Raw genomic sequence first — 144,179 nt, 5'->3', positions numbered from 1 at the left:
GTATCAATTGGGAGATATATATACTCAGTATGCAGGCGCTGCTGGAATGTTGCTACTTGGAAATGGAAAGTTCACAATTGGGAAGCTGAAATCATTTCTTATGTCATAAAGTTTGTTTTCAACCGACCGTCATTGTCAATTTATAGTTGTAAGTCAAGATATGAGACCGACTTGACTGTACCTGTTGTATCCTTTATCTCTAGTTCGATGGGATCGATGAGTTCAATATAGTCACCAAATTTTGAATTATTTAGTGAGAGAACATCATCTATATATCGGAAAGTAAAGTTAAAGGATATTGCTAACTTCTGATCTTTCTTCCTAAGAAGTTCTTGTATGAAGTCAGCCTCATAGAAATAAAGAAACAAGCCGGCAAGAGGAGCACAATTGGTTCCCATTGGAATGCCGACAGTTTGTTGAGAAACACGTCCCCCAAACGTAACAAATATTAAAGGTCACTAACACCAGACAAATTATGATGCTAAGAGACAACAAAGATGAAAAGGTGAAAGAGGCAAATGTTGATGTCAGGATAGGAAGGCAATGGATGACCAAGAGCTGTTAAGGATGCAGAGAGCTTATTTAGTCACAGAGACATAGTTGGGGTGATAAAATCAGGGCGACTTGGTTTTGGCAACATTCAGCAACCATTATGGCGGTCAGCAGATGCAAGGCATATATAGAAGGGGACTTGTTCAGCATGAAGTTCGTCGTGGGAAAGAATAAGATCGACAAGAAAGAGCCGTCAGTATGATACACAAAAGGGCAATATATGAAACGGGAAATGGAAGACCAAGAAAGATCATTTGGCATGAGATTGTGGAGAAGAACGGACAGGTGATAAGCTTCCTACTGAGATCAATACTAGTATTCGAAGTTCTACCAAACACCCACAAACCTTACAATGTGGAAACTGATTGAAGGACCTAGTTGTAAGTTGTGCGGCAAGCCAGCAACCTAGAACATGTTATGCCGTCTTGCAGGACAGTTCGGAATGATGGTAGATATACATTGCGACATGACCAAGTCATTCGAGAGATAGCAGCAGTCTTGGACACACAGAGCAGAAAGAGACTCCGATAAAGTAGAGACCAAAGTTAATCAGCTTCATCAAAGGAGGTGAAGTCATCCAGAACACATACAGCAAAGTCAGTGGTATTCTAGCAACAGCAAATTGCTGGGAGATAGAGCAAACAGTGCCATGGGGCACAAGACTGGAAGAAGCCCATGAGAGAACCAATATAACCATTAGCAGTTCAACCAATAGTATCAACTAATATAATCATTAGCAGTTCAACTACTGTATTATTCATTAGTATTACAACATTGCAACTGGTTTAGCCAAAACGGATGTAACTTTTGTAATAGATGTAACGCATTAGGGTTGCAACCATTAGTACTATGTAATCATTTTTTATGCAGACAATGTAACTTATAATCAGTCATGGGGATACTGTTGTCAACACTGAAAGTAGTTGTGTAATAAGTCGTCATGTTCAAGTTAGAATTATTTATCTGTTTTACTATTTATGACTGTAAAGTAGTAATGATAAACCCCTCAATGCAACCAAACATTATGAAACTATAAAATAAAATAAACCAAAATCAAACAAAACATGTGCATTACCATAACAGTACAAGGAGATTAAACATATAGACTAACATCTAGCGGAAAATCCTACTTTTTGTGTTAACACGATCCAAATATAGGAGACATTTTCAAATCAAATAAATCTGTAGAAAAACATACTGAAGAAATTGTTTTACAAGAAGTTATTAAACAAAGCTGAGGCTTAAGAATAAAAAGGTCTATTTGGACGGATGATATCTTTGGGAACTAACAGCTAAAAAGGACCAACGATAGCTCGACATAAAAGTCAAACGTGTAACTTGGTTCGTAAATTCAAAGCATTGTTAGGATATTCATTCCAAATAAATAAACATAAAATACCTTGCAAGATTGAAAATATATGGACAAAAAATATTTCACTGATATGCCAAAAAAATGCATTCTCACGACTAGGGAGTCATTTAGCACAGCAGATTGCATCTTTATACATAGAACTCCAATTCTAATAAAAGTTCATGGTTTTTTAAATGAGTCAATCAATGGGCGAGAAAAGTGTGAAGGCACACTAAATATTTTTTTTAACAATCCTTTCATAACTTTCACATTATTAAATTGTCATAAAAATCGTTCTGCAAAATTGTAAAGCCCCATTATGATTCTGTATGCAATGACTTCTGTTCTTTTCGTTTAAAAATTATGACATTTTTATGCGTAGTGAAACATTTGTATACAAATAAATACAGCTAGTGAAACACAATGGGATCGAAAATTCACAAGGAAAACATTATATATATATAGCCAAATGTACGCAACCTTAGAAATGGCATCCAATGATATTTGTTTCCTTGTGTGTTCAAAGCCAAATCTTTCATTTTGACAAGTATGCTGTATGGATACACTTTTACTTGTACTGGCATGAAAATACGGATTTATTGTGTTATGAAAATTTGCTGTTACAAAATGATAAAAATTATTATAAATTAAGGAATGTATCTCCCTCATGCAAAGCTCTGATTCCTGTCACGGATTCGGCTATACTTTTTGGACCTTTTGGATTATAGCTCTTCATCTTTCATATAAGCTTTGGATTTCAAATATTTTGGCCACGAGCATCACTGAAGAGACATGCATTGTCGAAATGCGCATCTGGTGCAAGAAAATTGGTACCGTTAATTTTATTATACCCTGGGACTATTATACTATATTATAGTATAATAGTCCCAGTTATAACTAAGAATAAGTTAAAAGAAACTGGCTCAAGAGCATCGCGCTCTTAGCCTTATTTGATATTGCATTAGAATGATGCTTATGCTTGTCATAGTAAGATAGGTCAATATTGAAAAAATCGACACCAGTCCATTTTTACACAACTAGGTGGTTACAGACTGCCTTACATGACTTTACAGACGGTATCCAAGGTATGATTATCTTTCTTTATATGTTCAGTTAAACTTTAGGCTCAACTAAATGTTTATTGATTGTGGAACATATATGCCAACGGTCCAGAATTCACTTTTTTTCACTGGATACTTTTGAATGTCATAATATTACCGACAAACAAATCTGATAATCAAAGAAGTACTGGTGTCTAGGGTAACTAAGGGGTATATCTCTTGAATGACGTGATGTCAAAACCATCAAAATCTATCATTTTGATTCATGGTCCTTCAAACTGTCCATAAATTGCAGAATATTTGTCACATGGAAACCAAAATGTTACAGATGGACAAACACTTGCACCCCTATATACCACCCTCTTCAAGGTGGGAATACCAATATATCTAAATCATATTTTATTTGTCTACAATTATCTGTGATTTTCTCTATTTTGTATGAAGTGATACCATTCTTGAAGGCATTTTGTATGAAAATAATCCAAAAGCAGGTTCAATTCAAAAACTAAAACTTTGTCAAAGGAAAGGGAAATACATTCAGCCAATCTTATTTTGGTCAGTTGAAAAAAGAGAATACAGATATTATATTCATTCAAAATCAATCAGTGAAAACGTTTTACAAAATCTTTTTAAACCCAAGTGTTATAACCGAGACTACTATCATACACTATGTAATAGATGTTAGATTATTAACCCTTTTGGTAAAACATAATAAGTAATATAAGATTCTAATCTTAAATGAGCTTAACTTACAATGTGATTTAAGCAATGGTTTTCTTTTTCTACACTAATACGCTGAACCAGAATTGTACATTCTTGCCAACATAGTAACAGTCATGCAGCAAAGAATCATGATACTAAGATGCATGATACTGAATCAAAGCTTACCAGTTTTTCCTCTTTCTGTCATATGTTCACAGTAGAGTCAACGAATACCAGTTGTCTATGATTCGACCCTGCTAGGAGTAACTGTAACCTGCAGCAAAATTATACAATTTTGAGGGCAAGTTATTATGGTAACATATAGAATACACAAATATAATTAAAGTAAAGTAAGTTTTCCCAAGAATCTGCTTTGATGCTTATTCAGTGGTTTAGAAAGGCCCATAATGATAGATCTATTTGGATTTGGAAACAATAAAACGATACTTATATGTATTACAGAAGCTAGTGTGTCCTAAGCAATGCTGGAGATTACATATATAGGTTGTTGTTTAAAAGTAGTTAATTACATATTTTGCAATGAAAAAGATTGGTATGTAATTCACTTTATTTCTTTTAATTTTTCACCTTTGATATATGCTCCTGTGATATTTGCATGTTTCCAGTCATTCAATTGGAGATTATTTTCGGGAAAAAATTATGGTAAAAATTGGTGTTGCATTTTGATTTTTTAAGTACCCAGTAATGTTGGGTCATTGGCTTTGTGTGGATTGATATTGAATAAAAGTTTTTGTATGCCAGGTGAAGCATCACAAACAAGGATGTTAAAACTGGATGGAGCACATGCCATGTTCACGTATATTATTTTCTGTTTCAGTGATAAAATCGGAATGTTCATTTTTAAAATGTTTTATTTTTGTTTAGAATTAACAATCCATTGATCCTCTTTTTTTCTTGGGGGTACTCCAACATTATATTTTATACAGAAGAGTTTCTTTGGTTTAACTTCAATAAGGGTCAGTTGTTCCAAGATCAAATATCATTTTCTCTGTGTTTATATATACAGTAAGAAGATCTCTGTTCTGGTTGGACCAATTGGTTTAGTTATTTTGTATAACCCTATAAAAACCTCTTTGTGTTGAGGCAGCCATTAGCAAACACCAATCAAGCAAGCAATCAATTATTCTATAATTCAGATTTTTCTTTGCTTATATCTTATTATGCATCAAGTGAAGTTGACACTTATTTGTAAACTTTTTATTTGGGGTGATTGTATCTACTGATTTTGTGAGATTGTTTTATATAAATCCCACATTTCATTTATAGTATTTTTGGTTTCAGTATTCATATCAGTAAGATCTTTAAATGCCTTAATATGTTTTGAAGAGATGCCTCTATATTTTGCTGTATAATTAATGATTTTTCATGGATGCTGCAACTATTAGGTAAACATCTGACTGCATCTGTATAGACATTGTCATGGTGGCAAAATTCTAGTGGTAGAAGAGTATTTACTTAATTGGCAGTTGTTGGATTATTATTAAGATTGAGTAATTGTAATCAGATTCATTCCTCTAGTTGTTGGATTAAATTTTATTTCTTGGTGGTCTGAAATATGCAATAATTAGCAAGTGCTAACATGTTTATTTGAGACTAAACTTTTTCACAGCTTCTTTATCTTTACTGATGACAATAAATACACCTCTGTGGCTCTGTTATTTTCATTTGGTTGTTTATCTGATCTGTAGACCTTAAAGTTCTGATGGAAATAAAATCATTTATGTATTTTTGTCTAGCCATGTTTCAATGCTTATGATTATGTCAGGTTTAGGTGAATCAATAAACTTTTTTATTACTTATGATCTAAAGTTGATGTTGAAAATTTTATTAGGTTTGTGATTTTTGTTGAATATTTTTGTGATGTTTTGAGTTTTATAATTTGACCAGTAGAAATGAAGATGCTTTGGCTACTGACTTTTGATGGTAAATTTGCTTCTATTCCAAGTTTTATCAAATTCCATTTCGGTCAAAGTTATGAAAATTATTGTTGTTTAAAAAAGATCTTCAACACAGGCTGAATTCACTATGTCTTTCTTCCCACAAACAAATTTTGCAGGTTCTACAAAAATGAATGAAGACTTTCCGAGAATAATAATTTATTATTGACAGCATATGATGGATTTTAAATTTTAATGTCATTTTCTATTTTTAAAAATATCAGTTCTTTTTCAACACTTGACAGTCTTAATATTTATAACAGGACTTTAATGCTGATAACTGGTTTCTATGGCAACTACTCTGGACCCCAGGTATTTGTCTGAAATTAAAAAGTACATATAGATTATATTTCAATGAGAAATGCAGTTATTTATTTTTGAATGTAAGATTCAAGTCTTGAAATAAGCATAAGAAAATAAAATACAATAAAAGAACAAAGTTCTAATGTCCCTTGTGGAATTATATGCAACTGTCATACAAGTGAGAGGTTTAGCTAGCTTTAAAACCGGGTTCAATCCACCATTTTCTACATAAGAAAATGCCTGTACCAATTCAGGAATATGACAGTTGTTATCCATTCGTTTGATGTGTTTGAACTTTTGAATTTGCCATTTGATTTGGGACTCTCCTTTTTGAATTTTCCTCGGAGTTCAGTATTTTTGTGTTTTTACTTTTTGTGTTGCAAATATTTTATCTCTCCAAGGGCAATAACTTAAAAATAACCTTTTTTGTGCTTTAAACTTTTGCTAAATATCTAAGGACAATATCTAAGGACTGAGAGCATAGCAATGTAATTTCCGATATTATTAAAATTATCAAAGGTCACAACACTGAAAAATAATTGATTGGCAATGAATTTCAAATTAGTCAGTCATTGCTGATATAAACCTATGATATATGTTTCACAAAATCTAGCAAGAATTGTACACATGAAAGTGCTAACAACGCGATTTTCGATATATATATATATATATATATCATATTTCCAAGGGACATAACTCCTAAAAATAATTGATCAGAGTATCATCAGCTCAGTAGTCAGTACTTTGGTACTAACATGATTTTTAAACAAACTTCACTTAAATTGTCCGTTTATAAATTTTGAAATTATTAAGAAACTTAGGTTTCAACTCCCTCAGGCAAAGTTGGCTTTAGATGCATTTGGTTATCTATTTTAGGTATTTCTGACATATAGCTCTTCAATGGTTATACTTATACTCAAATGTTTGGCTTTGAGCGTTCATGATGAAGGTAAATCCAGAAAAGCGGTTCGTACACAGAAATTATTAAAGTCTGGTTTTCAATTTTTTAAGATATATGTTTTGTGAAATACTGGCAAGAATTGTACACACGAGAGAGCTATCAAGACCAAATGGACGTCCAGTATTTCTATGTTCCACATTTGTTCCAGGCATAGCAAAATGATCAGTATCAGTATGCCAGCCACAGAAAATGAAAAGATATAATCAAAAACGAATTTCCAGCAAGATATTTTTGCATCAGCTGTAATATGAACTAAAATTCATACATGATTTGAAAGATGTATAGTCTACTTTTTTATATGATATATGTGGCTTAAAATGTATCTTTATAAATTTGGGTGCAAAATAGTGCAATCAAAATAGATTCTGTAGATGAAACTCAACAGCATAAAGTTAACTAGATGACAAGAGCTGTCAAAATGACAGTAAACCGGATTCTTTAACATTTATTTGTGTTCTGGCATTTATCAATATTACAAGGACCAAAACTCCTAATAGGTAAAATTTATGATTATCAATATCAAACTTGACTTCCATGTTGTCAACAATAACAACATATAAACTAGATAGAAAATGACCCTCTAGCAGGACAAACAACCGTAATTCCTGAACAGTAAAAGTCAAAATCGTCATTATTGAACTTGACCTCCATTTTGTTGTCAGTAACAACATATTAAAATTTTATAAGGTTTGGTTGACTGGTTCATGAGTAAATGCACGGACACGACATTTTTTAAACTTTCAAGAACCGTACCTCCTGAACGGTAAAAGTAAAAATCGTCATTATTGAACTTGACCTCCGTTATGTTGTCAGTAACAACATATTAAAATTTTAAAAGGTTTGGTTGAACGGTTCATGAGTAAATGCACGGACACAACATTTTTTAAACTTTCAAGAACCGTAACTCCTGAACGGTAAAAGTCAAAATCGTTATTATTGAACTTGACCTCCATTTTGTTGTCAGTAACAACATATTAAAATTTTAAAAGGTTTGGTTGAACGCTTCATGAGTAAATGCACGGACAACATTTGGTTGCCGCCCGCATTAAATCTAACAGTATGTCAAACTATGTCCAACTATGCACTTTAAACATTATATACTTACAGTAGTGTCTGTTTTAAGACCTAATTTCTTCTCTATATTCATAGCTAACATCTGAGATTTAAATGCCAATGTTTTAGTCTTCTCGATAACTTGTTGGTAAGGGGAAATAGCTTGTGTTCCCATTACAACATGACCCTGTAGAGATAAAAAAATATACATAAACTCGGCAACGTCTCAGGACAATAGTCGCACCTCATGGACAATAAACTTACTATTCAACTCATATTCAGTCAATAAGTATACAATATATGCTTTATTTGTTACAAATAGTTAGAATGCAGAATTTATAGACCTATACCCTGTCAAGAGTATGTAGTCAAGCATATCACATATCGCATTGTTCGTATCAGCAATAACATTGATCTAACACTCCCATATCAAGTCTGAGATTTTGAGTGAAGCTATAGGGAGTATAATTGGTCTAAAGTTGATACATATTCCAGCAACAATATGGAAAATGTTATTATAATCTGATCTTACATATCTTAAAACCACCTACAATAGTACATTATTCACCATTTTTTTAATATTCGTAAAAATGATTGTCTCAATCATTTTTTCTTCAGTAAAATGGTAGACCTGGGCGCTGACATTGGTGTCCCATTTAATTATATAGGAAACTAATAACAGCATACAGAATTTAATTAATTGCTATAGGTGCAAAACATTCTAATGATTGAGGTTGATAGAAGTTCCTGTTGTGGTAAAGTTTACATCAAAGGAATGGTATCATCTTTATAAAACTTAGATATAAAACTTAGATATAACTAATTAGTGTACAATTAATATACACAGAAAATGGAAAAGTGTTGGAGTTGCACAAACTAGGTAACTACTATAGTATTCAATGATAAAATCAACTGAATTTAACAAACAGTAAACCTGAGAAAAATTCAAATCTTTTCACATCTTCAATATATGTGCAACTGCATAGAAAATTGGCACAATATAGAAGGAAAACTGTTGATGTTAAGTACAGCGCAAACCATTCTTTATGTCTTATAAGACAGAGAGGAGCTGTAACTAGACTAGGTTTAAAAAACACAAAGAGAAAATCAATTTCCACCAATACTTACAAGTTTAGAATCAATTTTAGCATCTAGACGGGCATTTCGTATCAAATTAACGATCCATCTTTCTGCTTCTTCTTCTGTCATATTTAACTTCTCAGCCAACATTCTATTTTCAAAAATATAATCATTTCTAATAATCATTGATTTTTAGAGGGCATTTTATGTCATTTCCTTTTGCAAAATAACATCTGTATTTGTTTTATGTATTATACCGTATAGCGGTCTATTTTCGCGGGTGTAAAACTTCAGAATCTTCATTTTAATAAAGTATACGAAATATTTTGGCGGTTATTATTTTGGCAGATTTGAAACTTTTATCAATAACTTTGCATTCACACTTTTGAATTTGCAGAATTTATTTTGGTGATTTTGATCTATCAGCAAAAATAAGCGAAAATTTACACCCCGCAAAAATAACCCGCTATACGGTATTACTTAAGTTTTTTTTTGTGGCAAATTTGCCATATCAGTAGAAATTTATCATTGGACCATTCATTATCACTATTAGTGACACCTTTAAGTGTTTTACTGCAAAAAAAAACGACTACTCTTTAAAACTGATGTTAAGACATGCGAGTTAATATCAAGTCTAGTACATGTATGTGTATGAATGTTTATATTTATTACATTTGAAATTGTGTTTCTATACCAGGCCCATATTTCACAACTTTAAGGTTCCACTAAAGTCAAAATATAGGACACTACAGAAATATCTAAACTTTGCCTGTATTTTTCAACCTATATTGAATAAAGTCCTAAACTATGGGAACATATGTTCATTTAAACATACTCTACATATACACTCTGTAAAAATTGTAAATAAACTTGAAATTGTTATGTTGTGGCCAAACCCGTTTTGGGGGTGAACACTTAATTTTCAAAAAAATCTGGAGGCCTACCAGATGACTTTATTTGTTTAAAATTGGTATAGACAAATACTGTTACATGTAATGCAGTACAAGCTAGTGTTTATTTGTCAAATAAATATGTTTCAATGAGATTTTTGTCCAATTTCTGTATTGTACCTTTGATATGCGTTCACTTAAATACATGAATTTAACTGAAACTCGTAAATCCCTACATTTTCTTAAAAATCAACATTAGCTTGTACTGCATTATATGTTACAGTATTCATTCATACCAGTTTAAAACAAATTAAGTCATCTCACAAGCCTCCAGATTTTTTTGAAAATTTAGTGTTCACCCCAAAACCGGTTTGGCAACAACAATAAACATTTCAAGTTTATTTAAAGTTTTTACAGTGTGTATATGTAGAGTATGTTTAAATGAACATATGTTCCCATAGTTTAGGACTTTATTCATTATAGGTTTAAAAATACAGGCAAATTTTATATGTTTATGAAGTGTCCTATATTTTGACTTTAGTGGAACCTTAATATCATTTTTGCCATCACAAAACAATTTATTCTGTCCAATGTGATAATTTTAGATTCTTACTGTTTTCTGAAACATGTTATAAATTGTACTATTCATTGCATATTTATACATGAGACAATTTACACTACTTACCTTATACTGATACATTCATGGATTCTACAGAAAGTCTCAAATATCAACAGTCTGGCATTTTCTATGAAATCTTCTAAACAGGCTACCAGGAAAAAGTCGTTCACTAAAACCTGATAGAAAGATAAAGTTTACTTACTTAGTGTTCTTAGTTAGTTGGCTTGACATATTTTTTACTTGATAAATATACCAGTGTTCAAGGTTTTTCTTTGTATTGGTAAACCATGAATTTAAATGTTCAATTAAGCCAAATAAAATAGTATGTGTGGTTCCAGTTACATCTGAAAAAAGTTAGGGTAGGTAGGTAGGGATTTTTTTTTATTTTATGGGTTTTTTTTTACATTGAGTCTATGGGAGCATCATTCTGACTTTTAACAGTGCTTAATGAAAAATGACAATAAAATCTTTAGGGTAGGCTAATTTCAAGACGAAAAAGTAGGGAAGGTAGGGTCACTGGAGCCACACATATATTTTTATTTGGCCTAAGTACAGAATTACTAAAGGCTTGTATGCCATCTTTGGCAAAACTACAAATTCAGTTACCAATGAAAGAAAATTGGTATCCACTAAAATAAATGAATACAAACTATGTTATAGTTGTTTTGGTGAAATGCTTTTCATACTTTTGTACCTGTTGAAAATATGCAACTTTAGGTTTTATTCCTACTATCTGATGGCTTATCACCAACTTCTTATAAACTGAAATATTTCTATCTCTATTTGACTTTGAAATTAGTTGTTTAAAACTGTTTGTAATCTGTAATACAATTTCATTTTAGGGGAGAAAGAATATATGTATATTCAAAATAAAAAGCCTGTCTAGTTGAATGAGAGGACAGTTTCATCTAATATATATAATAAATAGGTATTGAGCACACTGATTTTATTGAAGTCAAACACTAAGAAGATAAAATTTTATACACTTACTTCTTCACATTCTCTGAGTTTCTGCTGGGCTCCATCAAAATCAAAGTTGACGTACAGACATTCTACAAACTCTGTGATTGGATCTTTGTAAGTATAGGATTCCTAGAAGAGAAACCAATGTACATATTTTACATATACTAGTTTGGGATACTTGTTAGTTACAGATTTAGAGAGGAAAAATATCATTTACATAAAAATTTAAAATGTTAAAATATTTTACAAACTACTTGTTACCATCTTTATAAAAAAGACTCATAGAAGAGATAATTATGGTCATATGCAAGCATTCCTTTTAAAGAGAATTCAAATGCGCAAATTAGATTTGCATTGGACAGTTAGTTCATTTCATGAGGGTCTATTTTTCTTTAAACACACTTCTCTTGTTGAAAATATACTTTACTGAGGAAATATTTGCTATTCATGTTAATATTATATTTAACAATTACATGTAGAAGATTCAAACCAATTACATTTAAGATGTTTGTCTGAGAATTAAGAATTCCCATGTAAAAGCCAGTAGTTAATTGTAGAAAAAAATGTGTTCATGTCAGTTAAGGATAAAACTAGTATCACATTTTTTTCTTTCTTCATTTTTTGATACTTTTTTTAATAATTCTAAAAAAACTATGACATTTGTTTCTCTTCCTTTAAATTTATATACGTACATAACCATTTATATTCATCTATACATAAGTTTACCTGTTGTATCACTTTGACTAAATCTTTGAGTACAACCCTCCTCCTACTTTTGTTTGTGATAACTGCTGTTGTTAAATACCTCAGTATGTGTGGACAGGTGGTCTGTATAGCATTCAGGTACCTATTAATAAATAAAAATAGTAACTAACAAGAGAGGGAAAAGCAATCATGGGGAGTATCAAGTTTAAATGATACACAGAAAACATGAAATTGGACATCATGAACATCATTGGGGGTTAACTTGTGTGCATTTATATATAAATGTTTATATCTACAAAAATTAAGTAATGAGTAAAAGGAGATGTGTGTATATGTCAATAGCACAGAAATTAAATGACACAAATAACCAGACATACTCAGAATAAATTTGAAACAAGAATAAATATTTGTACTTACAATGGCTGATACAGGAACATATCTATGATAAGATCTCGTCCTTTTGGATGATTGAAGAAAACAAACAAACTCCAATGTATCAACCATGTTCTCTGTTGTAAATTCTGTAAAGCTGATCCAAACGTCTGGAATAAAATAGAAGAAGGATAGAAGTGCTTATTATTAAAACAATGTTTGTATCATTTGTTTTAATTAGATTATGCCACAAATTTTCAGCATCAGTCCCCCAATTAATGGTATGATATTGTGGTAAGCAAGCACAAACATCTAGATATGCACTTTAAAATGTATGATTTAGATGTGTTTTCTTTCCGTTGTATCAAAATGGAAATAAAGAGCTGTATTAAAAGATTTGCTCGCAACAATTTTTTAATATGTCAACTGATGCCTGCAAATCTTCAATGATTTTTTAGAAGAAACTAAAATGTTAAATGATAAGTAGTTTTACATATCTGTGGAATGTTTCACTGTATCCAGTGACTAATTAAATTTGTATTAAGATAAACATAAACTCTATAAAAAATATACTTTGAAAAGTGTCAAACACGAGATATACCTAGTTAACTTACATTTCCATCAATGATTTCTTTCAGTTTAGTTAAATCATCTAACGCTGTTTCCCAATTCTGCATAAGTATCTCAGAGGCCAGCTTACCCCATAGAGCATCTAAAAAGTTCTTATCTGTAGACAGTAACTGTTAAAACAAAGGTTCACAAAGTTATATCTAAACTTAAAATAGAAAATACTAAAAAAAACTTATTTGTTTTGTCTCAGATTAAAATATTACTTAAAGTCATATGAAACCAGTGAGTGGCGAAAAATAATATTTATCCAATTCTTGAACCAATGCATGTATATATCATAAACTTGGAAGTCTGCGCATGATTTTGTCATTTTTTACGCAAATATATCGTATAATCGTCAATTTTTTTTTCTCTCTGTCTGTTAGGGACGACATCAAAAGTTCAATGAAGGATAAAAAACTTAATTCAAATAGTTTTTTCACTGACCCCCCTACTCCCCTATTAACTTAATTTGGGAAAAGTTGATTGACCCACATGGATATATGTAAAAATCAATGTCGGATAACCAAATCTTGCAGCAGTTCAACCCCCCCACCCCCAAACTATTTGAATTAAGTTTTTTATCTTACATTGATCTTTTGATGTCGTCCCTTATGATTTAACAAATATGGCTGCTCATTAAATGCCGTGTTTTAAAGTCGAAGTTTACCGATTGTCACCTTATAGTAAATAAATAACAAAAAGCATGGGTATTGAGCACGTGTTTAACATGTACAATCAGATAATTGTTTATTTTAATGACAGATCCATGCGTATTGCGATCACCGGATTTTTACGAGGAGGGTTACGCTCAGGTCACTATGCATACGGAAAATATGTCGGCGAATTGCTTCCTGGAAGCAAGCAATTAAAAACAAATAAACTTCTTCTAAATGTGGACAAATTAAAGAAATTTCCTTAGAAAAAAGTATATGTACATAAGTTGTATAATGAAAACTATCCATTTAGTTATAGAAAACATATGCATGATTTTTTTTAATTTGAGGTTTCTTATGACTTTAAGATGGTGTAAGCTAGAGAGTAAATAAGTGATTTTTTTTTAATTCAGCTGATTTTCAAACAAGATAGAGTAACTTCATGATTTTTTTTTTCATGTTTATACCTTTCAAGCCAACTTTACAATTTATTCCTGCAATTTTCTAAATGTTGATGTATTCATATAAGGGATTAATTGATTGGTTGTTGTCTAGTGGGCCGTAGTGGCTAATATTTCATGCATCAGCAGGACAAGAAGAAATTATTAATAAATACAAGAATTAGATCCTGCAATAAGGAGTTGTCTCAAATGATAGGCAGGAATTTTGAATGCGACTGTAAAATAAGGGAATATTGGAGAGAGAGAAAGAGTGCAATGACTGAGGCATCAGATTTATTTTCCCCATTAAGACTAGATATGATTGCACATTTATGCATCCACGCAGCTAAAAGGACGCCCCTCTTTGAAAAGAGTTTAATTGTTGGATGGAAGAAGACCAACAGATGACCATAATTCTATTCTCCAGTCACCCTTGGGGTACGTATAAAAGAAGATCTAAGTTTGACATATTATAAAGTTAAACATTTGTTATTTTACTGATTGTAAATTAAAAGTTCACTTACCAGAACTCTGACAAAGTATAAATACTCGGCTGCACCAGAATAATTTCCACATTCATATTGAAACTTTGCAAAGTTGTATAGAGTGTCTATCATTTTACTTTGAAACTGTAAAGAAAATGAAATATATCACATATATGTATGTTTCTTAAAGAACTTTACATTTCTGTTACGTTAATTTTAATTATCATTTATATAGAATTCAGTAACAACAATTTTAACTTTAAAAATTTTAGCATAGATTTTTGGGCACTGGTAAACTGACTTGTATTTTGATCCGATTTGGAAATAGATGTTACACTTTGACAACTGATATAGCACTAAAATCTTTTCTCACTTAATAAGCATCAATAACGAAATTATTTTCTTAATGTAACATGTAAAGTTTTTATAAGAAATACATTAACCCAAATGCCATTGTTCCACATGACAAGCACTGTTTTTATAAAGATATCCCCAATAAAACTGTTGAAGACCAAAGATGTAGCATAAAAAGAGAAAGTACATTCAGATGGTGATTTTTTTTAATACATCAACACTACTTACGCCAAATTCTTTACTTAGGAATTCAAAGAGCTGTCTCCCATCTCTGAAATATGTCAACATGGTTTATTGCTTGATGAATTACATTTTTAGGCCAAGACTTTCATTTAATATTTATTAGACTGATGCCTTCAATTCAGATCAATCACCATGACATGCGCATGATACCCATGCTACCAAGTTAACAGAAAGTTGATGAATATTGAATGTGAAAACATATCATACAAAATAGCACACTATGAAACATTAAACTTAATATCAAATTTCAGGCAGCTCTGCTTCACAGTTTCAGACAAAATGCAATGTACAGGTCATACTTGACAATTATAAATAAGAATTTAGAAGTATTTTTTTCAACAGGGAGGTGATTAGAAGTAAATGTGGCAATGAACATGTATCACTTTACATACATGGAGCATGCTTAAACGAAATTTGCTACTGAATAAAAGATTTATAATTTGTACATGTTGCAGTTCCAAAGAATGTGGAGGAAATTCTAAGGGACAGACATACAGATGTAAATCAGTATACTCCACATTCAGTACTGGGGTAACATAATTTTTTTTACTGATTTACTTTTATGACATATGGTCTATATAAGCATAAGATTAAGATTTAAGCACAAACTTAACAAATAATAGTAACTCACTGGTTTAACCCAACCATAATGTGTGTCTCTACAAAATGTAACTGAAAATCAAAGATTTATGATGAATAGTCACCTTGAACTCTGGACCTGTCTAATGACCTCTGGATCTTCAAATATTTTTGTGATAAGTTCTGTTTCACTCTGTAAATATTTTAACTGTGATACTACATCAGTTCTTTTGTCCTTCAGAGCTACAATAAAAATGCAAAAGGCTTATTATAAAACAAGGAAACATAGAATTAAGATCCTGTTAGATGTATGTGATCATGGATTCATAAAAATTTAGTTTGCTTCCTTGAAACTCTTTTTGATACATGTAGGTCTGAATAAATGCAGCCAAAGACAATTAATTTTAATCTTGTAAATGAACTCTTTGTAGCTCAAACAATACTACATGTAGTTTGAGACCATGAAAACAGATATATTTTTTGTTTAATCCATGTTCTTTATAATACATATTTTCAGAATTAGTGAATAGTCTAAAAATCAAAATTCAACCAGACAATTGATAGTCTTTGAATCCTTAATTACATTTGTAAGTAATATTATAGTTCAACCATTGTCAACCATCTTCTCGTTTGTATTACAGTAAATCAAGTTTTGTTCTATTCCAATATGTCATTTAGGTCGATGCAAAGCACTAATTCAGGCATGTCAGGAGTGGTATGTCAATTTCTATTTTAAAAAAAATTCTTCCTGAATCCTTTCACAAATTAATTCATATTTTCGTATTTCCTTGAACACATTTAGAGAGAAAGGGGTGCAAATGCACCATGTGCACTGAGACCAATGCTTAGTTGAATTATTGCTGAGGTGTAGTATTTGTTTGATGTGAATAAGATATAATGTTTATTATCTATGTAACTGTAAAAATATAAATGAACCAACCCCTGAAGTGGTGATTGTGCGGTAGGGTAAACGAGTGGATACTGCTAGGTATTCACATGTACAGTCATCTTGAAAAAAATTAATATGTCTACAATAAAGACAAAAACACTCAAGTTTTTACCGCCAAGTATCTGTTTATTTCGCCGACATGTTTCACCTATAAATAGGTCTCATCAGGACCTGAGTGTTATTGTCTTTATAGTCGACATATTTATGTAACTGTATAATTACTTTGTGGTACATCTTTGTCAGGATATAAATTTTTATGTACATCCATTGCAAAGTCCACCATGTTTGTATTACTGAGAAGATCCAACTTCCCTTTTAACATCTGTTTTTCATCATACAGCTGAAAACATAAAAATATTTTCTTAACTATAGACTAATATATGTGCAGCGAGAGTTATAGACAACACAAGTATCTGAAACAACATTAATAACAGTAGAAATCAAGTTATTTTAAAACATTCATCATTACTTCTAGTACTTTCAATACTTTAAGTTACTGATGAAGATCTCACAAGACACAAAGATTTTCTAGTGACCGAGAGATATGATGGTAGTTCTCTGAGTTGCGATTCTTTTGTATTATATGTCTCCGTTATTTCCAAATGTTAATACTTTTTCTATTTATAATTATAAGGATAATTCTTATTATCAAACACCTACTGTACATGACCTAATTCTACAAATAAATAGCTCGACTTTCAGAAACTGAACATTGTTTTGACATAAACAGGTTGGGAACAAATCCTCTATATGGTGATTATACTTGTATAGAGGGATAATCCTTCTATAGAGGGGTAAAATTATCCCTCTATAGACGGGTATTTTTGTTTAGACTGAATTTAAATCAAAATAGGGCAGAATGGCATTCTCTTCTTATTATGGCAGTAACCTGGAACAGTTGATGCACCAATTAAGGTACTAAATTTAATGTGCACATGTCCAGTTTGATGCTTATCCGACTATATATAAAATCTATTGTTCACCATGATTGAAAGCTGTGATGATCAGGTAAATTCTACTCAATTATGCCTCACTGAACGGAATTTATATTGTTAGATTTAACATGAAATTTAAAGGTCAACTATTCCTTTTGTTGTTGATCAGGTGTTCAGATAGGTATACAAAAGATTGCAAGTTTTGTAACTTTAGCACAAAACTGGTTATTCCAATTTTTAGTAAAGTGCATATGTTGATGCATATAATGCTTGAGATTGTAGCCAATATAACTAGAAAATGCCATTCTGTCCTAATTTGCTTTAAATCCAGTGTAAACAAAAATACCCCTCTATAGAGGGATAATTTTATCCCTCTAAAGAAGGATTATCCCTCTATACAGGTATAATCATCATACAGGGGGTTTAATCCCAACCTGATAAAACATTTTTCTAACATTTCCAGTTACTCTGTGCTTGATGAGGGATTTCTGAAAGTGGTCAAATAAGAAATTAATCTAAATCTAGAATACGCCTTATCGCTATTCCAAACTGACCAAAGAATCTGTCCTGCTTGAACTATTGACCAACGTCATATCGCAATCACTTTTCAATTGTGGCCTCAGATATTTTGTATTGTGGCGTCAGAACTTTACGGGAACCTGTGTATTGTCCAGTAATGGCAGGAAATAGCGATAAGGTGCATTAATCTAAGATACACGACCATAAAAGGGATTACGTCTGGTCTTAATTTTCAATCTTGTTGATATAGGAGAGTTGTTTGTAGTTTTGGTTTTCTATTTCATCTTTTTAATTGTTAATATCTATAAAATATTTCAAATCGAAAGTACCGGTATCGTGTTTTGTATGGTCAATACGGACCAATACGGAAAGGTTATCTATGACAGATGGGATAAACAGTCATTTAAATCGTAGCTTGGGTCACGATACGTTTCTTTCTGTGTGATGTATGTTTATTATACTGCTTACTTCTTTCACAGATAAAAATTCTAGTAAAGGGAAGACCAAATGACGGTCTAAATACTGTCCCATTCGCGAAGTCAAGTCCCATTCCGCCATGCTGCCGGTGCGCTTGTCAAAAAGAATTATAAATCATAAAACAAACGTCGGGTACGGATAGGAATATTCTTTTTTTTTTCTTTTTTTTTTTTTTTTTGTAAAAACGCGAATAGTTTTAAATTGCCAGAGGCGGATTTAGGAGGGGGCAGGGAAAAAAATTGGTTGCTTATATAGGGAATAACTGAAGCGTGACTGGAGCGGGTCCCCACTTATGAAAATTTCTGGATCCGCCACTGATTGCTCACATAGATATAAGTTATGACACCTGATTTCTCGTATGTGTATCAAAATTTTAAGTCTTCATAATTTGATTAAATTGACATAACCTCGGTTTTGAATGTATCTGTGTTATTCTATTGTTCATTTTTTTTTTTATCGAAATATATCATAGCCATGGTACTGTATATCAAATTCATAAACAAAATACGTCATTTTGATACATCAGTTTAATCAGAGACATATAATACATTATATGTCTCTGGTTTAATGTATCAAATCTCTTTAATTCGATAGAACTTTCGATAAAAATTACAACTTTTTATTTCTAAATAAAGAAAGTGGGCGAAGCAGAAACTATTATAAAGTCAACCTTTCTATTATGTCGATCCGTTTGTATACATACTGTACATACGACATCTGTCGAATGGAGGTTTGGAGTTTGCATTTCAAAATGCAGTTGACAACAGAAAACATTGATAAAAAAATCTTGATAATTAGATTGTTTCATCATTTTTTAATCTTATCTGCTATGGAAAAATTAACTGCGACGGAAAATGGAATTTTAAAGATTTTTTTATAGTCAAAGATACAACAACCACAATAGAAACATGGGGAAAAAATTTTAAAAATATGAATGCTATTTTCAAATGTCCTTTGACAACAGTAAACGCTGACTTTAAATTATTTAAATTATTTTTTTTTTTGAAAAATCATATTTGGAAATCATTCTATTAAAAAATTCACTTGCTATGGAAAAAAATTATCACGTTTAAGCAAGGATTTGTATAGTGAGACTCACTATACAAATCCTTGGTTTAAGGTAAAAAAAAAGATATATTAAAAAATATAACAGGGTATAAGTGTTTCACGATAACATCAAAGATAACTATCTATAAGATTTATCAATGACATAGCACGTGTACTGATTCATCTAAAAATTTAAATGTCATTCAATCTTGTGTATGACACAGAAATTAACAACTAGGCCTATAGGTTATCGTACGGCCCGTTCAACAATGGACAAAGCCCATACCGCATAGTCAGCTATAAAGACCACAAAATGACAATGTATTTTTAACAATTTAAACGAGAAAACTAACGGCCTTATTTATATAAAAAGACGAACGAAAAATAAATATGCAACACATAATCAAACGACAACCACTGAATTAAAGGCTCTTTGGTACATGCACATACTTATATAATGTGGCGGTGTTAAACATGTTAGTGGGATCCCAACCCTCCCCATAACCTGGGACAGTGGTATAACAGTCACAACATAAAAACGAACTATAAAAATCAGTTGAAAAAGTCTTAACTCATCAGATGGACAAAAATACAAGTGGACGTGGCCGGGTACTTGTACATCCCAACAACAAAAAGACACAAGGAACAGATCTGAGAGTACTCGCAGTTAACTGACTGCTCCTGAGTTCAAAACCACTAACAACAGAATGTAGATCCATGAATGTGTATATGTATATAGCATACTAGTAATGATTTAGTTTGCTTTTAATTTACTGATAACAAAATCAATATGTATACCAATAAAAACAATATTAAATGATTGCAGTGTTGAATTGATAACCTTTTAGAATAAGTTTATTTAAAGGAGCGATAAGTTTATAAGGATCATTTCTAAATTTCCGGGCACGGTTAAGAATATTTCCGTAAAAATGAAGATGTGCTATCCCGTTTAAAATAAGTTTTCTACAGGTACAACCAAACTTCAAAATCAAATCTTTATATCTATCGAAAATTAAGTAAAGGTTTTAAGTAATTTATGGTAACGATATCAATGGTGTAATAATTTACCAGTAATACATAGATTACGTTCGTTAAAAGTCAAAAACGTCACAACAGACACGAGCATAGCGAACGAGCTGTGAAATATAAACACTTTTTCACTTATTGGTCTCTTGGAAAATGTTGTTTGTGCTGTATTGAGACCCCTCCACAACGATGTTTTTTACTTGCAGACGTATAAAAATTGCGGTTTTTATCCAACGCAATCATAGGTTTGGACGTTGTTTTCAAAAGTTTAGACTTGTTTTAATATATATATCCGAGATATATCTAAATGGAATCTCACTATATATATATATATATATATATTGTATTCAACATGATAGTCCATTACGCTCTATCAGTATTATAAGAGACATATGCTAGTATTAATATGTCTCTGGTATTATATGTCTCTGGCTCTATGAAATAAGTTTTAGTGGCTTTTTATGTTTTCATGCTACTTTTAGAACTATTTATTTGTCTGCTTTGGCATGTGCTTATAATCTAGTTTAGTGCTTTACTTGATTGTACTTGGTTTTATATATACACGTATATGAACTTTGCTTATGGCAATAAAGCTGTCTTTATATTGTCTATTGTGTGTGCTGTATATGTCCTATAGTATGTCTTGTATGTGTTGTTGTTGTTGTTATTAATGTCGACAAAAAGCTCTACAGAGCTTATGTTTGTAGTATTTCATGTAACCTTTTCCTATTGCTATTGATGCTGTTAAGGCTTCTGTTGGCTATTGGTGCCATTTGATAAATGCAAAAAAAGATAGTTATGCTTCAAATGCCTATAAATGTAGTTTAAATTTAAATAATGGTTTTGCAGTCAAATTAAAAAATGCTCTTTCAAAAATAGGGTTTAATCATGTATGGGAAAATCAAAGTACGTTCTCTAAAAAATGCCTTATAAATGCTGTAGGTAAAAAATTAGCTGAAAGGTATACAGATTTTTAGAAAGACAGTCTTTTTAACGACCAAAATAACCCTAATGGAAACAAATTAAGAACATACAGAAAATTAAAAAAAGAATACAAATTAGAAAATTTTTTATTAATAGATTTAGATAGATACTTGATATCAAATTTTATAAAAATAAGAACAAGTAATAGTTATCTAAATATTGAACAGGGTAGACACCGTAAATTACCGTTGGAAAAAAGATTATGTCCTCTCTGTAAAAAGGATGTAGAAGATGAATATCATTTTACTTTAAAATGTCAAATTTTAGAAAAATGTAGGCAAAATCTTTTTCAAGAAGTAGAGAATATAGTTCCAGATTTCACCAAAATGTCTGATGAGGAAAAATTTGTATTTTTGTTTACTTTTAATGAGTATGACGTAACTAAAATTATTGTCAAGGGAGTTAATGACTTATATGTATTATTAAAGGAACAGCCTAGCTGATAAGAAAAACTAGTGGATGTAAAAAAAAAATATGTGACTATTTTATATTTTCTTATAGTACTTGTAATGATATATTTTATATCAATTGCATTAATATGATTGTTTGTACTTGTACTTTCAAATTTGCAAAGGTATTACCTCCTCCAAAACATTTGAAAATATAGTCTTATAAGAATATGAATGTTGTTTAAATTTAGATATTATATGTTTGTAATGATTGTCATGTTTGTCTTGGTAACAATCCAATATTTGGATTTTACACCAATAAAATGATTTGATTTGATTTGATTTGATTTGATTTGATTTGTAACCCGACATAAAATAAATTTTCTTATCTTTAATATCTTATCGAGCTATAAATCTAAACTATAAAAATAAAAGATTTTTTCAGTTCTTTCTTATTTAAGTTTATCTTTCTTACCCTTAATTTTTAATACTGTGCAGTTTAATTACTTTTATTGTAAAGGAAAGTATACTGGGACCTATGATTTGTATAGTACAAATCTTTGCTGTGACCATGGAAGCAATACTTCCATGCTGAGACAAATAAAAAGCCCCATCAATACGTTACGGAAATAGTTTATGCTGTGTCCAGCAGCAGACTTTTATTTAGTCATCATATTTTATTTTCGGATACATATTATAGGGTCTTTTACACTGTTTAAAGAATCGTTTTGATATTAACTTTTTAAATTTAGTTTGATTTTCCAATGAAATTTTGTACCGCACAAGTTCATTAGTGTTCCGAAAAGTGTTCGAAAAGTTCGTAACGACGATGAAAGGTCAAGGCCGTTCTAACTGGAAGTGGTCGATTTTTGTGATTCATTAAATTAGTCGCTGCATCAAATGCAGCAGGTATGAGCAGGCCTGGCCTAAGAAGTGGGAGTGCTGCCGACTGTACCAACCAGGCGACCTTGAATCGAGAAATGGCACGGAATGAAACTGACGAAGGAGGACGACAACGTGAGATGGCAGATCAAGACGATGAAGATAAATGCAGTGAAATCAAACCAAACCAACAAGCCAGTACAAAATTTCAGAACATTCAGTATGATTCCCGATTAACAGAAAATGGTATAAATATATATATGTAACTTTTAGTCATGATACTGCAACTTGTAAAAAAAAGTATTTTACAAGACTGGTATAGTGGTATATAAATTTGTGAAATTATGATATAAAATTAGGAGATCTGCATGTATTGTATGTGATTTCCTATTGAGGCAATCATCCACAATGTAAAGGAAATGAAGGTAAGCAATTTTTGGGCACTGTAGATGTATATATCCTTTGACGATCAACAAATCCCATACTGTATAGTAAGCTAGTAATTTAGTCAGACTCGGGTGGTGTCTGTCGAAAATTATCCCACAAAGGGTAATGCATGTTTTTTCATGCGACTCCTTCCTACATCATTGTACATGTACAATATAACATTAAAGTCTTTTTTTTGCTGGACTCCTCTCAACTTTAAGACCGAATTTGACATTTTTTCTTCAATGTCAATGACATTTAAAATTTTTGCTTATATGTACAAACTCTTACATTATTTGTACCTCATCTGCATGTTTTCGGAAATATCCAAAAGTATCGATAAAATCAGTTATAATTCCATCCAAGTTAGGTATGATATACTTCTTTTTTCAAATGGTTACCCAGATTTCCTAAGATCCTTCCCCACAAAAAAATCTACATACCAAAATCTGAATTTATTTAATTAATTTCAGCCTTTTTAGGAGTAAAATTGAAAATGGAGAATGTGCAAAGAGACAATAACCCGACCAAAGAGCAGCTAAAGGCCACCAATGGGTCTTCAAAACAGGGAGAAAATCCTGCTTGCAGAGGCATTCTTCATCTGGCCCCTAAACAAAAATGTGTACAAGTTTAGTGATATTGGACATCATACTAAACTCTGAAATATATAAATGAACTGAAATTAAAAATCAAACAAGTCTTAACAGAGGCCAGAGGCACCAGACTTTGGACAAGCCCTTAAATGTGGCAGGGTAAAACATATTTTGTGAGATCTCAACCTTTTCCCTACACTTTTTAGTTCTAGCTAATGTAGAAAAAACAAACACACAGCAATACGCAAAGAAGTCAAAGTCTGATGTCAGAATAGGTAACAAAAGAAACTAAACAAAATGACAATGATACATAAATCAACAAAGGAGTGTTCCTTTAAATGTCACTTTCTCACCAATTTAAGCTTGTGCAGTTGCCAGTTGGCAAGTTTTTATAAAAATTGATATCAGCTATTTTTAGTATATTAAGTATTGTGATCATGCAGATGTGAAGTTTATTTTTTCTGATTTTTAAAATTTAAAATAATTGGATAACTGAGAGGTCAGTCTCCTTTTATGAATTACTAACTTTAATTTAAAATAACTTTTACTTCATAAAATTATATGATCCTATTTGGAATTGTCAAACATGTTGGTAGAAAATCACATATAGGGGCGGATCCAGAACTTTTTATAAATGGGGGCTGGCTACAGTCATGTTTCAGTGATTCTGTATATAATCAATCAAATTTCCCCACATATAAGTGACTGATTCTGACAATACTTTTTAAAAAATTTTTTTTTTTTTTTTTATATTTTACATTCTTTTTATCATGTTTACACATTGTATGATCATTTTTAAGATATACAGTCAAACCTGATTAAACCGGACCCTGAATAAACCGGTTTCCTGTCCATTCCAGCCGAAAATGAAAGTCCCATTTTTTTCCCTTCAAAGTCTATGTTAAAATATCCTTTGTAAACCGGATCCTGTGTATTCCCAATTCTGGTCTAATTATGAAGTCCCAATACTCTTAATTACATTAATTATTACCTGTCAAAACCGGTTTGTCTAATTTATTTCAATGATCAATATGCAATCAAAACATATTTGTTTATACAATATGGCTTTTCAGGATAATCAATTAGTCAAGTGTTAAACTGTGAACTTACAAGCGTGCAACAGTGAGCTGTATTATTTATCAAAACATTATAAACGTGTCAATTAAACGAAAAGACACACCGAATTATCTCGGATTGAACTTACATTGTAACTTGGATTAACAAACTTAAATCGCGGAGTATGAAATTTACATCGTGATTTCGAAATCCTGGGTTTCCCATTGTGAACCCCTTAACAAATGACTTTGATAATGAAAAACACCTGGATGACAACAATCAATGGGTATTGTACACTGTACGACAACGTTTCGATGTGATGAAATTACGTTTATAATATTCTGGCTTTTTAATCGGCAATTCCAACATTTCAAATTAATGATCACGGAAGTAAATCGAATTCTCGTCTCACAATCCAAACATCGCAAGCATTATGATGCAAATGCAAACAATGAAAAACGAAGGGAAAGTATTTCAATATATCAGATATAATTTACAATCAGAGAGAACTATAACATGCAAAATATCGGACGTCACAAGTCACTAACTTTCTGTCAAAATGGAAACCTGAGAGAACTGGCTCACTGTATGTCCAAACCAGCCCTTATTCATAGTTCCATAAACGGCCGGTTTATAAAGGTTTTACTGTAAAAAATGTACATGTAGTATGAACAATGTCTGAAACTACTATCGACACATGATAAACTTACATTTGTACACTCATAGATATTGTAATGTTTTTTTTTGTTTTTTTTTTCAGGTGATCCTACCATAGAGTGTTCTGTTTGTTTACAACCTAGTATTTATCCTGTGCAGTTACCATGTCGACACATCTTTTGTTTTCTATGTGTAAAAGGTGTAGCTAACAGAAGTAAAAAATGTGCATTATGTAGACAGGAAATCCCTGCAGATTTTTTTGCCAAACCTGTTTTAGTTCGAACTGAAGATTTAGATAAGACAATAAAATTTGATAATGAATATCAGTGGTTTTATGAAGGTCGTAATGGATGGTGGAAATATGATGATAGAACCAGCCAGGAAATAGAAAGTCGTCACAAAACAGGAGAAAAACTATTTGAATTGTTGATAGCAGGATTTTTGTATATCATAGATTTAGAAAACATGATTCAGTATAGGAGAAATGACAGATCAAGGAAGAGGAGAATTAAAAGAGACTTAATTAGTATACCTGATGTTAAAGGTGTAGCTGGACTCAAATTTGATAATGAAATCTCCAGTCGTCTAGGTGGTGATGGAGGTGAAGAGATACAATCAAATACCCAACCCACAACAATGTTAACTAGTCCTGATACTGATGATCTAAGTGTCCCTAACAATACCCCACAGACTCCAAATACCCCTGTGGATAGTCCACCTAGTAGTGTTACATCATCACAGCAGGATCTTGCAGAACATTTACAGCAGTTAAATATTTCTGGATCAAGTACAACTTCTCTGTAAGGTTTCCTTCATCACATAATAACAGCATTAAATATATGATTATGTCAGATGCTTTATATTTTGTACATTTGTGTGTTACTATTTTCCAGAATTTAATTTTCTATGAATATAATTTGTTGAAATTTCATTGTACATTTTACACAAGACCTGTATGTGTTATGATTTATAAAAATGACCAAACCTTGAAACTGATAAGTTAAAGATCATTTCATTGACTTTTACAACAAGGGGATATGTAACAGAATGTCACCTTTAAGACTCAGTTATAATGGTTTAGCTTTTCACCTATTAAATTAATTATAAATTCAAATTTCTTAATCGCTCTAATTTTATTTTTTTGGACAAAGTAAATAGAATGTACCTCTTCAATCTTGTAGATTTTCCAAAAAAAAGAAAACGTTCAATGTTATTATTTGAAAAAAAATAGGTACCATTAAAAAACAGGTGGAATCTTCAATTAATATGTAATACTTGTGTATTGTACTCCTTTTAAGCTGTGTTACCACAAAAAATTGCTGTACATGTAACTATTTATAGTTGTAACTTTCACCCTCAGTGTCATTACTATTTGAATTTTCTAACAAACAAAATTTGTTTAAACATGTTAAACTTGAAGTAAATAGTGCTAATATTGTTAAAAAAAATATTTATGTTATTTGTTATTTTTATACGACCGCAAAAAAATTTGCGGTCGTATATTGATATCACGTTGTTGTCGCCGTTAGTGTCGTCCGAAGACGGATGGTTTCGGGATAATAACTTTAGTATAAGTAAACAGAAATCAATAAAATTTTAAGACAATGTTTATAACCACAAAAGGAAGCTTGGGATTGATTTTGGGGGTTATGGTTCCTCAGGTTTAGGAGTTAGGGTCCCACAGGGCCCAAAAATAGCATTTATCTAGTGTCAGAACAATAAGTTGTGTATAAGTATTTCAATTGTTCTGAAATTGTACCACAATGTTTAATACCATAAGTAGAAGGCTGAGATATATTTTAAGGGTTATGGGGCAAACGGTCTAGGAATAAAGGGCCAAAAAGGGGCCAAAACAAGCATTTTTGTAGTTTCAAGTCAATAAATTGGAGTTATCTTTCTTTGTTCAGAATGGTTGTTGAATCACCTCAAAGGAATTTTCTTTCTTTGTCCAGAATAGAAGTTGAATTAACTTAAATCAATGCTATATACAATATACAATGCAATATTCACTTTACTACCAACTGATAAATTAAAGCAATCTTTGCCATTCAGTGATTACAAGCACTTTGATTACCATTCTAGGGTTATGCCCCTATACAAGTGGAAAAATTGAAGATTTTTTTAGTTTCTATTCTCTTAACTTAAGTTTGTCTCTACTAAATTTAATGAATTGTGTATATAATGCTTATTACCTCTAAACTCAGTTTAAGTTCAATTTGGTAGCTTCACTTTTACAGTTCTTGAGTTATGTCCCTTTATAATGTTATATGCTAGCGGGGGCATCATCTATGTCCTTTAGGACACATTCCCCATTTATTTTTTAAGAAGTTACTATTAATCAATATTAATTTTAACCATGACTGTATGACATTTTATATTTAAATATTTTATGATGTATTTAAATGAGTAGTTATTGTTGCAAACTGCATTAGAAATTTGAATTGAGATCATTTTTGGAATAAGGGAAAGGGGGAAGTGAAAAAAATTGGGGTGGGGGTAAATTTTTTTTTTCATTTCAGATTTCAGAATTTAAAGAGAAAATTTCTTCAAATATTTTTTCTTTGAGAGGATTAATATTCAACAGCAAAGTAAATTGTTCAAAAGCAAAAAAATAATTTTTAAGTTCATTAGACCACATTCATTCTGTGTTAGAAAGCTATGCTGTGTCAACTATTTAATCATAATCCAAATTCAGAGCTGTATCCAGTTTGAATGTTGTGTCCATACTTGCCCCAACTGTTCTGGGTTCGACCTATGTGGTCGTATAAAGCTGTGCCCTGCGGAGCATTTGGTATTTCAGTGAAATCAATTTTGCTGACTTAACCCCTTTTTCCATGACTTGTTGCCACAGTTTTAATGGTGTTTTCAAACGATTTTTCACATTTTTGTTCTCGGAAATTACTAAATGCTCCTGATTTTCTCTTAGGATCAGAAAATTTTATTCATAAAATAATTTGAGATGAAAAACTATCTATCACTACATTGAACTAAGAGCTATTTCAAAATTGAGCATATGGGAGGTACTTATTACCACAACCCAACCATGCATAATATAAATTTTTCATAAAAATTGCAATTCCTTAAAATTCAAAGGGAAATGAAACCACCCCACAATAAATTATGTTGATTGCCTCCCATCCTCCCACCATGATCATTTTTGGAACAGCTCTAAGGAAATCTAAATTAAAGTACAATATTTTTTCTCTAAAGCCTTTCTTTTTCCAGCAAGTAAAGTATAATGAATAATGATAGTGAATATTGTGATGAGGCTGTATGGAATAACATTTATAATTACACAAAATTTAGAATAAAGTCAACCCACTCTGTTCCAATAATTATCATTCTGTCAAAGTATTTGGTTTCAGACTACATTATTTTACGGCATTTGAGCATTTGTTTGGAATAAAATTTATGTCTGACAGTAGAGCTGAGCTATTAGATATGTATCTTAACTGAGATAATTTTCTTTTTATCTTAAGATTAATGTAGTGAATGATAGAATAAAGAGTACAATGATGACCGAGTATAGGAATACATTGATAATATTAAAATTATATGGGCACAATGACCTTGTCACTTTAGGATTCAGGGATCTTGGGCACAATGACCTTGTCACTTTAGGATTCAGGAATCTTGGGCACAATGACCTTGTCACTTTAGGATTCAGGGATCATGGGCACAATGACCTTGTCACTTTAGGATTCAGGGATCATGGGCACAGTGACCTTGTCACTTTAGGATTCAGGGATCTTGGGCACAGTGACCTTGTCACTTAAGAATTCAGTGATCTTGGGCATAGTGACCTTGTCACTTTAGGATTCAGGGATCTTGGGCACAATGACCTTGTCACTTTAGGATTCAGGGATCTTGGGCACAATGACCTTGTCACATTAGGATACTAGTATAGGAATCTTGGGCACAATGACCTTGTCACTTTAGGATTCAGGGATCATTGACACAATGACCTTGTCACTTTAGGATTCAGGGATCATGGGCACAGTGACCTTGTCACTTTAGGATTCAGGGATCTTGGGCACAATGACCTTGTCACTTAAGAATTCAGGGATCTTGGGCATAGTGACCTTGTCACTTTAGGATTCAGGGATCTTGGGCAAAATGACCTTGTCACTTTAGGATTCAGGGATCTTGGGCACAATGACCTTGTCACTTTAGGAATCAGGGATCTTGGGCACAATGACCTTGTCACTTTAGGATTCAGGGATCTTGGGCACAATGACCTTGTCACTTTAGGATTCAGGGATCATGGGCACAATGACCTTGTCACTTTAGGATTCAGGGATCTTGGACACAGTGACCTTGTCACTTTAGGATTCAGGAATCAAGTTCATTGAATCAGTGTAAAGTAAAAGAGGGTATATTGGTAATGGAAATAATACAAATTTTGCATATTGCACATGTTGTAAAAACCTTTGTAGTTCACCATTTCAAAAACAAAAGTTCTATTTATATTCTTATTGTTGGTCAGTCATTGGTAATTGGGTTGAAGACATTTTTACCAATCATAATGTGCACTCTTGGAAAATAGTACTGAGAATGCTATAGATTATGAAAGGGGGAGTTGGGTATACGTATATAACCCCTGAGGTCATTAGAACATGAACACTGACAGAGTTTTATTTAATCTTCATACAAGCTTTGTATTAAACTTGACCAAATAAAGAATATATTAAAATAGATATTTCATAGAAATACTTAACTTGTTTGAAACTGTAGATTTATGTAATAGAATCTCATATGATTTAAAAAAAAAATAAAGTGAATGATATTATTTATAATGTATATGCGTGTACATGTAAACTGTGATAGTTTTTGGTTAATTACAGCATCTTCTATATTGTGCCATATATGCTGGTTTTAAGGTTGAGTTTAGAATTAAAAATGTATGAATATTTTGTGCTGTGCAAACTTCTAAAACATTTTGCCAGTGTAATGCCTTATAAATTTTTTACCTGCATTTTAGGAAGATAGAATTTAAAAAGGGGCATTAGCCCCCAAATTCCAGAAAATATTCCATTGTAAGTACAGGCATACATGTATCATTATATGTTTCTCCCATCATCAGGGACTTGCAATAGACAATGGCATATTATGCTTTTTTTAAATCAAAATTTAAGAAAATGATGAAATTATATGAAAATTCTTGGAGGTATTTGGCATAATGTTATGCTATGGTGATATTTAGTTATCTGTATGTACAAGTGTTGTAGTATATTAAATATGTTTTTATTTACTAAAGTTGAAAGTTCTTATTAAAATATTTATTCCCTCCTTGATGTGTTATATCTGTCCAAGCAATACTTTTAGATCACACCATATTTTGTCTGGTTTATATGTCCTGGTGAAGATCTGAAACTGAATATTAGCACCTGCTTTGTAATTATAAATCCTTTATTTTGAATGACCATGATGTTCACTGAGAGTGTTGAAGATCTTGCGTTTAATCCCAAACATAAACTTTAAACTGTTTATTTGCTGCTATTTTGCTAAGTAGCTAGTATTTAGGTGTAAGAGCAACGTTAAAACTGTTTATTTGCTGCTATTTTGCTAAGTAGCTAGTATTTAGGTGTAAGAGCAACGTTAGTTAGAGCAAAACACTCTTTATACCATTAAGTTATCAATTTTATTGAGAGTTAGATTTCTACACCCAGGTATGCCTTGTATTAAGTAGTGTAACTTTTAACTTATATCACCAAATTTTACTGTCTTTCTGCCTATTGTATTACCTTGTGAAAGGGCATGGCTCAGTTGTTTGGTCTAGAACAAAGGAGGCATCATACTCATATAATATTCTTTTCCTGAATTAGTTTAAACATATTTAATTATAGTGGATCGGGAAACAAGTTTTGCAACTTATATTAATCCCTTTCCACTTTGCAGGTGCGAGTGCTGCTTTGTAGCGGCATTAACCTGCTCTTTTTTGAAATCTACAAGGGTGTCTTTAGTGTGCAAGAGATATGGCTCTCTCTTAACACGGGTCAGCCATTTATCATCCCCTTCCGACGGACTATCATCGTTTCCTCAAGACCATACTCGCAAATGGTGTCAAGGAATTGAAATGTCATATTTGTAACTTGATGTCATACACCGACTGTCCATCCAAATCCCTAAGACAGTGCTTGCCTCAAGTGTGGAAATTAGTTTTAAAACCTGCCTGGTCTATTGAAAGACTTCAAAATAGCCTTTTATTCCATCAAATAACATGGCAAGATTTAGATCTCTTAAGATGAAAAAGCAACAGTAAGTTGGTTGAAGTTAGAATAATAAGTCCAAAAAGGCGGAGCGTCTTTTTACCACAGAACACCGCAGAATACCACAGAACACCACAGAATACCACAGAACTCTAAAAATATACCACAGAACACTTAAAATATACCACAGAACATGAGAACAAACAGCAAAACAACTTAAATATGCAACATAACATTAAAATAACTCAACAACGAATATTAATTAGACGGTAAATCTAAATTTCATTACCGATCGCAAACCGCATATCGCTGAACAGCGCAATTTGTTTTTATTTTTTTTTATTTATCGAATTAATTGTGACCTTAATATATTTTTTTAGTTATTAATGCCAAAAAATTATATCAAATTAAAGTTTAAAATATCAAATATATCTACATTGAACACACCGAACAGAAAAGGAAAGTCTATAAGATGACAACTCCACAAACCACCGTCATCAACACCTCATATATATTTTTTATTCATTTTCTTCTTATTATTATCAGAGACATATATATATATATATATGTCTCTGTTATTTTATATAAATAGTTATACCAAAAATAAGACAAGAGACAAATATCAAAATCTAACCGACGGAAAGAGATCGAGGACTTTGACTGATTACTTATTGTGAATATATTTAAATTTTATTTGAAATGCATAAAGTTCCTGTAGTACGATTTTAATCAATTATCATGCAATATCTTTGAATGGGTCATGTTTTTTACATACTTATATAATTCATTTTTGTTTTGAATAATACTAGTAAAACAAACGTCTATATATTATGGTCATTATTAAGAGTAATTTAACAAACAAAAAGGAGGGGGACAGGTATTCCATCAGAGTATCACTATTCTCGTCTCTTCCTTGTATCTAAGAAGACCGGAGGAATGAGACCAGTCATCGATTTGCCTATCCTCAATTCTTACATGATTATTCCCCATTTCAAAATGGAGACCAATCGTTCAATAAGAGTTTCTATTCTTCCAGGTATGTGGACAACATCACTGGATCTGACGGACGCTTACTTTCATGTTCCAGTTTGCCATTCATACTGCAAATTCCTTCGGTTTATTTGGAACAAAAGGTTTACCAATTCAGAGTTCTCCCTTTTGGTCTGTCAACTGCACCACTAGCCTTTACCAAACTCATGCAGGTAGCCATAGCTCACATTCATTCACAGGCTATTCAGATTCATTCTTACCTGGACGACTCACTGATCAAGGATCTTTCTCCCGAGAAACTCTGTCTCAATACCGATGTAGTCATCAGATTGCTTCTCTCTATAGGGTTTCTCATCTCTTGGAAAAAGTCGGACCTCATTCCGTCTCAGGACTTTATTTTCCTAGGCGAACATTACCTTACTCATCAGTGCATAGTTCGACCTCCTCAGGAAAAGTTTCAGAATCTTTGTTCAAAAATTCATCTGTTTCTATCTTAAAAAAAAAACCAGTTACTGCTCGCCAGTTTTCACAACTACTAGGTCTCTTGAATTCACTAGCGGATGTTGTTCCACTTGGTCGCCTTCACATTCGACCTCTTCAATTTTATCTACATCAACATTGGCTCCCAGTTACACAGGATTAGGAATTTCCAGTTTCAATCATTCATCAGAAATTGTTTCCTCATTTGGTTTGGTGGACTTCTCAAGCAAACGTTTTGCTTTGCCAACTTCTGTCCTCTCCAGTTCCAAATCAGACTCTGTTCACAGATGCCTCCAACCTCGGTCGGGGAGCTTATGGAAGGTCTTTCAGTGTCAGGAGTGTGGAAGGAATCTTTTGAAGGAACACATCAACATACTAGAAATAAAGGCAGTTCTTCTTGCACTGTCTCATTTTCAGTCCCTACTGCAGAACAAATCTCTGGTTCTAGCAACGGACAACACCACTGTGGTGGCTTATTTGCGAAACCAAGAGGGAACTCCTCCTTCTTTGCAATCACCTTCATCTACAGATTGAGTGGGAACTTCTCCAATCAGTATTTCAGGCCATAACACTTCAGTGGGGGTCTCCTCATAAAGACCTGTTTGCAATAAGCCTTAATTACAAAGTTCAAGTGTTCATGTCTCCTGTACCAGATCCGAAAGCTTACGCAGTAGACTGCATGAGTGTTCCTAGCTTGGGACAGAATGTTCGCTTACGCCTTCCCTCCGTTCAGATTTCTGTCAGAAGTTCTTCGGAAGATCTCAGCAGAGCAAGGGTTGGTCATTCTTATTGTTCTAGCTTGGCCCAAACAAGCCTGGTTTCAGATCTTCTTCATCTGTCTTGTGCTCGTCCACTGGTTCTACCAGTACGACACAATTTCTGTCCCAGTTCAAAGGCAAGATTCGTCATCCCAATTCAGAGAATCTTCATCTGTTCGCGTGGCTTCTCTCATGTTTAACTTCAAGGAGAGAGGTTTTCCTGAATGCGCAGCCAGACATCTCTCCCGAGCAGTTAGAGATTCCACTAACATCGTCTATGATGCCAAGTGGACTATCTTCAGTAGTTGGTGTAGTGAGAAGGAAATTGATCCTTTCCAAATTTCTGTACAACAACAAGCAGACTTTCGGATCCACCTTTTTGAAGAGAAAGGATTATCTCCCTCTACTATTAAAGGCTAAAGATCAGCTATTTAAGCAAGTAAATAGGCAAATGTATGCTTTTCCTCCAACTCCATTTTTAGTTTTGATGCTCAATGCACCAGTAAAGTCAACGCTGTTACAGTAAACGGCGGCAAATCTCTTAGTCTGTCTGCTGGTAGAGGCGGCGGGTACGGAGTAGCATACGGTCTTCCTGTAACATTTCGGCAAGTAACACATTTGTGAATAATTGTTTTCACATATTGTCGGACTGCTGGGATCCAGTAAAACTGTCGTAAAGAAGTGACAGTACTTTCTAATCCAGAGTGAAGTAGTCTATTTTGGGCATCCATTATAATTAGAGTTGATAATGTATCCTTATTTGGCAATAATATCGGGAACTTGGCTGAAGCGGCAATAGGTGCGTTGTTTAAACGTCCGCCACAACGTATCAACCTTTTCTCGTCCAGGTACAATTTCAACTGCTTTAGGGAGCTACCATTTGATTTTTATGGGGGCTAGGATGAAAAATTTTGTCCTGCAATTTTTTTTAAGCTGTAATTCCTGTCCTGCCTTTTTATTTTTCACTCTGTTTGGTCCTGCTTTTTTTTTTTTTTTTTAGTTTATCCTGATTTACCTAAATTGTCGTCCTGACTTTTTTTTTTGGCAATTGTCTCATCCTGCCTTTTTTTTTTACTCAAAACTCCTGTCCTGCCTATTTTTTTCAAATTTCATCTGTTACACGTAGAAGTTTCTGGTACGCTCCACACCTATCTATATCTATGATTTTATTTATTCCCACTGTAATACTTGTCGCTGTATCGTTTGTGTTTGTTGATAAGTTATCTTTGGTTAGAGTTGTAAATATTAGACCTTCTTCTTTTTTCCACTGAGGCCATTTTGTAGTATCAACAATCCATCCGGGGCCTTTCATCCATAGATCACAATTTTTTAAACTTACAGCTGTCATACCTCTTGAAAGTAAGTCTGCGGGGTTTGAATCAGTCGGACAATCCATGCGTAAGGCAGCAACCATTTGATTTTCTGGGGGGGGGGCTATGGTTTTTTTTTGGAGAAAAAAAGTTTGTTTCCAGTTTTTGGAGAAAAAAATAATTTGTTTTTGATCCCTCAGCTGCCACTATATGTAATGCTAAAATTGAAAGAAAAAATTTGTCCAGAAAAAAAAACCATAGCCCCAATCCCCCCCAGAAAATCAAATGGTTGCTGCTAAGCTGATTTATTTCCGCAACTCTGTTTTTGACGAAAATCGGTACTTGTTTCTTAGTTATTAACCAGCTCAGTGTAATTTGACTGTCACTCCAAAGTGTTGCTTGTGAAAAGCTTATATATGACTTCAAATGTTTCAGTAATCTACTCCCTATCACTGCTGCCATGAGCTCAAGTTTCGGAATTGTCATGTTTTTCAATGGGGCAACTCTGTTTCTATACATAATCAGCGTAGACTGGTTCCCGAAAAACTACATATGCACATGCTTCATACGCCTTTAAACTTGCATCTGTGAATATGTGTAGTGAAATATCTTCCGTTGATCTCCTTTCTTTGAAATACGGTCTTGAAATTTCAGTCTCTATACATTCATGTGTGTCTCGTTGAATTTCTTTCCATTCCATTATAGTTTCTGGCGATAACGGTTCATCCCAATCCAGTTTTTCTCCCATAGGGTCTGCATGAACATTTTGATCCTTACTGTTATCAGACTTATAATTCCTTGAGGGTCGTAAATTTTTGAAGATTGTCTAAGAATTTCACGCTTTGTAATCAAATGATCCTCCATTTCAACGTATTCCTGTTTTGCGAAAGTAAGCGTGTCCTTGTCTGTATTCCATCTTAGTCCTAATACTTTGATAAGTTTGTCATTATCAAGTATATTTTCTGACGTTGCACGATCTTGTAAAGTCTTGTTGTTTGATGCCCAAGAGCGTAAATTAAATCCCGCTTTTGCAAATAAGGTACGAGATGTGTCAAAATATTGTAGTAATTGGCTCTCGGTTGGAAAACTTGAAATTATGTTGTCAACGTAAAGATCCTTCTGTATAGCATCAGTCCATTCACATGTATTTTCACTTAGGTGCTTTTGAACAACGGCATTTAAAATAAATGAAGAACAGGTAGCTCCAAATAAGACGGATTTGAATCGGTAAACTGAGAGCGGACTTGTAGAGTCTGTAGGATCGGAAAACCAAAAAAATCTAGTTACATAACAGTCTTTCTCTTATAATCCAACATTCAAAAACGCCTTTTCAATATCTGTTGAAACTGCCCATTGATTTAATCGAAATCTAAGTAAAATACCTGTTAACTCGTTTAGATCAGGTGGTGTATCCATTAAACAGTCGTTTAAGCTAGGAGTTTCTTGTCTTGTTCTACTGCTACAGTCAAACACTATATCCTAATAGGTGTAGTCGACGATTCTTTTTTGACGGCATGATGCGGTATGTAGTGCACTGTGTTTCTAGTCACTGTGTCTTCGCCTATCTTCTCTATAAATCCTCTTCTTTCTTGTTCACCTATTATTTCTCCGTATTTCTGTAATAAATGCGGTTCCTTTTTCAGTCGTTTAATTACGTTTTCTGTTCTGTGATGGGCTATCTCTTTGTTCATTGGTAATGGTGGATGCTCTTCTTTCCAGGGTAATGTAGCAAAATATATGTTGTCATGGTAACTGATACATGTCTTCTCATATACTTCTCTTAATTCCTTGTTCCCTGTTTCCTTCTCATCTATTTGCTCAATTCCAAGTGTTTCTAACTTCCAAAACTTCTTCAGGTCGCATTCTTCTGTCTTTTTTGATGTCATTACATTCATCATAGATGTTGGCTGGTCATTGTAACTTGGTGTACCGTGAAGTGGTCCTGACAGTAAATAACCTATTTTTGATTTCACGGCAGTACTTCCCTCACCCCTTTATAATGATATGGTTTTCTATAATTGACCAATAGTAGTCGGCTCCTACGAGTACTGAGACTTGGAAATTGTCATCGCGGTAACTGGATGTGCGAGTTTTATCTCGGATAAATATGACAATTTAGCAGCTTTGCGGATCTAAGTTTGGAGTGGTGCGGCGATTTCCGGTACGATCAATACTCTGATCGGCAATTTTCCTTCGTCTGTGAGCAAATAAATAGTTGCAGTTTTTAAGTGTCTAATTTTCGTACTTTCTGCACTGTCCCCGAACCCGGAAAAATTTAAACTTTCTGTGCCAGTTATTGATAACTGCAATTAAGCGGCCAAGTCTTCTGTGATGAACGACCTCTGTGCACCTTCATCAAAAAGAATGTTGGCTTCTAAAGATTGTGTAGTCCTGAACTTACAGGATTTATTGCGGTTTTGAGCATGACATTCGTGGTTACCTGTGAATGTAAAAATGTGTCCGTTTCCTTCGCGTTGTGTTGAATGGTACTTGCGTTCACACTATCTTCAATATCTATTTGTGCATTATCCTTACATAAACTCGTGTGATGACGCTTATGACATTTTCTACATGTTTTATTTGACTTTAATACAATCAACCAAGTTATGATGTCCTAAACAGTTGAAGCATATGCAGTCTCTTTTTACTATTGACATGCGGTCTTTCTATACAGTTACTTTGGTACAATTTACCGAGGTGTGTGATTCGTGACAATTATGAATCGCACTGTTTAGATTTGAAGTTAGTGTTTTGGTGATTCTTATTTTGGTGGCTGTGACTTGATTGTCGCTTTCGCGGTGTTGTGTTCGTCAAAAATGCTGCAGTAGCGGTAGGATTTGCATGACTGTCTGTTGAGTTACCGGCTTCCATGATATTTATTTCATTAAATATGCCTTTTCGTAAGTCTGCTAAGCGTATGCTTGTGGACCCAAATTCTCTTGCAAGGTTTTTTCGAATTTCGCCTGGTAGTTTGTTCAATATTATTGGCACTAACAGCGCTCCGTATGATTCATCAGTTTGTCCTAGTGATTCTAAACCTCTTATGTAAATTTCAATGTTGTCATAAAAATGTCGGAGGTTGAAAAGTGTGTACCTAGGCGACGTAATATCAATAAGTTCCTGCATATACCTCTGTGTAATTTTATGTTGCTGACCATATCTTTCTTGTAATAGGGAAATTGCCTTTTCATAGTTTGCATTAGTGAGCGCAAAACCTGTCACTGATTTTAGAGCTTCATCGTGAAGTAACGATTTCAAATAATTGAATTTTTGGACATTGCCTAAGGTTGGGTTCGTATGCACGGCTGTCTCAAATGAGTCCCAAAATGATTGCCATTGAAGTATATCTCCATCAAAAGAAGGGAGATTCAACTTGGGTAGTTTGTTGTATTCACAAGTTGAGCTAAAGGATGGGCGAAAATCTGACAAACGGTAATTTGAGTTGTTCTGGTGTTCTGTATATGAAGAGTTTATAGTACGAACGGGTTGAGTAGTTTCTATAGATATCTAATAATTATCTAAGAATATAATATATATTCTTACTTTGGATTAGTTGCATTGCCATGCGATTTTATTATCAATAGTCATGAAGACCAATTAAAAAGTTACCTGTAACCTGAATTAATAGATTGTACGTGCGCCTGCGCATTGCGTATTTTTAGTTCCGTAAAAGTTGCAAGAATTTGGTCAACACAAGTTTGTCCTTTTACATACTTCATATGAGGGTATAATATTATATTGACGATTTATTCACTCTATATCTTGAATATTGCACACCTTTTAATATCCAGGAATGATTTGAATATTAAATATAAGTATAGTCATTGGTGTTCTATATGTGTCCGGTGCTTAAACACAATGCAAAAGGAAATTTGCAGTATAATTCATATTTAAGAAAATTGAATCTGATTGAATTTTCATTTGTGTCATTTGTCATTTGGTCATTTATATTAAATCAAGCATTTAAACTGAATTACTATATTCAATGTTTGTAATTTATCGTTGTGTCCATGTGTCCGGACACAAAATGCATGTCAACTATATTTTGCACCGAAACCTTGCCACTAATGAGTTTCTATGCGTGGAGTAAAACTTTCTGCGTGTGTATTCAACGACGTAGTTTTGACTAAGATAAATTTGTTGACTTGACGAATTTTACCTTCTAAGTTAAATGCATACTCATCTGCTTCAACGATCTCTGTTTCAATATCTCCGTCGTCCAGTTCCTGTACTATGTCCTCATCTAACTTGCGTAATATTTCTTGCTTCCGTTTCAGACTATCCAATATGTTTGCATGACAAATCCTCCGTGTCCACGGTTCCATCTTTTTCCTGTTGAACGTCTTCAAATTTCTTTATCAGTCTGGAAACTGTACTTCCATGTCCTGCTCGTATCGAACGTAGCTTCTGATTCATCCTGGTCTCGGCACCAATTTCGTAGAGTGGTTGTATCGGACACAAATTAGGGCTTAGTAAATAAGAACGTCTGCTTGCAATGATACTTGTATTGAACTCTGAAAAGCTAACGTCACAACAACGGTGACGTCGGGTAGTTTAAACATATTTATTTATTGTTGATTGGGAAACAAGTTATTACAACTTATATAAATCCCTCTCCACTTTGCGGGTGCGAGTGCTGCCCTTGTAGCGGCATTACCCTACTCTTTTCGTGTACATGGAGAGTGGTAGCGGGAACACCTCATGTGCAATTCTAAACAGAGCTATTTCTACCTCCTGGGTCCTTTTTAATAATGCTTCTTTATTCTTATCTGCAGGTTTCTGGAGAACTGATAATTTTTTCATTTCTAACCATCTGCAGTCTTTAGCTACTCAAGCTCAGAGTTTGTACTCCTTAGGACCTTTAGTTTCCGCACAAAGAGTTGTTTTCCTCCTGCATCTTCTGGTTCAGGAGATTCAGCTTTGTGTTAGATTCTATATTTTACTCAGAATTTATGATGGTAGCGTATTTGTTGACATAAAATTTTACATTTTTAAAGTAAAATGAGGTTTTATTAAATAAATACTTACTATCATAAATTAAAGGTCCCTCCCAACCTCCCCTTCATCCCCTGGTTTTTTCCTAGGGCTTCTTGCTTACTTTAGGAAATTAAATGGATGATATAAAGGCATGGTTATACGGGCACTGCTTGGTCATCCCTCTTCTCATTGGATGATATTTTTATTTGGGGTTTTCCGCCTGTCAGACTTGCGCAGATGGATGTACTCAGAATTTATGATGGTAAGTATTTATTTAATAAAATCTCATTTTACTTTAAAAATGTACAAACTGCTTCACATTAAGTTTAAAACTTTGCCAACCAATTGTAAAATGTATATCTTTCTCGACTGATGGACTTACAATTAGATACAAAAGTTGTAACAATTCTGTTCTTACAGTCATATATTAACTGAGAGTAAATAAAACAACAAGAAAAAAAAAACATTACCAAAGTACAGAAAAATATTCGACATTATTCACATTTTATTTGTAAATAATGCCATAAACTTTAGGTGAAACAAACTCATACCATACAACCAGGAGAGACATTAGATACTGAAGATGTGCATTCTAATAGGACAAAGAGGCCAATTATTTTGGATTGAAGTGCACTTGGTGAAGGCAAATTATTTGCTGTCGCTGTATTTAAAAACTCAATTAATATTGACATGTTGAATGGAAATAGTCAAACCTAAAGAAAAACTGAAATACATAGTCAAACCTAAAGAATTACCAATTACATACAGTCAAACCTAAAGAATTACCAATTGCATACATTCAAACCTAAAGAATTACAAATTACATACTATGAAAGTGTGTGTTTCTGTTGAAAAAGAGAGGAAGTGATTTTTTTCATAATTCAGTGGTAAAAATTGGTATCCAAGGAATAATAATGAATCCACAGTATTTGAGACATTTGTATGATTACTTGGTTAGTGAACACATATATATTAAATCTTGCTTATTTTTTTACCATCAGATTGGCACTGTTAGAAGCTAAGATATGTATTCATATCACAAAGGCATACTGTGGATTCATTTATTTTCGTGGGTATCAACTTTTGTGGATGGAGGAAAACTAAACATTTTTGTGGATATTTGATTTTGTGGTTTTGCCAATCTCTTTATACAAAGCCTATAGAAAATTGATTATTCGTTGAAGCATCCAGGTCTTGTACCTTCTGAAATATTAAGCTTATAAGTAGTTAGTTAATGCCACTGGATCCCTTTCCGTATGTTGAGCTTTCTGAGACAAAACATACAGACAACAAAAAAATTATCTGTCAACAAATTTTCATCATAGCTTGTTTGTTTCCATGTTTAAAGGACTTTCCATTTTTTTGTACAATGCTTATCTTCTTCAGTCTCAGTTCTGTAACTGTAGATTTCTTTATTTAACTAAATTACCTCGGTTGTCTCACCTCTTAAGACTGACTATATTTTTTTTAAATCAATCAAATTGTTCTCTGTATTTGTAAAAACTTTTGTAATAATAACATGAAACCACATAATTTTCTTCATTTAAATGAAGGTCTTACAAATGTGTTAAATTCCTGCCAGTAAAATTCTTATTTTATTAGAATCTGAACTTTTTGTTTCTGCTATTTTGTGATACTTGTAGCAAAAGACCCCATACCAACTTTAGCTGATTTGTTCTTGTGTTGTTGTCTGCAGCTTATGAATTGTTATGTACAAGTTATATCACTAAGCAGTCATTGTATTATTGCAAAGTAATTAAAGGATTATTGCCAAAAAAATGTTAATTTTGCAAAATGTCTCACTCTAGTAATGAACTATGTATATTGATCTTTTTTTCTCAAGGAAATAACATTACAAACTGCAGTGGTTAAAACTGAATTTATTAAAATCTAACATTACAAACGAAGGTTATAAATAATTCCAATTTCTATAATAATCTTCTCAACTTTAAGCAGGTTTTGTATTTAAATCTTCATACAAGCCTTTAAGATAAAATGTCATGTCTTTGTTAAGATTTAAATGAAAAATTGGGATGCTGCAATAATCTGAGACTGTATGATTTAAACAGTATAATACCAATAGCACCATAAATGAAATGAAACACCACCTTGTTTTCTCACTTAGTAAAAATGGCTGTTTATCTATGATGCTATGTGTGACCTTGATATTAAAAAAAGAGGTATACTAAAAAATGGCTAATACAAACAATTAAATACTAGTTACTGGCCAAACCAATATAAAGACTGGACATACCTAAGGCCAAAGACTGACTGCATAAATGGCAAGAAATACTACATTAGATAAGTCCATACAATTAAAAGTTTGAAAATAATGAAATCATTAACATACTAGTACTATGAAATTCTGAGGAATAGTTAGATTTTGTAAAAAAAAAAGGATGGTGCTCACATTTAATAACATTTTTTCCATGCTGCAGAAAAAAGTTATTATCGCTCTTTCCTCAAACGTCATTATATGAGATTTCTTTGGTGTAAATATTCAACACACCATTTTCTTCAATTAAAGTTATAATACACCTATCAATTATCAACAAACAATTTTTAAAGTCATATGAAATAAGTGACTGGTGAAAAATAATGTTAATCCAATTCTTGAACCAATGCATGCATATATCATAAACTTAGTTTCCTGTGCACGATTTAATAATTTTTAATGTATCCATATCGTATTATCGTCAAACAAATATTTCACTTGGTCAGTGTTGTGAAAATATGGCAGCTAATTAATAGTCGTGTTTTGAAAGCAAGGTTTACCAATTGTCACATATATTTAAAGAGATATTGAAATAAAATTAAATTAGTAGGATATATAAAAATTAAATTAAAAGACCAAGACATTAAAACCTCGACTCTTACTTTGATACAGTAATTTATAATGCCAAACGAGCATAAAATACCACAATACAGAGATCAATATATAGAAATATTGGGCACTGATTTCAAACTGTAATGTGGGATTTGTTTTGAAATATTAAAATGGCTTAACTACAATATTACTGCAGAATTTTGTAAAGCTAGCACCTCATTAAATATACCAATAAAAATGTAAAATATATAGAAATATTGGGCACTGATTTCAAACTGTAATGTGGGATTTGTTTTGAAATATTAAAATGGCTTAACTACAATATTACTGCAGAACTTTGTAAAGCTAGCACCTCATTAAATATACCAATAAAAATGTAAAATATATAATATGCTTAAATTACAATAATAAAATTAGACTAGTGAGTGAATGTCTTCCGTTGCAGTCATTCTATACTTGAGCATGAATAAATATCATAATAAAGCTGATTATAAATCATACATTAATCAAATGATTTTATAATACAATCATTTTTAAATTCAAATAAACTGACCTGAGTATAAAGAGATTCATAGTATTTCCTGAAGTTATGGTTCTAATTTTATATTATAGTAAAAAATGTAAATATTTGCTCATTTAGTTTATCATTATTCATAAACAATATTAAAAATTGCAAGACAGTAAAATTCCATTTCATTGGGATCAGTAGAAAAGCAGTTATTGAGAGCTACAACTGTTATTTGGCCCTGAAATTATAGTTCAAATTTAAGACAATTTTTTAATTCCTTTTAAATTATAATAATTTTTCAGATAAACAAAAAGTCTTTTTTTTCAGTGCAGATGTATTATTTATGATATCACTGTAAAATTGACATGATTGAGAAAATTATCATTTAAAATATACAGCTAAATTTGTTATAAAATGAAAGCTATCTAAAAGATGCCTACTCATATCACTTTCTTTGTATACAAGACATTGTGGCAGAAAATATTTTTGACCAAGACTGGTGCTCAATACAAATATTGACAAGAAGGTCCTTAAATAAGGAAGTTTTGCAAGTTCTTGCAGTTTCTCTTAAATCATAAAAAAAACCAGGACCTACAGCAAATGATGATTGACAGATTTCTGTCTTCTAAACATCTGAAGGATATTGTTTAACATATGTAATATATTATGTGTGGGTTTCTTTTTAATTGTAGGGGTTAAAATAATGGCCTTTCATATTTTCTTTTTTTTTCTAAAAAAATATTTTCATCCTTTATACCTTTTGACAATCTAAGTTCATTTCATTCTCAATTTGATGTAAAAGAAACAAAAGAGAAAAAAAATACAATAACTAAATTATCCTATTACAGATATAATATCAAAATACCTTAATTTCAATATCATCAAGATTTGAATGAGACCCATAAAAGACCCCCAACCATTATACAGAGAGAACTTTTAAAATAAAAGTCTCTTGAATCATCACTATATGATATAACTGTTAATAAGGTAGTTGTATAAAATAGAAATGCTGGTATGGTCTGTCTTTGTTTTATTGTCAAAAGAGATGACTTTCCTGGAAACTTTTCATATAGATTAGAGTCAGGATCATAAAATCCTGTCAAAATTCTGAAAAGAAAAAGTAAAGAAATTTAATTAAAAAGAATATTATCAATAACTACCTTTGTAGAAGTACTAAACATGTTTTTTTCGGTTGATATTTTATAATAATTTAATTTTGGATGTAACGCGTCTTCTGATTGGCTGACGTTATTTTGTTATGAGCCCATAGACATAATTTAGTCATGTGACTGTGACGTCATCAACATTTTTTCATGGTTTTCTACGCGCTTTATTCAGTGTGCACCAAATTTTTTATGTTATTTCTCCATAGACAGAAAAAATATTACAGTCATTCCTTAAGTGTGTCTTTCTACTTTGTGATGTTACACTTTTGTTTCAAATAAGGGTGAAAGATGGTACCTATTAAAACGTTTAAACCTGCTGCATTTGTTTTAACCTAGCTTAAGTCAGGAATCTGATGTTCAGTGGTTGTCTTTTGTTGATGTGTATCATAAGTGTTTCTCATTTCTCTTTTTTTTTTTATATAGAATAGATTGTTGGTTTTCCAATGTGAATGGTTTTACACAGTCATTCTTGGGGTCCTTTATACCCATGTTCGGTGCCAGACAATGCTCTGTGTTGAAGACCATACTTTGACCTATAATGATTTACTTTTTCAAATTGTGAATTGGGTGGAGAGTAGTTTCATTGGCACTCAAACCTCACCTTACTATATCTAATTAGAATTAAAGTTTAAAGTTTTTTTAAAAGGTGACAAGTTGAAGCAGTTGTATGAAATATGTATCTTAAACAAGTTTTAAAACAAGAAACCTGAAAGTATGACCTGTTTGATAGAGATTTATTTCTCATTCCATTTGACATAATTGAAAACAATTTGTGTTTGAGTAACAGGTGACTTTTAAAGCAGACATTTACTAAATTTTACCTGTCTTTCTTGCCAAACTGTTTATAGCACCATTGTTGTAATTTGCTATCCTCAATTGGTATATCTTTTATATTTATTCTTTCAACATTCATATGAATTTCTGGAGATTTTCCCATCACAAAATCTGAAAAGTTCAATATTGATTTAGAGGGGATAAAGATGCAATGTGCAAGCAGATATTTGAAAAGACAAACAACCAGACCAACTGATACTAAAAATGGGATTTGATGTATAAAATATACCATTTAACATGGTTGTCATAAATACTACACACATGGCGCTCAATGTACTGCGATTTATGTAATGTCACATCACCTTGACATGTTACAAAGGGGATCTAAAAGTAATACATCTATCAAATAGTCAAGACGTCTTCCCTTTCTACTAACCACTTTATGATATGGTGCTGTCACTGCTGTGACCAAGTTAGTGAAATTCAATTCATTCAAGAAAGTTTTAAGAATTACAGCTTAATTAACAAGATTTAATTTAGTATTTAATTGAAATTAATTCATTTGAGATATGCTTAAAAATTTTAATTTATTTCATTTTATTGATATTTCATTCCAAAGTAATTTAATAATTTTTGGCAAATTTCACTAAAATGACCGTCACTATGTACAAATGTATCATGATTTATGTAGCATCACATCACCTTGATGTGTAACTATGGCTTTTTATGGCTCTTTTCTTTCTATCAACCAGTTTACGATAATAGTATTAATAACAGATCAAAAGGGTTAAACATTTCTCAAAAGTTTGATTTTTAAGTCTCTACATCTGCAAAATTACCTTCACAATTAATGTTAAATAATTGTTTCTTTTCTGTACAACCTATACCTGTTTTTTACAGGGTATTAAAAAGCTTTTTTTTATTTTGACATCAATAGGGTTTTGTGGTAGAAGCTTATATACATTTATAATGATTTGCTATGTCGTGTAAAACTAAGGTTCACATATATTATCTTAACTACCTGGCATTCCATATGCCGGAGTTCTCTTCCTTGTTTCTGTATCATATGTGTTGCTATAAGCAATTGTGACATCATAAACAGCTGTTACATGGTCTTTCAGCTCTCTTAAACTAGATTTCAAAGCTGTTATTCTTGGTGTAAGCACATGATGTAATTTCTTAAATCCTGTCAAAATATATTACAAAATAATATTAAACTGCTATAAAATCAAACTCAGAAATTTGTAACATGTGCTTATAATGTTAACACAACTGCACGTCAAATATGTCTGACCTAAATCTCAAACTTTAAACAATTTATGATGCTGCTGTAAAAATCATGCTAAAGACTCCCTTCTGTGTCTTAGTCGAGGAGAGACACTATGTTAATTGATAATTTACCAAAAGACCATCGTTCTGTTGAAATATTACATGATTAATTCCCTTACTGCTCAGATTGTTATGTGTTATGTCCATAAAATACTTAACAATAAAGAATGACAGGGTTTTAATGGTTCTTAATAATCACATGAATCAGGACAATTCTGTTCAAACATTAACAACTTATACCATGTACTTACCTAAATCAACAGCATACTTTTTACTTTTGTCTATTACTTCAGTTAATTCAGGATTATAACGAGTTCCCTCTGGATAAATAACTAGCCATACCTATCAAATAAATAATAATCTGCATAGTAAACGTAAAAACAAAAAGTTTCATATCAGCTTATGCTTAATGCCATAGGTGGCCTATGATGTTTGAATGATATGCTTTTTTCAGAAACAATTTGGGTAAATTAACAAAGGCCAGTAGTCTTTTCTGGAAGAACCAATGAATAACAATATCTTTTTCTGTTAATTTTGTGCTCTATATCATAGTTATACATGTACATGTGTGTGTCAAACAGTTAATAGTTTGTACAATATCCTGGCTTTACAAATTAACTGTTATTTCATGCTGCATTAACAAGAAAAACAATTTTATTTCAACAAATAGAAAAACAATATTTCCTTAAAGTACATCGGTAAAATATTCTTACAAATTAAACTATTTTGAAAAAAAAACATGGATTTAAGCTCCAATTGACTTTTAATTATCTATTCTCCTTTTTTCACAATTTTTCTTCGCTCATGATTCGCTCATGATTTAGATATTTACACTTGGTTAAGTTTGTTGAGGACAATAAGGTGACCTATCAATGTCTTTTATATGTGCTGATCCATTGCTGTCTCATTCTCTTATCATACATCTCATCTTCTTTATTTTAAATCTGAAACAGTAATTTTCATTTTTTATATATATATTTAACCTTTTTTTCAGAGATTAAAGTATAGTCTATACTTACAGGAATTTCATTATTCTTTAGATACTGTAATTCTTTTATAAACTTTTCTCCATTGAATTTTCCACTTCTTCCAACAAATACACAGCTATGCTAAGGAAGACACATTTGTACCATGAAAACAGTTATAACATAATCAATGAAAGAATTCAAATTCTAAAAATTATTCAAAGAGTAACCTACATTCTTGGATTTATTGTTATCTTTGCTACATAATCTCACCTCATTTTAAATGATAATTCTGACATTGACAACACGTATTGTTGCATTAAGTAGAGGAGTGACATTACAGTACATGTATCTATTTCACATGTGAAATTACCACTTTTTATTTGACTGAGCTATATTACTATTTCATTGCAATCAAGTGTAAGCTAAGAATAATTTACCCTTTAAAAAATTAAGATGAAAAAACAACAAAAAAACTGATACCTGATAACAGTAGAAACCATAGATTGGTAGATATTTGAGTCCACTTTTCATTACATATCTGACTTTTCCAGTACATTGTTTTTGTTCTGATAACATACAGGCGACAATCCAATCCACTGAAAAAAGTACCATTTTGTAAACTATTTTAACAAGTTTTGTGCATTAAATGAAAATCAAATCATCTAATATTCTTTTCGATTTTTTGTTGCAAATAACTTTGCAGCTTAACTATATAAAGCATATCAAGTATGTCTTTATTAACAATTAGGAATACAGCATAATTCACAGACCTTGACTGCTTTGAAGCAACAGATTATAATTGATCAGAACTGATTTTGAAACTCATCCCAGACATTGCTGATATAAATCTTTCATGTAAATTTCATAATAATCCTACAAGAATATTTTTACTTCATCTCAAAGAAGTACCATAATTCACAGTTTTACAGTCAAGAATGTTTAGTTTTCTGTGGGGCAGCATCTAAACAAAGATGCCTCAGAGTGTGAACAATGTGTCCTGGTAGGGCAAACAAAGACTGTCAGATTGCCTCAGAGTGTGAAAAATGTGTCCTGGTAGGGCAAACAAAGACTGTCAAATTGCCTCAGAGTGTGAACAATGTGTCCTAGTAGGGCCTTATGTCTTGCCTCAGAGTGTGAACAATGTGTCCTGGTAGGGCCTTTTGTCTTCCTGCATTGCTCCAGCTGACTATTACCTAGTGAACTTGCAAGTTAAAAATCCTTCTCATGTGTCAGTCTTGTACAAAGTAAAGCCAGGTTTGTTTCTGTTTAAAGAATGTATGAGATTTGAACATTGGGTAAGCTACAATGTTGCCTTGAATTTATATTCTGGGTAAGCTACAATGTTGCCTTGAATTTATATTCTGGGTAAGCTACAATGTTGCCTTGAATTTATATTCATGTTTTCATATGGAATATTTAAATCATGTAAATTTCCACCTGAGGTTAAACAGCTTGATATCACTATCATCATCTTGTTCATGGACAAATAATGGACTGCATGTACGATGTATGCCATACATTTTTCTTTACATGTTTTATATATTAACAATTTTAGACTTGAGAGGTTTCACCAGTGGCTGTTAAGAATAAGTTTTTTTTTTTACTTATACAAAACAAATCCTTGTGATTCATAACATTTTTAATCACTGATCTTAACAGATTGTATGTGTATTATTTTAACTGAAATTCATTTCACTAATGAAATAAAAATATTTGCAACTTAACCTTACCCCCACCATACATCAAGAATTTTCTAGGGAAGACTGAGCTAGTAAAATATGTCCTTGGTACCTTTAATACTTTACTCAAAATAAGGTTGTCTTTCATTTAGCATAAAAGTGACTAAATCTCCTCAAAACTCCTAGCTGAAACCCCTGCAGTTTATTAATTACATAAGACAATGTTTCACATGCCCTTTTTGAAGTATCAATTATCGTGCTAAAGTGCCCTTTTCATGATTGGATACCCGTCCTTTTGAAATCCTAGCTGAACACTGTAACTTATGATAACTACTACATGTAAATGTACTTACCTGTACACTGGTGATTTGAAAGGTAAATAACATTTTCATCTCTTTTCTGTATATCTTCAATATCACCATATACATATACCTGCAATAAGTATATATCATAAATAATGTTTGAACAAATTCTATGATTACCAAATTTGGCTGACTGTTAACTTGACACATTAGTAGGTTGTTTCTAGCCTTTATGATTAATGTGAAAAACAATGTATTTATGGAGTATGATTTTTCTATTACTGGTTAATAGACTCCATACTAAACAAGGTTTCTTTTAGTCAGCATCAACAAGTATTGCACAAAGTGTAATAAATAAACTGAATTCCTAGCTAGGATCTGAAATTTAAAGCTTTTCTTAATGATATACCATTCTGCAACCTATCCATTGGACAAAGGAATTAAATAGGAAGCAAACTCTTAAAATTAAATATTCTTAGAAATAAGAGCCTCTTACATGTCTTAAAGCCTAAATTGCTCAGCAACTTGGCAAAGTTACAACTTATATATATGCTCTTTGACAGGAGAAATTTTAGTTTTATCTATAAGTCAGGATTCCAATAGAAACTCATGCTTTTATTATCCCTAGAACTAACAAGTGAAACTGTGAGCTACTGCTCACTGATGATACCCCCGCCGCAAGTGGATAATATTAATAGTGTAAAAATATGCAAGTGTTCGGTAAACAGGAAGTTGTCGAGTGATGAATCTGAAAACGCATCACACGGTATAGCTGACTTATAAAAATCCTGAAACCAAATTTCAGAAATCCTTGTATTGTAGTTCCTGAGAAAAATGTGACGAAAATTTTCAACTTGGTTATCATGTGTAAAATCATACAAGTGTTCGGTAAACAGGAAGTTGTCGAGTGATGAATCTGAAAACGCATCACACGGTATAGCTGACTTATATAAATCCTGAAACCAAATTTCAGAAATCCTTGTATTGTAGTTTCTGAGAAAAATGTGACGAAAATTTTCAACTTGGCTATCATGTGTAAAATCAGACAAGTGTTCGGTAAACAGGAAGTTGTCAAGTGATGAATCTGAAAACGCATCACACGGTATGGCTGACATATATAAATGTTGATACCAAATTACAGAAAGGGTGGATGTGTAGTTCCTGAGAAAAATGTGACGAAAGTTTCATGGGATGGACTGACTGACTGACTGACGGACGGACTGATGGACGGACGGACTGACAGACAGAGGTAAAACAGTATACCCCCCCTTTTTTAAAGCGGGGTTATAATTTTAAAGGGGGGGTATAATTATACCTTAAAGGGACATGAAACTTCTAACAGTATTTAACAATTACTAAATTTTCAGTGTCTCAGACTGAGAGTTACTAATTTTCTTGATGTAACTCTTGATCTACAGTATTGTGTACATAACATTATTCTGTAAATTACAATAAAAATGTATGTCTCCAAGAACATGAAAAAGAATTAGAAAACAAAATGAAGCACACAATCTGTACAAGAAAAGAATACAAAATCAGTTCCCATTGATATTTAATAATTAATCAATAGTGCAGTTACTAAAAAATTACAAGTTACATTTATCAGTGAGTCACTTCAGAAAGAAAGCATTGAATATCGCATAGTTAAAGCTTAGTTTAAATTGCCTGGTCTGAGCAAGGATTTGTATCCTTCTTTACAAATATTTGGTCTTTAATTAGCTTATCAAAATGCAATACAGTAAATAATATATGTTATTCAGGTCTCAGACAGGGTATATACTGTGACATTCCCCACTTAGAGTTTACATCCCCTGAGTTACACATACATGTATATTACGGATTACCCCTGACTTAATGTTATTTTCCAGTGCAGGTATTTGTTGACAACACATATATATTGAAAAACCTAACCTGATATGTTCCGCATGTGTGAAGGATATTCTAATTTGCTGTGAACATAATTTTATCGTGTATGTAATAATTTATAATAACACTTTTAACATTAGATTAAAGTATTAAAAGTGTAAATTGCGTGATTGTGTATCAAAAACGTATTATTGACTGAAGCACGTCATTATTTTTCCTCTGTGAGCCTCTGACATTCGTTAGCTTATCGCTACGTCACATAGTAACCGGTGTTATGATGACGTTTTTGAGGTTCTAATTGGGGATAAAAACGTCGTATATATATATGTTAGAATCAGATCGACATCCGGCCTCTAATCGACGTCCGTTTCTGAAATCGACGTCCAAATCTGACCTCACATTCTCAAATCGACGTCCAATATTTTGATACTCTAATCGACGTCCAATGTGACGACATGTATTGCCAAAACTACGCCTGATTGATTGTAGCCATCTTAAATTGATGTCCAATATCAATAAATAATAAATAACTGGACATAAATAAGGCTGTTAGTTTGTTTGGAGAGTTGTCTCATTGGCAATCATACGAAATCTTCTTTTTGATATTAACTGTTTACACAATATACATGTACATGTTTTGTCGGGTTCAAACATGAATACATACTTTCCATATAGATATTTTTCAACCCGAAATAGGTATCATGCATATTAAAGTTTATCTTGACAGAAAGTTAATCGAATCGATCTACATAGTAGTGTGTCATTCCTATTCATGTTAATAAATGACATGCACGTAAGTGTATGTCAAGAGAAAGCAACCTACAATGTAACGACAAAGAAAACTAAACAACATCTAGAGGGCATTATTCAATCTTCCACAATAGACAAAATAAAGAAGTACAGCCAATTGTTGTTGTATTTTAGTATTATAATTCGGACTCTGTAAGATAGTTTTAACAAATTTATGAGTTTCACACCTGGAGTGAGACATGTATGCAAAAAATTGGCAATTATGGATTTATGTCTATCATATTTGTTTTTCAGATTATTTGTTTTTAAATAAGACCATTAATTTTCTAATTTGAATTGTTTTTATTATTCATGTGTTACCACATCTCTTTATTTTCATGTAATCTCTAAAATAAAAAAAATGATATCACAACCTGGTTACATATTTAGTCTAGCATGTTATAAATCTGTAAAAAAAATATATTTCTTTTAAATAGATCTAATTCGTCCCACATAATATTTTTAATGGTCTAATGGTTTCAGCTGCTGTCGGTTCTGGTCAATTTTGTTTTCTGTGTCCAAAACGGACGTTGATTAGAAAAGCTTAAAACTGGACGTCGATTAGAGAAGCTAAAAATTGGCCGTCGATTTAGAAGGATATTTAAGGAAGCTTGCTTGTCATGTTTTGGAATTTTGGTCAGATTTTCGAAATCCTCTGATTTTATCCATTTGAATGCATTTACAAATTTTTTCCTATTATATAATTCTTTTACACGCATAGTGATAAGCTGTCTGTTAAAGTCTAATAAAATTTTAATTATTTTTTAATAGTTTTTGATGACTTAAACTTATCAATGATAAAGCTATGAAAAGTCAAGAGAAAACATTTCCCGCCAACATTTCTATGGCTAATATCTGCAAAATAAGCACGGTGACCTACATATTTTTTCTGCTCTTTTGATTCCTTTATTAATCCTCTATCAATATATGCTAGTGTTTTGAAAAGTTAATTATTTTTAAACTGAGAAGCCAGCTCCTTTCCGTCAGATTTGGACGTCGATTTGAGGAACAGACGTCGATTAGAGACAGGACGTCGATTTGAGTCTAACATATACCCCGCCAGTTTCCTGAATATATACTGACATCTCTGTGTTGTTATCCATTGAATCACAAACCTCGACACATTTGTAATCCGTATTATCAGTTTATATATATGTTAATTCCACATCTTATGTTTTTAACCATGCTGGCATACATTTTGTTGCATATTAAAAGCAGTGCTAAGATACATTGTACAGGAAATGGTATGCTTTTAATATTAAAAGAGCAAACCCCACACATCATATTTAAATAAACTGCTGACACTGATATACAATGTATGTCTTGTCTGTCAGTAGAAAAAGTAAAATAAAAATTTCTGATGGACAGAAACATTTCCAATTACTTTGAGATACATGTAGCTAGTGCCAGACCATTACCTAGGGGGTAAGGGCCTTGAAATGTTTGTCAAAGTGAGAGTTTCTAATCATCATACAAAATAGCTAGATAACACTGTAGTGCGCACATCAAGGGTAGAGAGCCTCAAATCTGCACTCACACCCAGTCAATAAATTGGCGGCACTCTCTCAAACCCGTTCATAATTATAGACTTTTTGAGACAGGATTTTCTTAGTTATAAATGTTATAGTTTGCCAAAATGAAGATTTTACTGTTTTTTTTTCAAAAATGTTATAAAAAGTATGGGAAACTGTGCTATTTTTCAAGCTGTGAGTTGATGTAAATTGCCAAAATATGGTTAGATGTTCATGAAAAAACGCATTTGTGTGCATAAAAAAAAATCCATGAAATAGAATTTTGAAATAAATTGAGAGAAGATAGGTTTTATGATATGTTTTAAGAAATTAAAAAGAAAAAATTTAAATGGTGTCACCGAACTTGTTTTCTTGCTACAATTAAAATTTAAAAAAAATCCTTATAATAGTCCAATATAAAAAATTTACTAAGAGTTATCTCCCCTTAAATGACTCATTTGAAAAAATGACTCTAAAACCAAACAAAAATGGTATTTGTTGAAATATTTTGAATAATACAATAAATCACCACGTTTTCTTTATATAAATAAACTGTCTAACCATTAAATTGCAAATTTGCAGATTTGGGCAAATAAATAGACCGATTTTGTATTGCGATTGAAAAATCCAAGATGGTGGTATACCATCAATCTACCTTAAAGCCAGAATGAATAGTTATCGACAACGTATAATTTCATACAGATACAGATAAAAAAAATGTCCATTCATTTGATGTTTGAGCATTCGATTAAGGACTGTCCTTTTTGAATTTTTCTTGGAGTTCAATATTTTTGTGAATTTACGTTTTTGTATGTTTAAAAAGTTCCTATCAAACTATTATATAGATGTACATGAATTGATAGTCGACAATCCCATCATGCCCATGGACAGAAATGGGACAGAAACAAGGCAGAGGCGGATTTAGGGGGGCCAGGGGGCATGGCCCCCACCCCCTTTTTAGGAAAAAAATTGGTTGCTTATATAGGGAATCATTGAAGGGTGACAGGAGCGGGCCCCCTCTTAAGTCAGTCAGTGGGCCCCCACTTAAGAAAATTTCAAGATCCGCCACTGCAAGTGACCTGTGTCTTCAATATGCAAGTTTTAAACTTCGCTAATACATATCTAAATACGTTTACCAAAACATTACCTTTGCTTTTACATAGTTGTGGAAAAAGAACAGTGTTAATCTCATGTAACTAGAGAATAAGGCATCATCTCCAATTCTGTAAATCTTTTTAGGCAAAGGTGCAGACAATAATCTAAGTGCACCCCAAAACATCATTGTAATTGAAGATGATCCCATCATAAGGAAACAAGGGATTGTCCATCTTAACGAATGTATGTGAGAGAGAAGAGTTATCATTGGTTTTCTGTAAGACCTTCGGGTTTTTTAATTTAAAAAAGCATGGACATTTATAACCGGAAGTTTTTGTTGGTACTGTAATAATTAAACCGGTGATGGACCTATTCCGGATTGTGTTGCTTTTAGTAAAATAAAATAAAGGAAAACATGATATACAAATGCCAGAATATCCCTACTGTACACCTTAGACTTTGCAGGCAGTGTGGCTCATGCATTGAGACAGAGGATGAGATTAGTTTTTTTTTTTTTTTTTTTTTTTGGGGGGGGGGGGGGGGGAGTTTATATCTTAAATACATATTTTTCATGAAACTAGGCAAAAGTGGTTAAAAAATGGTAAATTTGTCATTTATTGGCAAAAACTCCTATACGACTGATTTGTCTAACATTTTTTTTACGTATACATATGACACATTATCATAGGGAGAGCTCATTTTTGCTTCTTTCAAATTTTCTCTTTTTATAACGGTTCACATAATAATAAACCAAAAAATTGCATTTTCCCCCATATTTTCAGCATATTTGTTATGAGCATTGTGGTCAAGCAGTTTGTTTGAATTTGTCTCAGTAGATCATCAGACTGAGATTTTTTGTTAAAAGATTACAAAAATAAAAAAAAAAAATGGTAAAAAAATGACTATACAAGGCAATAAAAGTTATCTGGTCGGACGGTGAACGGCCAAGTGCTGATAGAAGCCGCTCGCTTGGCGTAGAGGCTAGGCCGTACATTGATCTATAATGGTTTACTTTTTTTTTTGTTATTTGGTTTGAGAGTTGTCTCATTGACACTCACACCACATCTTCCGATATCTATATCTGTCTCTGCTTGACCTATAGGGCCAGATGAGCTAAAAAGGGATAACGACAACCCCTAAAAATACCACACAGCCCCCGTACAAGCATCTGAAATTACAAACTACGAGGCTTGACTGTGCGTTTAAATTTTTGTTTTACAAAGTCAAAATCAAAGTCAACGGTTTTTATTGATATAAAATCCAAAATCTCAAACAAACAAAGAACAAACATAAATCATAACAACCGTTTATATATCAATACAGAACATAAAAAAATATATATAAAAATAAATAAATTTTGTGTATTTACTGTCTTCTGATTGGTTACAATTATTAGTTTTATTTTCAATGTTGTCAATTTTGATGCCGACACGCCCACTATGACGTTGTGTATTCATACGCCAAAATGTGTGTACGTTGTTATTGTAAAGATAAATAATATAAAAAGTTCGTTGAGCCTTCTTTTTGATAGAAATTTATTTATAATGAATGGCAATAATTTATTTTGATTTTATTGAACCATAAAACTAATTTTTGACTCTTCACATCTAACATAATCCGTTTCGCGGATTATTCAATGTGAAGAGTCAAAAATTAGTTTTATGGTTCAATAAATTCAAAATAAATAATAGCCATTCATTAAATATTATTTTTCTTTCTGTCTATTTTTACATGTGAAACGTAAAACGTTTACTTTGAACTCCTTTTGTTCTAAGTTACCGCCACGGTAACGTCAATGACGTTTGTCATATTTAATATTGTTGGTGATATTTGCAATATTTAGAATGGACACGGCATCTTCCTTACAATGAAGTCGGGGAACAAAATAAAAGGACAAAAGAAGAAGACACAGAAAAAAGAGAAAACACAAACTGAAGAAAAAGGAAAAGGCGATCCTAATGATTTGTTGAAAAAGTTAGCTGTACAACACAACAGACAGTCATTGGTAGGGATGTTATTTATTTCTTAATGGCAAAATTCTTAAATGGCAACATTTTACAAACCAGGAAATATTTCTGACCATTTTTTCACTTTGAAAATGTGACTTGACTATAAGATCGAGTTTTCGAGACCTCGTGATTTCCAATTTACAAGACACGAATTCTATACTACTTATAACAATGGAATTTAAAATTTGTTATTATGAATTCTTCAGCGTTTTTCTCCCACGGGTAATGCCAAACACCAATCTACTTGAAAGTATTATAAAATAATTTTAACTTTTATTTGGTTCTTGTCTTTTATTAAAAGATTTGTTTAAATACTGCTTTACATGAGTATCGTAAATAAAACCAAAACGTCTAGTAGTGGTGTTCTATTAGTACCCATTGGAATAATGTGCTCTTTTTGGAAATACATCCACAAAACTCAATCATAATGTTATAAATAAAAGAAAATTAAGAATCTTGATAATATTTGCTTAGTGTCAATCTTTATTGGGATAACCATGGGTTTTAACCAAATCGGAGACAAAGGACAGACAAATTGTGACTGTTTTGACCATTCTAATAGAAGAACAGATGCTGACGATCGAAGCATAGCAGCGTAGAGTATAAAAAAATCAAACATCAGCTTTGCATTGAACAAAATAGAAGTATGCATGGGAATCGCAACAGAAATATTTTTATTTTTTAATACATGAATGCTCCGGTTGAAAGATATAGTCATGTGAATGGTTGAACAAGATAGTTATGTGAATGGTTGAAAGGTATATAGTTTTGTGACATAGTTTTGGGAATGGTTGAAAGGTATAGTCATGGGAATTTTTGAAAGACCGTCATGTGAATGATTAAAAGGTCATGTTCAGAAACTTATTTATTATTTTACAGCAAACAGATGCTGACCAAGTATCATGTTCAACACCAACAGATAATGAAGGTAAAAAACTATAATTATTATTCTTAAAAGAATATGATATGGATGAATATCAAACTGACAGCAACTATCAACATATGACAATCTCAAGTCATGATACACCATATACAGATGAGTGAAACGATAAGAAGATTTGGTATGATTGCCAAAGAGATCGCAAATACATGATTTATGCGGTGATAAATAACCTAAATGTCTATTATACAATTAAACGTCTTGCAATTTGGTCAGACATTTTTGCAGAGGGTTACTTTTAAATAAGATAATACGATGTATAAATGAGATTTTAAAAAAATGCCCAAAGCGAGAACAATTATCCAAAACATATTTTTTAGGACTAACTGATGGATATCTAACGCATAAATATATATTTTTGAACGTAACGTTCTTGGATTTTTTTTATTATCTTATACTACTTTTTTAATTGTTATTTAACTTGTCAGTTAACTTGATACCATATATTGAACACTGTTTGTCAAGGTTTGATCAGTGAATTACATTGATACTTTGTGTTTAAAAGGAGTTCCCAATGCCACCAGTCGAATGTCTAGCGCCGGTGCCGGTAGTACTAATGGAGATACAGAACTACCAGAATGGTTTGAAGATATCACTACAGATAATGAGGACGCATTTAAAGAGGTTAGACATAGGAATATGTATTATAAAAAAATAACTTGAGTATTGTTGGTTAAATTAAAGTATTCTTTTTAAAAAAATCGAATCCACTTCAATATGGTCAATAGCCTGTCGTTCTTTGAATAAGATAAATACTTTGTTATCTGTTCTCTGGTCGGGTTATTGTCTGACACATTCCCAATTTTAATTCTCAATTGTATTCTCTGATTTGTGAATGTGACTGTATGCACATATCTGATTTAGAACAATGAAGAAAAAGATAATTATTTATTTTTTCAGCTGTTTGATATGTTGGATTCCGCGAAAACGGGCACGTTGAATGTCGACGGTCTTTATGAAGGTCTAAAGAGAGTAGATAGTGGAATTACCAGAGAGGAGGTTGAAGCTGTCATGAACAAGCTGGATAAAGATGGAAATGGAGAAATTGATTTTGACGAGTTTCTTATTCACATGACACAAGGAGATGCAGCAGGGGAGGATGGTCAGGGTAAGTATAATAACACAAGGAGACGCAGCAGGGGAGGATGGTCAGGGTAAATATAATTCGTCACTGACATGACACAAGGAGATGCAGCAGGGGAGGATGGTCAGGGTAAAGACAATTCTTCACTGACATGACACAAGGAGATGCAGCAGGAGAGGATGGTCAGGGTAAATATAATTGTTCACTGACATAACACAAGGAGATGCAGCAGGAGAGGATGGTCAGGGTAAATATAATTGTTCACTGACATAACACAAGGAGATGCAGCAGGGGAGGATGGTCAGGGTAAATATAATTGTTCACTGACATGACACAAGGAGACGCAGCAGGGGAGGATGGTTAGGGTAAATATAATTCTTCACTGACATAACACAAGAAGACGCAGCAGGGGAGGATGGTCAGGGTTAATATAATTCTTCACTGACATAACACAAGGAGATGCAGCAAGGGAGGATGGTCAGGGTAAATATAATTCTTCACTGACATAACACAAGGAGACACAGCAGGGGAGGATGGTTAGGGTAAATATAATTTGTCACTGACATGACACAAGGAGATGCAGCAGGGGAGGATGGTCAGGGTAAATACAATTCTTCACTGACATGACACAAGGAGATGCAGCAGGAGAGGATGGTCAGGGTAAATATAATTCGTCACTGACATGACACAAGGAGATGCAGCAGGGGAGGATGGTCAGGGTAAATACAATTCTTCACTGACATGACACAAGGAGATGCAGCAGGAGAGGATGGTCAGGGTAAATATAATTGTTCACTGACATAACACAAGGAGATGCAGCAGGGGAGGATGGTCAGGGTAAATATAATTGTTCACTGACATGACACAAGGAGACGCAGCAGGGGAGGATGGTTAGGGTAAATATAATTCTTCACTGACATAACACAAGAAGACGCAGCAGGGGAGGATGGTCAGGGTTAATATAATTCTTCACTGACATAACACAAGGAGATGCAGCAAGGGAGGATGGTCAGGGTAAATATAATTCTTCACTGACATAACACAAGGAGACACAGCAGGGGAGGATGGTTAGGGTAAATATAATTTGTCACTGACATGACACAAGGAGATGCAGCAGGGGAGGATGGTCAGGGTAAATACAATTCTTCACTGACATGACACAAGGAGATGCAGCAGGAGAGGATGGTCAGGGTAAATATAATTCGTCACTGACATGACACAAGGAGATGCAGCAGGGGAGGATGGTCAGGGTAAATACAATTCTTCACTGACATGACACAAGGAGATGCAGCAGGAGAGGATGGTCAGGGTAAATATAATTGTTCACTGACATAACACAAGGAGATGCAGCAGGAGAGGATGGTCAGGGTATATATAATTGTTCACTGACATAACACAAGGAGATGCAGCAGGGGAGGATGGTCAGGGTAAATATAATTCTTCACTGACATGACACAAGGAGACGCAGCAGGGGAGGATGGTTAGGGTAAATATAATTCTTCACTGACATAACACAAGGAGACGCAGCAGGGGAGGATGGTCAGGGTTAATATAATTCTTCACTGACATAACACAAGGAGATGCAGCAAGGGAGGATGGTCAGGGTAAATATAATTCTTCACTGACATGACACAAGGAGACGCAGCAGGGGAGGATGGTTAGGGTAAATATAATTCTTCACTGACATAACACAAGGAGACGCAGCAGGGGAGGATGGTCAGGGTTAATATAATTCTTCACTGACATAACACAAGGAGATGCAGCAAGGGAGGATGGTCAGGGTAAATATAATTCTTCACTGACATAACACAAGGAGACGCAGCAGGGGAGGATGGTTAGGGTAAATATAATTCTTCACTGACATAACACAAGGAGACGCAGCAGGGGAGGATGGTCAGGGTTAATATAATTCTTCACTGACATAACACAAGGAGATGCAGCAAGGGAGGATGGTCAGGGTAAATATAATTCGTCACTGACATAACACAAGGAGACGCAGCAGGGGAGGATGGTCAGGGTAAATATAATTCGTCACTGACATGACACAAGGAGATGCAGCAGGGGAGGATGGTCAGGGTAAATACAATTCTTCACTAACATGACACAAGGAGATGCAGCAGGAGAGGATGGTCAGGGTAAATATAATTGTTCACTGACATAACACAAGGAGATGCAGCAGGAGAGGATGGTCAGGGTAAATATAATTCTTCACTGACATGACACAAGGAGACGCAGCAGGGGAGGATGGTTAGGGTAAATATAATTCTTCACTGACATAACACAAGGAGATGCAGCAGGGGAGGATGGTCAGGGTTAATATAATTGTTCACTGACATAACACAAGGAGATGCAGCAAGGGAGGATGGTCAGGGTAAATATAATTCTTCACTGACATAACACAAGGAGATGCAGCAGGAGAGGATGGTCAGGGTAAATATAATTGTTCACTGACATAACACAAGGAGATGCAGCAGGAGAGGATGGTCAGGGTAAATATAATTGTTCACTGACATAACACAAGGAGATGCAGCAGGGGAGGATGGTCAGGGTAAATATAATTCTTCACTGACATGCCACAAGGAGACGCAGCAGGGGAGGGTGGTCAGGGTAAATATAATAACACAAGGAGATGCAGCAGGGGAGGATGGTCAGGGTAAATATAATTCTTCACTGACATAACACAAGGAGACACAGCAGGGGAGGATGGTTAGGGTAAATATAATTCTTCACTGACATATCACAAGGAGATGCAACAGGGGAGGGTGATCAGGGTATATATAATTCTTCACTGACATGACACAAGGAGATATAATACTCTCTTTAAAATAGGGTAGTGGGCAGGTTAAATATAATTCCTCACTCACATGACATATTTTTATATAAACTGGAGGTTCCTTAATTTTTAAATAAAGACGAAATATAAACGTGAAAACATTTTTTGTTTCAAATATGCTTAATGAGGTTTTTAATGTGGTAGTCAGTTGGAAAATTGTTCAAAACCCGCCAACCCTATATTGATATTTATTAATCCCGATCTTTATAAGATCAAAATAAGATAATATGACCAATCATATAAGTATTACTTCTACAGAAGGATCACGGAAAGGATTTTCAAGAAGACAGAGATTATTTTACACGGCCATTACACAATTTTCTATGAAGACCACTCTAGAATTGGAGAAAAAGAAAATTCAACCTCATGTGATAAGTCATTATACAGCTGGAGCCCGTTTAGAGGGTTTAACTGATAGACAGCTAGCCAGACAGATGAAGAGACTCCAGAGAACAGCTGTTCACCACGATTCACCATATGCCAAACCTCTTCCTTTTGTTTCTCAGATGAACTGTAGTGTTGTGATGGTAAGATTGAGTATAGTCTACAATAGCGATCTGTGTATAATTTTAAAGTTCGTGTATAGATTGGGAGATATTAACAATATACCATTAGAAAGGGGTTAAATAGTTTGTAATTCATACATCATAGAAAACAAGGCGATTTGATACGATTGTCAATGAGACAACAATCAACCAAAGGACAAGGATGTGAACTACAAATCAACTCAGTCATTTTGAGCTCAGTGTTGTTTCAAACCTTAATTTTTATATGGAATCGTCGGTAGAAATAATAAAGTTTCAACCGATGACTTAATGTGATAATTTCCACTGAGTTTTATAAAAGATGTCCAGTGGGCAATGTTCAACTATAAATTACCATTCCAACACTGAATAGTTTTACTATATTTTTTTCCGATGTCTTTTGGTCTATGGTGAATAGTTGTCTCTTAATTGGTAATCATATCACATATCCATATTTGATTCATATTTTATAATGAAAGTTTATTAATACAGCCTGATGTAGTCCAATGGATTAGAATTTATGATTTTTTCAAACTAAAAACACTTCATAAAATATTCGCAGATATGTTTTACCAATAACTAAGATTCTTACACGCTTTACTGAGCACAGCGGAAAGTATCGGGACATACTGATCACACCCACTAAATAGATTGCCTACTAATCATATTTATTTGCTTCTAGTTAATGTCTATGTAAATATATTCTGTTGTTCTAATCATTGTATCATGTCTACAAGTACGATATTAAAAAAAAACCCGTCTGTTTGAAATATTCTGTGAAGTACAGCAACCGATATTAAAACACAAAAGACGATTTCCTATCAGAAGGTCAGTACTTTGAGGTAGATACGGAATAATATTGTTTGTCTCTTTTTTGTTTGTGAGATCTGATGAATCTTGATTGACCCCACGACATTTACATGTCAACTTAAAGTTGTTTAATCCATTTTCGACCCTCTATAGTGGTCTTCTGTGGGAAATTTTGTCGTACGGTTGTCAGATCATTGATGTTTACCCGGATAGTACTTTTTTCTGTATTTTTAGTTGGTGTCCTGTTCCAAGGCATAACTCTGCCTACTATCCACAATACTGAACTTATTTTCCATTGGCAGTTAACATTATACCCCATTAATTCCGTTTGACCCATTTTACAGAACATACCTTTCCCAATAATTGTTTATTTGTTCTTGTCCTGAATATGCATGAACTATTTGCCACTGAACGTTAAGTAAATCCAATAAATATATGTCATTCATCTATATGAACATTGCTAGACATGAATAAAAACTACAATTGAAATAACTTGTCTTGCCTTGCAAATGATTGACTAGTATGAACATTACGTCCTGTTCTTTTCTTGTTTTAATTCTTGTTTACAGGCCAGTATGTACAAGTTGGCAACAGAACGTACTGAAATAGGTCCCAAGGAAAACTCGACCATTCATGAAATACCAGAAGATCATGAAGATGAATCAATTGAACATATTGCACCATTGCCATGGAAGGTAAAGATAAAAAATAATTGCAATTGAAGTTACTATGATAAAACTATCATGAAAGAGTAGAAGTATATTCCTAGCATTATCTACTAAACTCAATTGTAATGTTAATAGGATATTGCAAACATTATTTCGTGGATACAAATAATTCAATTTGTTAACAGCTAAATGTTAAGCAATTTTTACTTTTGAACAATACTATCTGCTCGACATCTCACTGTTAGTGACATTGGTGGCATCCAAGACTATTTGTTTTACATCTATTTGCATATGTTTTAGTTGAAAAATGAGTCATTATCTTGCCATTTAAAATGTAAGACCTAATGACGTTCTGTATTGTTATTTTAGGGACAATGTAAATTTTTACCACAAGACCTTATCTAGTTCTATATTGTTATTTTAGGCACAATTTAAAATGTTTACTACAAGACCTTATAAAGTTCTATATTGTTATTTTAGGCACAATGGAAAATGTTTACCACAAGACCTTATCTAGTTCTATATTGTTATTTTAGGCACTATTTAAAATGTTTACTACAAGACCTTATGAAGTTCTATGTTGTTATTTAAGGCACAATAGAAAACCATATGAAGTTCTATATTGTTATTTAAGGTATTATGGAAAATGTTTACCACAAGAACTTATGAATTTGTATATTGTTATTTTAGGCACAATGGTAAATGTTTACCACAAGACCTTATGAATTTGTATATTGTTATTTTATGCACAATGGTAAATGTTTACCACAAGACTTTATGAAGTTGTATAGTGTTATCTTAGTCACTATCGTATACGGGTCTTGTTATGAAGTTCTGTAATTTTAGGTATAATTGAAAATGTTTACCACAAGACCCAATGATTATTCTATATTGTTATTTTAGGCACAATCTTAAATGTTTACTACATGATGTTATGAAGTTCTATATTGTTATTTTAAGCACAATGGAAGATGTTTACCACAAGACCTTATGAAGTTGTGTATTGCTATTTTATGAACAATTGAAAATGTTTACCACAAGACCTTATGAAGTTCTATATTGTTATTTTAGCCACAATGGAAGATGTTTACCACAAGACCTTATTTAAGTTCTATATTGTTATTTTAGGCACAATGGAAGATGTTTACCACAAGACCTTATTTAAGTTCTATATTGTTATTTTAGGCACAATGGAAGATGAATACAAGAACTGATGAAGTTCTATATTGTTATTTTAGGCACAATGGAAAATGTTTACCACAAGACCTTATGAAGTTCTATATTGTTATTTTGGGCACAATGGAAGATGAATACAAAATCTCATGAAGTTCTATATTGTTATTTTAGGCACAATGGAAGATGTTTACTACAAGAACTTACGAAGTTCTATATTGTTATTTTAGGCACAATGGAAAATGTTTACTACAAGAGATAGTGTTGTGGGTAAATCAAATGAAGAACTTTTGGACAATCTAAGGTCCAGATTAAGTAAGTTTTTATGTTTACTTTCATGAAAATGCAAACTTATTATGTTTCAAAAATTCTTATTCTTTAATGATGATTCTTTGGAATGATGGAGCTACCATATGATTTTTATAGGGAGTGGGCTAGGAAAGAAAATGTTGTCCTGCATTTTTTTTAGTTGTAATCCCTGTCCTACCTTTTAATTTTTCACTCTATTTGGTCCTGTAATTTGTTTTATTAGTTTATCCTGACTTTTTTGCAAAGTTTACTCAAAACTTCTGTCCTGCTATTTTGTTAAATAACATCCTAGCCCCTCACCCCTAAAATTCAAAAAGTAGCTCCATTATACTTATTTATAAAATCATGTTTCAGCAGGGAATACATAGAATAATATTTTTTATAAAATTATCTCTAGATTTGAAATTTATTGTGTATGTATGGACTCTACTGGATTTATAATGACTAACACCATTTGAACACTTAAAACAAACTATAACGATAAAAAGTGCATACCGGTAATATCAATAAGTAAGTTTTATATTATAAACAACTTTGTAAAACTGATATTGAAAAGTATCTAGATGTGATGTTTCTGAGTACTTAATATCGTGATAATCGTCTTCTATTTTCAGATATAACCATGAAGATAAAAGGATCTATTAAAAAGAAGAAGCCTAGCATAGGTATGTTTACATTTGTCACATAAATGCATTTTATTATCCCTAACCTAACAGCAATGGAGTAGTATTCAACCATCCACTACACTTTGTGAATGCTGCTCCTCTGAAATCATTTTTATTCTTACGTTTTGGCATACCTGTAGCATAATGTCATTTGTGAAAGATTTCATTTATGATCATAAGATTGAAAATTTTTCATCAGTTGCAGTTTACACACCAAATCCCAATTTAATTTTTATAATTTTAGTTGTTTCTGTGGGTCTTTCTGTGGATTCTTTTAATTTTGTGTGTACCAATTTTTGTTGACTGCAGAAAAAAAGATACTTTTGTGGATTTTAGACTTTGTAGATTTGCTAAAGACTGTATAAAAGACTCTAGAAAGTTTATTATAGTTCATTGAATATCTAGATTAGTAGTTTACCTCTACCCAAGAAAATTGGAACCTCATCTATGTAATGAATGAAACATTGAATGAAACATTTAATGAAATTTTCTATCCTTTTCATGACGTGGTTCTCTATTAATCATCTGGCATCCAAAGTGTGATGGATGGAGTTATAAATGAATGAACAGACATATGCACCACTATGTACTCACTCTCCAATTTCAGTCAGGATAGATATAAACTCACTTTTTGCTTGTAATAAAAAAGACATGAACAATTGCTACATGTTACATGCTATCAACAATCTAAGAACTGAATTTCTCCCAAGCTTTAAGACATGAACAATTGCTACATGTTGCATGCTATCAACAATCTAAGAACTGAATTTCTCCCAAGCAGTTTCACAAGAATATTAAGCAGAACTAAATTTGTAATGATATTTTACAATTAGAAAAAAAACATCTTTCCAAACAAGTTAAATGGTCCTAATTAGATTGGGAATCATTGACAGTATACAACATTGTTGTGAAGTCTTATTATCTGCTAATGTCTTTATATTTTGTTAAATATATAAATATAAATACATATTTTTTTCCAGCAAAGGCAGCTATCCCCCAAATAGGAAAGTGCAGAGTTCCCTTGCCTGTTCTCAGAGTGAAGTATAAAAGACACCGACCGTCACCTACCATTGATGATTTGCCAAACATTAGAGAAAAGGTAAAACCTATTATGTCATTGGTTGAAATGAAATACAGCAATTTCACAATAAAATAAAAACCAATATTTCACATGTGAAATTAGTCCTATTATATCACTCCTAGGACGTCTGACAACAATAGGTGGTGTAAAATATAGTCAAAGATGTTTCATTTTGTTTTTAACTCTTAATCATTCTTTTAACTAACATTTTTTTTTCAGGCAACCAATGCTCTAGATGATTACTACCATAAGCTACGAATAGTAAGTGTCAAAAATTCTTATGAACACTGGGATAACTTATATGCTGATACTATTCGTTCCAAGAAACTGTTGGCAAACTTCCGAACTGTTTACAGGGCATATTCACCACATAAAGAAGAAGAAGCTTTTGTTGTTACACCTTGGATACCTGGACCTTACAGACATTTCAGGAGGAAAGTAGATTCACGTATCAGACCATTCAGTGCCCATTAAATCTTTTGGTATACGTTTGCTCCCAGTACTAATAAAAATCTATTTAGAATAAACTTTTCTGTTGTTTTCTTTTTTATACCCTGCAGTTTTAAAAGATTTGCTAAATAAGATAAACAAGAATTTGATATGTCTCTTAACAACTGTGTAATTTTTTCAAATAATAGCTATATCCAGAAGGGTTACTCTTTCAGAGAAGTCGAACAACAGACCCCAGTATTTGTGAAGTCCAATTTAGTGAACTTTATTAACCTGATACATGTACATAGCTAAACCGTAACTGTACTGATATCATTAATGTGCATTTTTGATGATATTTCGGTCTTTGACTTTGTTCTACTTGCAACAAGTTGTGGAAGGAATATATTAATGCCTCGGTATGTATTTTATGTCTGAACACCCTTTTAACAGGCCATGTTCAGCTTTGATGAAAGCATGCTGCATATTCTAAAGAATAATATAACAGAATGTTAAAAGTTATTGATACAACTTCATTTTCGTCTGAATAAGAAACAATGAAGTGTGTTTGTTCTCATATAAAAGGACAAGAAAAACAACAGGTAAAAGAATTTATTAAGAAACAAAGATATAAAAAGATATACAAAAATAATCATCGAGTATCACAGACAAAGATAAGGATAGCTGCAATATGTATTCAAATTAAAACCATTTCATAGCTGAAATACATGAAGAAAACATTTGATCTAACATTGACCAGCAATGCATTTAGATAAATTCTCTAATCTATGATATGGTGTTTAGATATATTCTCTAATCTATGATATGGTGTTTAGATAAATTCTCTAATCTATGATATGGTGTTATTGTTTTCCAAAAATGAGATTCTGAATACAATTCATTATTGCTAAATGAGACTTGAGAATTGATCTGAAAATCAATCATGTGAACTAAAACAGGAAATTCAGGGTTTCAAAAGACTCATTACTAAATTCTAAAAATAAAACCAACTGTATCTATAGCTTGATAATTTTCTTGCTGAAAAGTTTAGACAGGATAACCTTGCTTTATTGCTTGTCTAGGTTTTTGGAATATATTTGGCATTAGAATAGGAACAACAATACCAAATGTAAAGAGTGGCGACCTTCAATTAGAGATTTGATGCCAAAATATTTACTTCTTTTTCAACTCTAAATCCCCTATTGATGGTATAAAATTTTCAAATACTGTACTGTTATTCTTTAAATTGTAACATTCACTAACAAGACAAAACAACACAAAGTAAGCAAATTAAGAGATGATATCTAATTGCAATATTGTTGACTTTGTAAAAGTGTAAATATCCATATTGAAATTGAACAAAGTTTGATAATACAAGAAGATATCTGTGATAAATTAGACCCAACAATTGGGTGTATGACATTAGCGCCGATTTTTAAAATGGTCATTCTTTCATTTTGCTTTGTTTTTTAAAATTGTTATTCTTTCATTTGCCCTGATTTCATTTTTTTATTTGTGCCCTTATATTTGCTCTTAATTGCATTTACAGTTTAACACATGTGAGTAAATACTTGTACATGCACTATATCTTAAAGGTATATTGGTAAAATGTGGTTATAAACGTTGTTCACTTATGTTGAAGTTAAGAAAATAAATATGTTAAAATACAAACTCTAGAAATGCCCACATCAAGCCCACATCAGTACATAAGCCAAATAAAGAAAAGATTGACTGTTATAGACAATTACTACAAATACAGAAGAGAAGAAATCACAAGAAATGAATTTAGATAGAATATAGAAATAATAATAATAATAATAGAAATTAGATGTGTTGCCTATAAATACTCAGCAAGAACAGACTTATGATTTTTATGTATTCTGTTTTTATGGATTTTAATGTTGCAAAAAAATTTTTAATTTGTCATTTTAGTATAAACATTATAAACAGAATGCTTTTATCTTAAGTTTTTTTCTTCTTGATTTTAAAGTATGTGAACATAGTGCGTTTAAATTCTAGCTACTTTCACCTTCCCAGAGGACAACAGTTATTTACATGTTATGGTTGACAATTCATATCATTTGTACAACTGGCTAAAGGAAGAGATCAATTATGATAAATGAAAATAACATTCACCTGAAATTTACCTGTTAAAAAAAGACCCAAGTGAGGAAAAAAACCTGGCACAAATGAAAAGAAAAATCAGAGCAAATCAAATGCAGATCAGCGCAAATGCAAAACACCACAACACAATGCATAACTAAACTATTTCAGTCATATTTTTTTTTATCACAAAACAGACATTTCAAATTGTTAGTTCAAGTTTTATGTTTTATATCATTTATTCTTTAAAAATATCTTATTTACTTTTATTAAAAAAGCTGAAGAAAAATATAACAAAAAGTTAATTGCATTAAATGTTTAAGACGTGTTTTAATCAAAATTCAAGATTATCAATAATTTGTTAATCCAGTCTCAATTAAATACCTATTAAAATATTAAGGCTTTTCTTTTTATTTTTCTTGGAAGAATTCAAATCATTTTCACTTGTTTGTTATACGGATATAGGTTAGAGATCACAATGGTAAGAGAAAAAAGTCAAATGAGTTTATATCTGTCTTAATGCACATTAAGGTTTTTGTATACAACATATTACTTATAACCATTTAAATCTAATATCATATGGCAAATATAGATTGGTAGTGAGTTTTTAATCATTGGTTCCCCAGTTGTATTCTAGATAGCTGACTTTGTAATTTTTACCAGCAACAAGTTCTTTGAGCTGTTCTTTCTTTTTTCCCTCTGCAATGTGGACTATAATCCATTGTACAACCTGAAAAACATAGATTAAAATAAGACTAATAACTGATTATATTCTATCTTCAACATGACTTAATTGGACAACTTTGTCCTCATGATTTGGCAAAATAATAAGCCTAATAATAAGTTTATTTCTAACCAAAGTATTTCATGTATAAGAGTCTTATTGATCATATATTTCAACTGCTCTTTAAGAAAATTTAAAAATGGGAGCAGTTGACAGACTCAGAAATAGATAATTGGAAAAAATGGTCTATGCTATTAAGGAATTCTTGGAACAATACCTACTAAAAAAAACCAATACAAACTACTGCACCAAATTATTCCTACTAATAAAATTTTGCACAAGATAAAGAAGAAATCTTCAAGTTTATATACTTTTCCTTATTAAGATGGCAAAACTATTGTTAATTTTTTCTATGATTGTCCAATTACATTTCAATTTTAGACATCAGTATAACAGCCAATATGATTGGTCATTAGTTTCAGAATGTAAGGAACTTACTCCTTAATATTGTTAATTTTAAATTTGCTATAAAACAATATGAGTTGAATGAATACTATAATAATTACATTAAATGTATGTTACATTATAATACCTAATTCTGATTGGCTAACTGCAATCTCACATCATTCCTTAATCAACTTTTATTACACAATGAAATTTATCATTAATGATGACACGAGGTCCCAAAATAAAGTGCACAGGTAAATTAAATAAAAACCTGATAAAAAACGTGTTTTCATGATTCTAGCTAAAAATTGTTATTATAAGTTTTGAATGCTTCTTTTTTTAACTTCACAGGTGTAAAAGTGTTGATGTTACATAAAGAAGCGTTCAATTATTAATTGCAAAAAAAATAATATTGTTAATGTATTTGAAAAAAAACTGTTACCTCTTCTTTGTTTTTGCCAAAATCCTCTTGGTACCAGTCCAATATTTTTGATAATTTTATCTGCTTCTTATTCATATCAACAAAAACACCATCATCACCCTCCAGAAAAGCTTCTGCTGCAGATTTTAGCTCTCCATATATATGCTGGAAGGAGAATAGTAACAGATGTACAAAAAATGTATAAGTCACAAATATGCCATTTTATAAAAAAAAGTCTTCAATGGCAATTGTAGCATTGTCATTTTATTAAGTGAAGATTATTTTAAACTCAAACCCTCAAAATAAATCTATCAAAGTTTCCCACTTAGTGAAATGGAACAAAAAATTTTGTGAGGAAATTATTATATCAAGAATGAAAAAATTAAAGAACAAGTTTCCATAGTATCATAAAGGGATCTTAATTTGACACTTGAAACTCAAGATAAAAAAATCAATTAATATTATTTTATATGGCATAAAAATACTAACCTCTACAGAATATGTTTTTATTGGTGGACAACTTTTAGCTCCACACACCAAGGCAAAATGGATAAGTGGTTCATGTTTCTCCAGTGCTATCTTAAATCTTGGATCACTCTTTGAAAATGGTTTGGTGAACATACCTGTAACAGTAAGATTACCACTGCAAAGATTTTTTACATGTCCTTATATAATATATCAATCAGTGTAAATATAACTCTAAATTATCAGTAGAAAAATCAAAAGATTTTTTTTTTTTTAAATATATAATTTCCAATGTACTAATGAACTCAAAATCCTTATCTTTTTTATTTTCCTGCATTTGCACAGAAACCTCTTCTTTCTTCCGGTTTCGTTTGTCATGAGACTTTGAGAATTCCTAACAACAAGACCAACGGAAATGTTGCGGTATTTCATTTTCTTTTTGAACATTAAAATATGTAAGAATGAAAAAAACAAATTGATACGGACTTCGTTCCCTTTCACAGGTTAAGTCTGCCACATATGACAGGGACAAAGTCCCATATAACAGTAGAAAAATGGACCAACATCGGAAACGTTATAGTATTTCCGTTTCTTCTTGAACATGAAAATATGTCAGAATAAAAAATAAATAATTGATACAGACTTCCCTCCCTTACACAGATAACGCCTGCCTCATATTAAGTTTAATGCAAAAAATAAACTGATGTTAAACTGAATAAGTACATACATTGAAACTTGAACTTATAAAAGACCTTTCCCTAAAGCCTTGATAATGTTTAATTCTTATCTATAAGTTATTGCAACAACTAATAATATAACATGCATTTCTGACATGTCTTATTTTTTACTGAAGATATTTTAGAAAATTAACAGTAATGTTTTTAACAATTCATAAAACAAAAGATTGTAAAACGTCTTTACTTACCCACACCTTTCCTATTACCCCTTAAAACTCCATTCTCTATATCTTGTAAAGAATAAGAATGACCTCCAATAATATATTTAACTGTATTGAAAAACTGAAAAATAAAAAATAAAAATTTTGATAGAAAAAAAAACACATGTCTTCTGTTCACAGATCAGGGTGACCTTCATAACAAATTGGACTTGATAAACATACTTAGACTAAAAAGCTAAACAATCAAAATACTGGATTTGGTGTTACAAGCATAAATTATGTACACGTGAGTACTGAGTAAAATTTTATGAGAGGACCATAATCTTAGTCTTAATAAAATGTAAGAGATGTATATATGTAAATCATTTTCTTCATTTATAAACATAGCATAAACATTTGAGCGCTGAAGAATATAAAACTGCACAAAAAAGTCTTTTTTTCACAAATAAAGAAGATATGTAAAATAAAAGTTTTCAATCAATTTTCATTTTCATTTTCATTGAAATTTTCTTCACATAACAAAATATAACCAACGTTTTATGATAAATAAACATGTCCCATTATAACATAAAAAGGTTTTGATGTATAGACAGAAGAAATAAACCAAAATAATAAATAGTTTGGAGGTAATTCTTCACCTTATATCTTGGCTAAAGTCATTTAGTACAGTTTTTGTTTACCTAATATCTCTGGCCAAGTCTTTTAAATTTACAGTTTGCATTACCTTATATCTTTGCCAGAGTCCCTGAGGAGGACCCAATACCACATTAGCATGGACAACAAGAGCATTATAGATATTTATGAAGAAAGCTAGTTTCTCTTCCCGACTAGCAGTAGCTACTTGCACTCTCTGAAGTTCTTTTGTACGAGTTTTGTACACCTCAAATTCACTTGAAGTTGAAATTCCTTTGTAATTAACTTTCTGGAAAGAAAGAACAAATTATCATACAAGTATACTTACAAGTTCAGTTAAAACTAGTAGGAAGCTTTACAAAATTTGCATGTAGATACATCATATCAACCCAAAATCGTAGAATCTTGAAACCTGGTACAACCTGAACACTATAAAAAAACCAAGAATGTGTTCCATCCGCACTATCATTTTCTATGTTCAGTGGACCGTGAAAATGGGATAAAATCTCTAATTTGCCATTAAAATTAGAAAGATTATATCATTAGGAACATGTTTACTGTGGGGACGATACCTTATAATATAACTTCGATAAAATGAACAACAGCTTTGTAGTTTGACTTTTACTAGTTACAAACCAAAGTTAAGGTGACATCGCCGTGTTATGTCGACCTTGGATACAATGTTACTTCCGGGAAGTTGCCGGTCCATCAGTCTTCTAGGCATTTACTATGTTTGAAGTTGATCGGACTTCAACTTCATCAAAAACTACCTCGACCAAAAAATTGAACCAAAACTTTAACCTGAAACAGGACAGACAGGCGAACGGAAGAACGAACAGATGCACAGACCAGAAAACATAATGCCCATAAATGGGGCATAAAAACACTGTGCAGAAGATTTGAAAATTTGATATTCCCTATATGTACAAAATAACTGATACCAAGTTGCTGATAACTGGTAAATCAGTGAAAACTATATTCTTATTAGAACATAGAAGTCTTTTGTTACAAAGGTTTTTGAATTTTGATATTTGTCCGAGGTCCAGAATGATGGGCCAACATATAATATGGGTTATTTAGAAACTGGTGAATATTTTTCTAATGTTTAAGATTGTTATCCCGAGTTCAATGAAGAAGGCAGAAAATATTTTGCTGTTTCTTATTTGTCAGAAGGACTGTACATAATGTCTAAGACACTATGTTCTTTTATAATAACATGCATGAACTTATTGGTAAGTCAGCTGTGTCAAAATATATCATCAATTGCAATAATAATTTAAACTCATAAAAAATATACACCATCCTAATAATGTGAATCCTCAAATCAAAATTATAAACATGAACAGATTAATAACTTCTTATCTTAATTCTTACATAAGATTTCTTAAAGCATTCAGTCTTTAAAATTTTGAAATTGTATTCTTACCCTACCATCCTTGGACAGAAACACATTGTAAATCTTTAAAATTAGCTTTCTGATGTCCTCACCAACTTCACCAGCTGAAAAAAAAACCATTCATTGTTATTCTTTTATGTTTTATTGTTTATGAAATATTTTTATTAGTCATGCTCAACTTAACTTAGAGTGTATTATATTTATTTTTAGCCAAACACCAAGCATAAGCAAGGGGTAAAATGTTGACAAATATAATGGCTATGCATGTAAAAAAAAACACAACAGAGCATGGAATATTTCCATTCCAAAAGAAAAACTCAGACGTTTTAGAGAAAACATAATAGTCAGTAGCTCAGAGTCGGACTCCCAAAGGGCAAGCAAGGTGTAACATGCTGAAAATATAATGCCTATTCAGGAACTAACAAATCATATCTATTCAAAAAAAGAAAATGTACCTGGTCTAGGTTCACAATCTGACATGGTCCCTGAATTCAATGCTTCTGTTTCATCATCATCTAAAAGTCTATAATACACATCAGCATCTTGGAATGTTTCCTGTGATTTAACATTGTGTCCAAAGTGTTTGTCTATCAATGCTTGGCCCATTTCTATAGCAACAGATCTGTCTATGAAAGAATATTTTTTTCCTTAAATTTGAAGTAACATTTTATTTACAAATGATAAAGTATATATGTTTCTGTATATATGGATAAAAAAAATCACTCCTCATGTTTTCTTCAGATACTATTTCAGGATCTTGAAGAAGCTTCTATCCAAGTTCCATTACATTTCTTAAAGGTTCAACAAATTAATTATCAGTACTTCTGCCCCTATTTATACTTTTCTGACCTGCTAATTATCTAATCAAAATTCGATCTGATCTCAGTTCTTCATTTGTCAAGATTGGATTATGACATCAATTTTTTTTTATTTCCTCTAAAATTCCAAATGTAACGTCAATGAAAAAGGCAACCAGCCATGCCTGATGAGGTCACATAGAAAGAACACATTTTTGCAGATCATAAAGCTTGGAAAAGCAGGACTAAGTTTTTTTACATATTGTCTTAAAATCATAAGAAAAACAGATTCCAACACCTATTCTCATGCAATACAATATATATCCACTCTCAACAGTTAAACTGTTTTAATATTTATAACACACTGCAAGCATCATGTTTTAAACTTGAAAATTTAACTTGCTCTACTGGATAATTATCATATCACACTAGATGCAGTGGTAGAATCTATATGTTGACTGCAAAAAAAGTCCATTTGTCAGTAAAATACAGAAAATTGATGGAAAACAAAAGGAATAGGTCTGGTAATGGCCAATTTTGGCCTCAAATTTCAGGTTTATCTAACGAAATATTTTGGACACTTTTTAAACACTAAAGTGATTATCTAAATTGATTCAATTAGTTTGTATGCATTAAAAACGCTCTGATTCAAGCTTAAACATGAAAAATCTATCAAATATGCAAAAAATCGTCACTTTTCAGATGGTTTTTGTCAAAAATGAAAGTGGCTGCCTCGTTCATCCTCAACCTTTACATATGTTATGTATTATCATCAAATACAACTTACATTTCAATATTATGAATGAACACGAATGTGACCACTTTCATTTAAGACAGAAACTGTCTAAGATTTAACTAAAATGCTAAAATTGTGAAGATTTCAGTAATTTAGCATGACTTGATGATGCTAGTACCAGATATATGTGCATTGTATTGCAAAAAGAGCCCATATTTGTGTAGCAGAAGCATTCTGCTTTCCAATAAATAGCTGAAAGATTACATTTCACAATTTTGTAAAACTGCTATATTTTAGGGCCAAAAAGGGGTCTTACTAAACCTACTCCTTTCTGAATTTTGCATCACTCATTATACTTTCATAAAATCCTATGAAGTTTTCACAAAGTTATTTGATGTCTAAACCAGATGCTCCGCAGGGCGAAGCTTTATACGACCGCAGAGGTTGAACCCTGAACGGTTGGGGCAAGTATGGACACAACATTCAAGCTGGATTCAGCTCTTAATTTGGATTGTGATTGAATAGTTGACACAGCATAGGTTTCTGACACAGAATGAATGTGGTCTAATGCACTTAAAAAAAAATGTTTGCCTTTGAGCAATTCACTATGCTGTTGAATATTAATCCTCTCAAAAAAATGTTTGAAGAAATTTTCTTTTTTATTTATGAAATCTGAAATGAAAAAAATTGACCCTCCAATTTTTTTTTCACATCCCCCTTTCCCTTATTTCAAAACTGATCTCAATTCAAATTTCTAATGAAGTTTGCAACAATAACTACTCATTTAAATACATCATAAAATATTAAAATGTAAAAAAAGTGCTTGTTATCACTGAATGGTAAAGATTGTTTTAATCTATCAGTTGGTAGTAAAAGTGAATATACATTGTATATTGTATAAAACAATGATTTAAGTTGATTCAACTACTATTCTGGACAAAGAAAGATAACTCCAATTGAAATCCAATTGGAATTTCTTGCTATTGCACAATATTGTGCAATTAGATATTTCTTGTTATTGTGGAATACTGTGCAATTGAAAATATTTGCTATTGCACAATACTGTGCAATTGAAGATTTCTTGCTATTGCACAATACTGTGCAATTGAAGATTTCTTGCTATTGCTGAATACTGTGCAATTGAAAATTTCTTGCTATTGCACAATACTTAATATAATAATTTTGGATCCTGATTTGGACCAACTTGAAAACTGGGCCCATAATCAAAAATCTAAGTACATGTTTAGATTCAGCATATCACAGAGGCCCAATAATTCAATTTTTGTTAAAATCAAACTTAGTTTAATTTTGGACCCTTTGGACGTTAATGTAAACCAATCTTAAAACGGGACCAAAAATTAAGAATCTACATACACAGTTAGATTTGGCATATCAAAGAACCCCAATTATTCAATTTTTGATGAAATCAAACAAAGTTTAATTTTGGACCCTGATTTAGACCAACTTGAAAACTGGGCCAATAATAAAAAATCTAAGTACATTTTTAGATTCAGCATATCAAAGAACCCCAAGGATTCAATTTTTGTTAAAATCAAACTTAGTTTAATTTTGGACCCTTTGGACCTTAATGAAGACCAATTTGAAAACGGGACCAAAAATTAAGAATCTACATACACAGTTAGATTCGGCATATCAAAGAACCCCAATTATTCAATTTTTGATAAAATCAAACAAAGTTTAAATCTGGACCCTTTGGGCCCTTTATTCCTAAACTGTTGGGACCAAAACTCTCAAAATCAATACCAACCTTCCTTTTATGGTCATAAACCTTGTGTTTAAATTTCATAGATTTCTATTTACTTATACTAAAGTTATGGTGCGAAAACCAAAAAAAATGCTTATTTGGGTCCCTTTTTGGCCCCTAATTCCTAAACTGTTGGGACCTAAACTCCCAAAATCAATACCAACCTTCCTTTTGTGGTCATAAACATTGTGTTTAAATTTCATTGATTTCTATTTACTTAAACTAAAGTTATTGTGCGAAAACCAAGAATAATGCTTATTTGGGCCCTTTTTTGGCCCCTAATTCCTAAACTGTTGGAACCAAAACTCCCAAAATCAATCCAAACCTTTCTTTTGTGGTCATAAACCTTATGTCAAAATTTCATAGATTTCTATTTACTTAAACTAAAGTTATAGTGTGAAAACCAAGAAAATGCTTATTTGGGCCCTTTTTGGCCCCTAATTCCTAAAATGTTGGGACTAAAACTCCCAAAATCAATCCCAACCTTCCTTTTGTGGTCATAAACCTTGTGTTAAAATTTCATAGATTTCTATTCACTTTTACTAAAGTTAGAGTGCGAAAACTAAAAGTATTCGGACGACGACGACGACGCAGACGACGACGCCAACGTGATAGCAATATACGACGAAAAATTTTTCAAATTTTGCGGTCGTATAAAAACTTACCAAGTGACTGTATTTCAATGTTAACTTTAAAGTTTTTTCATTCACTAAAAAAATTTTGACTGAGGAACAGACAGACAGCAAAACAGACAAAGTAAAAGTTATAGAGTTCCTTTATCTTTAATACACGTCATCTTCACTAGCCAAGGGTTTCAAATCAGTCACCTCCTCTCCATCCCTGGCGGATTAAGATAGAATTTTGGATCTACAAGGTAATGATTCCTATTGGTTACAGTTGTATCTGGCTGCATCCAATCAAACATCATAAATGTTGGCCTAATCTACAAAGGGTAGAGAGGTAGGAGCTGGATCAAACCATTCACTAGCAAAGATGAATGCATGTACACTACAATTATAAATTAATACAAACCTAATTCCTTTGTTTTTACTATCCAGTCCACAAATTCTTTGCCACTGAATGAGTTTTTATGAACAGTCAGAATTCCTTTTCTATTATCTTTAATTATACCACTTGCTCGTAGATCTTTAACCAACTGAGCATATTCATCTAGTTCACATGTAAATCCTGATAGATCTGTAAAACATGTCTAATGAAAATTACAAAAAAGTATAAAAGTATAAAATATGCAAAATTAAGGCCAACTGTGTTTCATATGAAAATAATGTGTAGTCCATAGCCTAAAAAAGAAAAAGACTAAACAAGAACATTTGTAAACTGCAATCTTTTTCCTCATGATAATATAATTTAGCATTAGGGAATCATTAAACTAGAGACTCTACATAGCCTGTGTCAATCAACTAGGTATATGTGCATTTCCAACATTGTTGACTAGAATAGTATTCAAGACAAAAAAATCTTTTGTGTTGATCTTGTCTTGCTGATCATTTTTGTTTAGTTAAAAGTTTCTATTCATCTATTATAGTTTTCAAGATAAAACCCCATGCTTTACTTGTTTGAAAATCTTGTCTTGCACATTGTTTTGCCTTAAAGTTTCATTCTCGATATCGATTATCTAGAATATTCATAGAAAAATTAATTTTGTTTACATACTGGTTCCTAGTTATGCTATCTGTGTTACATCTCATAAAGACATATCTTGGGATTGTTACTAGTAAATATACATGTGTATATTGGTTATATTGAAATATGTGGTCACCCTCCAGTCGAGGAAGGGGTAGTTAAGACAAGAGGGCACACGCTGAAATGTATTGCCTTCTTTACTAATCTTTGATATTATATTGATAGTCCTAAATATAAAGCTTTATTACAACTGTCACATAAACTTAACATAAACCAAGACAACTAAACATTGACCTTTGAACCATGAAAATGAGGTCAAGTTCAGATGAAACATGCCAGCTAAAAATTCTTCCATACAACACATATAGATGACCTATTGCTTATAGTTGAAGAAAAACAGACCAAAACACAACCAGATGCTCCACAGGGTGCAGCTTTATACAACCGCAGAGGTTGAACCCTGAACAGTTGGAGCAAGTATGGACACAACATTTAAGTTTGATACAGCTCTGAATTTGGATTGTGATTAATTAGTTGACACAACATAGGTTTCTGACACAGAATGAATGTGGTCTAAGAACTTAAACTTAAAAACTTAAAAAATTTTAAATTGGACTTTTACCTACAGTCGAACCTCGTTGTGTCCAAGTCGAAGGGACCAGACCAAAGTAATCGACTCATCCGAGGTTCGACTCATCCGAGGTCGAGTGTGTCATCATAAATTTTGAATGCATGAAATACGGTATGAGATTTGTGTAAACTAGATACAATGAACAGTGTGCCTTTTTTTCTATATGACACTTTATAATTGTGTATTCAATCTCCATTTTTGGTCCTTCGTAATAAATAAAAACACAAGTACAGATACAAATCATGCACACATAAAATCAATAGTCTACACAAATATTTACAAAGGTCAGTCGCTATAAATTATGAAATCACTCACAGCACGAAACAAGTTCTGAACGGTCTCTGATGAGGTCGTCTGCTTTACATTAAATTATCATGAATTTATTGTAATTGTCCTAATCCTTTTTTTTCAATTTTTATCATTAGGTCTGCATCTTTCGAAAATTCTTACTAACTTTCGAAGTTCGAGACATCGGGGTCAATTTACATTAATTTTACTTCGACGGGACTATAAAATTTACTCGACTTAACCGAGTATTCAAATCAACCGAGTTCGACTCATCAGAGGTAATTATGCATTGAACAAATGGGAATTTTACCAGGACCGAGAAATTACTTCGACTCATCCGAGTTTTCGACACACCCGAGTTCGATACAACGAGGTTCGACTGTATTATGGTCCAATATCCAAAATCTAAATACATGGTTATATTCAGCATATCATAGAAACCCAAGAATTCAATTTTTTATGAAATCAAATAATGTTCAATTTTAGACCGTTTGGACCTCAATGTGGACCAATTTAATAACCAGGCCCAAATATTAAAAATCTAAATACCGATTTGGACCAACTTGAAAACTGGGCCCATAATCAAAAATCTAAGTACATGTTTAGATTCAGCATATCAAAGAACCCCAAGAATTCAATTTTTGTTAAAATCAAATTAAGTTTAATTTTGGACCCTTTGGACCTTAATGTAGACCACTTTGAAAACAGGAATAAAAAAAGAATCTAAATACACGGTTAGATTTGGCATATATATCAAAGAACCCCAATAATTCATTTTTTGATGAAATCAAACAAAGTTTAATTTTGGACCCTTTTGGCCCCTAATTCCTAAACTGTTAGAACCAAAACTTCCAAAATAAATCCCAACCTTCCTTTTGTGGTCATAAACCTTGTGTTAAAATTTCATAGATTTCTATTTACTTATACTAAAGTTATTGTGCAAAAACCAAGAAAAATGCTTATTTGGGACCTTTTTTGGCCCCTAATTCCTAAACTGTTGGGACTAAAACTCCAAAAATCAATCCCAACCTTCCCTTTTGTGGTCATTAACCTTATGTTAAAATTTCATAGATTTCTGTTTACTTATACTAAAGTAATTGTGTGAAAGCCAAGAAAAATACTTATTTGGGCCCTTTTTGGCCCCTAATTCCTAAACTGTTGGGACCAAAAACTCCCAAAATCAATCCCAACCTTCCTTTTATGGTCATAAACCTTTGTGTTTAAATTCCATAGATTTCTATTTACTTATACTTAAGTTATAGTGCGAAAACCAAATGTCTTTTCGGACGACGACGTCATACCTAATATACAACCAAACAAGAATGTGTCCATAGTACATGAATGGCCCACTCGCACTATCATTTTCTATGTTCAGTGGACCGTGAAATTGGGGTCAAAACTTTAATTTGGAATTAAAATTAGAAAGATCATATCATAGGGAACATGTGTACTAAGTTTCAAGTTGATGTAACTTTAACTTCATCAAAAACTACCTTGACCAAAAACTTTAACCTGAACTTCGCACTATCATTTTCTATGTTCAGTGGACCATGAAATTGGGGTCAAAACTATAATTTGGCATTAAAATTAGAAATATCATATCATGGGGAACAAGTGTACTAAGTTTCAAGTTGATTGGACTTCAACTTCTTCAAAAACTACCTTGACCAAAAACTTTAACCTGAAGCCGACGGACGAACGGAGGCACAGACCAGAAAACATAATGCTCCTCTACTATCGTAGGTGGGGCATAAAAATGTTCAATTTTGCGGTTGTATAAAAATGAAATATTCTGAGTGGATTGAGTCTCCAAAACACATGTTTTGCGGTCGTATCAAAACTTGACACTGACCAATGAACCGTGAAAATGAGGTAAAGGTCAAATAAAACCTGCACGACTGACATATAGATCTTAAAATATTTCCATACACCAAATATAGTTGACCTATTGCATATAGTATTAGAAAACAAGAATGTGTCCAAAGTACACGGATGCCCCACTCACACTATCATTTTCCATGTTCAATGGACCATGAAATTGGATAAAAAATATAATTAGGCATTAAAATTAGAAAGATAATATCATAGGGAACATGTGTACTAAGTTTCAAGTTGATTGGACTTCAACTTCATCAAAAACTACCTTGACCAAAAACTTTAACCTGAAACATGCACTTTCATTTTCTATGTTCAGTGGACCGTGAAATTGGGGTCAAAAGTTTAATTTGGCTTTAAAATTAGAAAGATCATATCATAAGGAACATGTGTACTAAGTTTCAAGTTGATTGGACTTCAACTTCATCAAAAACTACCTTGACCAAAAACTTTAACCTGAAAAACTTTAACCTGAAACATGCACTTTCATTTTCTATGTTCAGTGGACCGTGAAAATGGGGTTAAATCTCTAATTTGGAATTAAAATTAGAAAGATCATATCATACAGAACATATATACTAAGTTTCAAGTTGATTAGACTCCAACTTCATCAAAAACTACCTCGACCAAAAACTTTAACCTGAAGCGGGACAGACGGACGAACGGACGAACGAACGGACGAACGAACAGACGGACGAACGGACGCACAGACCAGAAAACATAATGCCCATAAATGGGGCATAAAAAGACCAATACTTAAAAACTTAACTTTTGCCACTAAACCATGAAAATGAGGTCAAGGTCAGATGACACCTGCCAGCTAGAAATGTACACCTTTATACAATAATTCCATACACCAAATATAGTAGACCTATTAAAATAGAGTATGAGAAAAACAGACCAAAACACAAAAACTTACCTATAACCACTGAACCATGAAAATGAGGTCAAGGTTAGATGACATCTGCAAATTGGACATGTACACCTTACAGTGCTGCCATACACCAAATATACTAGACCTATTGCTTATAGTATCTGAGATATGGACTTGACCACCATAACTTAACCTTGTTCACTGATCCATGAAATGAGGTCAAGGTCAAGTGAAAACTGTCTGACGAGCATGAGGGCCTTGCAGGGTAAGCACATATCAAATATAGTTATCCTATTACTTATAATATGAGAGAATTTAACATTACAAAAAATTTTAACTTTTTTTTCAAGTAGTCACTGAACCATGAAAATGAGGTCAAGGACAATGGACATGTGACTGACGAAATCTTCGTAACATGAGGCATCCATATAGAAAGTATGAAGCATCCAGGTCTTCCAACTTCTAAAATATAAAGCTTTTAAGTTGTAAAGGAAGTCAGCTAACACCGCCACCGCCGGATCACTATCTCTATGTTGAGCTTTCTACGACAAAAGTCGCAGGCTCGACAAAAATTAGTGTCAGTTTAAACTTGAGAAGTGCAGGGCATATAAACGTTGAAAAAATGCTGCGCAGCCCTAAATTTTAACCTTTGAAAAAAATTGTAGTGCATATGAACTTTTAATTCTAGGATAAGACTTTTTTAAAAACTTCATAGTAAAAGTTGTACAGTTTTAGTCGCAAAAAGGAGTTCCTATGGGAAATTGCATTGTCAATATTTACAGATATGCAACCTACAAGGTCTGGTTGGGATTTACAGAATGTAGAACATTGTAAATTCAGAAATTATTGCATGCATTTGTTATTGTACATGTTGTAATTTTAGACTTAAATGCGATTTTAATCTTTACAATTTTGAGAAAAATCCTGTTTAATTCACATAAAATATTTCAAAATGTGAGTTTTAATTATTGCATTTACAACTCTGTCTCATTTTTTCACAATAATAAAAACCTCGCATTAATTTCTGAATTTACAGTGATTAGCCAAAACTACAGAAAGATAGGCCAAATTTAAAAAAAAATAGGCATATAAAAATAAGGAATAATGGGAGTTAAATATAAAGAATTTTAAGAATACATAAAGTAAAATTGCCCTATTCAGACCCTTATTTACATTATATTCACCCCCTGTTTTTTGTGGGGTTCGTATTGCTTAGTCTTTAGTTTTCTATGTTGTGTCTTCTGTACTATTATTTGTTTGTTTGTCTTTTTATTTTAAGCCATGGTGTTGTCAGTTTATTTTCTATCTATGAGTTTGACTCTCCCTCTGGTATCTTTCTTCCCTCTTTTACGACAAAGTTTAAATAGATATAAGATTAACAACTAAAGCTGTTCCCTTATATATTACAATATGTGCTGCTGAAATCAGTACCTGTTCATCAATTGCAACTTCACAGAAAATGAAACAACATAATAAAAGAATGAATTAATTAACATAAAATATCTTTTGTACATTAAATGGTAACAATATGATTTTGTTAGCTGTGTTTATATTTGGTCACTGTATGCTTAGCCACATGAATATTTTACCAGTTTCTTTTACAGCTGAGCTCGGATCTGGTGGCTGAGGGGCACTTGATGGAACCTCATTGTCTTGCACTTCTTTTACTAATGCAGCAAAGGATGGTTTGTCTGTTATCTACAATGCAAAAGATAAGCCATGTATATTTCTAGATTTTTTTGCATCCCTTAAAGTATAAATGCTACATAAATCATTTAGTTTGTTTCATTTAAGTATATAATCCCTGGGATGTGTTTTAGTTGATTTTAGTCTCTGATGCATGATTTTTTATTATTAATTGTTCTTGGCTTTTAACTAGCTTTCAATAACTGTGGGTACTCTCAAATCGTACTTTCGTGTTAATTTGACCTGTATTGTTGATACAATTTGTTATTTAATGTTTACTTCTTTATTGTTATATCTAGATGCTTGTTTTTTTTATATAGATTAAACCGTTGGTTGTCCTGTTTGAATGGTTTTTTTTTACACTAGTCATTTTTGGGGTTCTTTATTGCTAGCTGTGTAAGCCAAGGCTCTGTGTGAAAGGCCGTACTTTGACCTGTTATGGTTTACTTTTACAAACTGTGACTTGGGTGGAGAGTTGTCTCATTGGCACTCACAACACATTTTCTTGTATCTATCATATGCAGTTAAACAAGTTCTCAGTGCATACAAAATTTCAGAAAAATTAGAAAAAAATACTATTTACCTAACTGACCTACATGCACTTTGCCTTAAATGGAATTTATTTCCAGGTTCAAAATGAAGACTATAATAACTCTGATATAATTCCTTACTCAATACATTGAAAAAATTAAAACATTCTCTTATTTGATTACATTTATCCCTTTAGAAATGTAATATTCAAGTTTTGACTTAAAATTATTAATGAAATTATAAACTTGTGTCTGTGCATAGCAAAAATGCAATATCTGAAATAGCATCATATATATAGTTATTGCAATAGATATTCCTCATACACAGATATAGCAATAAACAGCTGCGCCATGAGCGCATAATATGCCTGTCGTCTTGTTTGACAAAAATAACAAAAATGTTTAAAATTAGATTATTTATTCAAATGCAACATCATTTGTAGGGTTCATTTCGATTGGATAATGTCACTTATTTTTATGGCATCAATTCACAATTGATGCTATTAAAACGTATGTGCAAGCGCAGAGTCAAGGTATGACAGATTTTAAATGTATATGTTTTAAAGTTTTTTTCTATCATTAGAATGAATATAACCAATTTTATTAAAATAAGTTCTCATCATGGTGACATATAAAAAATCGAGGAGCAAGTGATGAGAACTTATTTTAATAAAATTGGGATATAACAAAATTGTATTTTTAGCTCCAACGGCATCAATCAGTGATTTGATGGTCGAAAATACCTGTTTTCTAGCTCTACTAACGCATGGCCAAGAAACTTATTTGGTACCATCAAATCGCCAATTGATGCCTTCTGAGCTTAAAATACAATACAGTTTATTTTTATAATAATCTCCTAAATTACACATTTAGCAGAAAAAAATTAAACCGTCCATTTCTCCTTATTTTTGGCTATTGGTGTAGAAAAGTTTAAAATAGGGATGTTTCAAAATGCATCTATGCATATTTTTAAGTCAGAAATTAACAGATTTATATTAGCGTTTCATATAATAATGGCCTCCATTCATGTCTTCTGAGGTGTCCAAATCTTTCAAGTTTTTTTTTTTTTTGCTACACTTATTAATATTACTCCACTCAATATTAACAGGAGTTTACTTTTTATATTTAAAGTATATTATGGTTCTATGAGATGATATATTTCAAGTTATGTTAATTTTCTCAACAATAATGATGTATTTTTTTATTTACAATTTGTAATTAACATTTGATAAAATAAATATATATATATACATTTTTCTTTCAAAAATCAATAAATTACACTAAAACAGGATTTGACAGATGTTCTATTTCTTCACTCTGTTCATTATATGATCATGAGGTACTTTTAAATCTTATCTAATCACGATCTGGATCTGGTCTGTTGATATTTTTAAAAGTATACTTTGTGAAAAATCAATGAGGAGCTTGAATTTGACACTGATTTTATGTTCAATACTTCAATTTGAAACTATTACAATTAGTTACTTGGAGAGCTATCATTTGATTTTTATAGAAAGGGGGAGGGCCGGGCTAGGATGAAAAATGTTGTCCTGAATTTTTTTTAGTTGTAATCTGTCCTGAACATGATAAACAAGTATTATTTGTGTTAACATGCCTTTTTGATTGAGTTAAGGTGGATCAGGGCTATTCAACTGCACATAATTTCACACATGAATTACAATGCACACAAAAAGTATTTGTCGTATTAAATTTTTAAAATTTTTTTAAAAATATTTTGATTGATTAGAAATGTTGACTCATTGTAGGTATGTCACTGAAAGAATATTTTTTGTTATTATGTGTATTTGTTAACGGCTCAAAATGACTTTTCACCAATTTTCACCATTTTCAATGACTTTTTTATGTACATGCAAAATTTCCACATTATTAGAGAGATCTAGTATTTCTATGTATGTCGAATAAGATGTCCTGTTTTAGCTTTGTGGTATGTTTGTTCAAAGTTACATAATCATTTGTGCTAAGAGCACATGATACATCCTTATTGTTAATTTTACACTTCCTGTGAGAATAAAATGAAAACAAAGAAGGCATCTTATCTGAATTATTATCACTGATTGTCCATTTTGAAACAATATAACACCAAAGAAGGTGACACGCCAAAAGCCAAGTGAGCTAAATATAAGATTATTTGGTATGATCATTGATGACTGCCAAGAAGACAAATCTCTAGAAAATAAGTTTAACCCTATAATTAATATTTGTACTCCCTATATACATGATACATGTATATATATATACAACATCAGGAACATGTAATACAGTATTATAAAAAAATAAAAAATCACCAAAGGTGTATAGATTATAAAACAGCTTTAAACCGCAGGCACTTGTCTGATTTTTTTTTTTACATTTATTTAGTACATAGGAACAAACCAATTCAGAGACAATTACATGTGACATCATTGAGCAAAATTCATACCACAAAGTCAGCTTAAAATAAGGTTTCAACATGCCAAGGTATGAAAAAATGCAAAAGAAAAAACACAAGTTCAGCTGGTCCTTTCGTAACCCTTGGCTAGCAAAGACCATGAAGACGGAAACACAAAGACTCTAAATTCATCTGTCGTCCATATTTTTAAAAATTGTTAACTTTTCACAAATCAAATGCTTTTTCAAGAGGATCTTTCAGGTGACACCTACATACATGTTCATAATCATGATAATGGCAGATCCTCCCCCTTTCAACTGTTCAATGCCTTTTTTTTCTATTAATTTAATTTCTATAAATTTACATGTTCTTGTTCTGGAAGAAGTTATAATGTTGTAAAAGTTATTAAAAGTTGAAACACAATAAGTAGTTTCTTTGAAAAGAAATGGACAGACTAAAATAATTTTAACATAGAGTCAATAGACTTACCAACTTTTCTAGATCATCATTTCCACCAACATGTGTTGCATTAAAGAAGATCTGGGGTACTGTACTTCTTCCTGTTCTAGTTTTCACATCGTCTCTACATTGTGGAAAGTTGTCAAGATTTATGTCAATATAGGGAATATTATGTTCTTGTAACGTATTTTTAGCTCTCATACAGTGGGGACAACCTGTGATTGAGTATACAAGCACTCTTCCTTTCAACTCCATGTCAGATCTTCGCTGATCAACGATTGTCAGATCTAGACCGGGTAACTGTACAGGAAGGAAAATCTTATAAGTCAACCAAGAGTAAGATCCGGACAGCCATACAACGAAGCTATTTAAATAATTGTTCATGACGTCACTTTCCTCTACAAATCAAGTGTTTTCTTGCTTATTCATTTTTTCAGTCACATGAAATTGGAGATAACTCTAATTGTCCTTGTCGAAAGTCAAGGGGAGATAATTTAAATCAATGTAAGTCACAAGTGTCTCTGATGTTTTTAATCCAGTGCTTCTTTTTGGGGGAAATATTGTTTCAATGAGACAAAGAAATCTACAGAGAAAATAAAATTCATACTTTGGAATTGATGTTTGAAAGGAGTCTTCTCTGTGGCTAATACACTGATCCATGGTCTACTGTTTTACATATATATGTCTTTGGTAACATAAATCATAGTATGGTAACCTGGAGATACTAATGGAAGGAGGTGTGTGGTATACTTCAATTTTACAGTAACACAGTAACACAAAAAAAATCAAAAAACATCTACAGGTCTACAGAAGTTGTTAGCTACATTGACTTGCTATACAGCCCTTGCATGGTTGGTAACTCAACATAAATCTCCCAACTAAAGACATGTATATGTTCAACATCAAGTTTTCAAAATAAAATTAGCAGAGACTATCAATGATTTGACATAAATCTAGACAGTAAGAAACGTGCACCCATATTCAAACCCGATCTGTGTTTTGCGCTTATAAGCATTGTTTTTTCATAGCATTTGGTTGAAGCAAACTAAAGTTAAGAGAACAGATACCAATTTTGGGACACCTGGTCTGTGATCCGGACAGACATATATTGACTAGGGGAAAACTTAATGTCTTCTCCCGACTACTAGTTGGACATAAAAGGTTTTAACCTTGTATACTATAAAAGTCAAATGGAACAACAATTATCTTTATATCAACCAGATGGGCACAGCTTTATACGACATCGGAGTTCAAACCCTGAACAGTTGGGGCAATTATGGACAGAACATTCAAGCTTGATACAGCTCTGAATTTGGATTGTAATTAAATAGTTGACACAACATAGGTTTCTGACACAGAATGAATGTGGTCTAAGATCTTAAAAACTTAAAAATTTTAAATTGGACATTTACCTATTATGGTCCAATATGCAAAATCTAAATACATGGTTAGATTCAGCGTATCAAAGAACCCCAAGAATTCAATTTTTGATGAAATCGAATAAAGTTCAATTTTGGACCCTTTAGACCTCAATACAGACCAATTTGATAACCGGGCCAAAATATCAAAAATCTAAATACATGGTTAATAGATTCAGCATATTGAAGAACCCCATATATTCAATTTTTGTTGAAATCAAACAAAGTTTAATTTTTGACCCTTTGGACCTTAATGTAGACCAATTTGAAAACAGGACAAAACTGTGCAATTGAATATTTCTTGCTATTGTACAATACTGTGCAATTGAAAATTTCTTGCTATTGCACAATACTGTGCAATTAAAGATTTCTTGCTATTGCGGAATACTGTGTAAATAAAAATTTCTAGCTATTGCACAATACTTAATATAATAATTTTGGACCTCGATTTGGACCAACTTGAAAACTGGGCCCATAATCAAAAATCTAAGTACATGTTTAGATTCAGCATTTCAAAAAACCCCAAGAATTCAATTTTTGTTAAAATCAAGCCAAGGTTAATTTTGGACCTTAATGCAGACCAATTTGAAAACAGGACCAAAAATTAAGAATCTAAATACACGGTTAGATTTGGAATATCGAAGAACCCCAATAATTCATTTTTTGATGAAATCAAACAAAGTTTAATTTTGGACCCTTTGGGTCCCTAATTCGTTGGGACCAAAACTCCTAAAATCAATCCAAACCTTCCTTTTGCGGTCATAAACCTTGTGTTAAAATTTCATAGATTTCTATTAACTTATTCTAAAGTGATTGTGCAAAAACCAAGAACAATGCATTTTTGGGACCTGTTTCTGGCTCCTAATTCCTAAACTGTTGGGACTAAAACTCCCAAAATCAATCCCAACCTTCCTTTTGTGGTCATAGACCTTATATTAAAATTTCATAGATGTCTGTTTACTTATACTAAAGTTATAATGTGAAAACCAAAAAGAAATGCTTATTTGGGACCTTTTTGGCCCCTTATTCCTAAACGATTGGGACCAAAACACTTAAAATCAATCCCAACCTTCCTTTTATAGTCATAAACCTTGTGTTTAAATTTCATAGATTTCTATTTTCTTTTACTAAAGTTAAGGTTTGAAAACCAAATGTCTTCGGACGATGACGCCAACGTGATACCAATATACTACCAAATAATTTTCAATTTTTGCGGTCATATAAAAACCATATTCCGTATAGTCTGCTATAAAAGACCCTGACTTGAAAAAAGTGAAACAAGAAAAACAACGCCATTTCTTAACAAAACAATTGACCAAAAAAAAAAGGTGACAAGATATGAACCAACAACAACAACTGAACAAGAGACTCGGAGTAGTTCTTAATGAAGCAAATAACCAATACATGACAAAATAATGTGAAGTAATATATTAAAATTCCTTTATTAATTATAGACATGAGTGTAATGACAGTATCTCATAATTTACATCACTGAATTTACAGTGATGTTAATAGCATATAAAATAATAATAGCAGTTGAAACTTAAATACCAATAATACCTACATGTGTGAACTGACATCTACCATTTTATTCTCATTGGTAACTATGAGCCTAAACCTGACATAATTGCCTTATTTTACCAAGTTAATATTTTATGTTTGGATTACAGAATATATTTTTTTAGGAATTATTTATTCTTAATCTAGTCAAATTTCATTAATGATCAGTCTAAAATCAGTCCTTTTTTCAATTCTCTAAAAAATATCAAATTGATACAAATTGAGTCTCTGTCAATGGCCTTCAAAACATTTTTTGGCTTGCCTGTTTCATGTAAATCCGTGACAAATAAACACAGAAATTAAATTAAACCAATTATTTCCCCAAAAAGCAATAAGAAAAGCCTTGCATTAAGAAAGTAATTTTTAAAATGATAAATTAATTGTCAATCAATGCATTAAATAATATTATAGGATTTATTCAAATCTGTCAGCACTTCACTTTTTACTTGACATTGGTGTGTAAAGAGTCATTTTGAAGCTTGTCATTAAAAAATTTGACGCTTTATTGGATTACAGGGTTTAATGAAGTCGGATCAGTTATATCAAAATAATGTGCTCGAACATTAGGTTAACAATAAATAAAGCAGTCATTAATTGGTCATTTTTTACATGAATTTTTAAAGTGTTCTTTACTCATTTGCTTTATTTAAACATTTTTTTATGACAGAAAAAAACTTTTAAAATGTATCTTTTTTTGTCTACATCTGCCTTAAGAAGACAATATATACCACATAGCTCTTCAAAGAAAAAAATAATTGAATACTGTGTCACATTACCTAAAAAAAAATAGGAATTTGTTTTCACTGTGAACACTACAAACAATGTAATGACAAATGAAATGGTTCAAAAATGAAAATCTTTATGGAAATGTAATAAAAAAAGCTTGGCTATAGAAATACTATGAAAAATAATAAAAAGCTCAAATAACCTATTCAGTTTACATATTTGGAGCCCATCGTCCATCTTTAAATCAATTATTGGGTTTCAGGATGGAATTCACAAGTTAACAAATGTTGTCTTTCTCTAGAGTTTTACAACTACCAATGCAGGTAAAATCTAAACAGTCAACAAATAACTTGTATTTTTTGAGGTCAATAGAATTAACATGTGTCAAACTCATCATAATTAGTGTCCCATTTCTGTTTCCATAATTTACATATCCCTTTGTACAAGAATTTAGAATACACAAAATGACAATGATTCATAAAAATTAAAAGCAGACCATAAGTTATATTGTGTTGTTCTTTCAGACTCTTATGCATCTCATCAAAATCATTTCAGTCTTGCAATCTTCACTTCATCCTACACTCAATTTCAAACCTATAGCATTTTTTCTCTCAAAAACCACATGTTGTGCATAAGTGGACAGCTAGCTAGTAAATACAAAGTATGATAATCTGAATAACTCTTTCTTTTAATGTAGAAAATTGATTGTTTTCTTTATTGGTTTTCAAATAATTTTACTATTCAAATAATATTGCATAAGAATCATCATTAAGAAAATCACTTATGATTAACAAAAATACAAAATGTCAAAGTAACAAAATGATAGAATGAAATTTCATCACTAAAATATAAGCATCATGATATTAATGACTATCTATAACAATGATCAAGTGTACATACCAAGTTTCATAACATTACAGCCCAGATATCACAGCAAATAATAAACTAGTCTTCTGTTTGAAAAATATTTTTCGTGTTCTATTCAGTATATGATATTTGGATTTAATTACTTTGTAAATGTTTATACTATAGTGTAATACTATGTTAGTTGTTTATTTATATATATATCAAATATACATATCTACATATAAACATCATAAACAGATGTATTTCATTGTTTCCACATCTCACCAAGATGCTTATTTCATCAACACGTTAATATTTCCTTATATTTCTCATCCTTTCTTATAGCTGCAAAAATATACAGGGGATAGAAACTTCAGAGTAGAATACATTAGTTTTAAATATCCTTATCGAAATGTATCCACTAATCATAATCACCAAAGTTGAATTTTAACTAACATGTACTTTTCACTAATATTTGTTACTATTGTTTTTAATTGATAGAGGCTTATGCATTAGTTTTGCTACAAAACCAGTATAACCATATAACAGGAACAAATTTATTCTTAACAAGGGAACACCACATTCAACACATAATGTTCTTTTCAAATATCACAGGAAATTTTAAAAGCATATTCATGTTGTATGCATAATTTTAGTTTTTAATTGTTACATGTATACAAAACTATATAGTTATAAGTGAAAATATCCTCACATTTGTTGTATATATGATTTTGGATATACATGAAATCAATTTTGAAGCAGTTATCATATAAAGTAGACTTTTGTGAATATTTCAAACCGAGTTGGAAAACAGTGTGCATAATTACTTGCAATTATCATTAACTTATGTATTGTGTATTTGGTAAAAAATTACAATACAAATTTCTCATTTTATACTCTGAATTTCAGAATTCTTTTCAACATCTTTATTCATTTTGGATTTAATTTTGCTTATCATACATGATACTTATCTACAGGGAAACAAAATATGAACAGTTGCAATGTTATATTTAGTTTCTGAACTTAGTTTTTACAAACAATGATCAGCATACTATTCCAGATAAAAATGGATTTAATATTTTACAATTTATTACCTAGAATTTTTCTGAAAAAGTGACAAAATATTACTGAGATTATAGAAATTATGTTTGTAAGAAGTGTTGATGAGTTATTTAAGTAAAAGAAATATGTGAGAGGGTTCGAAGGCACTTATAACTAATTTATATCTTTAATATGTTAGATTTTCATTACAAACTATAGTAATTCAAAGAGTGATAAGTGTAAGAGGACTTTATACCTTGTCCCACATTTCATATTCTTTTCTTGAATAGCTCAGTTTTTTTTAATGTGATCTTAAAATAAAATTTGAATCTGGAAATTTTTATAGCGAAAATAATGTCTTCCCCACAGCTTTAAACAAATATATATTTTAACAAGCAAATAATTTTTTATTAAAATAATACATACGACAATGTCTGATAAATCAATCATTATAATTATCTGTTATTACAGAGTACAATGTTCACATCTTCACATACAGTTATAGAACTTAAATAAACCCAATCTGACGGTATAAGTCATATTCAAATGTTCATGGTAGTCTACAAATATATCAGGATTTACCAAAGCAGTCAACAAATGTTTAAAGAATTAAATGCAAAATGTTCAAGCAACAGTAATAGCATGCATAGCATGATTTAAGACCAGTGACAATTACAATTATGCAGGGCTATACCATGACCCGTTCAAATAAAATAAAAGTTACCAGTGGGTATACTTTTCAAAAAGGGTAACCACCTACGGACAATCAAGGAGGCTACTTTGGAATTTCACTTATATATTAAGATATATGAGTATTTGATAACCACAGTTTAGACTTTGAAACTGCCGTCCCATTATTATATTTTAAATGGATAAGCTTTAACATTGTTCTAAAATCGTAATTATATCAGCGTGTAAGGGGTTTTAGAGGAAATGTTGATAATGCAAATTTTAAATATCAATCTGTTTCCATTTTATTTCAGACCATTTTGCACATATATAATACTTAATCTAGGACCTATGGTCTTGATATATGTAAAAGCTGTCAAGAATACTATCAAACATCTAAAGCAGAGTTTGTTTAATTACATTTTTACAGTTATGGCCTATAAATTAGAAAAATACCATCGTATCATCATTCTGAATTTATAAACTTTTCGTTTCCAGCCCTAAATTTCTGAACCCTGTTAATAAACATTAGTCAGTTCAAAACACTCTGAAGCATTTTAATTTTGCAGAATTATAGCACTGTACATTTTTAAAATTTAACTCTGAAAAATGCAAAATCCAGTAACTTTATCTCCCATTTCTGAAGTATAACAGTGCAAAAATCTTGAGATTAAGGATTTTAAAACAATACAATATTTGCAACATGTATTGTTTGTACATATGTCATATTCTATAACATTTCATCCAAATTCTTAAAAGATTTTTAATCTAGAAAGTTAAGAGACCAGTGTTGTGTGTTTTAAAGGTATCAAAAACTGACGAAAGATTATTGATTTAGTTACATTGTGTAAGAAATACTTAATGTAAAGTAATTGTTTGAATCTTCCAAAATAGATATGATAGTTTATATAAATACAATTTTCACAAAGCCTCTCATTGCTTATCTGTCATATTAATCAAAAGTTTTAAAAGAAAACAAGCAATACAACTGCTTTAAGAAACATTTAACCAGATCATTTCTGTCACCATGGTAATGACAAAACATTCAAATGATAAATGTAAGAACTGTTCTCTGATGGAATAAAGAAGGTACCAGTATAAACTGATTCCCTGTTAGAACACTGTTGGTTATTACGAACAACAGCCACCTGATGATGTCTTTTTTGTAGTCATATCTACTCCTTGTCTTGGTTCCATTTCTCTACCAGGTGTCTATAAAAAATTCAATAAATGATATAATTAAAAATTGATTGTTAATGCTGGTGATTAAGAAGTTACATGTTGTGTATTTTATAAGACATTTGATCATATTTGGATTCCTCATCTTGTCAATTTCTATAAATATCATTGTAGAAATAACACCTCATATTTGATTTTTTTAGGGTAGCCAAATTCACCCAGTAATAAGTACATAACACTATAGGGAGATAACTCTGTAAAAATCATATAAATGTTTCAATCACATTGTATTGTTCAAGAAATATTAAGCTTTTCAATGATCAAAATTTGTGTTTGTCTAACTGTTTTTATTTTTATATTTTTGTCAAAGTGTCAAAGTAAATATTTTGTCAAAATTTCATGAAAATTAAAAAAGCAAATTTAATTTTAGTGAAGATGTTGGGTACCACTCAAGCAATTTTTTCTGGTTCTATATTTACATTTTTTACCACTTCAAATTCATGTGGAAAGACAGTTATATTATTGACACATGAATTTAAACTTTCTCTTCAAAATACTTCTCCTAACTAAGCTATTGAACAATCCATACCTTGTTCAGAATTGCTTGTGCTAGGTCCATAAAAGCTTTTTCTACATTAACATTAGCTTTTGCACTAGTTTCTAAGAATGGTACACCATGTTCTTTTGAAATCTGAAAATAAACATCAGGAATTAAAAATATATCGCTCTTCTCTAACACAATGAAGACTTATTTAAGTACACAAAATAGTCAATTCAATTTTCTAGGTTTGCTAGACTAGAATATTTCTTCTGATATACTTATTATGAAAACTCCATCAAACTTGCACTAATTCTGCAACTGTCCGTGTACTGTTGTGTGAGCATCACACTTTAACATGTTAAAGTAAAGAAATGTGTGTTTTCATTTGTATTTTTAAAAAATAAATTGATTTTAACTACTACTCTTGCATAAAAAAATACTCCTTGTCTGTTATTTTTAAAAAACTAATAAAAAAGAAAAATAAACTTCATTTTTTACTTGCTTCTTTCAGCCAGCAATATAATAATAATATAGACATTTTTAATTTTAAAAGATCCATTCCTTTACTTCATTTTACATTAATATTGATCATTTCATATCCACTCATCTTCAGCATTTTATAAATCTGTGTTAAATATTTATATTTATATCTTAATATATCCTTATGACTTAATTGATCATTCAAGTATTACTTTATTTTTTATAATGTGTATCGAATACTGTAGTATGTAATTTCACGAGTTTCATGAAAAATAAATTAATTACAAAAAAAAATCTGTGTTAAATTCAAACCAAAGAAGCTTCCTTGTTTCATCTATTTAATTTCTTTCAATTGTGTCATTCATTTTATGTGATAAATTGAGATAAATAAGAACCAGCGCGTTTCAGTTTAATACATGTACTTACAGCGTCTCCTCTATCTTTCGACACTTGTCTCTTACTATCCATGTCACATTTATTTCCCAAAATCATTTTTTCTACGTCTTCATTTGCATGCTGTAAAATAAGAATTTAAGTTAATAATGTGACAAGTCAATATTTCTATTGTATGAACACATATGCTGTAAACTTATTGAGCTAAATCAATATTTGTATCTCCATAACAGGGGTCACCACACCAGGCGAAGTGAGCGACTTTGAGCGACAAAGTCACTCTAGGTCTCCCCACTTCGCTCTAGAGAAGCTCCAGGGAGAAGTTTATGTCGCCCTCGATTTTCAGTAAAATTCCCCAATGTCGCCTCATGGTTTTTGAGAAATTCTCGATTCAAACGTAAACGACCGATAGGTATTGAAATACAAAGCATGTTTTCCTCAAATTCAGAACCGATTTCTCCGTGATAGTATCATACTTCAACATAAAAATTGCTTGCCCGGGTGTACTATAAGCAAGAAAAAAGAAAAATCTCGATTTTTTTATGATTGTTTATTGTCCGCCATCTTTGTTATTGAAAATTGTAGATGGCGCCATGTTATCTTTTCAACTCTCATCGTTTACCTAATCCATATTGATATGCACTATTAATTTTGATTTTCTTATATTTACTGACAATATGTGATGTCCCATAAAATTTTTTAGATTTCTTTTCAAAAACGGAATATTATCAACTGGTATCTGCTTGTATTTTTACTACGTACGTAGTTTAGTACACTGCCGGGAACCAGCACAACGATTATAAACTACAAAACGCAGTCGTTTTTTTTTTGTTCAGGATTTTGTTTAACAGACTGATACATGTGCTTCAATGAATATCTGCTCATGAATTTGATTAGGAACAGCAATATTTACTTCCAAAGTCGTATATTTTGAAAAATATAAAGTAAGAATTTTTGACGCGGATCGCACCGTATTTGTTTTTAATTTACAAGTACCAATTCAATTCCGGTTATGAAAAATACGACTTTTCCGATGTTACTTTTTGTGATTTAGTCATATTAAACACTCGTGAAGTGTTTTAGAATCAATTACATACATTTCTAACGGCAACTTGATTTTGGAAATTGGCATTTCCATGAAAATACCGCAAACATGTGCGATTACATATACACGATTTGAAATAAACAGTTTTACTTTACGTTTTCAACACATGTCAAACAGTTTTCTCTCTGAATTCTAATAAAATATTATTTTAAGAACAAATACATTTTTGAATCATGATCTTAGCTATGAAAGACATTGAAACCATATTCTTAATTGATTGTTATTTTTGTTTTAAAAGGTTCTTGGACTTGGTTTAATTTTAAAGTCTTTGAAATGCAGCATAATTTGATCCATGTCAAATCTTCAATTCATTTAGACCTACCAGAATAAACATAGCTCTTATGCCATTAACTTTTGGTCCTTATGTCATATTTTGTGACAATTTGCATAGGTACACATGTAAATAAAAAAGTATTTCAGACTACAAGCATTGCAAGACAAGGACTTACAAAATGTACTTCCTTAGCAATTGTCAATCACAAATGATTAGAAAAGTAGCAAAAAGGTATAGATTCTTAGAAAATTTTATTCATAAAAAGTATAAACGTGATCTGTTTGTTTTTCCCTGAAGGCTCCCTGTTGGGCCTTCACTTCTCCCTGTTGGGTCTTCACTTCTCCCTGTTTGGCTGCCAGGGAGAAGTGACTTCTCCCTATAATTTTGAAGTGTGATGACCCCTGCATAATATCTTGACAGATTTTTAAGATTAATTATTAGTCTTTGCATTTACTTATAGCAATATAACAAACTGTTTAAATTTATAATATAGCAGTGAATGATTGCATTTATTTATTTAAAAAAGGAATAATTTCAAGGTTTTCACACAGAACCGTGAGAATTTTCCCATAATTGATAATAATAACAATAATACTTCCTCTTACCTCATCAATATTTCGTAACCATTTAGTAATATTTTCAAATGTTTTATGATTTGTTATGTCATAGACTAGCATTATTCCCATTGCTCCTCTGTAGTAGGATGTGGTAATTGTGTGAAATCGTTCCTGACCAGCTGTGTCCCTAAAAATAAAAATTGTATATACATTATTTAGTATTAACCATAACAAACAACATATCATATGGTACTTTTTAGCAAGTAAATACAATAGTATATATTATTAACTTTTTTAATTTAAACTAACATTATATGTAGGAAACAAAATTTTACATTCGCATTAGATATATGTGCTTTGATTTTTAATTACAGCACACATATTACCATCCATACTAGGCTAAAGTTAAAAACAAAATTCTTTGTGTAATATGTCAAACATTTAACTTCGTTTAAAAGGAACCAGATGCTCCGCAGGGCGTAGCTTTATACGACCGCAGAGGTTGAACCCTGAATGGTTGGGGCAAATATGGACACAACATTCAAGCTGGATTCAGCTCTAAATTTGGATTGTGATTAAATAGTTGACACAGCATAGGTTTCTGACACAGAATGAATGTGTTCTAATGAACTTAAAATTTTTGTTTTCTCTTAGAGCAATTCACTATGCTGTTGAATATTAATCCTCTCAAAAAAATGTTTGAAGACATTTTCTTTTTTATTTATGAAATTTCAAATGAGAAAAATTGAACCCAATTTTTTTAATCACATCCCCCTTTCCCTTATTCCAAAACTAATCTCAATTAAAATTTCTAATGGAGTTTGCAACAATAACTACTCATTTAAATACATCATAAAATATTAAGATGTAAAAAAACTGCTTGTTATCACTGAATGGTAAAGATTATTTTAATTTATCAGTTGGTAGTAAAAAGTGAATATACATTGTATATTGTATATAACAAAGATTTAAGTTGATTCTGGACAAAGAAAGATAACTCCAATTAAAAAAAAATCTTGCTATTGCACAATATTTTGCAATTAGATATTTCTTGCTTACTATTCTGGACAAAGAAAGATAACTCTAATTAAAAAAAAATTTGCTATTTCACAATATTGTGCAATTAGATATTTCTTGCCATTGCGCAATACTGTGCAATTGAAAAGACTTGCTATTGCACAATACTTAATATAATAATTTTAGATCCTGATTTGGACCAACTTGAAAACTGGGCCCATAATAAATATCTAAGTACATTTTTGGATTCAGCATATCAAAGAACCCCAAGATTTCAATTTTTGTTAAAATCAGACTAAGTTTAATTTTGGACCCTTTGGACTTTAGTGTAGACCAATTTGAAAACAGGACCAAAAATGAAGAATCTACATACACAGTTAGATTTGGTATATCAAAGAACCCCATTTATTCAATTTTTGATGAAATCAAACAAAGTTTAATTTTGGACCCTTTGGGCCCCTTATTCTGTTGGGACCAAAACTCCCAAAATCAATACCAACCTTCCTTTTATGGTCATAAACCTTGTGTTTAAATTTCATAGATTTCTATTTACTTATACTAACGTTATGGTGCGAAAACCAAGAAAAATGCTTATTTGGGTCCCTTTTTGGCCCCTAATACCTAAACTGTTGGGACCTAAACTCCCAAAATCAATACCAACCTTCCTTTTGTAGTCATTAACATTGTGTTTAAATTTCATTGATTTCTATTTACTTAAACTAAAGTTATTGTGCGAAAACCAAGAATAATGCTTATTTGGGCCCTTTTTTGGCCCCTAATTCCTAAACTGTTGAAACCAAAACTCCCAAAATCAATCCCAACCGTTCTTTTGTGGTCATAAACCTTGTGTCAAAATTTCATAGATTTCTATTAACTTAAACTAAAGTTATAGTGCGAAAACCAAGAAAATGCTTATTTGGGCCCTTTTTGGCCCCTAATTCCTAAAATGTTGGGACCAAAACTCCCAAAATCAATACCAACCTTCCTTTTGTGGTCATAAACCTTGTGTTAAAATTTCATAGATTTCCATTCACTTTTACTAAAGTTAGAGTGCGAAAACTAAAAGTATTCGGACGCAGGACGACGACGACGACGCCAACGTGATAGCAATATACGACGAAAAATTTTTCAAATTTTGCGGTCGTATAAAAACTGACTGGGGACGAGTAAGACAATAAACTATTAGGGGCTCATTACAGTCAAAGTCAAGGTCACGATCAATATTGATAGGTTTCCATATTTTCTTTTTTATGTTTTTTTTTAAAGTTAAATATAAACTGTCATCAAACATTTCAGTATAGCGCATTACAATACTTAATTCATTTATCTTCTAAATTCATCAAAAATGATATTTTAAGAATAAAACTTTTCAAATTGAATAATTGTTTCTTCCTGGTTAAAATTTTGTGAGCATAAATTGAATGTATTTGGTATATACAATGTATGCTCATGTGGGATTGGTCAGTAGAATCAATGGAAATACAAAGTATTTCAATTGGTACGTGTACATGTAACTGCAGAGCCTGAAATATACAATCTACTCTACAATCATTTGACAGTTTGTATACTATTTTCACATGTAGAATATTAGACTGTGATCTTAAGTTGACCTATATTAATATAAAACCAACTGTTAAAACTTCCTTTCCCTAAGTGCTATTCATCGTTCAAGTTTTGTAATAATATACATATATTTATATGTATAAATATTTGAACAAGGTATATTGCTAACATGCAAATATACACTTTCAGAAATAACAGTTGGTATCAATTATACATTGTAACAAGTTTTATAAAAGCAAGTAAATCTTGTTTTACATACAAATGTACATGAAAATGTAAGTCAACAAATCGCAAAATACAACCAGGTGCTCCGCAGGGCGCAGCTTTATACGACCGCAGAGGTCGAACCCTGAACAGTTGGGGCAAGTATGGACAAAACATTCAAGCATGATACAGCTCTGAATTTGGATTGTGATCAAATTTTTGACATTACATGGTTTTTTTTACACAAAACAAATGTCAAGATTTTACAAATCAATTAAAGATTTCTTCTTCAAACTTTTTAAATCTAAAATTAAATAGTTGACACAGCATAGGTTTCTGACACAGAATGAATGTGGTCTAATGAACTTAAAAGGTTTTTTTTGCCTTTGAGCAAATCACTATGCTGTTGAATATTAATCCTCTCAAAAAAATGTTTGAAGAAATTTTCTTTTTATTTATGAAATCTGAAATGAGAAAAATTTAACCCCCCCCCCTTTTTTTTCACATCCCCGTTTCCCTTTTTCAAAACTGATATCAATTCAAATTTCTAATGGAGTTTGCAACAATAACTACTCATTTAAATACATCATAAAATATTAAGATGTAAAAAAACTGCTTGTTATCACTGAATGGTAAAGATTATTTAAATTTATCAGTTGGTAGTAAAAAGTGTATATACATTGTATATTGTATATAACAAAGATTTAAGTTGATTCTGGACAAAGAAAGATAACTCCAATTAAAAAAAATTCTTGCTATTGCACAATATTGTGCAATAGGATATTTCTTGCTTACTATTCTGGACAAAGAAAGATAACTCTAATTAAAAAAAAATTGCTATTTCACAATATTGTGCAATTAGATATTTCTTGCCATTGCACAATACTGTGCAATTGAAAAGACTTGCTATTGCACAATACTTAATATAATGATTTTAGATCCTGATTTGGACCAACTTGAAAACTGGGCCCATAATCAAAAATCTAAGTACATGTTTAGATTCAGCATATCAAAGAGGCCCAAGAATTCAATTTTTGTTAAAATCAAACTTAGTTTAATTTTGGACCCTTTGGACTTTAATGTAGAATTTGAAATTTGAAAACAGGACCAAAAATGAAGAATCTACATACACAGTTAGATTTGGCATATCAAAGAACCCCAAGGATTCAATTTTTGATGAAATCAAACAAAGTTTAATTTTGGACCCTTTGGACCTTAATGTAGACCAATTTGAAAACTGGACCAAAAAACTTCAATCAAGAATCTAAGTACATTTTTAGATTCAACATATCAAAGAACCCAACCGATTCATTTTTTGTCAAAATCAAACTAAGTTTAATTTTGGACCCTTTGGACCTTAATGCAGTGTTCTCCCCAGGATTTTTGGATAGCACCAGGGTAACGCGTGACGAAATGAATTTTACAATATTTTGTGTCACGTTGCGTCGCTTATTTTTTTCTTGTTATTGTTTTTGTCATTACCTTTTTGCCTTTGTTTTGTTAACTGTGGTACTGTGTTGTATGGACTTTGGGTCAGAAAATTATTGGTAGAAAAAGTAAATCAATAAACAGTTTGTATACTTTAATATCTTTGAAGAATAAATAAAAGAAAGCACAATTAGTCTTTCAACTAAAGTCACTTCTTATATTTTGATCAAGCCATTTTGTCCTGGTACTTGTAGTTACACTACACATTCCCCATGTTAGATTTCACCATAACAATGAACTTTGAACAAGATTAAATTTTGATACAGAACCTTCAGTAGATTAAAAACTATTTTCCATAGTTTTAGACCTGATTCTTTTAAACAACAAATTATTTTTATAGTTTAATACTTTGTTGCAGACATGTAGAGTACTTATATAAATATATCTATCAACTAGTTCTTATTAAGCTATAGTCCTGTTTTGGATTATATTATATTTCAATTGATATAATTTTGGCAGTAGGCTTGTCATCCCTGGCACAGTTATATATTTCAAAAATTGAAAAATCTACTAATTTAATATAATATGTCTGTGCATAAATAAAAGTATGATTCTCAAAAATAATTTTCAAAACATTTTTGTTGGTATGTTCTAAGAAAGATTTTATCCTTAATGTAACATTCTAATATAATTTTGCATTCAATTTGTAATTTATTTTTATTTTCAATGAGAAATTATATTTGAGGAGCATTTATTTGTGATAAGCAAAATCAGGGGAAGTAACTCCACAATTAATTTCCAACAGGCAAATTATTTTGACTCAAGACTGGCGTAATAGAGTTCATTTACAAATGTCTGCTTGTCCCTCACAAGTCTGTTATTAAAATTATGATCTCTTAATTAATTAAAACACAAAAGAATCATGTACATCGATTAAATCCAATCATCAAGGTTAACCTCAAAAGGTAAATCGATCACGTGGTGTAAACAATCTACCTGTCAGATCTGGATTAAACTGGTTAGAACTGGTCAATTTTCATGTAAAATTTTAAACCTCACGGAAAGTTGAACAAGTCGTCTCAATCTTTACCGATTTACGATTTTTTTACCAAAAACTTTAGCACCACGGAGAAAAATTATACATCGCGGCAAGAACGATACCACCGCGGTAGAAAATTATACATCGCGGGCCCGTGGTCCTTTAAGGGCCTGGGGAGAACACTGCCTTAATGTAGACCAATTTGAAAACGGGACCAAAAGTTGAGAATCTACATATACAGTTAGATTCGGCATATCAAAGAACCCCAATTATTCAATTTTGATGAAATCAAACAAAGTTTAATTTTGGACCCTTTGGGCCCCTTTTTCCTAAACTGTTGGGACCAAAACTCCCAAAATCAATACCAACCTTCCTTTTGTGGTCATAAACATTGTGTTTAAATTTCATAGATTTCTATTACTTAACCTAAGGTTATTGTGCAAAAACCAAGAAAAATGCTTATTTGGGCCCTTTATTGGCCCCTTATTCCTAAACTATTGAAACCAAAACTCCCAAAATCAATCCCAATCTTTCTTTTGTGGTCATAAACCTTGTGTCAAAATTTCATAGATTTCTATTAACTTAAACTAAAGTTATGGTGCGAAAACCAAGAAAATGCTTATTTGGGCCCTTTTTGGCCCCTTATTCCTAAAATGTTGGGACCAAAACTCCCAAAATCAATACCAACCTTCCTTTTATGGTCATAAACCTTGTGTTAAAATTTTATAGATTTCTATTCACTTTTACTAAAGTTAGAGTGCGAAAACTAAAAGTATTCGGACGCCGGACGACGACGCCGACGACGCCAACGTGATAGCAATATACGACGAAAATTTTTTCAAAATTTGCGGTCGTATAAAAACTTTAAAACATCTTTTCTGAACAGTGCATACATTTCTGTCAATCAGATCATTCCACAGTGCTGAAGGGTCAGCATGCATGCATAAAAGAGGTTATAAGCCTTTTCTCAAATTAGAACTTTTTTCAGATATTGAACTAAAGAGAGAAAGACCAGCAACTAAAATTGTTGTAAACATGTAACATGCTCTTGATCGTTTGATACATGTACTTCCTGATTTTGGAGAGCACTTGAGACATACTTATTTCACCTCAAAATGTGGAGATGAGAAAATATCCCATTACCATTACTGTATCATAATTCTGTTTAGCATCAACACTGACAAGAGATCAATTTTGTACAATAGACAGATTTGTGTAATTAAAAAAATAAATTGATTAATCTATAAAGGCTATTTATTGTAATAGTTACTGCCCTTTTTAATAATATAAGTATACAATTTAACTTACCATATTTGTAATTTAATTTTCTTGCCTCCTAATTCTACAGTTTTAATTTTAAAATCTATACCTGCAAAACAATAAGAAAGTAATTTAGGTTATAATCATTTTTTCTGTTTCAAAATGTATTTCAGAGTTCACAGTAGTTTGGATTTAGCTTCAAATTCAAACCATTGTATTGTTTTTTTTTGTTAGAGAGAAATTATCTTTTATTAAGCTCATGCATATGCATGGTATAACAAAGATGTATTCAATTTGAGAAAGTATTAACAAAAACAACAACAATACTTTATTTTAAGAGGGTTACACAGGTATTTAGCTATATAACTAATCTACCCTGAGGCCCTCATCATGAAAAATCAAACAAAATGCAAACATATACATTGCATACATTAGTATAAAAAGTCAAGTATGATAATAATGTTCAATACAACTTGATAAAATGTGATGAAAAAATAAACATGATGACATAATCAGTTTTAAATATTATTTATACAGCTAGGTTGATTTCAATAAATGATCTGTTATTTGTATTTGAAAGAATTAACATTTTACTGTAAAGCCTCGGTCACACCTTAACGGATAGCTGGAACGGATGCCAAACGGATAACTTTTTTTCAATCCATTTATATTCGTTGCATGTAGGTTTAGCGTACTTTTTAACTGTTGACGTTAGTTTTGTCCAGTGGAAAATTTGGACCATGTTCAAAACTATGAACGATGTCCGGCGTCCATTTTCTACGGTACTCGTCCGTTTTGTTTCTGTTACATGTTCGTTATACATTGGTTGGAGGTCTGGCAGATAAATTCACCAATGGACTTCTAATGGACGTCTAACGGATAAAACGAATGTTGAACAAATGTGAAACAGACTTCTACCGGACGTATAATGGATAAAACAGATGATGAACGGATCTGAAACGGACAAATGCCAATAAAAAAATTCGCCAGATACTGCCCTTTGGCGGCATTTTGAAGAACAAACCAAAACCAGTCACACAGAAACATTTTGAATATTTATGCAATTTACATGTATTATAATTGTCGCCTTTATTTTTTCCATAGATCTGTATCTTGTTCATTAGTTTTATCCAGTACGCTTCCGTTATATGTCCATTTTATGGGGTACTCATCCGTTGGATGTACGTTGGACATCCGTTCTGTCCGTTACGTTTCCGTTTCTTGTAAGTTGCATATCCGGTGTGTGTCCGTTATGCATTCGTTACACGTCCGTTTATTCGGTCAGTACATCAATGGACTCCCAACAGATAACAATTTTGTCAACAGACAACTTTTATTTTCATCCATTAGGCCTTCATTCAGGCTATCCATTAAGGTGTGACCAAGGCTTCTTAAATCTTACTTTTTAAATATACATTTTAAAATAGAAGAAGGAGAAGATGCTTTATTTCTATAAAATGGGCTCAAAAGGAGCATAATATAATATCATTATAATATTAGTTTTTTACTAATATAATAAACAATACAATACCCCAAAAAATACTGGATGTAAAACATTTGAGTTATTACGACAGTCATTGTTATCTCCCCATAAGCTGTAAAAGACACCCCTGAAACTGAAGTTATCATGACCTTGACACTATTGATATAGTGTGTGGCTAATAAAATACCAACTGGTCAATAAAATTCATGTTCACTGTATCAGTGTATGAGTCATCATCACCTCATCAGTTCAATCACATACATGTAGGTATCAAATCAAGTGTTTTAAACATCAACACTCACCTATTGTTGATATAAATGTTGTATTAAAAGCATCGTCTGAAAATCTAAATAGTAAACAAGTTTTCCCAACTCCAGAATCACCAATTAAAAGTAACTTAAACAATAAATCATATGTCTTTTTCGCCATAACTTGAAGAAGTGTTTTTGGTTTGATAAAATGGCGGTCTGATTTTCCTTTTTTATTTTTTCTGACGATCAATTCCTGTTTTTAACTGTCAAGATTCTGACTGTGGTTCAACATGTTAAAGTTCTTGTATATAAACAATGAGACTGTCTATTTTAGGACAATGATTAACAATCAACTGATCGACCGATCAAACAGTAAATTTTCCGTCTGGTCACGTCACTTCCTACTGGGTCATTATCAGGGGAGAGAACTTCGTAAGAGCTCCGAACCTTTCCGAAGATCTGCGATTATTCCTCGGTAGAATCCGCTACTCTACAGAAGAGGGTACGGAATCGGCCGAGTTGAGACGAACGGTCTGAACTCTAGAAATACTCTCTCGAAATTCAAATAGACTTCAGGTTATGTATACTCATACATATTATATAATTTAATAAAAAGGACTGATTGGTGCTAACTGGTAAACCCCAAAAATTATATTTAGCCACGAGCATCACTGAAGAGACATGTATTGTCGAAATGCGCATCTGGTGCAAGAAAATTAGTACCGTTAATTTTATTATATCGGTTATGATTTTAAATCATTGTTTATTAATATCATGGATCGAGTGGGGTTTTCATTTTCGCCATAATTTTTCCATGTTTTCTGCAGTTTATGGGTCCGTGTAACACTTATCAATTCAAAGTTTTAAAAAGTTTTGAAATTTTGGATTTTTGGAATTTTGATCAAAGTTTTAAAATATCAAAATTTCAAATTGTGTAAAAGTTTTGAAATTTTGAAATTTTAACCAAATTATTAAAATATTAAAATTCTAAATATTGTTTTTAAATTTGATAGTTTAGGATTTTGATCAAACTTCTAAAATATTAAACCTTACGTGCAATGTTGATTATTTCACTTTTTGAAAGTTTGATTTTTGAATTTTTGATTAAAATATCAAAAATAGAAAAGGGGCAAAAAGAGGGGTACCTGTAAAAAGCGAAACGAAATAAAAGCGGAACGAAACGAAACAATATGAATTGAAAATATACTGATACTTAAAAGTTAATGTATGAAATAAAACCGCAGACAGACAGTTGTAAGCGGTGAAAAATTGGATGACAAATAAATATTTCTCAAAAGAAGAGAATTCATTTCAAAACAAGACGTACGGATCTGATATTGGCCATTTTACTTGCTGTTTTTTCTAGCCGTAGTTTCTGGCATCCATATTTCAGGAGGAACAGGAGTAACAGTAAACACTGAACAACTCGCAGTAGGTTAAATAGTATGTTTAGGTTGAGCATGTATATATATTTTCTACTGAACTCTAAGCAATAAAAAGGCTCAATACACGGTATTTATTATCTCTTTTGATTTCAATATTTTCTGTTTTGCTCTACGACTTCTTACTTTCTGCAATCATGTTGGCTAAAGAATATATCATTTAATCTGTTCTTTGTAAGTTGTTGGCCCTTAATATTCAGCTTTTAGCGTTCCCTAAGAAGGTCGCTCTAGAAAAGCGCTTCAGTCGTAACTTTTAACGTTATGTTTTCATTTTTATCGGTTGTATGACGATCATAATTATATTGCCTTGTATCAATAATTTAGTTAATATTTTTTTTGATACGGTATGAATACTGAATGCATGGTGTCCCAATTAAGGTTGTACTAGTCTACAATGTGGGAGGTTTTTGATATATATATATATCTTATTTACGCTGAAATTAAGAGTACTAAGACCAAATATTAGTAGATTGGAGCCAAGATACTGTTACAAGGTATCTACATAAACTCATCATAGATGGATACCGGGATACAAATTTTCCGGTTTTTGCGCCAGACGCGCGTTTCGTCTTCAAAAGACTTATCAGTGACGCTCGATTCAAATCAAATTTAAAAGACAAATAAAGTCAAATAAAATTAAAAAGGCCGAATAAATTAAACGTTTATATCAAACTTATAGCTCTGGTTTTGTAAAAGTTGAAACCATTCATATCATATATAAACGTATACCATAAACATTATTTTCAGCATTCATATGTATATAATAGTTGCCGCTGTATTACATTAAGCGCCCATCTATCTATTTGTAGGTGTCGGCATTTTGAAAATTGAAAATTCTTTCCAAATTAAAGTTTATAATATCAGCGATATACTTAATAAAATTGTTAGCGCTTCGATAAAACAACAACACCCCACTTTTAAAGTTAAATGGTTGCTCTCCCTTATAGACAACGTTTGGACTGGTTATCATATATACGTACATGTAGCATGTTTTTAAATAGTAAATAAAAGGAAAGGCATTTTTTTGTATTAAGGATATTATTGTTCTGTATTTGCATTTTGTTATTTGAACATTTTTAAGTTATCGTACGACAATCGAATTTTAGCAAACTAAAAGAAAACAGGTACATGCAGTCAAAATGGGGCGTGTAAAGAGAAGCCACAGTGTCAGCTGCATGATGCATTTTTCCATTTTTTGCCATACTCTAATGTTGCTCTCAAAAAACCATTACAATGTAAAACGCTGAATTAAAGAATTCAACTACGGAACGCTGAAAACTGAAATTTCAGTTTAATTGAGGTCTGGAGCTGGCGTATGGCAGTAACTGCTAGCTTTATATATAGTAGTCCTTTGTTAATTTATTATCATTGTCATTTTGATTAGTTTCGTTTGTTGCCTATTCTGACATAGGACTTGTACCTTATCAAGTGCGTTTTACTGTTCGTATTACTGTGTGTTGTTCATTCTTTATTTGCTAGAGGTATAGAGGAGGGTTGTGATCTCACGAAACATGTTGAACCCGTCGCATTTGTGCGCCTGTCCCAATTCAGGAGCCTCTGTCCTTTTAAGTCTTGTTTGATTTTAATTTTAGTTCATTGTTAGATTTCGAAGTTTAGTATGACGTCTATAATCACTGAACCAGTACACTTTTCTGTCTAGGGGCCAACTGAAGCGCACCTAGCACAACGTTCATTGCGACGCTATACATTAAGTATTCCTTCTGTGTTATTTCTTGGAACTGAAATAAATCATAAAAGGCAATATATTATCGTCATGCAATCGATAAAAAAGAAAAAAACAAAACGTTTAAAGTTGCATGCGACCGAAGCGCTTTTTCTGGATCTACCTTCATCAGGAATGTCAAAAAGGCGAATAATACTATTTGGTTTACTGCGAGTTGGTCAGTTTTCACTGTTACTTCTAAATGTTGGGCACTGGGAACACAAAATAGCTTTGAATTATTTATTTCAAACGCTAACCTTATATAAGAGATTTAAATCAACTTATTTAATTCCGGTTTAAATAGGTTTAACAAATTTTTTTGATAGATGCACAACCTTAAAATTTCAGGATACTGTTATCCCATGTGATGTCTAATATGTTTTATATATAAAAAAAAGGCTTCTTCTTTCCATTATTTATTTTGTAATTAAAATGATTTGATATATTTCGTGCTATTTATTTATAACTAAGAATGATTGTTATCAGAGCCGTGTTTACATCAGTGTTTACAGGTAACCCTCTTTTCGCCCCTTTTCTATTTTTGATATTTTAATCAAAAATTTAAAAAAGCAAACTTTCAAAAAGTGAAATAATAAAAATTGCACGTTAGGTTTAGTAATTTAAAAGTTTGATCAAATTCCTAAACTATCAAATTTATAAACGATATTTAGAATTTTGATATTTTAATAATTTGGTTAAAATTTCAAAATTTCAAAACTTTTACACAATTTGAAATTTTGATATTTTAAAACTTTGATCAAAATTCCAAAAATCTAAAGTTACAAAACTTTTTAAAACTTTGAATTGATAAGTGTTACACGGACCTTTATGTTCATGATCAGGTCTTTATGTTTTTGAAGTATACCAATATTTCTATATGAAGATAACAACAAACGCAAAATATTCTTAGCTTGAAAACGTGCTTCCTTGGGGGAAAAAACACCTGAAAAGTAATCAAGTCAAAGAATTTTTTTGAGATCGCCCCGTGTTTTTCGTTCAGAAAAAGTTTGCCGAAAATCGTTACAGCATCAGCTGTAAATGTTTATTGTAATATAAACATCAAGCAATACGTTTGTGACAATTACAAAATAATCTTAGTTTTAGAATAAAGCGCAAATGCAATTTCGTGTAACGTTGGTAAAAAGGCGCTCCCTAAACGTCACCCGTTTTCTTTATTATACAGACAAACCTTTAACATTAAAGCTGATTTCTAAATTATTCCAAAAGTTGTTTCCCAGTTCCTTATTTAACTCACAATCTAATAAAAATAATCTTCCTAAAATCCTTCTTTTTTTATTATTATTATTTCTTAACCTCTAGGTTCAAAGCGGCTGCCGTTGTGTTTATTTACATCTAGTGATGTATTATACTATGTCTCTGGTTTGATGTTGGTCTTTACAAACTTCTTCAATAAACTTCAAGATAATATTGCAACAGACATATTTTTCACTCTGGATTTATAGAAAGCAAATTTTATCATTGATTAAGAATACTTCTGTTTTAGAAAAAGTGGTGCACAGCGTATCATGCGTATTAGAACCTTTACATAGTCGAAAATTATTATAAAGGTAGCAAACAGATCTTCAAAGGAGAGTTGCTTATACAATTGAAGAGCTTTCAGTATATACTGCAGAAAAAGGAAATAACAATGATAAAAATATGTCAACATATCATATATAAATGGTTAAAACTTGTGACGAAATGAAGAACACATATTGTCAGCAGCATCATTTAACGACGCTTCACGCTTTATAAAGATACTTTCAACACATATTCAAAGTTTGGTGCGGTCTATATTGAACTCAGTTATCCCATCGAACTTCAAATAAAGGATACAGTCAGTGGATGATAAATTTAAGTCTGACTTGTATCTTGAATTACATCTGGAAATTAATTATGAGAGTCGACTGAGAACAAAACTTTGTGACAAAAGAGATGATTTCAGCTTACCACTTGTGGACTTTCCTTTTTAACCGGGCGGTCGGGCGGGCGGGCGGCAACCAAATGTTGTCCGTGCATTTACTCATGAAGCGTTCAACCAAACCTTTCAAAATTTTAATATGTTGTTACTGACAACAAAATGGAGGTCAAGTTCAATAATGACAATTTTGACTTTTACCGTTCAGGAGTTACGGTTCTTGAAAGTTTAAAAAATGTTGTGTCCGTGCATTTACTCATGAACCAGTCAACCAAACCTTTTAAAATTTTAATATGTTGTTACTGACAACAAAATGGAGGTCAAGTTCAATAATGACGATTTTGACTTTTACCGTTCAGGAGTTACGGTTTTTGAAAGTTTAAAAAATGTAGTGTCCGTGCATTTACTCATGAACCGTTCAACCAAACCCTTTAAAATTTCCTATTAGGAGTTTTGGTCCTTGTAATATTGATAAATGCCAGAACACAAATAAATGTTAAAGAATCCGGTTTACTGTCGTTTTGACAGCTCTTGTCTTTATATACCACCATTTCAGCAGCGCCTGCATAATGAGTACATATCTCATATGATGTTCCAGGGCTTGTATTTCCTATCATGATTTCCAGGATAGTTAGTGTCTGCTCAAAAGGTAGCCATAAAACCAAGAGTTCCAAGTGGTCAAGATGAAATCATTCTTTCAAATATTTTACGGACTCTTTAACGAGTAAGTTGACTATTTTGGTGTCTCAGTTTCAAAGATGACGACTATGATACGTTCCAATTGTAACAACCCCGTTTATTTTTCAACGAATGTGACATCCGAATTATACATACCATCGGGGTTGTACTTATACATGAGCAACACGATGGGTGCCACATGTGGATCAGGATCTTATTACCTTTCCTTGGCACCTGACATCACTTCCGGTGTTTGCTCAGCCTTAAGCTTTCTATGTTGTGTTTTGTATTGTGTTGTTTGTCTTTTCCCCATGGTTTTGCCAGTTTATTTTCGATTAACGAGTTTGAATGTCCCTTTGGTATCTTTTACGGGAGTTCAAATGGAACTCGTTTGGTTTTGTACTCGAAATTCAATTTTGTACGGACAAAAGTGAGTTTTGTTCAACGAAAATGAGTTCAGTTTAACAAAATTTGTAGCATATCACAAATTTAAAATTTTGTCATGCAAAATTATCTTTCAGTGGACAAAAGTTACTTTTGTCTTGACAAAATTCATTTTTGTAACACAGACTTTTCTTTTGTTACCTAAATTGAAAATTGGGCGACAAAAGTCCATTTTGTATGCAAATTAGTTTAGTTTGGATTCTGTGTACTAATTTGCATACAAAACTAGTAGTTTGTCACAAAATTCAATTTTGTGTTTATTTTGTGTTGACAAAATTGAGTTTTGTTAAAGAGAAGTGAAAATTTAACACAAAAGTCAATGTTGTGCCACAAAATTGAATTTTCTCTACACAAAAATTAACACAAAAAAAATGAATTTTGTAATGACAGAATTCAATTTTGTGTCACAAAAGTCAATTTTGTATGCAAATCAGTTTATATGTGCATACCTATTTGACAAATTTTGTCATGACAAAACTGAATTTTGTTTACAAAAATGAATTTTGTCATCACAAAATTGAAGTTCTGTATCACATAGTTTTGTAAGACAAAAATGATTTTGTTATGACAGAATTGAATTTTGTACAAAACAACAAGAGTCCCATTCGGCGCCCCGTATCTTTCGCCTCTCTGTTTATCAATTCATGAGACAAACCAGAGATTACTATAAAATGGGAAAACATATTTTGTTGGTAGGCAAAGGAACTTTGTGTTTCAACTGATTGTTAAGTCTTTCTTGTATATTTGTCTATTTATCTTTCTGATGTCCCATAATTTTCCGAACATTTTTTCAAGTTACTAAGTCATGCAAATAGTATTTTGACTTACAATATAGTTGAGTCGTATGCAATGTAATATTGATTTGCATTGTATGTGTAGTCTTATATGACTCATCTGAGCGGTCTTACAGCACATAAAAAAACAACCTCAAAAGTACCAGAGGGACATTCAAGCTCATAAGTTCGAAATTAAACTGCCACCCGTCATGCTGATTCTAAATTTGGGTTCAGTGAAAAGAACATTGAAAATTAAATAGATTCTGAAAAAAAACTGCCAACTGAGTCCCACAGTGTCCACCACCCATAATAAATGATCTGAAGGGCTGACTAAATTTTGAAAGGAAACACTGGAAGGGTGTCATGTTTTAAAAATTACTTTTAGCAGATTAAGAAACTAGTAAACAATGATTTTCAAGAAATGTGCAGTTTATTGTACAAATGATCTGTGTACTGAAAAATCCTATTTTCATTGATGAACATAAAAATGTTTGTGATTAGGTCAGTTTCGCACTGTTAATATAGGCCATTAAACATGGCCCATACAATGTTTGTTCTCTTAGGGTACCATTTCACTTCAAGGGGGAGGGGTTGGGGTTATGTTTCTGATCCCCGATTTGATGAATAAAAAATATTATTAATATTAAGCAGATGACAAAAAAGATATTCTGAGTGCAGAATTTCGCTATACTTTAGTGATTTGCTCGAGATAAAGAAAAACTCTGAATCAGACAGAACACAACGGTGACCACCTTTTAAAGTTAAGTGGTTGCCCCCTTACTAGAACCATTTAGACTCTTATTGTATTGACAGTGATAGTTTACTAAGTTTTTATCAATTAAATGCCATCTATATAAGAAGCAATTAAGCACTGGCTACACGACGCCTGGACTTCACTGCATAAACAATCAGTTTGCCATTTACACAAAACTAACCACCAGAGCTCTATGTGCTTTGGTTTTATTAAAATCAATAAATCAATATTCACAAACCTTAAAAAAGAAGTAAATAAAAGGTATGTGACTTTTCCAACAAAAGCCAGACACTATCACAAATATAGAATAATCAACCATTCTAAGAATAATGAGGAATCCGTGAAATATGAGATTACAATATATCTGAATTGCCTCCATTATAATTGGGGACTAAGACAGTGGCATCATCTTCAGTTATGTCTTCATAATCAAAAGAAAATGAAAATTGTTCATACCTTTACATGGTAGAGAGGTTGTTTGAATAATTGTTAGTAGTTTCCTTGTTATTTGATTATGGCTTAAGTACATTCGAATTTTCTATTTTTATTCTGTTGAGGTAGCTCATCAACCCTTCTATCTATCATGGTCTTCACAAGTGACTCGGAGTTCATAAAAGTACTCAACATCGTCAAAGTCAGTGATTTGATATATTACAGTGCAATTGGTGAGTAACAGATGTGTTCTCATCAATTTTGTTTTCTGCATAAAAAAAACTTGATGTGTGAATGTTTCCAACAAAGGAGCTCATAAACTAGAATACATGTATGTGTTTCTCTAGACAGACAGACAAAGAAACGTGATAAATCACGCCCAGAGGTTCCATCAAAAGACTAGAAGAAGAACCAGTGTCTTCAATTTCTAAAGAAATGTCTGAAGAATTCCATGTAATCGTCAAGAACATTCATACTTTCACCATTTTAGTGCAGTCCTTGAAATTGGAGGATAACAATGCGCTAGACTGAACAAAAATAAGGATAAATCTAAATAAAAAAGGGACGAAAGATACCTATTAAAGGAACATTCAAACTCACAACGGCATGCGAGCCAAAAAAGGAAACGAATAACATACAGATAATAGAACACAAAATACAAAACACAACATAGAAAACTAAAGACTGAGTTACACGAACCCAACCAATACTTGGGTTGATCTGAGGTGATCCTGAAGGGTAACATGATCCTGCTCAGGATGTGGCACCCGTCGTGTTGCTGATGTTAGTACAAACTCGGTAATAAGTCTCTTTCAGTAGGTCACATTCCAGAAAAGATTGTTGTAATGTTATTAGGAACAGATCCACTATCATCTGGGAAACAGATATTCTGTTACGATCAACCAACCTGTGATGTTGTGCTTAAAGTTTATGAAGGAATTTCAACTCCACCACTTTGAACTCTTTGTTTAAAAGCGTCCTTGTAAACAGCAACCCTCTGTCAAAGAAATAATTATAGGAATAACAAACCCTGTAGTATCGTATCAGCTGGGAGATATACTCCGTATTCATGCACTGCTGGAATGTTGCCCATAAAAATGGAAAGTTCACAATAGGAAGCTGAAATCATCTCTTTTTTTATAGTTTGTTTTCAACCAAACCTCATTATCAATTTTGAGATTTAAGTCAAGATATGAGGCAGACTTAACTGTATCGCATTCTGTTTTATCTTCTATCTCAAGTTCAATGGGATATATATGTGTTCATCATACTCACCAAATTTGGAATTATTTAGTGCAAGAACATCCTCTATGTAGCAGAAAGTAAAGTTAAATGATACTGTTTACTTATTTAGAAGGTCTATATGAAGTCAGCCTCAACTGAATAAAGGAACAAAACAGCAAGAAGAGGGGTACAGTTGTTTCCCAGGGGAATGGAGTTTGTCTTTTTTCTTTTTTAGTAATGGCATTGTCAGTTTATTTTCGATCTGTGAGTTTGACTGTCTCTCTGGTATCTTTCGCCCCTTAAGGAGGCTCGCGGGTATAAAAATTTCAGAATTTAAATTTTTTTTTTTGTTTTCATTACAAATTTTTTTTTTTTTACTTTATTAGTTGTTACTTTATCATATGGAACAAAAATCATTCTAAAAAGTCAATTCGTTTTGGCCCCAGATGACTTTCAAAATGTATATATCATAGAAAAAGCTCCAATTTATCTCCCTTTGGTGCAAAAATGCCATTGTTTTGCATTAAAATTGAAATCTCTTTTTTAACTCATCGGTGACCTATATTTTTTATAATCTTTTTTAATAAGCTGTACTAAAACTAAACTATTGTAAAATTTGGGCGATTTCTGTAATTTTAGTTCTTTTTTTTATTTCAATATTATCTTTATTTCTCCTATTAGTTCAACAGAAAAAAAAGTAATTTTACAAAAATGTATGCTTCTCTCGAAGGCAGATTGTGAGCTTAAATGAATGGTGACCCCATGTTTTTATTCTATTTTTCTATTAAGTATAAGATAAAGTTCATTCATAGAAAAATATAGGGAAATCCTATATTAGAAAAAAAAATTGTTTTATACCTGCGAGCTCCCTTAAAGTAGTAAATATAAAAAAGGTTTCCAGTTAACCATGCAGGATCCACAAGTCTAAATTCCTTAGATATCCTTTATCAGTGAGTGCCTATCTTGTGATTTAACACCTCTACTTGAGTGTAAAAAAGAAAGAAACCATTGAAATTCAACTTCATTTTATTTGGTGTGATCATATTATAACTATATGCCATATTTCTTGATCATAAATGAAACTACATCATAACTCATGCTTAAATAAAGTACAAATGTCTGAAAGTATAAATATAAAACAAAAATTAACAACATTTAAATCACTGCACTCTCTTTAACATTCATCACTTACTTTCTCCCAAGTTCTCTCTCAAAAAATCATATAGTATTATTTGATATGGCAAATTTTTTTTATAAAGTATAACAAAAGCGTGTTAATTTTTTAAAAATTGTCTAGAACCATTATACATTTTTACCTAAAAAAAAATGTCAGTATAGATAGTAGCATATAGATGAGCATTACTAAACCATGTCTGATCTTAAAATCAGCCTCTTTCTTATCAACAAACAGCCTAATCAAATTTAAGACTAAAAACATCTCATATCAAAGTGAATTTTTATTGTGAAAGCTTTTGTATGAAAGAACCATTACCGTTAAAAAATAATGAACCACTTGTACAGAAAATTAACACATTCCCTCTGTGCAAATCTATCTTATTGTATGGCACAAGCTAAAGCTTTCATGCAACTGATATATTTCATGAAATCTGATTCAATAAACTACATACTGTATAGGTTTCTTTATCATAATGGAAAAATGTTTTATAGTTAAGGTGGCTCATGGGTACAAAAATTTCAGCAAAAAATTAAACCTTTATTTTTTCATTAGAAATTTTATTCATAACACTACTAGTTATTACTTTATGATATGGTACAAAAATCAACCCAAATAAAAATTGATTCGGTTTGGCCCCAGATGACTTTTAAAATGTTTATATCATTGAAAAAGCTAAATTATCTCCCTTTGGTGTAAAAATGCCATTTTTTGGCATTAAATTTGAAATATCTTTTATAACTCATCGGTGACCTATATTTTTTATTATTGTTTTGAATTAGCTGTACATAAATTAAATAATTGTAAAATTTAAGCGATTTCTGTAATAAGGTTATTTTTTTATTTCGATATTACCTTTATTTCTTCTATTTGTTCAACAGAAAAAAAGGACATTAACAAAAATGTATGCTTCTTCCAGAGGCAGATTGTGAGCTTAAATAAACAGTGACCCCATTTTTTTATTTCATTTTTCTTTTAAGTATATGATAAAGTTGATTTATGAAAAAATATAGCGAAATCCTATATTAGAAAAAAAATTTGATTTATACCAAGGAGCCCCCTTAAGTCAAAATAATAACACATTATACTTTGGGTTTTTTTTGAATTGAGAGATTGTTGATGTTTAATGCTACTTTCTGCACTTATCATTATTGCATGGCGGTTTGTATCTATTGGTAGAAGGAGCCTGAGAGCCAAGAGAAAGTTACTGATCTTTGATAAGATATTTTGGTTATAAGTTATAACCCTTAATCTTAATACAACATCATAACAAAAATGACTGAGGTAGTCTATAGAAAGTTTCCAAATATCAAAACTCCATATAAAAACATTGATTTATTTCCAAAAGCCATGTAAAAAATTAAAAGCTTATATTTTTGCGTCACTCAAGGAAAACAAAGCCCTATTTTACATGTAGTATTTCCCCAAAGCATACATTAGAAAACTTCTCTACTTAAAATTAGCATATCAAGCATAAATTTAGAAGTTAAGTTCTGTTCTGAATTAATATAGTTGAAAAACCATCATTTAACCTTGCAATAAAATATAATTCTTATAAGTAAAATATGACATGGAAATGAATAAATTCATAATCAACAACAAAAGTGCAACAACTATTATGTACAAATCTTAACAAGTGAAGACACCTTTTCAAACAAAGTAAAGTTTGAAGGTCACTCCATAAATTAAAGAATCACTTGATACATGATTTTAACAATTTATCAATGCACATTTCATTCTGAGAAATTGTCAAAATATGTGGTATGATACACTAAAGTAGCATAACATGCATGATCTGAAAGTATATTTAATCTATATAGTATTATAAATTCGAAAATAATACTTGTCTTTTCAAAGCTTCAAAAGGCATAAAAGAGGAAGACAAAAGATACGACTTTGCATGTTATATATCCAGTACTTTAAAGACATACAAGCTCCAATGAACTTAATGTTTAGATAAGCCTAGTTTCCATACAATTTACATTATAATAACTGTTGCCTCAGCTAGAGAATCTGCAGTAACAATAAAGTGTTGGCCTGTATTAAAATTATGTGTTGGAGAAGAAACTGTTATGAATTTGCAATTGCATAAACAGAATGAAAGTAGGAATGTAAATTACCCTGGAACCATATTTTTATCAAATGGACACACTTATAATGATGAAGTATAGTTGATTATGTCTACTTACTAGAACATACAGACACAGCCTCACTGTTGAACAATTTGTCAAGGCAATTCCACCTTACATCTACTATTTAATAAGAACCTTCTGTACATTATGCATACTAATTTTACTCTTGAGATTGACTAAGTATTTAAGAATATTTAAAAATATGATTCAACTGGGTACTATACAGGAAGGATTGTTGCCACGAAGTATGACACATGAACAGCTGTAGAAGATGATAAAACCTTTTCTTATAGTTTCCTGAGAGGAGAATAAATAAAAATAAAATCCTATAGAGTTTAATTGGAGTTTGACATAACATGCAACTTTATTTCACTTATATTACAATACACTGAAGTTTAAATCACTCATGTACGACCTCTCTCATACATTTTACTTCTTTTTTTTTTTTTTAAATATTGACATCTTCAAACAAGAGCACAGTATAAATTAATATTTCTTATTAAGCACTTCAAAGACTTTTTTTCAGATTTAGCCTTTTCACAACAACAACATAACAGAAACCCATTTAACCTTAATTTGAAAAACTTTCCATGTTAAAATCTCAATACCTTTTACCTAGATATACATGTATCTATTTCTCCGAACTTTTAGTAAACTTTTTCAAATCATTTTTACTATTTTTTTACAGATATTAAATGGCACATCAATGCAGTTAATAAAAAAAATAAAAAAAGTTATTACTACAGTACTGGAAAGGATTTGTTTTAACTACATTATGAAGTTAGTGGCAAGAAATCTTAGTATGAACTGTCCTTACAGACTATATCTACTCCCCAAACCACCCACAATCAGACACATTATACTGTCTGTATCGTTTAATAGAATAATGTTTATTCCCCACATGTAAGACACAAGAATCTTTAACAAAAAGTATGAGACAAAATAACAACAAAATAACAATGTATCACAGTGTGTGGACGTTGTGTGGCACTTGATTGTTTCAACAATACCTAATGTCAAATTCTTCTCATGACTTCAGATACCTGAAAATATAAAAATAATTTAAAAATAAGGAGATGTGATATATTGTTTATGAGACAACTAACCCCCAAAGTTCAATTGAAGCTCATTTTAAAATACATTTATTTATAAACATGAATCGATTGTAGTACTTTCATTTACAGACAACAGTATTCAAATGAAAATATGAAAGCATTCATTAATGATAAATCAAATTAATTTGAGCTTTCCAACATTTGGACCTTTGCATTTCTTACATAAATCAGAAGATGTGGTATGAGTGACAATGAGAAAACTCTCCATCCATTCAACAACGACAAAAAATTAACACTTATAGGTCAAAGTGAGACATTCAACATGATATATATATAATATTGCTTTAAAGTCAATAATATAAGTAAAGATTTTATCAAATATAATGATTTTTGTTATTAAATGTTCTGCCATAGAGTAATGTAATAGGTAATGGTTGAGTACTTGTATAAATCAATTTATGAATATCATATAATAGAACTTACTTAGCAGCCCAGTCTGTGCGTCCATGTGTACCAGGTTTACCACCCAGACCTGCTGAGTTCTTGTTCATGGATAAAGGTCCTGGTTGTGCCCTCTTCCAACTAACTGGTGGGTAATCTATAATAGATACATTTATCTATAAATTAATAATATACTGAATCAGTTTTGGATCCATTGTATCCAAACGAAATGTCATGAACTTTATTCTATATTCAAATACCTTTAAAAACTTAAATCATGGTAAATTTAACTTAAATCCTTACTTGTGTTCTTTGTGGTCGACATAAATGAAGGAACATATCCAGCATCTGCATTGTTTCTATTACTTCCAATTGGACCTGTAAACAGAAACATTTTAGGTGTAAGTAGTGGAATGTCATTTTGAAAACCATCAGCAAATAAGTGTTTACATCTTATGTCAGTTTAATCAAAGGAAAAAAATCAAAGTAATTGAAGAAATATAGTAAACACTTGCATGTAACATGCATGACCTTACTAAAAAAAAAAAAAAAACCCTAATTAAGTGGGTTTTTTTTGTTGTCTGAATTGATTATACACAGGTTTTCATTTTTTTTGTAATATGTAACAAATCTTGCTTGTGTTACAGTAGCTTAATTTTTGTATAAAATGTTGTGTTTTTTTCAAAGCAAGTTGGTGTCTAATGAGAACATTTTTAGGGTATTATAGATTTATATTACTTTTACCATAAAATATTCACAACAGTTTTATTACAATAATATGGATTTTATCTTACTAAAGTAGTAATTTTTTGAAATCTAAAGATTGCTTATAAAAGCTGTGTTATCATTATTTTTGTTCTAGACTATAAACATTATGTTAAGGTCAAACTAGAGAAGTGGGTGAAATTTCTTACCAACAAATATTTTTACATCAACACATCTGGAGAATAATAAGTGGAAACAATTTTAGTTTTATAGTTAGGATTGGGCCATTCCAGTTGATATCTGCTAAAGGGGGATGGATGGTCCTTTCTGAGGGGTGTAAAATTTATACATCTCAGGGGTGAAATTTTGGGTTTTTTCGTCTGACAGGAACACTAATACGCAAAAAAACTTCTGAGGGTCTTGGCAGCAGTAAATATTAAAAATGATTACATCTTAGGGGTAACAAAAATGCCTATGTCAGACCTGATGGGTGCTTTGAAATGTAGACAGTTTCGTATCATGCATTATCTGGTATTGTTTTTAAAATTCTGATGGGTACAATCCTTGCAGTAAAAAAATCTGATAGGTCATTTTTTTCCATGAAAGCCCATCCACCCAACATGAACAGGAACTCTTCATCTGATAGGTCTTAATTTTTTATATCTGATAGGTAGTTTTTCGTGATGTTTTTTTCTGATACGTATAAAAAAAAATCTCCCCATCCATCCCCACCTGTTAGAAATTAACCGGAATGGCCCATTTCACCAGAAAGATGCCTAGATAAATTTATCTTAGGATATTATTTAAATACCTATTGAAGGCCTGCTGACATTTGAGATTCCACCAGGAGATTGCTTGGCACCTAATAATGCACCATAGCTTGGTGTTTCTTTTTTGGCACTGCTCTTTGGGTTTATACCTGCAATATCACAAATATTTTCAAAGTTGTTTACTGAGAAAATAAAATTCATCAAATATACAACATGGTGAACATGGTGTCCATAGTACACGGATGCCCCACTTGCACTATCATTTCTATGTTCAGTGGACCGTGAAATTGGGGTCAAAACTTTAATTTGGAATTAAAATTAGAAAGATTATATCATAGGGAACATGAGTACTAAGTTGCAAGTTGATGTAACTTTAACTTCATCAAAGACTACTTTGACCAAAAACTTTAACCTGAACTTCGCACTATCATTTTCTATGTTCAGTGGACCATGAAATTGGGGTTAAAACTATAATTTGGCATTAAAATTAGAAAGATCATCTCATGAGGAACATGTGTACTAAGTTTCAAGTTGATTGGACTTAAACTTCTTCAAAAACTACCTTGACCAAAAACTTTAACCTGAAGCGAACGGAGGCACAGACCAGAAAACATAATGCCCCTCTACTATCGATAGGTGGGGCATAAAAATTAGAGAAGCACACCACCTACTGTTTTTGATCAGTGAGTGGTACAATTTGTTTAAAATTTTCATATGACATCTCTTCCAATTACATTTTTTTTTTTAAATCTGCTTCTTTTCCTCTGTTTCATGTACATGTGAACTTAATTCACACAAGTTGTCTACACTTCTTATTTTCTTGTTAAATGACATTAAAGGTTTGTCTGGTATTATATTTGTCTGACAAGTTCAAATTATACTGATAAGGTGCAAAAACATCAAGAAAATCCTGTGCAGTTTTTCAGTTTTCAAATTCATGTTGTCAAAATTCAGAAACTAGCATTTTTTTTAATGATGAAGTAGATCCTAACACATGTAGAACTTGTGTTGTGTATGTATAATCATTAAGTCAGATTAAGCAAAGACAATCTTTCAGCAGAAGACACAAAGCCATGCAGGTGATTAATTACCAACTATAACAATAGACGAGCGTATTACACCTGGAAAATTTATAACAAAATTCATGTCAAAAGGTACCAACTTATTATTAAAAAATAGAAACTGAGAGCAAATATATAATTATGTTCATTATACAGATCTTTAAATGGTATTAAAGATGCAAATATTGAATTTAATTTCATTATATGATACCCTTACAGATATTTAATGTTTTCTCATTATTTTCTTCTTGCTACAATAATAATCTATATTGCTAAATCTTAAGGTTTTTATGTATTGTTTCATACTATGTCAATCTTTTAGTCACCTAATTTTTGCCATGGTGTTTTCAGTTTACATTTAAATGTTTTGAATGTACCCTTGGTATCTTCCTCTCAGTTTAAAATTTCTTTTCCTAGCTACAGTATCCAAGCTTATCACAAGTAAATTTGTATATATATATATATATATATATATCTCATCATAAATCTACTTTTTTATTTACTCATTGATTGATACTTTCAAGTCTTGAATTGTATTGAATTTTACTATAGTTGAAAAAAAAGGTAATGATATTGTTTCTTTTAATTTTTGTACATATTTTTTAATAATGTCCCTTTGTACATTCTCTTCTTGTTATGGAATCTGATCTATTTCCCTGCCTAAAGAGATATTTCTCTTAAACTCAGAGTTCTCTAAAAGTGGTGGCCAGAGGGATTTGACCACAAAAATTTGCAAAGGGCCAACACAATTTTGGTATTTTGTAATAGAAATAGTAGTGAGGACCAGCAGTTTTTCTACAGGGACCACCAGATATAAAAAGATTTTCAAGAACTCTATAAGCTACTTAACTTAGTGTGATATGAATAAGTGATCCAAAATATGTGCTAACACATTGACATACAGAATTTGTTAAACAAGAGTAAAAAACTAAAATCAATGTACATAACAATTCCATCAAGCAAGTTTAAAAGTGGGATGGACCTGAATCAAGGTATATAACCCCCTTATTAATAATGTGTTTGTTATAGATAGTTTTATTAAAGCTTTTTAAGCAATCTAAGCAATTTATAAGTGTTATTCAAAATCTTACAATATATCGATAAAAATGTACTTATGTAAATCATATTCTCACCTGGCAGGTATCGTGATTTACTAAGATAATGATTTTTTGCAGAAGACGCAGACGATCTTCCAGAGGGAACACGAGGTGGCTTATTTACATTCTTCTTGTTTAATATACTCCTGAAATAGAGAGTCAGACATAGAAAGATATTCAGATGTTTTAATAGTGAAAAATCTGCACAATTTCTAAGAAAAACATCAGTCCAATTTTTACTTTTCTTGTCTTCTAACAAACGTATGTAATTAACATTTTCAATTTGATAATTACAAATGTAAAATATAAATCATGAAAGCTTACGTTAGAAAGTCATCCTCATCATCGTTTTCTTTCCCAAACACATCCCTTTTAGGACCAATGGACGGTAAAGGTTTGGCTGCCACATGTTTGTGTGCTGGCTTCTTAGGTGCACCAAAGTCAAAGTCATCCCAATCATCCCACGTCTCTGACAAACCAGCCCCCCAACGTTTTCTACCACTCTGCTGAGGTTTCTTCTTTACTGACACAGCAAATGCATCCTATAATATAAATTACTAAGAAATCAGTTCTTGTTTGTGTAGAAATAACATCTAATGATTTTGTTCTTCAAGACTTTCTTCTATAAATTATCTTACATTATTTAAATGTTATAGTATATCCAGGTCAGTTTATCTTGTTACTTTCCTTGACTGGTAAGAATGTAATGAATCCCTCATGTTGGCAGGTTATGATTCACTAGATTAATGTCTTTAATATTTAAACTGCAATATTTTACAAATAACATGAAGCTGAAAAATTAATATATAATGTATTCATTTATTTATGTTTTAACTAGAGAAAAGTTATTCATAATCGTGGTTTTAAATTCTTTCTTTTCTTTGAATTTTTTTCAGTTACAAGAAAGTTGGGTTATAACACTTAATAATAAAAATTTTGCAATTGTTAACAGTAATATATTTCAATTACATAATCACTTACGTTATCTATCTGTTTTCCATATGAGGGTGCTACAGTTGGGTTACTTTTCTTTTCAGTAAATGGTTGTGGTGATGCTTGGAACTGTGGTGTGGCTTGGTGAGTTGGTGATGGTTGGTGATATGGTGAATTCTGGTTGAAAGATGGATTATAGTTGTACGTTTTCTCCTCTTGCTTTGGTTTTGGTGGTGAAATGACAGGGGATGGATTATTTTGTATAGTGGGTGACGGTCTGACTGTCTGTTGTAAGCCAAGATTCTGACCCACATTAAAGTACTGGTACTTCAGACTCTACAAAATACAACACAGTATATTATTTTTGCTGCTTGTACATTAAAAGATATTATGTCTCCCTGTAATGTAAAGTGTCAGAATAACATTACAATTTCTGAAAATTTGGAAATGAAACAATTTTATGTAGATATATTCAGCAATTGTCTACATGCTGTTTACAATTTCATCTTAATATTCAATTTATTTTAAAAATTAAATTTTAAAATCTATTTTCAATTTGTTGTTCACATATACATTGATTAGTGACCGAAAAGCTGTCTGAAGCCCTTTAGAGTCCAGTGAGCTTACAATTAGGTTTATACAACATTTATGTTGTCAGTATTTTCATACTATTTGCTCATAAGCTAAATGTTAGAAAATCTAAGTTATACCTGACTAGCTGTTGGTCGTTTACTGGGATTCCACAATAACATATCTTTCATAAGATGAAGAGATTCTGGACTGGCATGTGGTATAATAGTCTTAAGATTTGTAGTAACACACTGAGGCCATCGGAAGTTCATTGCAGCAGCAAGTTTATATCCTTCTTCCCATTCATCCTGGAATACAAAGGTAGTTTAGGTTAAGAAGTAACATCATAAAGTTGCAAAGTATTATTGAAAACAGAACTAAACTAATAATCTTGAAAACAAAATCTATACTTTTCTTGTAATTGCAACCAGATGCTCCACAGGGCACAGCTTGATATGACCGCAGAGGTCAAACCCTGAACAGTTGGGGCAATAATGGACACAACAATCAAGCTTGATACAGCTCTGAATTTGGATTGTGCTTAAATAGTTGACACAGAATAGGTTTCTGACACAATGAATGTGGTCTAAGAACTTAAAAAAATTAAATTGGACATTTAGCTATCATGGTTCAATATCCAAAACCTAAATGGATTGATTCGGCATATTAAAGAACCCCATATATTCAATTTTTGTTGAAGTCAAACAAAGTTTAATTTTGGACCCCAATGCGGACCAGCTAGAAAACTGGGCCCATAATTAACAATCAAAGTAGATGTTTAGATTCAGCTTATCAAAGAACCCCAAGAATTCGATTTTTGTTAAAATCAAACTAAGTATAATTTTGGATCCTTTGGACCTTAATGTAGACCAATTTGAAAACGGGAACAAATATTAAGAATCTAAATAAACGGTTAGATTTGGCATATCAAAGAACCCCAATAATTCATTTTTTGATGAAATAAAACAAAGTTTAATTTTGGACCCTTTTGGCCCCTAATTCCTAAACTTTTGGGACCAAAACTCCCAAAATCAATCCCAACCTTCCTTTTGTGGTCATAAACCGTGTGTTTAAATTTCATAGATTTCTATTAACTTATACTAAAGTTATTGTGCAACCAGGTGCTCCACAGGGCGCAGCTTTATACGACCGCAGAGGTCGAACCCTGAACAGTTGGGGCAAGAATGGACAAAACATTCAAGCGTGATAAAGCTCTGAATTTGGATTGTTATCAAATTTTTGACATTATATGGGTTTTTTACACAAAACAAATGTCAAGATTTTACAAATCAATTAAAGATTTCTTCTTCAAACTTATTTCAATCTAAAATTAAATAGTTGACACAGCATAGGTTTCTGACACAGAATGAATGTGGTCTAATGAACTTAAAATTTTTTTTTTTGCCTTTGAGCAATTCACTATGCTGTTGAATATTAATCCTCTCAAAAAAATGTTTGAAGAAATTTTATTTTATTTATGAAATCTGAAATGAGAAAAATTTAACCCCCCCCCCCCATTTTTTTTCACATCCCCCTTTCCCTTTTTCCAAAACTGATATCAATTCAAATTTCTAATGGAGTTTGCAACAATAACTACTCTTAAATACATCATAAAATATTAAAATGTAAAATAAAGTGCTTGTTATCACTGAATGGTAAAGATTGGTTGGTAGTAAAAGTGAATATACATTGTATATTGTATAAAACAATGATTTAAGTTGATTCAACTACTATTCTGAACAAAGAAAGATAACTCCAATTGAAAATTTCTTGCTATTGCACAATATTGTGCAATTAGATATTTCTTGCTATTGCGCAATACTGTGCAATTGAAAATTTCTTGCTATTGCACAATACTGTGCAATTGAAGATTTCTTGCTATTGCTGAATACTGTGCAATTGAAAATTTCTTGCTATTGCACAATACTTAATATAATAATTTTGGATCCTGATTTGAACCAACTTGAAAACTGGGTCCATAATCAAAAATCTAAGTACATGTTTAGATTCAGCATATCAAAAAAGCCAAAGAATTCATTTTATGTTAAAATCAAACTTAGTTTAATTTTGGACCCTTTGGACCTTAATGTAGACCAATTTGAAAACGGGACCAAAAATTAAGAATCTACATACACAGTTAGATTTGGCATATCAAAGAACCCCAATTATTCAATTTTTGATGAAATCAAACAAAGTTTAATTTTGGACCCCGATTTGGACCAACTTGAAAACTGGACCAATAATCAAAAATCTAAGTACATTTTTATATTCAGCATATCAAAGAACCCCAAGGATTCAATTTTTGTTAAAATCAAACTAAGTTTAATTTTGGACCCTTTGGACCTTAATGTAGACCAATTTGAAAACGGGACCAAAACTTAAGAATCTACGTACACAGTTAGATTCGGTATATCAAACAACCCCAATTATTCAATTTTTGATGAAATCAAACAAAGTTCAATTTTGGACCCTTTGGACCCCTTATTCCTAAACTGTTGGGAACAAAACTCTCAAGATCAAACCCAACCTTCCTTTTATGGTCATAAACCTTGTGTTTAAATTTCATAGATTTCTATTTACTTATACTAAAGTTATGGTGCGAAAACCAAGAATAATGCTTATTTGAGCCCTTTTTGGCCCCTAATTCCTAAACTGTTGGGACCTCAACTCCCAAAATCAATCCCAACCTTCCTTTTGTGGTCATAAACCTTGTGTTTACATTTCATTGATTTCTATTTACTTATACTAAAGTTATTGTGCGAAAACCAAGAATAATGCTTATTTGGGGCCTTTTTTGGCCCCTAATTCCTAAACTGTTGTAACCAAACATCCCAAAATCAATCCCAACCTTCCTTTTGTGGTCATAAACCTTGTGTTAAAATTTCATAGATTTCTATTTACTTAAACTAAAGTTATAGTGCGAAAACCAAGAAAATGCTTATTTGGGCCCTTTTTGGCCCCTAATTCCTAAAATATTGGGACCAAAACTCCCAAAATCAATCCCAACCTTCCTTTTGTGGTCATAAACCTTGTGTTAAAATTTCATAGATTTCTATTCACTTTTACTAAAGTTAGAGTGCGAAAACTAAAAAGTATTCGGACGACGACGACGACGCCAACATCATACCAATATACGACCAAAATTTTTTCAATTTTTGCGGTCGTATAAAAACCAAGAAAAATGCTTATTTGTGACCCTTTTTTGGCTCCTAATTCCTTAACTGTGAGGACCAACCTTGTGTTAAAATTTTATTGATTTCTATTTACTTATATTAAAGTTATTATCCGGAAATCATCAAGCTTCAGACGACGCCGCCGTGATACCAATATACGACCAGATAATTTCTAATTTTTGTGGTCGTATAAAAAGACGTCAAAACCAAATATGTGATATATAGCAGATTTATTTAATTAGGTCAATTCCTTACTTTTTTCGAATAAGTGAACAGCATATGAAAATCCTTCTTTACATCTTCAATTCTTAATTTATGTATGTACACACTCACCTTTTGAGGGGTTCCCAATATAGAACAAATCTTGAATATTTGATCTATTTCTGAAGTTCCTGGGAACAATGGCCTCAATGTGTATAATTCTGCCATTATTGCACCGACAGCAAATAAGTCGATTGGAGAGTTATAGTTCACAGACCGTAACAAGATTTCTGGAGCTCTGTACCTATAAACAAATATTTAAACATAATCAGAACTTTCTAGCAATTAAATTAACAGGAGAGTAATAGTTCACAGACATCAATAAAATATCCAGGATAACTCACTAACAAATTACAAATTGAATTAAAAACCAATTGTTCAGAGAACCATTGATGGTCTTTCCACCAGTTAAGACCTTTTTTTATATGAAAATATTAAAATTTGATTTTAAATGTCAATTTTAGCGTCAAATGACAGCTTATTGAACGCTTATTCCAAAAATATATGGTTTCTATACAAAAAGATATAAATTAGGGAGACCATTTTTTACTTCCGGTTTAAAATATGTTACTTCCGGTAAATTTTTATTGTTTACTTAGCACTGATTCCAAAAATATATGGTTCTATATACTTTTTCATTAATTAAGTATAAAATATAGCTACTTCCGGTTTACAAAAGGTCACTTCTGATTGTCTTTTTCTAGATCACATTGATTGCAACCTAATTTAAAAAGTCCCTTGTCTTGATCATGTATACATATGAGGTAAAAGCAAAGGTCAAAATCTAGAACGTTACATTTACCTATGACCTTGAGCTCAATTTCGAGGCCATCAACCAAGGACCTCAAATCAAAAGACTCTAGGCCTCTACAATATATTGTTAATGAGTTGTATTACCTTACAACAAATATTAGAAATAAAAGGGGTCAAAACTGGCATCAAATGTCTACGTACTCTTTCAACTAAAATTTACGTGTTACAACATGTCGCAACGAACAATTTAGTAAAAATAATTTGTCGATAAGTTATACGGCTTTTGAAAATAAGTAAAATTAAGCCAAAATCAAAATTTATAATATGGCCTTGACCTTTGACCTTGACCTTATTTTCATTTTTTTGAACCAAGGATCTCAAATCAAAAGACCCTAGGTCTCTATCACTTATGGTTTACCAGTTAGAAATGCATATTCATATATGAAACATAAAAGGGGGGATAACTCTCATATGGAATCTATATACGGCTTCGGTCAAAATAAAACAGAACATCCTGAGGATATAACGAGCAATTTGGAAAAATAAATTCGTCGGTTTCTTATACGGTTGTGAAGCCTTAAAGATAACAAGGAAAACAGTGTTCGGGGAGCTAACTCTTATTTGGGAAAGTATTCGCTTAGGCAGAGTTGGTTTCAAAAGCGTATAAACTGTTCGATATCATATTCCAAAAATCTAAGCGACATCTTGTGAAACAAAAAAACAGCGAAGGAAAAAAATTAGGCGGAAGAAAAAAAAAATAATCAGAAGAAATCCAATAGGTCTTTCCACGGAAAAGTGGAAAGACCTAAAAATGAATATTGATATACTCTCCTAAAAATCTGAAGCATGAACTGATAATTCTTACACAGTTAACTGTTGAAACTTAACATCCTTGTTTCTATCACTATAAAAATGCAGGAAAAAAGTCTTTAAGTTTTTCAAGTATGGCAAATAATGTTATGGTTTGTTTTATGTTTTTGTTATGTCAGAACACAGTAAACTACAAAATATACATTGCTGCTAAATCATTGATATGGAGAAGCAGTTGCATTACCCTGACACATGAAATTCAATAAAGTATATTTATTTATTATACATAATTGTGGAGAAATATCTCTTTCAATACTCAAAATCATAAGGTTATAAATGCCTTTGGGTAACAACATGAACTATTTTGTTGAGTGGACTGATTTTCATTGCATGTACATTCAGGGACTAAACTTAACTGTTTTTCTCTAGGGGCCAGCTGGGCCCCTAAGATATTTTTTTCAGGGGCCCGCTTAAAATTTTAGGAGCCCACTTATCTTTATACTAAAATAAAACAAAACTGAAAATTACTTAGTATATACTTACTAACAGTGTTCCAGCTTAAATCTCAGGGCAGAAGGGTGCTAGTTTTCTGAAAGGGCACTTTAGCGTAATAACCGGGATTGTAAGGATACTTTGTATAAGTTACCTTGAATATTGCTAGCTATAGGCTCAGCTGGAGAACATTAGTTGTATTTAAACCTTATTCAGAAATTAATATGTTCTTGATGTTGGTTCCAGTCAGATTTTTTTTTTTATCAAATTATCATACCATGAAGCAAAGCAAATCATTTTGATGTTTATGTTAACAAACTTGTACATTTGTTAAGTGCTCCCACGTAAGGAGGATCATTCATACAAGAAGTAAAACAGGAAGTAGTCTTCATATATGTTCAAATACAAACTTCTTTGATTATTCTTTAAATGTATGTTCATGGTATGAAACAAAACAGTTTTTCTAATGAAGCCTTATTGTGAAATCCTACTTGTAGTCTTGAAAATGTTTTCTATGGTAACCATTATAATATTTGAATTATTGCCACCAGAAATGCATCATAAGATTTGACAATATTTATTTTAGGTTGATTCCTAACAAAATTATCTCCCTTCAAATTTTCAACTTCCTGTTGACCTTTAGACAATATGGCTTTTTCTTTGAACATTTAATATTATCTCAATCCAAGCCATCCTCTAATAGTGTTGATCAAAATATATTTTTCAATAAGTTTTTAATGAAGATTGGATATTAAACTAGATATTGGGATTTTTATTTACGAGATTTTAAATTTCGTTTTTTATTAAATATTTTTGTAAAAAGCGATTCAGGGACAAGTTACCGTCTAACACAGGCTTGTAATGAATCGCAGGACAATAAGAAAACATCCCTTTCACGATGCTTATTGAACAGTAAAATAGAAAACACTGTTCAATAATGAAATTATCATAGAAAATTTAGCAGAACTAAGAAAACATGCGGAAAGAAGAAGGTATATATATGCAACATTGTGACTCCGGATTGAAAACATAGCTATTCGACTGGGTTCAGTTATTAGAAATAACCTACTGGTTTTCGGAAATACTCTATATTTCTATATCGCTTTGATAAGACAAACAGGTTTCCTTTTGGGAACAGTCTTTGTTAATATTTCGGGGGAAAGGGTACAAATGGGATTTACTTCAATTTTTTTACAGTCGCCAGCTGGGCGACCATGATGACTAAATATATTCGCCCAGCCGAAAATCTGGTCGCCTCGGGCGCCCGGGCGAGCGTTAAGTTTAGTCCCTGACATTCTATAGGGATGTGAATTACTAGATATAGAAATTTATTTTTCTTAAGAAAATATTTATTTACTAACCATCTTGTTGAGACATAATCTGTGTATGGTGGCCGTGACCTAATTTCTCTGGCCAGACCAAAATCTGCTATTTTACAACAATCAGCGCCAGTACATAATAAGTTTTCTGGCTTTAAATCTCGGTGAAAGAAACCTGTAAAAGAGTTTACCATATAATTAAATGAACATACAGTATATAAACATCAAATACAGCCCTAGCATTTTTCACCTATGCAATAATACATAGAATATATGTTTGGCAAATAAAACAAATTCTATAAATTTTGAAAATTCTAAAAACAGGATTAAGGACCAATCCTTATTTTTCTCTTTACTTGAATGTTTTATACATATATATTTTGTAAATCTCTAATATATTAAAAAGATTTCTTTCATAAAAAATGTTGCTATATTGAATTTCAGCAGCTAACATACTTATAAACCTTGAAAGGTGAGATATCATTTTCATCTTTTTATCATCTGTTTTCAAAGTTTATAGAGTGAGATTACTTTTGACAACTTTGCAAAACTTTAAGGTACTGGATGGGCATTGAATTTATTAGAAAAGATAGCAGACACATATGTCTTATATTACCATTGAAACTACTTTTAATTCCTACCTACCATGTTTATGCATAAACGCTAAACCTTGTAGAACTTGGTAAATAATATTCCGAACTACTGACTCAGGGAATAACTTATCTCTGAAATGTAAAAAAAGTAAGATTAATTTCTTGCAAACTCAAACTCAAATAGAAAGAGAATGGTTGTAGTAACCTATACTATTGCTTTTATTTCCAACCACAACATATGACAAATCTGGCTTTTTGAGAGAAAAAACAAAAGTATACACATATTGGCAAATATTATAAATAATAATTGCAGACATCATTTTGTTTTTAAAAAAGCTTAGCACTTGGTTCACAAGTCAACTAGTTTACGTTTTTCAACAACAAGGCTGAAGCTACTAATTCAAAATATGACTTCACATTAATGTGCAGACAGATGAATAACTGGTATAATTCTATGTTGAGTCCTCCAAGTTTACTGGATAATATAGTTCTCGTCATTGCTTTTAACAAATTATTGCAATTCAAAACATTGTACTGATAAACATTATTGAAAAGTCTAGTTCATTTATAACATTTTAACTTTCAATTCACAAATAAATTGGTTGTATGATTCTACAATATTAAATAAGATTGGTTACAGATATATGTGAAAAAGTATATACATGTAACAATTACAACTCAACTCACCTGTCTTTCATTAACTGATATAAGTTTTCTTTCATAAATTCGAACACAAAAAACAGTTGATCATTTTCTCGTATAACTTCTTTTAGTCGGACTATATTGGGATGGTTTAATTTCCTTAAAGACTGAAATGAAAGAAAATCAATTTGAAATGTTGTCAAAATTAACAATTAAAATTTAATAAAGCTTTTTCAGCTTCAAATCCCTTCATTGCATTCTTTTTCCAATAAATCTAGGATTTTTTCTTTTAAGTTATGTTTTAGGCCATTTTAACTTCAGGCATTACCTCAAAATAGAAATCAAGTGGCTCTTTGGTGCCTGAATCAATCTCCAGGACATAATATGTTGATAATTGTTTTCATATTTTTTTTTTGCAGTGAATTATGATTATGCTTCTATCTAAATCTTATACAGATAATCAGTTTCTATCTATTATAGTTTTCAAGAAAATATCCAAAAATGCAAAAAATGGGTTTGGCCAATTCCTCCCAAATCATAGCACATACATAGATAAATTTAAACAGCATACAATCAAGATATGATTTAATGTTTTTCCACCCAAGCTTTAAATTATCAGAAAAAATGACCAAGTAACTCATAGTAATAAAACAAAACAAGAATGTGTCCATAGTACACGGATGTCCCATTCGCACTATCTTTTTCTATGTTCTGTGGACCGTGAAATTGGGATAAAAACACTTATTTGGCATTAAAACCAGAAAGATCATATCATAGGGAACATGTGTACTAAGTTTTAAGTTGTTTGGACGTCAACTTCATCAGAAACTACCTTGAACAAAAACTTTAACCTGAAGCGGGGCAGACGGACGCCCAGACCAGAAAACATAATGCCACTCTTCTGTTGTAGGTGGGGCGTAAAAACAAAAATCCATTAACTGTTCATGTCAATAAACTACTGGTATTAGAGAATATGAATGTCTGGACTGGATGATTAACATGGATATATAAGAATGTATAAATATACCTGTACATATTTGCTCAAAATGATCATTGAGTGCAATAAAACAATATTTCTAGGTATTTAGATATAAATACAAATATAGGTTATATACTTTATTGAAGGTCATCCTCAATACAGATCAATAGATTTAAAGTCTAAGATCACAGGAATCAATATGATTATAAATATTAATCAAGACTGTGCTATATCAACATTCAAAGGGTGACAAATGTATACACTATTATAGACAAGAGACGTTATAAGTATTCCAAAAATTCTTGTTTGTGTTCATAACAAAAATCAACAAGCTTTTCTTGAAAATACTCAGAAATTGAAAACAGAAAGCATATGTACTGATATTCTGAATTATAATATGCATTTATGTTATCACATATATTTATTCCGTCTCAAATTTAATTTTAGTTGAATTCAGATGTCAAATTAAATGTACCTACTTCTAGTTGTTTGGACTCTGGTTTCCTACCAATTTAATTTTAAATTTGTGTGAATGGAAACCAATATTGTTTTGTTCTGTCATGTGCAAAGGGTGCAATATAATGTAAATGGACCAATATGTGTGTAGGATAGATGGTCATCACAATGCATATAATTTTCAAAATGGCATCAAATTGTAAAGATTTTGATGCTATAAGAAACCATGCAACTATAAGCATTTTTCATTCACTACTGTTCGGATTTTAGATACTAAGTTATTTATGTGCAACTCTAATAGTTGGTGCTCATGTTGCATATAATTTTCATAAATATATTCACTGTTAAAACCTGTGGGATAAATTTTGTCTTAGTTAATACTTAGAAATCTTAATGAATATTTTCTTGTCTGTAATAGGTATCTATTAATGAAATTAAATATTTTTGACAGAAATATTATTGTGAAATATCTATCTGCTTTCTGACTATGTTTCTGACTTAAAAAAATTTTTTTTTTAAATTGTAAATTTTCCTTTTGCTTTTAGATATTTGCTCAGGCTACAGCTCCACAGAAATGAGATGAGCCAGGCTAGTTTTTACTTTTTAACTTTCTGATCTGCAAATGAACCCTTTTTTAACTTACTCCTTTACAGACAAGTATCTAAGGGTCCAACTTGTAAAAGGACAGAAGAAATTTTACAAAATACTAACCTTAACTTCTCGTAGATTTAAACACTCATCCCATGAGTAATATTTCTTCTTCATTCTGTAAAAAAAGAAAGAAAAGTATGAAAAAAATCAGTATACTGTATTCAACCTGAATGTTTTACTCACCTGAGGTAATGAGCCAACAACTGTGTTTACCTATGGACCATATATATATTTTATAAATTTTATTTAAAACACTAAATAAACACTTACAAGCAAGCCAAAATCAATTATTTAATTGATCTACATTTCAAATTTCCAGCTGGTGTTAAACAAGAGTACAAACAGTAATGCCTACTCTGCTTCACTCCATGGTGAATTTATGTTTTAAAGTTATATAAAAGATTAAGGTTTTGATACAGGAACATGGAAATCTCAAGGTCAAGTAAATCCTGCAAGACAGACATGTACAACTTAAAAATATTAAATTCACTTTAGATATATACTGTTGGAGAAACAGATCTGATTACAAAACTTGAGATTAATCACGAACTGTGAATAAGATAAAATTTAGGCTAGATGAACCCTGCTAGAAGGGCAAGTGGTTATCCTATTTCTCAGTATCAATGAAAAAGTTGCTGAACCAAGAAAACAAGGTCAAGGACAATGGATGTATGCCAGACTGAAACAACTTAAACATAAAGCATCTTGTATGCAAACTCCAAAGCATGAAGAATCCATGACTTTTACCCTCTGAAGTATAAGGCTATATTAAAACACTGCTTGTCTATATTCACAAACAGATGAGAATTACCCCCCTCCAATTGGTGGTATAATAATTACATCAACATTTTCACATTGAAACTAAAAACTAAAGTAAAATGGCAGATTTAAGAAAAGATTTAAAATGAAGCTGTAAAATAATTCATTAAGTATAATTTAAACTTATGAATTTTTTGTATGTTGTGTGGTTTGTGTGGATCTTCCATGCATTTGAATATATACCATATGCGATAGGGGAAAATTTTTGTTGATTATATAGGGAATCACTGAAGCCTGACTATAGAGGCCCCTCATAAAAGTTCTTGATCTACCACTACATCAATATGCAGCTGTGTATATACAAAAGATGATGTATTCATGGCTGCATACATTACATATTGAAATTTCCTTGTGTTCTCAAATTTCTTTACTCATACTTAATAATTAAATATTTTTATAGAGTATATCTGCAGCCAAATCATTTTTCACATTCTTTGGTTTTTACTGACCCTCGGTACATGTATCTCCATAATAACATATTTGGCAGTAACATTCATTTACCTATAAGAAACCCCCTATCTGTAATACATATAAAGAAGTCATGAGAACTATAGTCTACAGCTCCCCTTTAAATTATATGGCCACATTTACATGAAAGGAATTAAAATCAGGTGAAGACAATAAAACTTTTATATCTATCTTCTTATAATTTACAATATTTTTTTTTAAATTGGTTGAATTTGGAAGATTTCCAATCGTTTATAAATGATGTAAATACCTGTCAAGCAGAATTTATCTAGAGAATAAATCATATACATACACATACCCTGCTGATTGCTATCAATACAAATAACCATACTTCAACAAATAATGTACTCACAATTCACAAGGACTCCAATTAAAATTCATAGGTGGGTTTATCATACAAAAAGTAACATCATACATCATAAATGTAAGCCGTAAGGGATATAAAAACCGAGAAAAATAATCTCAATTACATGGTTTTATCACTTCAAAAAGTATTAATTAATTGAACCAATTGAATTTGCAGAGAACAGAGTACAGATTTAAGAAAGAATGAAACAGTCATCCATTGTAGCTAGGTATAATGAAAAGTCATTTCCTTGCAATCAACTAGAAAATTAGCCAGCTATGTACACATACAATGTAGATGGAAAGTTTAAAACTAGATGTTTAAAGAACTTGTATCATTCATTTGGATTTATGTCCATTTTATAAATTAATGGGTGTTTTTTAAATCGTTCAATCAGAATGACTTAAGTAACTATCTCAATCATGTTTTTTGTCATACATTGTATGTGAACAAAACTAGCAGTTTTCATGAAAGATTTTCATTTTTTTCTTCTGCCTGATCGAAAAGAGATATTTCTTGGATTCTATACATGCTACATGTATAAGAGACATACCATTTAATTTTCTGGCAAATTTGGTCAAAGTTCATTGTAAGAAATCATTATAAATTAAGGAATGCATCTCCCTCATGCAAAGCTCTGATTCCTTTCACGGATTTGGCTATACTTTTTGGATCTTTTGGATTATAGCTCTTCATCTTTTATATAAGCTTTGGATTTCAAATATTTTGGCTACGAGCATCACTGAAGAGACATGTATTGTCGAAATGCGCATCTGGTGCAGGAAAATTGGTACCGTTAATGTTATTACTACCACTGGGTCGATGCCTCTGCTGGTGGACTGTTAGTCCCCGAGGGTATCACCAGCCCAGTAGCCAATACTTCGGTACTGGCATGAAAATACGGATTTTTTGTGTTATTAAAATTTGCTGTTACAAATTGTAAGAAATCATTATAAATTAAGGAATGCATCTCCCTCATGCAAAGCTCTGATTCCTTTCATGGATTTGGCTATACTTTTTGGACCTTTTGGATTATAGCTCTTCATCTTTTATATAAGTTTTGGATTTCAAATATTTTGGCTACGAGCATCACTGAAGAGACATGTATTGTCGAAATGCGCATCTGGTGCAGGAAAATTGGTACCGTTAATGTTATTCATTCTTTCTTTCATTCAAGGTAAAACTTTTAGACTTTAATGAAAATATTCCATAAAAATTTAGATATGGGCCATAGATTTACCATTAGAAACAATATTACTTTACAGTAAAATGTCTCATATCATGCATATAAAAAAGTGACCATGTTTAAGGCGACCGAGATGTAATTGAAGGGCAACTGTGGAACATCAATGATTATCATAATTAACTCTGATTTATAAAGAAACACTAAAGATTTATAAAATGCACAGGAACTAAACGTCTATCCAGGATGCTTAAACAATTTTTTTAAATCTCTACTTTAAAAAGTGACCTATTCATATCCTACAAGAAGTGATCAAAACAGCTGATGGTATAGTCAGTTTACAGGTACACACACAATAAGCACATGTTTTATTACTTATATATACAACATGTAACTGAACTTAAGTACTGATTTTTACAGCTACATGTATTACAAATATTTAATTAACTACAAAGGTTGGTTTTTGGTTTTAGTTTCACCAGTGTGCACAATTCTGTGGTTTTGAAGGACCTAATAGTTTGTGCTCCAAATGACTGTACCATATATGCATGTTCTACCTTGATGATCTTATCATTTTTACACCATGTTCAGATCATAAATATTTGCATACATGTATACATGTTTTATATATAAATGCAAAAGTACCAATGTTTGTCTTAAATACATGTAAGAGGGTACAAGCCTTAACTGCTATATACATTTGTATATCTATGTCATGTGAACAGGTAAACTCTGTTGTAACACTGCCTATTAACCATGATGTTATTATTCTTTTAGCAAGGGTATATGATTTAAGAATATTTTATTAAAGCATGTATTCTTCATGTCACTTCAATGACCAGAAAAGTGAGCATCTAATTTAACCATCTTAGTGTTGATAATCAACTGTTAACACCTTTACTCTCATGTTGTCCACTGAAGGAAATGTGTACTACATAAAATGTAAGTTTAAAACTGATTTGAAAACTTCATGGTACAAAATGTAAACTCAGGTCTACAATGTACCTCCAAATTCAAACCAAAACTGTATCATGATACTGGATTGACAAACAGACCATACCACATAATACTTTCTACAGTCTAGTCTACTATTGAAAGCTGGTCATAATTAGATTAATATCACTTTTGCAGAACACAGGATATCAATTGAAAAAAAATAATAATGAACAGTGGCATACAATCTTACAATGTTTAAATATATTGCAGACTTGAAAAATCTGTGTAAAAATAATGGAAAAAGTTAAAGTCTTTTTAAATACACAGCTGTACAAATGTATAATAAGGGTTCTGAGAAATCACAATCTACTTACTTTTTAATAGCAACACTTTCTTGGTTTTCAATACTTTTAGCCAACAGAACACTTCCATAAGTCCCATCTCCTAACTGTTTGAATATCTGGTATCGATTCATTTTATCTGGTTTTTTTTTATATTTTCACGTGGAACAAGCTAATGATTTATGTATATACACTAAACAATGTTTTTGAGTTCAAAACACAGTGAAATATATACAAAAAATGTGAGCAAATCAATGGAGAGTGTTGCATGTCAACCAAAACAGGTCTTCGTCAAAGTTAGATGGTCACTAATACACTGAAATAGAAACAATAATTTTACTATGGTTAAATGACAGATTTCATTATGTTCTCATAGTTTCCGTCTTTCAATATAAATTTGTACTTTGTGCTTCATGATGTCATTGCTGTTTGAAATAAATTCAGTTAAGCTTTTGCAACTGATGTGTACAGATTGTTCTTCAGTTGACATTGTGCTTTTTAAACATTGTGCCAAATTACATTTCATGCATGTAGGAGAGTTTTATTGTTTTTAAAAATTGTTTCCTATTTTTCATGCCTTAAATACCCATGCACATTTAAGTTATGCGTGTTTCTCATTGTTGAAGCGCTCACTATATTATTAACTTCAGAATCATAGGGAGAAGTGGTGAGATTACAAAAAATAATAGTTGTTTGCTTGCAACAATATAATGTTTGGGTTTTACAATAATAAATATGACAACACCATCAGCATGATCAGTGACATGTTTCATATTTATCTATTGAGTAATTCATTTTTAAATTGTTCAATATAAGAATACAGTACTACAACAGTAAAAATGTTGTCTCAGTTAATGTCTTAACATTCCTTTATAGTCATGATAGTTGCACAATTTTATTTTTATATAATTAACTTGTCACTAAAATAAATCTATGACACCAAATTTAAGCTGTATGGACCTGAGTTTCCAGATAATATAAATACTACTTTAAGGAAATTCAAGTCCGTCAGACATGACAGAGTTAAGGTTGTAAGTTTTTTTTTATATTCTCTAATGTACAATGTATATGAAATATGGATTAAACCAATTCGAAATGAAGTCATGGAAATTGGTCATCTTTGATGAAATTGTAACTTATTTTTATATTGCTTAAGAATATTTTAGGAAATGTTTTGCACAGCAAGCACACACAAGAAGAATTTTTATGCATGCAAAAATTTCTAGCTTAGATTGAAGATAAAATGGCAAATTCAGGTCACATCTATAGTAGATTTTTTTCTCAAAGTCTAGATGAAAAATAGGGCTGTCATTGCAACCATAGTAGGAACAAGACAGCAAAAAATTCAATTTTTTCCAGGTCACGGAACAGCAAATGCACGTTATTTTTATGACTAAGAACGATAAGGTGTAAACATGACGTATACTACTTCCGAAATTTATATACTTCTATATGACACACATGTATGACTTCAAGTATTTGAACTCTTTGACTTTGGATAATGTCTGTCACATTTTTTTCAATAATGTCCTTTATTTAATGTATACTGGTATATCAGCTCTGGAAATCTCAGAATTCAGTAATGTTATCTAATTCGGTAACAGTTACCGAATTCATTAACTGAACCATTAACGTATTCTGTAACTTCAGTGTTTAGTTGGTTTTGGCATTTATGAACAAAAAATGGCATGCCGGGAACAATTTCAGACAGTACTGTAGACAAATTTCTAGAATTCTGCCTGGTAAAATCAAAATCTATCTACATGTTGATGGAAACCAATGTAAAATGTTCAAAAGACCTTATTATTTTCTTATTTATTTATATTAAAATGCCAAAACCAAATAAATTCTGAAGTTTCTGAATTTGGTAATGGTTCATTAAATGAATTCGGTAACTGTTACCAAATTCGTTAACGTTACTGAATGCTGAGATTTCCAGAACTGATATATAACCTGTTGTATTATACAGCGAATGATCAATCCTCGATATTTTTGGCTTCGAAGACCATGTTTCTGTGTTTGCAAGGCCTTTAAAGATGTATCTATAAATGGTGAAAATAGAACAATCATACGCTCCAATTACTAGTGTTTTTGTGTATGCTTTATGGTAAACCCGATTGGCACGATTAATAATAGGAGAAATGAGTGAAATTTGATCTATTTATCGGTCAATCGTGGAACTCACCTCCGCCATGACAGTTGTTGCTATTTGTTCAATTATTTGGTCACGTGATAAGTGTAGCAACCATGAAAATTTTGTCGAGAGTTATCTCCCTCAAAAGTTAATCAAGTATTAGCTTTATAAATAAAAAAAACGTGTCTGAAAAAAAACCTAACTGTATTAAAGACAGATCAAGACTGGCTAATCCGATCAATCATCTTCACATAATATGGTGTATATGGTTTCAGAACATTTGTCTTTCCGCCTTGCTTGATTAATCACTACATTTTTTTCCAGATTTGTTAAAGTTGGAGAAAAAAATAAAATATGAAAAAATAAAATATCTCTCTTTTTTCCGGTAAATTAAAAAAAAAATAAAATAACCAACAAAACAATTGTCAATCATACCATATGAAAAACAGGAAACGATAGGGTCCTTTGAGAAAAGAAAGAATTAAAACCTCTCAAGTTAGCATTACCCCTTAAATAAACTAATTTAAAACTTATCTATTTAAGCTACGTTTTAATTATACCCTATTTTAAATTTTAACTAGAACACACCCGCGAAATCGCGGGCATATACAGCTTGTGAACTGTTGAAGGATGATTTTTTTGTAAAAGATATTATGTATGGAGAATTTCATAAAAGGTTTCAAAAGCCATCTCCTTTTTTCCAAAGTCCGATATTTCTTTCCTTTCCTTTCTGTTCAATTCAATTATTTTCGTGTGTCTG

At 31.7% G+C, this 144,179-nt stretch overlaps 7 protein-coding genes across 7 annotated transcripts; 2 read left to right on the top strand and 5 right to left on the bottom strand.

Moving 5' to 3' along the window:
• Positions 1-5,766: 5,766 nt before the first annotated feature.
• LOC143050837 (eukaryotic translation initiation factor 3 subunit E-A-like) lies at positions 5,767-18,941 on the bottom strand. Its single transcript, XM_076223948.1, has 13 exons — positions 18,808-18,941; positions 17,108-17,225; positions 16,062-16,179; positions 15,343-15,385; positions 14,800-14,904; positions 13,185-13,310; positions 12,616-12,740; positions 12,220-12,340; positions 11,521-11,622; positions 10,597-10,706; positions 9,070-9,172; positions 7,994-8,128; positions 5,767-5,944 (listed from the first exon to the last, which is right to left on the bottom strand). The coding sequence occupies exons 1-13, from the start codon at positions 18,895-18,897 to the stop codon at positions 5,921-5,923; spliced, it is 1,320 nt and encodes a 439-aa protein (XP_076080063.1). The 5' UTR covers positions 18,898-18,941; the 3' UTR covers positions 5,767-5,920.
• A 4,137-nt stretch (positions 18,942-23,078) lies between these two features.
• Positions 23,079-31,165, top strand: LOC143050827 (E3 ubiquitin-protein ligase rnf146-like). The gene is made up of 2 exons (XM_076223940.1): positions 23,079-23,390; positions 25,980-31,165. Exons 1-2 carry the CDS (start codon positions 23,174-23,176, stop codon positions 26,678-26,680), a joined length of 918 nt encoding a protein of 305 aa, XP_076080055.1. The 5' UTR covers positions 23,079-23,173; the 3' UTR covers positions 26,681-31,165.
• An 11,299-nt stretch (positions 31,166-42,464) lies between these two features.
• LOC143050807 (1-acyl-sn-glycerol-3-phosphate acyltransferase epsilon-like) lies at positions 42,465-55,752 on the bottom strand. Its single transcript, XM_076223924.1, has 8 exons — positions 55,467-55,752; positions 50,205-50,283; positions 48,653-48,768; positions 48,224-48,313; positions 47,456-47,546; positions 46,897-47,061; positions 45,923-46,046; positions 42,465-45,042 (listed from the first exon to the last, which is right to left on the bottom strand). Exons 1-8 carry the CDS (start codon positions 55,680-55,682, stop codon positions 44,817-44,819), a joined length of 1,107 nt encoding a protein of 368 aa, XP_076080039.1. The 5' UTR covers positions 55,683-55,752; the 3' UTR covers positions 42,465-44,816.
• Positions 49,389-68,029, top strand: LOC143050797 (uncharacterized). The gene is made up of 11 exons (XM_076223913.1): positions 49,389-49,467; positions 57,258-57,419; positions 58,303-58,351; positions 58,869-58,987; positions 59,264-59,471; positions 62,539-62,807; positions 64,184-64,309; positions 65,686-65,770; positions 66,379-66,429; positions 67,410-67,528; positions 67,730-68,029. The coding sequence occupies exons 1-11, from the start codon at positions 49,450-49,452 to the stop codon at positions 67,982-67,984; spliced, it is 1,461 nt and encodes a 486-aa protein (XP_076080028.1). The 5' UTR covers positions 49,389-49,449; the 3' UTR covers positions 67,985-68,029.
• A 508-nt stretch (positions 68,030-68,537) lies between these two features.
• LOC143050787 (uncharacterized) lies at positions 68,538-89,115 on the bottom strand. Its single transcript, XM_076223905.1, has 10 exons — positions 88,731-89,115; positions 85,226-85,334; positions 79,357-79,521; positions 75,482-75,652; positions 75,057-75,130; positions 73,722-73,919; positions 73,025-73,118; positions 72,124-72,257; positions 71,656-71,799; positions 68,538-70,772 (listed from the first exon to the last, which is right to left on the bottom strand). The coding sequence occupies exons 1-10, from the start codon at positions 89,082-89,084 to the stop codon at positions 70,650-70,652; spliced, it is 1,566 nt and encodes a 521-aa protein (XP_076080020.1). The 5' UTR covers positions 89,085-89,115; the 3' UTR covers positions 68,538-70,649.
• Positions 89,116-91,541: 2,426 nt separating this feature from the next.
• LOC143050817 (ras-related protein Rab-10-like) lies at positions 91,542-108,157 on the bottom strand. The gene is made up of 6 exons (XM_076223932.1): positions 107,786-108,157; positions 106,049-106,109; positions 99,538-99,676; positions 97,587-97,676; positions 96,729-96,830; positions 91,542-96,172 (listed from the first exon to the last, which is right to left on the bottom strand). Exons 1-6 carry the CDS (start codon positions 107,910-107,912, stop codon positions 96,092-96,094), a joined length of 600 nt encoding a protein of 199 aa, XP_076080047.1. The 5' UTR covers positions 107,913-108,157; the 3' UTR covers positions 91,542-96,091.
• A 9,976-nt stretch (positions 108,158-118,133) lies between these two features.
• LOC143050774 (serine/threonine-protein kinase dyf-5-like) lies at positions 118,134-143,539 on the bottom strand. Its single transcript, XM_076223894.1, has 15 exons — positions 143,471-143,539; positions 141,319-141,601; positions 137,253-137,307; positions 135,152-135,273; positions 134,517-134,596; positions 133,914-134,046; positions 130,570-130,741; positions 127,204-127,371; positions 126,542-126,829; positions 125,885-126,102; positions 125,597-125,706; positions 123,444-123,551; positions 122,231-122,305; positions 121,970-122,084; positions 118,134-121,474 (listed from the first exon to the last, which is right to left on the bottom strand). Exons 2-15 carry the CDS (start codon positions 141,417-141,419, stop codon positions 121,459-121,461), a joined length of 1,761 nt encoding a protein of 586 aa, XP_076080009.1. The 5' UTR covers positions 141,420-141,601; positions 143,471-143,539; the 3' UTR covers positions 118,134-121,458.
• Between the last annotated feature and the right edge of the window lie 640 nt (positions 143,540-144,179).

Source organism: Mytilus galloprovincialis, chromosome 1 (assembly GCF_965363235.1).
Source record: "Mytilus galloprovincialis chromosome 1, xbMytGall1.hap1.1, whole genome shotgun sequence".
Classification (NCBI taxonomy): domain Eukaryota; kingdom Metazoa; phylum Mollusca; class Bivalvia; order Mytilida; family Mytilidae; genus Mytilus; species Mytilus galloprovincialis.
This window is presented reverse-complemented; position numbering and strand designations above follow the sequence as displayed.

Bases quoted from the DNA above. Each gene is read 5' to 3' on its own strand.
- LOC143050827 (XM_076223940.1), top strand. From the start codon at position 23,174: ATGAGCAGGCCTGGCCTAAGAAGTGGGAGTGCTGCCGACTGTACCAAC. The intron at 23,391-25,979 runs GTATAAATATAT...TTTTTTTTTCAG, and splicing joins TTCCCGATTAACAGAAAATG to GTGATCCTACCATAGAGTGT.
- LOC143050787 (XM_076223905.1), bottom strand. From the start codon at position 89,084: ATGAACAATTATTTAAATAGCTTCGTTGTATGGCTGTCCGGATCTTAC. The intron at 85,335-88,730 runs GTAAGTCTATTG...TTTGCATTGTAG, and splicing joins ATGATGATCTAGAAAAGTTG to ATAACAGACAAACCATCCTT. The intron at 70,773-71,655 runs GTAACAGTTTTT...TATGTTTTTCAG, and splicing joins TTGGCAAAAACAAAGAAGAG to GTTGTACAATGGATTATAGT.
- LOC143050837 (XM_076223948.1), bottom strand. From the start codon at position 18,897: ATGGCGGAATGGGACTTGACTTCGCGAATGGGACAGTATTTAGACCGT. The intron at 16,180-17,107 runs GTAATTATACAG...TTTTTATTGTAG, and splicing joins TGACAAAGATGTACCACAAA to CTCTGAAGGACAAAAGAACT. The intron at 10,707-11,520 runs GTAAGTGTATAA...TCTTTCTATCAG, and splicing joins AACTCAGAGAATGTGAAGAA to GTTTTAGTGAACGACTTTTT.
- LOC143050774 (XM_076223894.1), bottom strand. From the start codon at position 141,419: ATGAATCGATACCAGATATTCAAACAGTTAGGAGATGGGACTTATGGA. The intron at 127,372-130,569 runs GTGAGTGTGTAC...TTTGTATTCCAG, and splicing joins TATTGGGAACCCCTCAAAAG to GATGAATGGGAAGAAGGATA. The intron at 122,085-122,230 runs GTAAGGATTTAA...TATCTATTATAG, and splicing joins GTCGACCACAAAGAACACAA to ATTACCCACCAGTTAGTTGG.
- LOC143050817 (XM_076223932.1), bottom strand. From the start codon at position 107,912: ATGGCGAAAAAGACATATGATTTATTGTTTAAGTTACTTTTAATTGGT. The intron at 96,831-97,586 runs GTAAGTACATGT...GTTTATTTTCAG, and splicing joins CGAAAGATAGAGGAGACGCT to ATTTCAAAAGAACATGGTGT. The intron at 96,173-96,728 runs GTATGGATTGTT...AATTTTTTATAG, and splicing joins CACAAGCAATTCTGAACAAG to ACACCTGGTAGAGAAATGGA.
- LOC143050797 (XM_076223913.1), top strand. The intron at 57,420-58,302 runs GTAGGGATGTTA...ATTATTTTACAG, and splicing joins AACACAACAGACAGTCATTG to CAAACAGATGCTGACCAAGT. The intron at 65,771-66,378 runs GTAAGTTTTTAT...TTCTATTTTCAG, and splicing joins CAATCTAAGGTCCAGATTAA to ATATAACCATGAAGATAAAA.
- LOC143050807 (XM_076223924.1), bottom strand. From the start codon at position 55,682: ATGATAACTCTTCTCTCTCACATACATTCGTTAAGATGGACAATCCCT. The intron at 50,284-55,466 runs GTAATGTTTTGG...TACTTATTGCAG, and splicing joins ACAACTATGTAAAAGCAAAG to GTATATGTATATGGTGATAT. The intron at 48,769-50,204 runs GTAAGTACATTT...TACTTTTTTCAG, and splicing joins TTCAAATCACCAGTGTACAG to TGGATTGGATTGTCGCCTGT.